At 46.1% G+C, this 144,179-nt stretch overlaps 3 protein-coding genes across 5 annotated transcripts; all 3 read left to right on the forward strand.

Annotated features, from left to right (window-relative positions):
- The first annotated feature begins 32,361 nt into the window (after nucleotides 1-32,361).
- Nucleotides 32,362-60,365, forward strand: LOC123102913 (outer envelope pore protein 37, chloroplastic). Of its 3 annotated transcripts, none has more exons than XR_006449471.1 (7): nucleotides 32,362-32,850; nucleotides 36,603-36,749; nucleotides 58,894-58,983; nucleotides 59,215-59,385; nucleotides 59,469-59,563; nucleotides 59,742-59,924; nucleotides 60,051-60,093. XR_006449471.1 is itself a non-coding variant. In XM_044524374.1 (7 exons), exons 1-7 carry the CDS (start codon nucleotides 32,458-32,460, stop codon nucleotides 60,180-60,182), a joined length of 1,149 nt encoding a protein of 382 aa, XP_044380309.1. In that variant the 5' UTR covers nucleotides 32,372-32,457; the 3' UTR covers nucleotides 60,183-60,365. The 3 variants fall into 3 exon arrangements, 2 of the variants coding, with proteins under 2 accessions (XP_044380309.1, XP_044380310.1); XM_044524374.1 differs by having other exon boundaries at nucleotides 32,372-32,850; nucleotides 59,804-59,924; nucleotides 60,051-60,365; XM_044524375.1 differs by lacking the exon at nucleotides 36,603-36,749 and having other exon boundaries at nucleotides 32,376-32,850; nucleotides 59,804-59,924; nucleotides 60,051-60,365.
- A 19,842-nt stretch (nucleotides 60,366-80,207) lies between these two features.
- On the forward strand, nucleotides 80,208-96,142 carry LOC123102915 (uncharacterized). The gene is made up of 2 exons (XM_044524377.1): nucleotides 80,208-81,218; nucleotides 96,068-96,142. Exons 1-2 carry the CDS (start codon nucleotides 80,695-80,697, stop codon nucleotides 96,069-96,071), a joined length of 528 nt encoding a protein of 175 aa, XP_044380312.1. The 5' UTR covers nucleotides 80,208-80,694; the 3' UTR covers nucleotides 96,072-96,142.
- On the forward strand, nucleotides 83,931-87,129 carry LOC123102914 (myosin-7B). The gene is made up of 6 exons (XM_044524376.1): nucleotides 83,931-84,191; nucleotides 84,285-84,824; nucleotides 84,900-85,267; nucleotides 85,713-85,827; nucleotides 85,914-86,201; nucleotides 86,281-87,129. Exons 2-6 carry the CDS (start codon nucleotides 84,797-84,799, stop codon nucleotides 86,763-86,765), a joined length of 1,284 nt encoding a protein of 427 aa, XP_044380311.1. The 5' UTR covers nucleotides 83,931-84,191; nucleotides 84,285-84,796; the 3' UTR covers nucleotides 86,766-87,129.
- Nucleotides 96,143-144,179: the final 48,037 nt, after the last annotated feature.

A 144,179-nucleotide genomic window follows, 5' to 3' on the forward strand; every position in this document is an offset into this window, starting at 1 on the left:
ATCAGTGTACACATAACATTTGTTTCCAATCAGAAAATGTCTCCAGGTCTTTAGCGCATGCACTACAGCTGCTAACTCCAAATCATGTGTGGCATAATTCAACTCATGAGGTCGAAGCTGCCGTGAGGCATATGAAACAACTCTTCCGTCTTGCATAAGTACACCTCCAAGTCCCAAGCGAGAAGCGTCGCAATAAACTTGGAAATCCTTACATACATCCAGAAGAATCAGCACTGTGGCTGTAACCAAACGTTTCTTCAACTCCTGAAAACCGGCCTCACAATCTTCGGTCCATTTGAACTTGGTGTCTTTCTTCAACAACTCTGACATGGGTTTCGCAATCTTGGAGAAATTCTCAATGAACCTCCTGTAATATCCTGCGAGTCCTAGAAAACTGTGGATCTCTCCAACTAAGGTGGGTGCCAACCACTCAGTGATAGACTGAACCTTGGTAGGGTCTACGGCTATACCTTCTCCTGATATAAAATGTCCAAGGAATCCAACTTCCTTCAACCAAAACTCACACTTGCTGAACTTGGCAAATAGCTGATGTTCCCTGAGCTTCTCGAGAACTAAGCACAAGTGTTCCTTGTGTTCCTCTTCATTCTTCGAGTATACCAAAATATCATCAATGAACACCACAACAAACTTATCCAAGAATTCCATGAATACCTTGTTCATCATACTCATAAAATAGGCAGGGGCATTAGTAAATCCAGATGACATGACCGTGTACTCATATAGCCCATACCTTGTGGTAAAAGTTGTCTTAGGTATATCATGTTCTCGGATCTTCAACTAGGGGTATCCCGATCGAAGATCGATCTTGGAGAATACTTTAGCTCCTTGCAACTAGTCAAATAGATCATTGATCATCGGTAGTGGGTACTTGTTTTTGATCGTCACTTCATTCAACGCCCGATAATCAACAACCATTCTCAAAGATCCATCCTTCTTCTCAACTAAGAGCACTAGGGCTCCCCACGATGATGAACTTGGTCGGATATAACCTTTCTCCAATAACTCCTTAATCTGCTTCTTAATTTCCTCCAGATCATTTGCGGGCATCCAATACGGTCTCTTCGATATTGGTCCGGTGCCTGGCAACAGCTCTATCAAAAACTCAATGTCTCGACCTGGCGGCATGCCTGGTAATTCCTCTTGAAATACATCCGGGTAATCCTTCAGAACATGCACTTCTTCCTGAACAACTCCTGAGAGAGAATTCACTTGGGTCCTCCTTGGCGCATGCCTAGACACGTACTTGATCCTTTTTCCCTCCGGGGTGGTAAGGAAAATTGACTTACTAGCACAATCGATGTTTCCTCCATACTTCGATAACCAATCCATGCCTAATATTATATCCAATCCTTGGGAGTCCAAAATTATTAGGTCTGAGGGGAAAACGTGGCTACCAATGGCTAGGGGTAACCGATCACACCATCGGCTGGCCATATACTCTGCTCCTGGCGAGCTTACTAATATGGGTGACCTAAGGGCTAAGGTTGGCAACTTAAACTTGTCCACAAATTGCCTTGATATGTATGAATGTGATGCACCAGTGTCAAAAAGAACGAAGTGGTAAATGACTTAATCAAAAACTTACCGATCACTGCATCAGGTTGTTCTTCAACCTCCTCCACGTTGATGTGGTTCATCTGACCTCTGGTGAAAGGGTTTGGCTTCTTCCTTGAGCTTCCATTGCCATTTCCATTCTTTGCTTCAGGACATTCAGTGGCGTAGTGTCCAGTCTTCCCGCACTTGAAACAAGTAATGTGACTTAGATCCTTCCTGATGGGTGTTGCTGGGTTGGAACGGTTCTGTCCGTTGCTTCCTCCATTCCCATTCCCATTCTTAGGGCCACTGTGGTTATGCAAACTCCCTCCATTATGGGTATGGCCTCCATGGTTATGAGTGTGTCCTCCCAAGTTCGAGGTAAAATGAGGCTTCTGCTGAGCTCCAGAATTGTACTTCCCTTGTCCATACTTCCTTTTGCTGCTCTCTATCTGTTGCTGCTTGCCTTCAATCATAAGGACCCTGTCTACCAAATCCTGGTAGTTATTGAATGTTGCCACCATCAACTGCATGCTCAGCTCATCATTCAGCCCTTTCATAAACTTCTCCTACTTCGTGGCATCTATGGCCACATCATCCAGGGCATAGCGAGCTAACTTACTAAACTCATCCACGTACTACCCCACAGTACGATTCCCCTGGCGTAAGTTGCAAAACTCACGCTTCTTCATACTCATTGCTCCAGTTGAGACATGGGTTGTGCGGAAAGCTTGCTGAAACTGATCCCATGTGACATTGGCTATGGGAAAAGTGGTTGTGTAATTCTCCCACCATGAGGTTGCTGGTCCATCCAATTGATGTGCGGCAAAGCGCACCTTCTCAGCATCTACGCAACCTGCGGTGGTCAGCTCCCTTCCAATCCTGCGGAGCTAGTCATCAGCAACAATCGGCTCGGTGCTACTGGAAAACACCGGCTAATTCAACCTCGGAAAACGGGCTAAGTTGTCCACTAGAGGTGGTGGCGGTGGGTTGTTATTGTTGTTGTTGTTGCCTTGGTTCTGGACTAATAGTTGCATCAAAGCATTCTGATGTTGGATCAACAGAGTGAGCTCCGGCGGGAAGACAAATCCAGGGTCACGTCTCGGAGGCATCTGATAGGTTTAGAGGGGTGAGAATAGAATAGAGTGGGGTATAAAGAGAAAGCACTACCCATATGCACATGATACAAACACATTCATACCACACCACTCAATTCAAACAAGGGCATACAATCGATCTAGCTACCGTTACAAAATACTCGGACTACTACTATATACATGGGGGAATACTACTGATAATATGGTGGTCGACTAGAAATTTCCATCGGAAGAAGACTCCATGATATCTGCTCCAGCTTCGTCTTCATAATCATCATCATTGTCGGGGTCGGAGTCGGTGTCGTCGATGATGATGTAGTCTTCGGGATGGTCGTCACCTCCTGGCATAGGGTCTCCCATGAATACTCCTAGCTTCTTCTTCAGGTCTTCATTCTTCTCTAGTAGTACTGCAATTTCCTCTTCATATTCATCGCGTGTAGACTTGAGTTCCTCTTCTAGCTCCATGTTCCTGGTCATCACCTTCTTTAGGTATATCATGCTGGCGCACATCTGGTTCTCCTGACGACGAATGTGTTGGTTCAACTCTTGGATGTAGGCTGCAATGGACTTGTCCCTCCTGGTGCAAATCATCTACCATTTCTCATATTGGCGTCCACATATCTGGTAGATGGTGTCATTAAGATCCTTGTGGTAAACTTCGTCCATGTGTCCCATGGCGATGTGAGCTGCCATGCTCTTTCCTAGACTCCGGGTTGGTGCATCAAAGGAAAACTCTATGGGCTCCGTAACTGGTGTGAATGTCCTTCCTGAAACATGTACTCGTATTGTCCAGCGCTCTTCTTCCGGTGGAGTGGTGGTGTAGGTCTCGGTGAAGCTTGCTATTCCGATGTTCAGGTATCTAGTGGCCTCCTTCAAGTGTCGTCCAAAAGGGGTGCCTTCATCCGGTTGAGAAAACTTGTTCCTTGGGTCCGCCATCTATGGAGTAGAAAGTGGAGAAGAGTCAGAAATGAGTAGAGAAGAGTGTCCTATGGCTTATCTTAGTGGTCGCGTCCTACAGTCAGCGTGTGCTCTGATACCATCTTCTAGCGATCTGACCTCAAACGGTCAAATCTCTGTGTATATGTGTCATCCCTGGATCGGTAATGCTGACACACACGGTACTCTAGGATTTATAATAGAGTTCAATCACACACTTATTACATCGAATGTCTCAAAAGAGAGTACTTATTACAATAATATGGCTGAAGGCCATCTAACTAAGATAACAACGGAAGCTTCAAAGGTAAAATGAGTCCATCAACTCCAACAGCATAGTTGAGTGCACGACAATGACCTAGCGCACCTTACTCTTCGTCTGAAAATTCTGCAACATAATACGTTGCAGCCTGTCTAGGTCAGCACATGGAATATGCTGGCAAAATAACATTGTAGAGCAATGAACATGTAACAGCTATAACTATATGCATATTTGGGTGGTGGAGGCTCTATGATTGTTTTTGCAGAAAGCTAGTTTTTTCCTACAACAAAGGAATAGATTTTATTTAACTACAAAGTTTGTTGAAAACATTGAGAAGGTTCCTCCAACTCAATCCCAAATTAAGTAATCATCAACCCAACAAATTAATTAAATAGAGTGATGAGATCAAATCAATAATTCAAATACCAGATACTCAAGATGTCCATAACGAGGGACACGGCTAACCATGATTAGTTTATACACTCTGCAGAGGTTCGTGCACTTTTCCCCACAAGACTCGATCTCCTCCATTGGATTTCTCGCACTACATGGTGTTTGAGAAACGGATGACCGAGACACAGTCTTCCAGAAGTATTAACTCTTTACTCTGGGTAGACAGTACCACCTACATCCCCTACATCTGCTAGCCTACCACTGAAAGAGGTCACACAACTTACTTAACTATGCAAGAGCCCATAATGGCTTGTGGCTGCACATGGAAGTTTCCAGCATGAATAATCTTATTATCCCTTTGGCATGGGTGGCAAACTGTAGGATGATCACACGGGTACTCCGGGATATCCCAGGACAACACTGGATTGCTCCAGGTGCCCAGACAACCACTGGGTGCTCTAGGGTGCCTCAACAAATCCACCCAGATGTGTATTAGATTATCCACCTTAAGTTTAACCATTAATTAAACTCTCACATCTGTCATGTATCACTCAATCCAAACCACATCTACTAGCATAGCAGTATAAGCATAACGTAGAAGTAACTCCCAGGGTTTGAAATAAAGGCAATAGGTACTACCTCATCACTACTTCCCAGTGCCCACAAGTATTCAAGTCCTAACCATGTAGTGTTTGAGGATTGAACTGATGAATAAAAACTGGGTAATAAGGGGTATGATCAAAGTGTTACTTGCCTTGCTGACGATCTAAAAACCCTAGTGACTTATAGTAGCACGCTTCGCACTCAGGAAACTCTATCGAACAAACAATAACATACATAAGCAATCAAGCATAGGATGCAAGAGTAAAACTCAAATGAAAAGATTCAAACTGAAAGTTCCACTGTAGAGCTTCGATTCGCAAAAGGAATCAACCAAATCGGAGCTACAAAACTCAAACTACGATCAAAAGAAGTTCAAAATCAAATCTGCTTGAAACCAAATTTTAAATTGTCAAAACCATGTTCAAGTTGATTATCTGGAAAGAAGGGAACAAGAATAAGATTTTGGCGTTGGTTTCACTAGATTTGGACGAACAAGCAAAAAGTTGCAAGTGTTCGAGATTTGGGACTAATCTTTGAGAAAAGAAATCACGGATAGGTCCCTGGCCAAAAATAAAATAAAAAGAAAAACCTATCAAACGAACGTTCGCTAGCAGAACCAAACAAACGAACGTGTTCGTTTAAATGAGCTAAACAGTAAATGTTCGCTAACAAGCGAACCCTAAAAAATGATCTAAACCATCGAACCGAAAAGAAAAACCGACAAAACCCTAAAAAACCGGTCTAGGTTTTATACCTAAAACCGGCAGGCGGCGGCGATTTTCCGGCGAACGGCGAGGGGCGCGGCTCCGGTGGACGGCGGCGGCGCGGCTCCGGCGAACGGCGGCTTGGGCGGTGTGGCGTCGGGCGGTGGGTGGCGACACTAGGCGGCGGCTGCAGCAGCAGCGGGACGAGGTGAGGGAGGAGGCGGCGGGGTGGGGCGGTATTTAAAGGGCGAGGGGGGGTTGCGGCTTGCGGGAGGGGCACCGGGATGGAGTCCGTCTCGGACTCGAGCTCCAATGGCGGCGCGGACTCCTCGCGCGGGAGGAAGGCGGCGGGCGATGCGGGCCAGCGTGCTCGGCTGGGCCTTCGGCCAAGTCGGGCGGGAAGAAGATTTAAAAAAAATCCGCCCGAAGAAAAATCCTAATAAAATATTAAAAAAATCTAAAAATAGCAGAAACAATTTTCACCGTCTAAACCTATTATTTAGAACAAAGTGAACATTTTTCTGGCCTAAAAATGCAATTTTCAAAAATGCATATTTTTCTAAATTCAAATAAAATAGCAAATAAAATCCAAATAAAATATAAATTTGATTTTAAATTTTATACTCCAATATTACTTTTTTTTGAAGAAGTCATATTATCTTCTCTCTTTTATTTTAAATATTGGAAGTAATTGGAGAGAAAAAAATTAAAATCAAATTGATCCTCTTTTCAAGTTTGAGAAAGTTAAAATATGAAAATTTGTGAAATCCCCAACTCTCTCCTTGGGTCCTTGAGTTGCTTAAGATTTCTAGGATCACAACCAAATATGCAAAATAGAATATGATATGAATATGATGACCTATGTATAACATCCAAATTGAAAATTGGGATGTTACACCACGGTATAATATACAATCATTCGTACAAGCGTGTATCTTCTGTACTTCAAGTTCCAATGGGCAAACAATTTTCTTCGCTTCATTCGTGCTTCTGGGGAGCACCTTATCTTTCAGAAGAATTTCTTTGAAAAGACCTAACACCTCTGTGAAGCCCTTGTTTGATAGATTGTTTGCTGCTTTAAATCTGAGAAGCGTCAGGGTGGCACTCAACCTGGAATATTTCATTTTGCAACCTGGATACAATTCTTTCTTGGAGTCTGCATCAATGGTTGGCAGATCCTTGTACCCAATCATATCCTTTTTTGGGCCCTCAAAATCTGCAATCATAGTAGCAAAATCTAGCATATCAAGATCGTCGTCATCTGCGTCGACGTCTTGGTTTTCCAGTGGGTGTTTCGGCTTTCTAGTGTTCCATTAGTAGCTTGACGCCTCTGCCCCGATGTTAGATTCAACATCCATGTGACACTAATCGGGGTTTGGCATCTCGCTGCCCTGGGTATCTTCATCCATGACCTCATCTTCACCGTGTCTGGTCCAACGTGTATATCCATCCATGAATCCCCTAGAGTCTAAGTGCATCTGGACATCTGCAACTTCATGTGACTCTGTATTGGCACAATCAGTACATGGACATAGGATGTAATACACATCACCAATTCTTCTCTTTGTACTTTCAGCCAAATTCATGAACTCTATCATGCCACTGATAAAATCTGCGGTTTTCGGTTTTCCGATTCTTCACCCATCGAGATCGTCTCATCTGCAGCACACGAATGGTAATTAAAAACAAAACAACAGCATTAATACACGGATTAACTGCTGCCCAAAGATGCATGCATAAATCACAAGGTTTTATTTTAAAATTAGTGAGGGCGCTCCATGTTGTTATGCAAACGTGCAATGACAAAAATTAATGACCAGTCAATTTACACGCAGAGTACTAGTACAACACTACCCTTAGGAATTGAATACCTTAATTAAGCCACTCACGAAAAGAATACCCTAATTAATTAGCCGTGCGGCGACCTCCACCCAGCAGACAGACAAGCGTGATGCGACAGCACACCGAGACAGCAAGGTCGAGGAGCAAAGCTTAGTGCGGCTGCCGCCTGAAGTTCGACCGCGATGGATGTGCTCGAATCACGCCTTCGCCGAACTCGATGGTTGAGCTCCTCCTATCTCCCGCCGCAGACCGAGGATTGACCTCCTATGACGCCGCCACCGCCCACTGACCAAGGATTGACCTCTTCTCCGGTAGCTGCTGCCTGGGCCACCGCCGCCATCTCTATACGCAGAGCGGCTGTTTTTTTATGGATATATCCGCGGAGAGGCTGTTTACACGGTATCTCACCGTAACTCAATTATATGGATAGGGTAGTACATCACATATGGTTATGTAACGGAAACCGTGTCTAACCTATGTTGTATTCTCACACGATTTAGTGCGAAAATCGTGTGTGACGTTGTAATACCTAATACACAAACGACATGTATAAACAGTGTGCCATATAAAACATATAGTGCCATAAGTAGTTCCCGACCGTTAGCTTATCTCCACAGTTTCCCCATTTCCCCCAAATACCTACGTAGCCTCCAAATTCCCTCGCGTGGCGCTGACATTGGGGGAATGCGGACGAGTGGTGCTGATGGTTTCGGTGCGGCTGCTCCTGCTCGTATCACCGCCACGATGGCGGTCGCCGCCAAGCACTTGCCTAAGGTCATTAGAAGGCAGGTGTACTACAGATCCAAATCGTCCTGCCAGGTTCCAATCTATCACGATCTATTTTAGCATGTCCAAAGTATAGCTCCTTGCTGAATCCGTCCTGCATGACCCCCCCCCCCCTAGGAAAGCGATCTGCCGCCGGATCTGGAGCATGACTCCAGACTCCCGCAACACGAGTTCAACTCCGTGTTTTGCGCCACCGAGAAGTACCAAAAGCTGAGTTGTGTGCATGGGCACACTCCCGCTCGACGTGTATGCATGGAGGGATTTGACATTGGCAGGCGGTTTCTTAGTTGCCCCTTAGAGGTTAGTGCTAATTAAGTTGTCTCATTTTACTTCAGTTAATGCCACCGCTCATCCAGAATACTATTTAACATTGGCAAGGATATGAGGCTTGTGCCTTTGTTAACTGGCTGGATGAAGAATGGCATGGCAGGGCTCGGAGTGTTATTACCATGCTCGCAGAAGATAACATAAAGCTGAAGAAGAAACTGGCTGATCTGGAATGTTCAATCAATACGATGAAGCAAGAAAGAATCAATCACAGGCAACAGATGAAAGAAAGAGACAAGAAGGAACTAGCATGTGTAGTTGTGGTTGTCGCATTAGCCATGTTCTATGCTCTGTTTGACAATATTGCTAAAGCACATCTAGATGTGCTCTAAGTAATGCACATCTAGGTCATATGCCATTGATGTTACGCGAAGATTCGTGCGGATATTTTTCTTTGTATTTTTTCTTTTCCTTTCTAGTTTGATTATTAGTGGCTTTATCAATAAGAAGAGCTCAAAGTATTGCTTGCCAACTGTCCTACTCCATTTGTACTGGTACTTGTGCATAATCCCAAAACGTGTTCCTTATTTTTGTCCTGAAAAAGGAAACCAGCCAAATAGTCAATAGGAGTCCTGCGCAACCTCGGGAATTTGGAGCAACTGGGTACAAATAATTGCGGTTGATTATATCAGCGGTTAGATAATATGTCAACCCCCGCTTCAATCCCCCCTGCACGCGCAAGAAAAAAAACCCGCTTCAATTGGTAGTTCCTCTTCTCTGCATACCCCGCGCTTAAGTGTCCACCATCTTCATCGTCCCCGGCAGGCCGCGCTACACACTCGCACACACTGTGCAGCCATGTCGAGCGACAGCGAGGACGATAGTTCGGCCAGCAGTCTGGCGCCCAATGATAGGTCAACATTGGAATCATCCCACCCGTCTTCCATGAGTCCAGCGTCGAGCCCAGACCTCGATTATATCCCGTTCATGGAAGGGACGCCGCCTCCTTAGTCGTCAAATGACAACCAGACGGACGAGGAGCCGTCGGAGGATGAAGAAGAGGACGATGAAGAAGTGGACGACGATGATGATGAGGAGGAATCGTCGAACGAGGAAGAGGATGACGACAACAACAATGACGATGACGGCGGCGGTGGCGATGAAAAGCCAATGGTCAATGGCAAGAAGCGTCCTCGCCAAGACGATGTCGCGGGGCCATCCAACAACAAAAACAAGAAGAAGGACTAAATTAAGCAGAATGTATATATCTCTGTTTATCCTGTCAATCTCATCGCAGACGGTTAGTAATATGTATTCGATAGAGATCATCTACATTATCGCCCACAGGTTGGTTTGTTGAACTGTGTGCCCTAACGAGCACACAATTCACAAAAAAAGGCCATATGGGATGTCTATAATGATCGCACACAATTCTGATTACCAACCTGTTTACCAGGTATCACACACATCTTGTTACGCCAAATCGTTTGTGTTCACCTCAATCATCACAAACGGTTCATCAGAGTGAACTGTATGCCGTATATCGCACACACCTTGATCTGGCTGCCCATTTCTGTTGTTCTGTCTCATCGCAAATAGTTCGTACAGATCAACTATATGCCCCTCATCGCGCATGCAACTAAAATCTGAACTGTGTTTGATGTATCATCCATCGCAAATGTTTTGCAACTTTTTTGACGGTTTTTTACATCACCGTTTGCGACTAATGCATTGCACACAGTTTTGTCAAAGGCTCTCTGATCGTAGTGTCGCGTTAGTAGCATCCTACAGTAGTGTATGGACCCGTAGGTCTCTGGTAAACTACTCACGCTTCATCAGTAGGGCAGTTGATGTAGATGCCCTCCGTGATCGAATCCCCCTCCGGCAGGATGCCAGAAAAGGCCCCAAGATGGGATCGCGTAGAAACAAAGGCTTGCGGTGGCAGGAAAGTATTTTGGTGAACGCTTGTGTTGCTTTGCGAATATTTGGGAATTTATAGGCCAAAGATTAGGATTGGTCGAATCCCATGGGGCCCACAAGCCAGCAGGGTGCCCCCCTAGGGCACGCCCTGAGGGCTTATGGAGCCTCAGGACTCTTCTGGCCACCTCTCCAAGCTCCATGGATGTCTTCTGGTCCAAGAAAAATCATCGTAAATTTTTATTCCATTTGGACTCCGTTTGATATTACTTTTCTATAAAACTGAAAAACAAGGAAAAAACAGAAACTGGCACTAGGCTCTAGGTAAATAAGTTAGGCCCAAAAAATAATATAAAATAAAATAATAATGCATATAAAACATCCAAAAAAGATAATATAATAGCATGGAACAACCAAAAATTATAGATACATTAGAGACGTATCAAGCATCCCCAAGCTTAATTCCTACTCGTCCTCGAGTAGGTAAATGATAAAAACAGAATTTTTGATGTGGAACGCTACCTAACATATTTATCCATGTAATTTTATTTATTTTGGCATGAATATTCAGATCCCTAAGATTCAAAACAAAAGTTTAATATTGACATAAAAACAATAATACTTCAAGCATACTAATAAAGCAATCATGTCTTCTCAAAATAACATGGTCAAAGAAAGTTATCCCAACAAAATCATATAGTCTGGCTATGCTCCATCTTCATCACACAAAGTATTTAATCATGCACAACCTCGATGACAAGACAAACAATTGTTTCATACTTTTGGCGTTCTCAAACTTTTTCAACTTTCACGCAATACATGAGTGCGAGCCATGGATATAGCACTATAGGTGGAATAGAATATGGTGGTTGTGGAGAAGACAAAAAGAAGGAGATAGTCTCACATCAACTAGGCATATCAACGGGCTATGGAGATATCCATCAATAGATATCAATGTGAGTGAGTAGAGATTGCCATGCAATGGATGCACTAGAACTATAAGTGTATGAAAGCTCAAAAAGAAACTAAGTGGGTGTGCATCCAACTCGCTTACTCACGTAGACCTAGGGAAATTTGAGGAAGCCCATCATTGGAATATACAAGCCAAGTTCTATAATGAAAAACTCCCACTAGTATATGAAAGTGACAACATAGGAGACTCTCTATCATGAAGACCATGGTGCTACTTTGAAGCACAAGTGTGGAAAAAGGATAATAACATTGTCCCTTCTCTCTTTTTCTCTCTTTTTTTGTTTGGGCTTCTTTGGCCTCTTTTTTTGTGGGCTTCTTTGGCCTCTTTTATTTTTTATAAAGTCTGCAGACTCATCCCAACTTGTGGGGGAATCATAGCTTCCATCATCCTTTCCTCACATGGGACAATGCTCTAATAATGATGATCATCACACTTTTATTTACTTACAACTCAAGAATTACAACTCGATACTTGTAACATCCCAAATTTTCAATTTGGAATGTTATACACTAGATCATCATTGCATATCATATTTTCTTTTGCTTTTGGTTTTGATCCTAGAAATTCTACGCAACTCAAGGACCTACGGAGAGAGTTGGGGATTTCGTCATTTTCATATTTGAGTTTTCTCAAATTTCGAGAATAGGATCATTTGATTTTAATTATTTTATCATCAATTATTTCCATTACAAAAATATGAGAGAGGGAATAAAATGACTTTCCCAAAATAAATAAATATTGAGGATTTAATAATAAAATAAAATAAGATTTTATTTCGGAGTTTTTCGGTAGTTTATTTGAATTTAGGAAAAATGTGCGTTTTTCAAAATTGCATTTAGGCCCCAAATAAATGTTCACCTTGTGCGGCTTGATTTTAGAAGCTCTGGAAAATTTATTTCGGGATTTTTGGAGTCCGTTTAGTATTTATTTTACTTGTTTTTCTGGGCGGAATATTTAAAAAAACGCAACCGACCTACGGGCCGTGTCCGACCTGGACACCAGGCCCGATCGGGCTTTATAAGCCGGGGAGCCCAGCCCGGAGCCTCCCCAAAAAAACCCTAGCCGCCGCGCCGCCGCCGACTGCCGCCGCCACCGCCGCCGCCGCCGGAGTTCTCGCCGGAGTTGCCGGTAGTTTTTTTATAGACACCGGTTTTTTTCCGAAAAACCGTTCGGTTTTTCCGACGGTTTTGTCAGTTTTTTTTAGTTTCGTTTTTTTAAAATAGATCGGGTTTTCCGATTTATTTAAATAGCGAGCGTTCGTCCGTTCTAGCGAACGTTCATCGTTTTTCTTTTTCTCGGATTAAATCCGCGATTTTTCTGATCGCGATTCCTGATCCAGTTTTCGTTTTAGTATAACTTTTCGCTGGTTTATCGGAATCAGGCGATTCAAGCGCCTGGAGTTTCGTCTCGAAACCCTCTATCCGTTTAACCAACTTAAACAAGTTTTTGCCACTGTAAAAATTGCCCTAGATCCAGAATAGTAAACGAAGCCTGTTTCTTTTGTCGTTCGACTTTCGTTGCTTCGTTTGATTTGATTTTTTTGCAAACCAGAGTTCTTAAGTTGAACCTTCTGGTTAGATCTCTTATTTGAGTTTTACCTGTGCATTAGATGAATACTTATTGTATGCTTGTTTGTTTGTCTGCGATAGAATACCCGGAGTGCGCCGCCTGTTACTTCGAATCTCTAGGTTTCGCGGATCATCAGCAAGGCAAGTAACACTTTGATCATACCTCCCACTACCCAGTTTTATTGCATTAGATCAATCCTCAAACATTGCATGATTAGAATCTAATTAAATTGTGGGATGGGAAGTAGTTGAGGTAGTACCTATTACCTGTTTATTTTCAAATCTTTGGGAGTTACTTCTACGTTTGCCTATTATGCCATGCTATGCTAGTAGACGTGGATTGGGTGAGTGATATCCATGACAGATGTGAGTTTGTTAATTAATGGTTTATCTAAGGTGGCAACTTAAACACACATCTGGGTGGATTGAGGTACCTGGGTATTCCAGGATTGCCTGTTTTTCTTTATGGACCGCCACCCAGGCCCAAAGGGATCATGAGATTTTTCATATTAGAAACTTCCATGTGCAGCCACAAGCTATCATGGGCTCTAGCATAGTTGATTAAGTCGTGCGAACTCTTACAGGGTAGACTAGCAGATGTAGGGGAAAGTAGGTGTAACGGTCTATCCATCGTAAGGTGCTAGCGCTTCTGAAAGACTATGTCTCGGTCATCCGTCTTCTCAAACACCATGAAGTGCGAGAAACCAAACGGAGGCGATTGAGTCTTGTGGGGAAAAGTGCGCAAATCTCTGCAGAGTGTATAAACTAATCATGGTTGGTCGTGTCCCCGGTTATGGACATCTTGAGTATCTAGTACTTGGATTATCATGTGAATCTCAACATGTTACTCTAAATTAATTTTGTTGGGTTTTGTCAATGATGATGCTTAATTGGGATTGAGGATGCTGTCAACCATTCTCAATGTTTAACAACTACCATGATAGTTAAATAAAATTTATTCCTTTGCAGTAGGGAAAATTTGGCTTTACGCAAAACTGTAACCATAGAGCTTTCACCAGCCAAATATGCATATAGTATAGCTGTTTTATTCCATTACTCTCGATGTGTTACCTTGCCAGCATATTCCATGTGCTGACCCGTTTCGGGCTGCAACGTTAATGTTGCGGACTTTTTAGACGACGATTAAGGAGTTTTTAGGTCGTGGTTCTATACTCAGTGATGCCGTTGGAGTTGATGGACTCACTTATCTTCCAAGCCTTCCGTTGTTATCGTTATTAGATGGCCTTAAGCCATATTTATTGTAATAAGTTCTCTATTGAGACACTCGATGTAATAAGTGTGTGATTGCTACTCTATTATAAATCCTTCAAATACTGTGTGGTGTCAGCATTACTGATCTAGGGATGACACCTGAGCACAGAGATCAGATCGTTTGAGGTCTGGTCGCTACAAAGATGGTATCAGAGCACACGCTGACTGTAGGACACGACCACTAAGCTAAATACCTACATCACTATTCACTCTCTTCTCTTCTGAACTCTCATCTTTTCTACTCTTTAGGATGGCGGATGCAAGGAACAAGTTCACGCAACCGGATGAAGATACACCCTTTGGACGCCACTTGAAGGAAGTCACTAGATACCTGAACATAGGAGTACCAAGCTTCACCGGAACCTATAACGCCACCTTACCTGAAGAAGAGCGCTGGATGATTCAAGTTCAAGTTCCAGGAAGGACGTTCATGCCAGTCACTGAGCCCATAGAGTTTTCTTTTGATGCACCAACTTGGAGTCTAGGGAAGAGCATGGCAGCTCACATCGCCATGGGACACATTGGAGAAGTCTACTGCAATGATCTCAAGGATACTATCTACCAGATTTGTGGGCGCCGAGATGAGCACTGGGAGATGATCAGCACCAGAAAGGATAGATCAGTTGCAGCTTTTATCCAGGAATTAAACTAGCACATTCGACGACAGGAGAACCAGATGTGCGCCGACATGATAGACCTGAAGAAGGCAAGGACAAGAATCAAGGAACTGGAGGAAGAACTCAAGGCTACACGTGAAGATTATGAAGAAGAAATTGAAGTATTGGTGGAGAAGAATGACGATCTGATCAAGAAGATCGGAATATTTATGGGAGGCCCTGCCCCAGTAGATGAAGACGAAGAACCCAAGGAGATTCGCCTGGAAGACTACATCATCATCGACGACACCGACTCGGACCCAGATGATAGCGATGATGACTATGTTGATGAAGCCGGGGCAGATATCATGGAGTCTGCAACCGAAGAATATTTCTAGTAGACCACCTCATTAGTAGTAGTAGTCCCCCATGTAAATACAGTAGTCCGAGCACTTTTGCGATAGTTAGATCGATTGTATGCCCTTGTTTGATTGATTGAATGAAGTGAATTGTTTGCTTTTGCCTCATGTGCATATGGGTAGTGTTTTCTCTTTAGACCCCCTCTATTCTTAAATCTCATCTTTTCTAAACCCTCAGATGCCTCCGAGACGTGACCCCGGATTTACCTTTCCACCGGAGCTCACCCAGTTGATCCAGCAGCAGAACACATTGATGCAGTTGCTAGTCCAGAATCAGAATCAGGGGAACAACAACAACAACCCACCACCACCACCACCACCACCACCACCTATTGATCACTTAGCCCATTTTCTTAGGCTGAATCCGCCGGTGTTTTCTGGTAGCACCGAGCCGATAGTAGCAGATGATTGGCTCCGCAAGACAGCCAGAGAGTTGACCACAGCAGGATGCACAGATGCGGAGAAGGTGAAGTTTGTCGCACATCAGCTTGAAGGACCCGCGGCATCATGGTGGGAGAATTTCACAACCACTTTCCCTATCGACACTGTCACATGGGACCAGTTTCAGCAGGCTTTTCGTACTGCCCATGTTTCAGCAGGATGCTATGGCCATGAAGAAGCGTGAGTTTCTCAACTTGCGCCAAGAAGGACGAACAGTTGGCCACTATGTGGAGGACTTTAGTAAATTAGCATGATATGCCCTAGATGACGTTGCTACGGATGCAGCTAAGTAGGAGAAGTTTCTGGAAGGACTGAATGATGAGTTGAGCATGCAGTTGATGATAGCAACCTTCAACAACTACCAGGAGTTGGTAGATCGTGCTCTTATGATTGAAGGCAAGAAGCAGCAAATTGAGAACCGCAAGAGGAAGTATGGACAAGGGAAGTAAAATTCTGGAGCTCAGCAGAAGCCACGTTTTACCCCTAGATCGGGAGGACATTTTCAGCATACACATGGAGGAGGTAGCTCACACAATCACAACGGCACCAAGAATGGTAATGGCAATGGAGGAAGCAGCGGCCAGAACCGTACCAACCCATCAACCCCAGCCAAGAAAGACCTGAGCCAAGTCACTTGCTTTAAGTGTCAGAAGACCGGACATTATGCCAATGAATGTCCTGAAGGCCAAAATGGCAATGGAAGCTCTGGGAAGAAGCCGAACCCTTTCAACAGGGGACAGGTGAACCACATTAACGTGGAGGAGGTTGAAGAGCAGCCGTATGCCGTAATCGGCAAGTTTTTGGTTAAGTCATTTACTGCACTCGTTCTTTTTGATACCGGTGCATCGCATTCATACATATCAAGGGGATTTGTGGATAAGTATAACCTGCCCACTAAGGTTCTTAGAACACCTATGCTAGTAAGCTTACCAGGAGCGGAGTATATGGCCAGTCAAGGATGTTTTCAAGTGCCATTGAGTATAGGTAGGCATGTGTTGCCCTCGGATTTAATCATTTTGGAATCACAAGGATTGGATGTAATTCTGGGTATGGATTGGCTGTCGATGTATGGAGGAAACATCGAGTGCGCCAGTAAGACAATTTTGCTTACCACCCCGGAAGGAAGAAGGATCAAGTATGTATCCCGACATATGCCAAAAGGGACTCAAGTAAATTGTTTAACAGGAGTTGTGCAGGAGGAAGTACCAGTGGTAAGGGATTTCCATGAAGTATTTCCAGAGGAGTTGCCAGGCATGCCACCGGATAGAGATATTGAGTTTTTGATTGAGCTTTTGCCAGGCACCGGGCCAATATCAAAGAGACCATATAGGATGCCTGCAAAGGATTTGGTAGAGATTAAGAAGCAGATTAAGGAGTTACTAGATAAAGGTTACATTCGCCCAAGTTCGTCGCCTTGGGGATCACCAGTACTTCTAGTGGAGAAAAAGGATGGATCGTTAAGGATGGTTGTTGATTATCGTGGGTTGAATGAAGTAACGATCAAGAACAAGTACCCACTACCAATGATCAATGATCTATTTGATCGATTGCAAGGAGCTAAGGTATTTTCCAAGATCGATCTGCGATCAGGATACCACCAGTTGAAGATTCGAGAATGGGATATACCTAAGACGGCTTTTACCACCAGGTATGGGCTGTACAAGTATACCGTTATGTCATTTGGTCTGACTAACGCACCTGCCTATTTTATGAACATGATGAACAAAGTGTTTATGGAGTTCTTGGATAAGTTCATTGTGGTGTTCATTGATGATATCCTGGTTTACTCGAAGAATGAAGAGGAGCATAAGAAACATTTGCGTTTGGTACTTGAGAAGCTCAGAGAACATCAGTTGTATGCCAAGTTCAGCAAATGTGAGTTTTGGTTGAAGGAAGTAGGATTCCTCGGACACGTTATATCCGGAGAAGGAATAGCAGTTGACCCCACTAAAGTTGATACCGTGACCAAGTGGGAAGCACCAACCATAGTTGGAGAGATCCGGAGTTTTCTTGGGCTCGCAGGATACTACCGGAGATTTATTGAGAATTTCTCCAAGATTGCAAAGCCTATGACGGAGTTGTTAAAGAAGGATACCAAGTTCATATGGACTGAGGAGTGTGAGGCTAGTTTCCAGGAGTTGAAGAAATGCTTGGTTACTTCACCAGTGTTGATTTTGCCAGATCAGACCAAGGATTATGAGGTGTATTGCGACGCTTCACGACGAGGACTTGGAGCAGTGCTTATGCAGGAAGGGAGAGCTGTTTCATATGCCTCACGACAATTGAAACCCCATGAATTGAATTATGCTACGCATGATTTGGAGTTAGCAGCCGTAGTGCATGCATTGAAAACATGGAGACATTTCCTCATTGGAAATCATTGTGAGGTGTACACGGACCACAAGAGTTTGAAATACATTTTCACGCAGAAAGAGTTAAACCTCAGATAAAGGAGATGGTTGGAGCTCATCAAGGATTATGATATGAGATTGCATTACCATCCCGGAAAGGCTAATGTAGTAGCTGACGCATTGAGCCGTAAAAGCCATGTTAATACACTAATGACGGGAGAAATACCAAAGGAGTTAGCCGAGGATCTTCGTGAACTATGTTTGAAAATAGAACCGAGAGGCTATGTAGCAGCATTGGAGATTCAATCAACTTTGATGGATAGAATTAGAGAAGCTCAGAAGACTGACAAGGATATTGCCTCTATAAAGGAGAAAATGAGCGAAGGAAAGGCTAAAGGATTTCGTGAGGATGAGCGCGACACCCTATGGTTTGAAGACCGTGTTTATGTGCCCAATGACCCAAGGATCGGGAAGTTGATTCTGCAAGAGGCACACGATTCACCATATTCGATTCACCCAGGAAATACCAAGATGTATTTGGATTTGAAGGATATTTTCTGATGGACCGGAATGAAGAAGGATATTGCGGAGTACGTAGCAGTATGTGATGTATGTCAGAGAGTAAAGGCAGAGCATCAGAAGCCAGCAGGATTTCTACAACCATTGCCGATACCCGAATGGAAGTGGGATAAGTTAGGCGTGGACTTTATCACGGGATTACCCAGGACTCGTTCCGGCTATGACTCGATTTGGGTTGTAGTTGATCGGTTGACGAAAGTAGCTCATTTCATCCCGGTAAAGACCACTTACACCAGTGCTAAGTTGGCAAAGATATACATGACCAGGATTGTATGCTTACATGGAGTTCCGAGGAGTATAGTATCAGATAGAGGAACCCAGTTTACCTCAAAGTTCTGGAATCAGTTGCACGAAACTTTGGGTACCAGGCTAGAGTTCAGCACAACTTTTCATCCACAGACAGATTGACGGACCGAGAGAGTCAATCAGATTTTGGAGGACATGCTGAGAGCTTGTGCGCTATATTATGGATCTAGTTGGGATGAGAATTTGCCGTATGCAGAGTTCTCTTACAACAAAAGCTATCAATCCAGTTTAAAGATGGCCCCTTTTGAAGCCTTGTACGGAAGGAGGTGTAGGACACTGTTGTCATGGGATGAAGTTGGAGACCGCCAGTTGTTTGGACCTGATTTGATTAAGGAGTCTGAACAAAAGGTGAAATTGATTCGTGATAGGCTTAAGGTAGCCCAGTCCAAACAGAAGAGCTACGCAAATTCTAAATGCAAGGAGACAGTTTACGAAGTCGGAGAAAGAGTTTATCTTCGAGTATCCCCACTTCGGGGAATAAAGCATTTTGGTGTTAAGGGAAAGTTAGTGCCACAGTTTGTAGGACCATACCGAGTATTGGAACGTATGGGAGAAGTGGCCTACAAGTTGGAATTGCCCGAAGGATTGTCAGGAGTTCATGATGTGTTCCACGTTTCTTAGTTGAAGAAGTGCCACGCGGAGATGGCTGACATACTCTTGAGAGACACTGTGCCATTGGAAGCAATTCAGTTGGATAATGATTTGACTTATGAGGAGAAACCAGTTAAGATTCTAGAGTATGCTAGTCGAGTCACCCGCAGCAAGGTTATCAGGTTTTGCAAGGTTCAGTGGAGCCACCACACGGAGGATGAAGCCACCTGGGAGCGAGAGGAAGATTTGCTCAAGGACTACCCTCACCTATTTTCTAGCCAACCCGAATCTCGAGGGCGAGATTCATCTTAAGGGGGGTAGGTTTGTAACATCCCAAATTTTCAATTTGGAATGTTATACACTAGATCATCATCGCATATCATATTTAATTTTGCTTTTGGTTTTGATCCTAGAAATTCTACGCAACTCAAGGACCCACGGAGAGAGTTGGGGATTTCATTATTTTCGTATTTGAGTTTTCTCAAATTTCGAGAATAGGATCATTTGATTTTAATTATTTTATCATTAATTATTTCTATTACAAAAATATGAGAGAGGGAATAAAATGACTTTACCAAAATAAATAAATATTGAGGATTTAATAATAAAATCAAATAATATTTTATTTTGGAGTTTTTGGTATTTTATTTGAATTTAGGAAAAATGTGCGTTTTTCAAAATTGCATTTAGGCCCCAAATAAATGTTCACCTTGTGCGGCTTGATTTTAGAAGCCCGGAAAAATTTATTTCGGGATTTTTGGAGTCCATTTAGTATTTCTTTTATTTGTTTTTCTGCGCGGAATATTTAAAAAAAACGCAACCGACCTACGGGCCGTGTCCGACCTGGACACCAGGCCCGATCGGGCTTTATAAGCCGGGGAGCCCAGCCCGGAGCCTCCCCAAAAAAACCCTAGCCGCCGCCCCGCCGCTGCGTCGCCGCCGCCGACCGCCGCCCCGCCGCCGCCGCCGGAGTTGCCGGTAGTTTTTTTTATAGACACCGTTTTTTTTCCAAAAAAACCGTTCGGTTTTTCCGACGGTTTTGTTCGTTTTTTTAGTTTCGGTTTTTTAAATATATTGGTTTTTTCGATTTATTTAAAGAGCGAGCGTTCGTCCGTTCGTCCGTTCTAGCGAACGTTCGTCGTTTTTGTTTTTCTCGGATTAAATCCGCGATTTTTCTGATCGCGATTCCTGATCCGATTTTCGTTTTAGTATAACTTTTCGCTCGTTTATCAGAATCAGGCGATTCAAGCGCCTGGAGTTTCGTCTCGAAACCCTCTATCCGTTTAACCAACTTAAACAAGTTTTTGCCACTGTAAAAATTGCCCTAGATCCAGAGTAGTAAACGAAGCCTGTTTCTTTTGCCGTTTGACTTTCGTTGCCTCGTTTGATTTGATTATTTTTGCAAACCGGAGTTCTTAAGTTGAACCTTCTGGTTAGATCTCTTATTTGAGTTTTACCTGTGCATTAGATGAATACTTATTGTATGCTTGTTAGTTTGTCTGTGATAGAATACCAGGAGTGCGCCGCCTGTTACTTCGAATCTCTAGGTTTCGCGGATCATCAGCAAGGCAAGTAACACTTTGATCATACCTCCTACTACCCAGTTTTATTGCATTAGATCAATCCTCAAACGTTGCATGATTAGGATCTAATTAAATTGTGGGATGGGAAGTATTTGAGGTAGTACCTATTACCTATTTATTTTCAAACCTTTGGGAGTTACTTCTACGTTTGCCTATTATGCCATGCTATGCTAGTAGATGTGGATTGGGTGAGTGATATCCATGACAGATGTGAGTTTGTTAATTAATGGTTTATCTAAGGTGGCAACTTAAACACACATCTGGGTGGATTGAGGTACCTGGGTATTCCAGGATTGCCTGTTTTTCTTTATGGACCGCCACCCAGGCCCAAAGGGATCATGAGATTTTTCATACTAGAAACTTCCGTGTGCAGCCACAAGCTATTATGGGCTCTAGCATAGTTGATTAAGTCGTGCGAACTCTTACAGGGTAGACTAGTAGATGTAGGGGAAAGTAGGTGTAACGTTCTATCCATCGTAAGGTGCTAGCGCTTCTGAAAGACTATGTCTCGGTCATCCGTCTTCTCAAACACCATGAAGTGTGAGAAACCAAACGGAGGCGATCGAGTCTATAAACTAATCATGGTTAGCCGTGTCCCCAGTTATGGACATCTTGAGTATCTAGTACTTGGATTATCATGTGAATCTCAACATGTTACTCTAAATTAATTTTGGTGGGTTTTGTTAATGATGATGCTTAATTGGGATTGAGGATGCTGTCAACCATTCTCAATGTTTAACAACTACCATGATAGTTAAATAAAATTTATTCCTTTGCAGTAGGGAAAATTTGGCTTTACGCAAAACTGTAACCATAGAGCTTTCCACCAGCCAAATATGCATATAGTATAGCTATTTTATTCCATTACTCTCGATGTGTTACCTTGCCAGCATATTCCATGTGCTGACCCGTTTCGGGCTGCAACGTTAATGTTGCAGACTTTTCAGACGACGATTAAGGAGTTTTTAGGTCGTGGTTCTATACTCAGTGATGCCGTTGGAGTTGATGGACTCACTTATCTTTCAAGCCTTCCGCTGTTATCGTTATTAGATGGCCTTAAGCCATATTTATTGTAATAAGTTCTCTATTGAGACACTCGATGTAATAAGTGTGTGATTGCTACTCCGTTATAAATCCTTCAAGTATTGTGTGGTGTCAGCATTACTGATCCAGGGATGACACCTAAGCATAGAGATTAGATCGTTTGAGGTCTGGTCGCTACAAAACTAGAACAAAATATGACTCTATATGAATGCCTCCGGCGGTGTACCGGGATGTGCAATGATCTAGCATAGCAATAACATCAAAAAATGGACAAGCCATGAAAACATCATGCTAGCTATCTTACGATCATGCAAAGCAATATGAGAATGATGGAGCATGTCATAATAAAATGGAACGGTGGAAGTTGCATGGCAATATATCTCGGAATGGCTATGGAAATGCCATAATAGGTAGGTATGGTGGTTGTTTTGAGGAAAGTATATGGCAGATTTAATTCACCGGTGAAGGTTGTGCGGTACTAGAGAGGCTAGCAAAGGTGGAAGGGTGAGAGTGCGTATAATCCATGGACTCAATATTAGTCATAAAGAACTCACATACTTATTGCCAAAATTTATTAGCTATCGAAACAAAGTGCTACACGCATGCTCCTAGGGGGATAGATTGGTAGGAAAAGACCATCGCTCGTCCCCGACCGCCACTCATAAGGAAGACAATCAAAAAATAAATCATGCTCCGACTTCATCACATAACAGTTCACCATACATGCATGCTACGGGAATCACAAACTTTAACACAAGTATTTCTACCAATCCACAATTACTCACTAGCATGACTCTGATATCACCATCTTTATATCTCAAAACAATCATAAGGAATGAAACTTCTCATAGTATTCAACGCTCTTTATATGAAACTTTTTATTATATCCCTCTTGGATGGCTACATATTAGGACTAAATTCATAAGCTAAGAAAATTACCACGTTATTTGGAGACTCTCAAAATAATATAAGTGAAGCATGAGAGTTCAACAATTTCTATAAAATAAAGCCACCACCGTGTTCTAAAAAGATATATGTGAAGCACTAGAGCAAACTGCCTAGCTCAAAAAATGTAAGTGAAGCACATAGAGTATTCTAATAAATCTGCAATTCATGTGTGCCCCTCTCAAAAGGTGTGTACAGAAAGGATGATTGTGGCAAACTAAAAATCAAAGACTCATATTATACAAGACGCTCCAAACAAAACACATAGCATGTGGTGAATAAAAATATAGCCTCAAGTAAATTTACTGATAGATGAAGGTGAAAGAGGGGATTCTATCCGGGGCAAACCCAAGCTTAGATGCTTGGTTGTACTTGAATATTACCTTGGGGTGCCTTGGGCATCCCCAAGCTTAGGCTTTTGCCACTCCTTATTCCGTCATCCATCAAATCTTTACCCAAAACTTGAAAACTTCCCAACAAAAAACTCGTGAGATCCTTAGTATAAGAAAATAAATCACCACTTTTGGTATTGTTGTGAACTAATTGTTTATTTATATTGGTGTAATATCTACTGTATTCCAACTTCTCCATGGTTCATACCCCCCGATACTACCCATAGATTCATCAAAATAAGCAAACAACACATAGAAAACAGAATCTGTCAAAAACAGAACAGTCTATAGCAATCTGAAAACTTTGTATACTTCTGTAACTCCACAAATTCTGAAAAATTAGGACAACCTGGGCAATTTGTATATAAATCTTGTGTAAAATATTCAGATCAAAAACACTCTTCTGTGATTTTTCAAAATTGTTTTCCTGGGCGCAAAAGTTTCTGTTTTTCAGCAAGATCAAGTCATCTATCACTGTAGACCATCCCAAAGGTCTTGCTTGGCTCAAACGCTAATTAAAACACCAAAACACAATTATTACATAGGTAATAATTTGTATTTATTGAAAAATAGAACCAAGATCAAAAAACATTAAAAATAAAATTGGGTTGCCTCCCAACAAGTGCTATTGTTTAACGCTCCTAGCTAGGCATAAAACATAGATCTAGGTATTGTCATGCAATTCCTTCTTAATCAAATCTTCCAAAATGTTTCTTAACAAACCTCTCTTTTCTTTTCTTTCCTTTCTAGTATGTAAAACTTAATTGATGAAAAGGACTCTAATTAGTGATTTTGACATTCATAAACCCATAGTCTGGATCGTCACCATATATATCATCATACAAAATACGTATCTCATTTTTAATGGGTTCCCTTGTCATTTCTTCCAACCAATCATCGTTAAATCCTACATAAATTCCCCTTGTCAACCAATCAAATTTATCATAAATCTCAAGGTACATGGTTTGAGTAATTTCTGAGTAGGGTAATCTCCTCCTAAGATTATTACTATAAGATTGATAATCTCTAGATTCCAAACTATGCAAAGTTTCTTTGTCATGGAGAATTTCTTCAATTGGAGGGTGTTCAATATCTTTATTATAAAAAGCAAAAATTTCCCTGGGCTCTTGTATTATAAAATCAAATTCCCGCATAAACATAATACTGGCAATCTTTTTAGCTTTAGGATGATTAATATTAGGGAGTTCATAAAACACTTTTTGCAAAGCGGGATGGATGTGCACAAGTTTTCTTTCTAATTTATCAATAAGCATGACAATGGCATCCGCATAACAATTTGTATCAAGAAGAATATATATCTTATTAATAGGCATAGTTCCCGTACAATCAAAGATTTCTTAAATAACACTTTTCCCAATAATATTACCATTTCCCACATGAAAAGTTTTTGCTTTATAATTAGGAGGAGTTGTAGCTTCGTGGTCCAAAGAACAAGACCCAAGTTTTTCCTCAACATTTATACTAGCAAGATCCTCAAAATTTCCAATGATAATCTCCCTAGATTCAGACATGGTGGTGAGAAACCAATCTAACAAACGAGCAAACAAAACACAAACGAAAAGACGAACTGGGGAAGGGTGAATAGAAAGGCAAATGTTTTTTATGTTTTTCTAAAAAGTTTTAGAAGTGGAGGAGAGGAAAACAAGAGGCAATTGGCAAATAATGTAATGCAAGAGATGAGAGTTTATGGTTGGTACTTGGTAGGCTTTATGTAGATCTCCCCGGCAACGGCGCCAGAAATTCTTCCTGCTACTTCTTGAGCTTGCGTTGGGTTTTCCCTTGAAGAGGAAAGGGTGATGCAGCAAATTAGAGATAAGTATTTCCCTCAGCTTTGAGAAGCAAGGTATCAATCTAGTAGGAGATACACGCAAGTCTCCAATCTATGCACCTGCACAAACAATCAAACACCTGCACCCAACATGATAAAGGGGTTCCCTTCACGGTTACTTGCAAGGATGAGATCTAATAGAGATAGACATAAAAGATTACTAAAACGTAAAACAAAGTAAAAGTAAATAAATTGCAGCAAGGTATTTTTGGGTTTTTTGGTTTATAGATCTGAAAATATATGATGGAAAATAGACCCGGGGCCATAGGTTTCACTAGAGGCTTCTCTCTTGAAGGAAAATAAAATGGTGGGTGAACAAATTACCGTCGAGCAATTGATACAAAAGCGCAAAGTTATGATGATATCCAAGGCAATGATTATGAATATAGGCATCATGTCCGTGTCAAGTAGACCGACTCCTGCCTGCATCTACTACTATTACTCCAAACATCGACCGCAATCCAGCATGCATCTAAAGTATTAAGTTCATAAGAACGGAGTAACGCCTTAAGTAAGATAAAATGATGTAGAGGGATAAACTCAAGCAATATGATGAAAACCCCATCTTTTTACCCTTGATGGCAAAAATACAATACGTGCCTTGCTACCCCTACTTTGTCACTGGGTGAGGATATAGCAAGATTGAACCCAAAACTAAGCACCTCTCCCATTGCAATAAAAACCAATCTAGTTGGCCAAACCAAACCAATAATTCAAAGAGAAATACAAAGATATCAAATCATGCATATAAGAATTTAGTAAAGACTCAAATAATATTCATAGATAATCTGATCATAAATCCACAATTCCCAGGATCTCAATGAACACACCGCAAAAGAATATTACATCGGATAGAACTCCAAGAATATCGAGGAGAACATTTGTATTAAAGATCAAAGAAAGAGAAGAAGCCATCTAGCTACTAGCTATGGACCCGTGGGTCTGTGGTAAACTACTCACGCTTCATCGGTAGGGCAATAGAGTTGATGTAGATGCCCTCCGCGATCGAATCCCCCTCCGACAGGATGTCAAAAAAGTCCCCAAGATGGGATCTCGCGGAAACAAAGGCTTGCGGTGGCGGAAAAGTATTTTGGTGGACACTTCTATTGGTTTGGGAATATTTGGGAATTTACATGCCAAAGGTTAGGGTTGGCAGAGTCCCATGGGCCCCATGGCTAGGGCGCGCCCTGAGGGCTTGTGGAGCCCTCGGGACTCTTCTGCCCCCTCTCCAAGCTCCGTGGATGTCTTCTGGTCCAAGAAAAATCATCGTAAAGTTTTATTCCGTTTGGACTCTGTTTGATATTCTTTTTCTGTAGAACTCAAAAATAAGGAAAAAACAGAAAGTGGCACTGGGCTCTAGGTTAATAAGTTAGTCCCAAAAATCATATAAAATAGCATAAAAATGCATATAAAATATCCAAAACAGATAATATAATAGCATGGAAAAATCAAAAATTATAGATACGTTGATGACATATCGATGCTTGCATCGGCATGGCCAGTGTGGTTTACGCCTCGTCTAGACTAGACACTGAGGTTACGGCAGTCTGCAAAGACAAAGACTCCGCCTCATGAGGCTGGGAAAGGTAACATCTTAGAGCGACGTAGTGGACGCCTCGTCTTGGCTAGATGCTGTATTCGATGGTCTTCCAGAACAACGATCACGCCATGGGGCCGAAGAAAGGTGACATGGAGGGGCGTAGTTGATGCTCTGTCTCTACTAGATGTCGTATTCGATGGTCTGCTAAGACAAGGATCATGCCGCCTCTATGACAACGAGACATGTATGCAATGAAGGGTGCACCTCGTCTTGACTGGATGCCGCATTTGGTGGTCCGCCAAGATAAGGGCATTACATTGTGGTGCCAAAGAAAGGTGGCGTCATGTAGTGGCGTGGTTGATGCCTCGTCTCAGCTAGACATCGTATTCAGTGGTCTGCTAAGATAAGGAGCACGCCGCCTCTACGCCCAGACCTATCGCTATGAAGAGTGCACCTCGTCTCGGCTGGACACTGTATTCGGTGGTTCGCCAAGACAAGGGAAACACATTGTGATGCCAAAGAAAGGTGACGTCATGGAGGAGCGTGGTCGATGCTTTGTCTCAGCTAGACGTCGTATTCGGTGGTATGCTAGGACAAGGAGCACGCCGCCTGTACACCTAGACCTGTACACCATGAAGAGTGCACCTCATCTCAGCTGGACACCGTATTTGGTGTTCCGCCAAGACAAGGAAAACACATAGTGGGGCCGAAGAAAGGTGACATCGCGAAGGGGCGTGGTTGATACCTCATCTTAGCTAGATGTGTATTCGGTGGTCTGTTGAGACAAGGATCATGCCACCTGCACGCCAAGACCTGTACGCCATGAAGAGTGTACCTCGTCTCAGCTAGACACCATATTCGGTGGTCCGCCAAGACAAGGAAACAATATCACAGTGCCGAAGAGGTGACATCATGGAGGGGCATGGTTAATGCCTCATTGTTTAGCTCCGTCCAGACCCGATCACGTCGTACGAAGATGAAGGGCTTGGTGTAGACAAGCTCTGGCGGTGTCGATGTAGTCTCCTAGTCGGGTGGTGTCGCTTCCATTGCACCTGGTACGAAAAGGGCGCCCTATCGTCCTCGGTCATCTTCATTGGGTACGTCGACTGCCATCTTCATTGCACTTAGTACGAGAAGAGCACTGTGTCGTCCTCGGCCATCTGTGCTGGATGTGTTGTCCGCCATCTCCATTGCATCTGTACATGAAAAATAATATGTAAGTACCGTAGGGAAAGAAGAGGACGTCCATGTGATGCCCACATATATGGACATCTTGAAGGTCTTCATGGTTGTTAACAGACTCAACGGTGTGGGCGGTGTCGCGGCCTCCATGGCCTTCGACTGTGTTGTCGTTGCCAGTCGGCGCAGCTTCGAGCCCAACCGAGCTGCCGTTGCCCGTCGGCACATCCTCTGGTCGGTCTTCTCATGTGTGTATGTGCATCTTCTTGACTCATGAGCAAGGCCGTCGTACGCGTGGCTCTCCTTCCTTTGCATGCCTAAGTTCTCCCGTACAAGAGATGTGCCCTGCTACGTGTTGGTTATGGTCTGGTGAGTTGTCTGCCTCCTCTATATATAGGTAGAAGGGGTTGGGTGTTCGACAAGGCACGGCGCCACTGGATCTTCTTATTCCTTTTAATCATCTTCTTGTAGCGCTGCGCAATGCAAAGGAAACACCATACGTATGTATGGAAGATCGGATGTACGAGCGTCTTGAAAGAAATCACGGTAGATATACTTCCTTATAAATGGACTTGTCTCTGGTGCTTCTAGACGTGTGAGGTTGTCGGCAGGTGCAAGTATACGGATACGTCCCAGCTGCTGTATATAGCCGAGGTTGTGCGATACTTTAGTACTCCACCTAGTCGACTCATTGCATGAACATGAAGATCTTTCACGTATCTTGTACATGTATGACACTTATTTTCATTCTCTTTCTCTTCAAGGGTAATGCACGTATTTGGGCACGTACACGTGTGACCTTGTCGGCCAGCCGAGATACCCGAATACGTGTACATGATGTATACATGTACTGTCTAGGCCAAGCTTGCCACGTGCATGCAAAACTTCTCCTTTTTTTAACAAGCATGCATAAGATGTACATGTGACAATAAGCCAGGTCTCACATATATTACCTGCATCAAAACTCATAAAAAATTGTTTTTATGCAAAAATGCACAAAAACTTCTCAAATAGCAAGGTTGATGTAGAGGCCCTCCATGATCGATTCCTCCTCCGGCAGAGTGCCGGAAAATGCCTCCAGATGGGATCTCGCAAGAACAGAAGCTTGCAGCAGCGGAAAATGTATTTTTTGGGTGGCTCTCTGTTGGTTTCCTGATTTTAGAGAATTTCTAGAGATGGAATTAGGTCAAAAGGAGGAACGAGGGGCCCACAGGCCACATGGGCGTGCCTACCGCCCTGGGCGCGCCCATGTGCCTTGTTGCCTACTCCTTCGCCTTCTGACCTCTTCCCAAAGCATCCAGGGTCTCTTATGTTCAGAAAAAAATTGTCAAAAAGTTTCATGGCATTTGGAATTTGTTTGGTACTAATTTCCTAAAGAACCAAAAGCAGGCAAAAAACAGCAACTGGCACTTGGCACTAAGTTAATAGGTTAGTCCCAAAAAATGATATAATATTGCATATAATTGCATATAAAACATCCAAGATTGATACTATAATAGCATGGAATAATCAGAAATTATAGATACGTTGGAGACGTATCGAGCACCCCCAAGCTTAATTCTTCCTCGTCCTCCAGTAGGTAAATGATAAAAACAGAATTTTTGATGTGGAATGCTACCTAACATGTTCATCATGTAATCTTTCTTTTATGGCATGAATATTTAGATCCGAATGATTCAAAACAATAGTCTATAATTTGACATAAAGACATGAATACTCAAGCATACCAATGAACAATCATGCCTTTCGAAATACCAGTGCTAAAGAACGTCATCCCTACAAAATCATATAGCTTTGTCATGCTCCATCTTCTTAACACAGAGTATAAAACATGCACCCCGGTGTTAGCCAAGAAATTGGTTCATACTTTTTAACGCACTTCAACTTTTTCACCCCTCATGCAATACATGAGTGCAAGCCATGGATATAGCACTATGAGTGGAATAGAATACGGTGATAGAGATTAATACGGAGAAGACAAAAAAGAAGAAAGTCTCACATCGACGAGGCTAATCAATGGGCTATGGAGATGCCCATCAATTGATGTCAATGTAAGGAGTAGGGATTGCCATGCAACAGATGCACTAAGATCTATAAGTGTATGAAAGCTCAAAAAGAAAACTAAATAGGTGTGCATCCAATTTGCTTGCTCATGAAGACCTCGACATTTGAAGAAGCCCATTATTGGAAGATACAAGCCAAATTTATAATGAAAAATTCCGACTAGCTATATTAAAGTGAAAGCATAGGAGACTCTCTATATGAAAAACATGGTGCTACTATGAAGCACAAGTGTGGAAAAAGGATAGTAGCATTGCCCATTCTCTCTTTTTCTCTCATTTTTTGTTGGGATCTTTTTTACCTCTCTATTTATTTTTATTTTTTATTTCCTCACATGGGACAATGTTCTAATAATGAATAACGATGAGCATCACACATGTATTTACTTACAACTCAAAATTACAACTCGATACTAGAACAAAATATGACACTATATGAATGCCTCTAGTGGTGTACCAGGATGTGCAATGATCTAGCATAACATGTATTAAAATGATGAATAGCGGCTGAGCCAGAAATACTATGTCAGCTATATGATCATGCAAAGCAATATGACAACGATGATGCGTGTCATAAAAAAAGGAACGATGGAAGTTGCATGACAATATATCTCGAAATGACTATGGAAATGCCATAATAGGTAGGTATGGTGACTGTTTTGAGGAAGATATAAGGAGATTTATGTATGATAAAGCATATCATATCATGGGGTTTGAATGCACCGGTGAAGTTTGCACCACATCTCGAGATGAGAAAGGACAATGCACGGTACCCGAGAGGCTAGCAAATGGTAGAAATGTGAGATTGCATATAATTCATGGACTCACATTAGTCATAGAGAACTCACATACTTATGGCAAAAGTTTATTATCCCTCTAATCAAGGTACTACTACGCGTGCTCCTAGGGGGAGGTTGATAGGAGTTAACCATCGCGCGCCCCGACCTTCACACAAAGAAACACACTCAATAATAAATCATGCTCCAACTTCTTAGCATAATGAGAGACTATACGTGTATGCTTTGGAAATCACAAACCTTAACACAAATATTCTTACTAAACCACAATCATTAACTAGTACCTCCCACATATTACCATCTTTATATCACAAAACTATTGCAGGGAATCAAACTTATCATATTCAGTGATCTACATGAAAGTTTTTTATTATACCCTCTTGAATACCTATCATATCAGGACTAATTTCATAACTTGTACATATTGCCATTACTATTATCAACTCTCAAAATGATATATATGAAGCATGAGAGTGCAACTATTTTCTTAAAATATAACCACCGCCGTACTCTAAAAGATATAAGTGAAGTACTAAAGCAATTGCCTAACTCAAAAGATATAAGTGAAGCATAAAGAGTATTCTAACAAATCATGAATAATGTGTGTCTCTCTCCAAAAGGTGTGTCCAGCAAAGATGATTGTGGCAAACTAAAGATTAAACAAAGCAAAGACTCATATAATACACGACACTCCAAGCAAAACTCATATCATGTGATGAATAAAAATATAACTCCAAGTAATTTATCGATGGTTGGTAGAAAAAGAGGGGATGCCATCCGGGGCATCCCAAGCTTAGATGCTTGGGTCTCCTTGAATATTACCTTGGGGTACCTCAGGCATCCTCAAGCTTAGGCGCTTGTCACTCCTTATTCCTTCATCCATCACGATCTCACTCAAAACTTGAAAACTTCACCACACAAAACTCAAGAGAAAACTCGTGATATCCGTTAGTATAACAAGCAAATCACCACTTTAGGTACTGTTGTAAACACATTCATATTTTATTATTGCATAACACCTACTGTATTCTAACTTCACCATGATTTATACCCCCCGATACAAACCATTGATCCGTTAAAACAAGTAAACAATGTAACAAAAACAGAATTTGTTAAAAACAGAACAGTCTGTAATGATTCAAACAATGACCATACTTCTGTAACTCCATAACTCTACAAATTTTGAAAAATTAGGACAACATGAGCAATTTGTATATCAATCATGTATAAATTTTTTAGAAATTAATCACATTCCAGTGAACCTAAATAATTTTCTGTTCACGTGATCCCGTTTCAGCCCGCGCGCTGAACTATATATGCCACGCGCGTTGTTTTTACGCGTCCACTAAAGCCATAATACCAGTTGCGCGCCCTAAAACGAACAATTTTTTGGCGCGGCACTAGTTTGACGCGGTTGTCGGAGATGCTCTAAAGGATCGAGCAGGGCCGAGCATGCGGGCCGCGCGTGCCCGCATCAACGATTGGCAAGGTCGACCATATCCATCGACCACCATTGGATTGCTGTGCATAAGGATAGCCACGTGTCCTCTTCATTCCGTCCCTCTTTTTCCTCCTGTTGCCACCTCTCCCCTCCGCGTCGCATCCCGTCCAATGGCGGCGCCCGCGCTCCTCTCCGCACCGCCCCCTCCCCCACCAATGGAAGAGGATGGTCTCACCTCCCACGTCGCACCAAGCCCAACCACACCCCCACCCCCGTCAAAGCGCGGTTTCTTGCGTGGGCGGCCGCCCATCAGGGTGACATCGGAGTTCGACAGCGAGCGCCAGCTCTTTTCCCACCGCATCTCCTGCCGCGTCCTCAACGGCCTTGCCAAGCTCCGTTTCCGAGTTCACCACGGGGCCGCGGGAGGGGCCCCGACTCCCGAGGTGGCGCTCATGGGGCGGAACTTCTCCGCCGTCGTCGACACCGCCTCCCGCAGCGCCGTGCTGCGAGGAACGGCCGACCTTGCTGGATCGCTCCACCTTAGTGCGGCGCACAACACGAAGGTGCGATCTTTTCTTACCCACCGCTTTTCTATTGATTCTTCGCCTCTTCGGTGTGATGACGTTGTGAAGTGTGGTTGCTCAACTGAACTATCTCGGATGCATTTGAGCATACGGAAAGGCTGTTAAATATGTACGTTTGTGTAGTTCTGAGACTTGATATTGGATATGTAAGGGCATCTCCAACGCTGATCCTGACACTGCATCCGTCCGCAGACAGGAAACATCCAAACCTAGCGGCATACATCCACCCCAATTTTTTTTTAAAGTCCGCATACATCCGCACGCTCAAAGTAGCCGCATATCTGGTTTCAGTTTAGTTAAAACATGTTCAAATGTTGAAATGCAGGCAGCAGTTCAAATTTAAATATTACACTCCAACAATGTTGTCCCCTTTAACCGCCCTGCACCCACAGATGCTCAATTAGATCTTCCTTCATTTGCTCAATCAAATCTTCCACGAATCAGTGGCCGTGCCATATGCTAGCATCCGCAGTTGCGGACGTACACTTCTGGTAAACAGAGAACCCAATCCTTCTCGTGATATCCTCTTCCACTAATCAGTGGCCGTGCCATATGCTAGCATCCGCAGTTCGGCCGTGCACTTCTGGTAACCAGAGAACCCAATCCTTCTCACGATATCCTTCTTCAAGACGAAGAAGTCATCAAAGGCCCGGAAGCCATGGTAGAGAGGATCGAAGATATTTTTTCGCATCCGAAAGCGGCGGCGAAAATTGTCAGCGATTAGGACAATCGGGGCAAAGTAGTCATCCATCAGCTTCAAATGGCCCCCCACCATGTTGTGGTTGAGCACTCGATGACCTTTATCAATCCCTTGAAATTGAGAACATGCTCTTCCGCATGCTCCGCGTTTGCAAGGACCGCCTGCATCATCGCCGTCTCATCTGTGTAGTCCTCGTCGGACAAGCCGTCAAACGACTCAACATAGTGCTCGTATATGTAGTCCATATCCGAATCCATTGCTTCATAGAAGAAGGGACAAAAGAATTTAGCACGGGCATTTCACTGAACACTTGCTGGGCATGGTGAGTACCGTAGGGGCGGATGGTACCTATGCGACGGAGAGAGGAGAGGCGTGGAATGGCGGGGGAGGACAAGCAACGTGGAGCCCTGGCGTAGCGATGGAGGCGACGGAGTCGTCGAGTTCCGTCAAGGGTGTGTCGGGGCGGATGGGGTGGTGGAGCGGTGGCAAAGGCAAGAGAGAAAACGGATGCACAGAAAGATGGGAGGATGGAGGTGCGGGGTTCACGAGGGGTTTTGGGTGGACCGGGGGTGTCGGAGTCCTACGTGGCTGTTGTCCGGACTCACACAAAGCCCCCCAAGTTTCTTTTGGGTTTGCAGGAAAAAGCGCGCCCGGACTGGTCGGCGGACCGATACAGGCTCGTGTTGGATGGCTAAACATGTCCGGACCGCGCAGTTTGGACGGTTGTGGGTGGTTTGAGAATCCGCTTTGGAGATGCCTTAAATTTTAGAGGCATAAAATTGGACATGATGTAATGGAAGTGTTTTTTTACTTTGGGTAGTTAAAACAAAATCCATAATAACACCAAAACTACAATTCATGGAAGAGTGGACCAGGCAGACATACCAAAACCCTAGCCGCCGCCCCATCTACCCCCTCTCGCGTCACCGCCCGAGCACGTCGTCGGGCAAAGCCTGTCTGTTGCCATTGGCGGCGGGGAGGTCCTGCCTGCTTGTGGAGGAGTTGGAGGGCTGTTGCGGGATGGCGAAGTATATGTGTGCTCGAGTGGCGGTCTTCGTCAGGCGGTGCTCAACGATGGCGCTGGCAATCTAGCGTGGCGATCTTCGACAGTGACCGCTAGGTTACCGGAGAAGAGGGAGTCGATGCACGATCCTGGACATCGGCGAGCTCGACATTTGTCGCGCAACGGCATGGGTGATTTTTTTCCAGGTTTTCTTTAGGGAGTCATAGAGTTTGGTTTGGGGCAGCAAGAAGGCGGCACTGTTCCAGTGTAGGAATAATGTTCTGCCTGCTCATCCCCATTTTGTTGGTCTGCTTATCGCGGGGGGTGGGGGGGGGGGGATGTAACTCTGGCGGGTCTTTCGGGATCCGATCGGTTTAGGTTTGCGGTGGATCCATCTGGATTCGGCCGTCTTTCGTTGTCTTCGGAGTTTCTACAGGCCCTTATCGGCATTTTCTTCTCCGAGTGGCGATTTGCTTCGCAGATCGCGGCCGTCGGCGTCTCCTGGTTTGCATTGACGACTTCTCGGCCTTTGCTTCTACAAGCTCTTGGTTTTAAAAATAGTTTGCTCCGCCGAGGCGGAGGCCCATAGGTGGCATCGAGCTATGCTCATGGTGCGGCTCTGGGGGATGCAGGAGGAAGAAGACTTTGGCACCCCCAAGGATTTGATTATAATTTTGTTTTTTTGTTTGTATGTGTTTGTAAGGACATGTGATGCTTAAAATATGACCTTAGGCCCTTTCACAAAATAAGTTAGACGGAATCGAAGTTGAAGATGTCGGTTAAAAGTTCTGCTTCAGGGGTGATAGCCCATGTTTGACTTTGTGGTTAGACCAGCTAACATTGGCGCGCGAGCACCGCTTCCTTCTTGAAGGGGTTGTGTGGGAGTTTTGGCCCTTTGTTAAGTCACATGTCGCTTGAGCGGTGGATTATGGTTCAGGGTCATAAGGTTTGTGGCAGGATTATGGAGATCCTGCCGCGAGGCAGACCAATGTGGATAGCGGTTTTCTCTTTATTTTTTGTAAACTGATTTGTTTGATTTTAATGTTTCACTTTGCTTGGCATTGTTTTTAATAATATATAATATATGGATGTAGAGGCCTGGGGTTATCCTCCTCAATGAAAAAAGGGTAGATGAAATCAAGCGGGTTGTGTCAATGCGGTGAAAATTAGTGCTGAGGAGCTCTTGCCTTGGGTTAGCAAAATGATTGAATACTGGCTAGAAATTTTTCTAAGGTGTTGCATTAGTGGACTATTCATGTTCGGCTTAAAACTTATGTATTCATGCAGAATATACAGCTCAAGGGGAGAACAAAATCACATAGGAATAATGGTTTGAAAACGCTAGTATAGTTGTATGCTATCTTATATGCTGGAGGAGTTTCAATTAAGCGGTTGCTGAATTCTGTCCAAGCCGGCGCATATACTCTACATCGCCCCATGCTAAAAAGTATTGTGTTCACTGCATAGGATTTATAGGATGCGGAGTAGTTTAGCAACGAGAAGAGCTAATATGTAAATCCATGTCAATGGAACACATTTTATTGGCACTTTAAGGCCTCTTTTGGTTCATAGGATAGGATTATCATAGGAATAGGAATCTTGTAGGAAATGAGATGACATGTATCTCAAATCCTATGAGTAGGAATAGGAAACAAGATGTCATTTGGTTGACACCAAAGGAATTTTTCCATTGAGTCTAGGCTCTTTTTTATTTTCCTATGAAATGTGGAGGATAGGAACCAATCCTATGTAGGAATAGGAATCCATTCTTATGAACCAAAGGACTCTAAAGGAAAAAATCCTATAAGAATCCTGTCCTCTAGAATTCCTATGAAATTCCTCTAAACCAAAGGAGGCCTAATCTTTTTGAATTAGGTGGCATCCCATGATCTGTTGCTATCAAAATACCTACTTGTTATATAGTTTCTGCTGGCAATAGTTTTTTGTTAGGGCATCAATAATATGCATCATACCGATTCTGATATATGGCAGTAATGTGCGTCTACCTGAGACTGCCTTATGTTCCAGAATTACCAGAATGGAGAGCAATCTTACATTCATATTGGCTGTTCGACACACTGTTTGTCCATCTCTTGTGACCATGAATATGATGATTCCACTGTTTCCTGCATTCACATGGATAGATACTTCCAGTTGAAGTACAACAGTAGAAAGGTGCGTGCTCTGTACCTAGATGTGAGTTGTTGCAGTCGTCTCCCGTGTGTTTTCCTGTAATATTGTCTCTGAGAAGCTTTTGTAGGAAGCTGCAATGTAGTTTCTGAGTCTGATTTTCCTTCTCAACTTAAAAACTGTGAAGTTGTAAACCTTCCACTGTCCAAGGGTCGTAACCAGTGCAGATCATGTGCCGTAAGTGCTTTTCCATGGTGGCTGCCACACCATTACTTTACAATTTCAGTAGACACGTGGCATACGAGTTGAAACAGCTGTCTGCTAAAAGCACCGGCGAAAGAGAAAGAGGAGGAAGACGAAGAGATAACAAAAGCTGATGGGTGGGCTGCTCCAGCATGCATTTCTTGTTATGGAAGCAACATAAGCCATTGATATTATTAGAGCATCTCCAACGGTTCCTCACTAAATCATCCCTATAGTGTGTTATTGGAGCTACCCCAATAATACTTATCTAATTATTGTGTGTGTGTGTGTGTGTGGGGGGGGGGGGGGGGTCCCCATAAGAAGGCTTAAACAAAAGCAAAGGGCACTACCTTTTATTCCCTCTCGCATCTCCTACGAGGAAGAACCTTCCACAAGGCACTCACACAGTTGGCAAGTTTTAAGATTATAAGGTTTAAGTTGTTCTATGATCAAGTCAACAAGATCCAAGTCGCCCATAACCGCGGACACGGCTATTTGTGTAGATTTATCCCTGCAGGGTGCACTATTGTACCCAACACGTTCGACCGTCCGTTATAGGTCAGTCAAACACATCATACATCATATGCCCAAACAGGCGGGTTTAGATCGACTATGACACTCCCCTAGCTACATCCAAGCTGGTCAACCCCCTCAAATACATCACTCAAATCTGTTTTCTCACCATAAAAGGGGTTAGATTCCCAGAAGGTAACATCAAGACTTACAAATGTGCGCCGTTCGCAGGGACTCCAGCATTTATATCCTCGCTGTCCAGTAGGATAGCCAATGAAGATGCATTTAACAGCTCTTGGGTCAAGTTTTCTTACCAAGGGCCTGTGGTTTCGAACAAAACAAGTACAGCCAAACACCTTGGGAGGAATCACCAACTTGTTCTCACCTAGCAATAATTCACTCCCCTAAAAAAAGCAATAATTCACAAGGAGATTTCATATTTAATATTCTTGAAGACATGCGATTTATAAGAAACGTAGCAGTCATCACTGGCTCACTCCAGAGAAATTTTGGAACATTCATGGTATACATCAATGATAGAGCCACTTCTAAGCTGTGGCGATTTTTCCTCTCTGCTACACAATTTTGAGGTAGAGTGTCTGGACATGATGTCTGATGTAGAATACTCTTACCAGACAGGAACCCCCAAAACTTGTTGATGTATTCTGTTCCATTATCAGATTTGAGCATTTGGACCTGCACCTTGAACTGAGTTTTAACATATGCAGAGAAATTCTGAAAAGAAGATAGCACTTCATCCTTATGCCTCATAAGGTACACCCAAGTCATTCGTGAGTAACAGTCAATGAATGTCACAAAATACTTCATCCCACCGATATACTCCCTCCGTTCCGAATTACTTGTCGCAGAAATGGATGTATCTAGAACTAAAATACATCTAGATACATCCATACCTTCGACAAGTAATTCGGAACGGAGGGAGTAGGAAATAGGACATGTCCACACACAGTGGCGGAGGACGGACAAAAGCTGAGGTAGGGCAGGCTTTGGTCACTTGCCATTGGCAACGCCGCTGCGCCGATGCGCGCACCCTTCTTGCACCGGATAAATCAAGGTAGGGCGGCCGCTAACCCTTGCCCTACCGGGTCCGCCGCCACTGTCCACACATCAGAGTGCACAAGCATAAATGGGGATATACTTTTGAGCCCCTTACTTACATAGATGGTTCTAGTGTGTTTTGCATACTCACATGCTTTACACTTAAGATTGTTCTTATCAATTCCACTCATTACATCTGGAAAAACTTACTCATTTTTATCAAACGCTACATGTCTCATTCTACAATTATGCATCATGACAATTTTGTGTTGCAGCTAGTGCTGAACCTCCTTGCTAGCCGGATTCATGGTCCATGTACCACAGGCCTCTACATCTGGTTCCGTTCCCAATCTTCCTTCCACTTAGCCTCTCCTGAATCAGGAATACATATTTGTCAACGATTACATGACAATCTATTTGATCAACCAATGCGTTTAGAGAGAGTAAATTCACAGGAAATACCGGTAAATCTTCCTTCCACTCAGCCTCTCCTGAATCAGGAATACATATCTGTCAACGATTACATGACAATCTATTTGATCAACCAATGCGTTTAGACAGAGTAAATTCACAGGAAATACCGGTACGTGTAGCACTGATGATAGCTTAATATTTGTCGTACATTGAACTACTCCAGTTCCTTTGATTGGCTGAGTTGTACCATCGGCAGTTTGAATTGTTTCTTGCTATGTTTTTAAGGCGTCTCTAAGGCGACGCCTAGGCGTCGAGGCGCCCCCCCCCCAGCGCTTTGCAAATATGTCCGCTTTAGGCGTCGAGGCCCCCCCCCCCCCACCCCCCAGCGCCTTAAAGCAAAGCGTCGCCTTAAAAACATAGGTTTCTTGATGCATAGATGGACTATACAATTCAACTTCCCCAAGGTTACCAGCAACATGTTTAATGCTCCAGAATCTAGTATCCATTCTGATTTTAATCTATGCATTGCTAGAGGCATTTTCAGTCTTACCTTCATCGGTGTAGACAAAGTGGGCAAAATGCCAAAAGCTTGCATCAGTCTGCTGCTTTGCCTTCTTCACTTCATTCTGGCCTGAACTAGACTGTCCTTGCCCTTGATCCATGGCTGACATGTTTGCTCTAGCACTCCTTTGATAACTGAAGTTGTTGGAATTCCCTGCATTCCTGCCTCTCTAACTCCCCTGTAATTTCCTCTGCCTCCTTCCACGGCCACATCTTGGAATCAAAACAGTTCTGACTTAGATGTCCATTTATTCCACAGTTGTAACAATCCCGTGTCTCCTGCCTATTTGACACATAGTAAGCTGTTTAGGTACCACCTCCACTTTCTCAATCTGTTTCAACCTTGTTTCTTCGTGTGCCATGGCTGCAATGGCCTCTTCTAGTGTAGGCAACTGGGGCAGATGCATTGGTGCAGCTCTCCTGTGATGCCCCCGATTCAATCGTACACTAATCATACACGCAAACGTGTACGATCAAGATCAGGGACTCACGGAAAGATATCACAACACAACTCTACAAATAAAATAAGTCATACAAGCATCACATTACAAGCTAGGGGCCTCGAGGGCTCGAATACAAGAGCTCGATCATAGACGAGTCAGCGGAAGCAACAATATCTGAGTATAGACATAAGTTAAACAAGTTGCCATAAGATGGCTAGCACAAACTGGGATACATATCGAAAGAGGCACATGCCTCCTGCCTGGGATCCTCCTAAACTACTCCTGGTCGTCGTCAGCGGCCTGCACATAGTAGTAGGCACCTCCAGTGTAGTAGGAGTCGTCGTCGACGGTGGCGTCTGGCTCCTGGACTCCAACGTCTGGTCGCAACAACCGGGTATAAAAAGGGGAAAAAGGGGATCAAAGCAATCGTGAGTACTCATTCAAAGTACTCGCAAGCAAGGAGCTACACTACATATGCATTGGTATCAATGAAAGGGGTAGTATATGTGGACTGAACTGCAGAATGCCGGAATAAGAGGGAGATAACTAGTCCTATCGAAGACTACGCTTCTGGCAACCTCCATCTTGAAGTAGTAGAAGAGAGTAGATGGTAAGTTAACCAAGTATCATCGCTTAGCATAATCCTACCCGGCGATCCTCTCCTCATCGCCCTGTGAGAGAGCAATCACCGGGTTGTATCTGGCACTTGGAAGGGTGTATTTTATTAAGTATCTGGTTCTAGTTGTCATAAGGTCAAGGTACAACTCCGGGTCGTCCTTTTACCGAGGGACACGACTATTCGAATAGATAAACTTCCCTGCATCACATTTCCCAACACACTCTATCCCCTTTGGCCGGACATACTTTCCTGAGTCATGCCCGGCCTCGGAAGATCAACACGTTGCAACCCTACCTAGGCACAACAGAGAGGTCAGCACGCCGGTCAATCTTATGGCGCAGGGGTTTGGGCCCATCGCCCATTGTACACCTGCACGTTGCGTGGGCGGCCGGAAGCAGACCTAGCCTCCCTAATACAAGAGCAGGCATTCCAGTCCAATCCGGCGCGCGTCGCTCAGTCGACGTCAAGAAGGCTTCGGCTGATACCACGACGTCGAGTGCCCATAACTGTTCCCGCGTAGTTGGTTAGTGCGTATAGGCCAGTGACCAGACTCAGATCAAATACCAAGATCTCGTTAAGCGTGTTATTTGGAAGTAACCGCGGACGCCGACCAGGGCCAGACCCACCTCTCTCCTAGGTGGTCTCAACCTGCCATGTCGCTCCGCCACAAAGTAACAGTCGGGGGCCATCGGGAACCTAGGCCCACCACTACCTGGGTGGAACCACCTGCCCCTTCAGTCCCCAACATCGGAATCACTTGCAGGTACTCTACGAGTCGACCCGACTTTAGTCACCACCTGTATAGTACGTATGTATATATGTATATACCCATGATCACCTCCCGAATGATCACGGCCCGATAGTATAGCATGGCAGACGGACAAGAATATAGGGCCACTGATGGAATACTAGCATCCTATACTAAGCATTTAGGATTGCAGGTAAAGGTAACAACAGTAGTAGCAAGGACAGGCTATGCATCAGAATAGGATTAACGGAAAGCAGTAACATGCTACACTACTCTAATGCAAGCAGTAGAGAGAAGAATAGACGATATCTGGTGATCAAGGGGGGGGGGGCTTGTCTGGTTGCTCTGGCAAGAAGGAGGGGTCGTCAACACCGTAGTCGTACTGGGTAGCAGCGGCGTCGGTCTCGGTGTCTAGCGAGAGAAGAGGGGGAAGAAATAATAAATATAATGCAAACATATGCATGACGATGCATGACAAGACGACGAGCGATGTTAGGTGTGCCCTAACGCAGTAGTAGGTGATACCGGCGAAGGGGGGAAACATCCGGGAAAGTATTCCCGGTGTTTCGTGTTTTCGGACAGATGAACCGGAGGGGGAAGTTGCGTGTTCGCTATGCTAGGGATGTGTGACGGACAAACGGGCTACGTATCCGGATTCGTCTCGTCATTCTGAGCAACTTTCATGTACAAAGTATTTTCATCCGAGTTACGGTTTAATTTATATGAATTTTCAAATTTTTAAACAGTTTCTAGAATTATTATTAATTCGAAAATAATGGTCAAAACGCTAAGTGCACCCCATAGAATGTACACAGCAGTGTACCAAGGGGCTGACAAGGTAGGGTCCAGTTGACTGCCCAGTCAGCAGTCAACTGGGACCGTTGAGTGGTCAGAGGGTCCACAGGGACCCACGTGTCATACTCTACTGGTTTAACAGTGTTTAAACTAAACTAATTAAGATTAATTAGGAGGGGTGGGCCCATGTTCTCAGTGTCTCCAAAAATTACCTAGTTAATTTAACCTAACTAAGTGCTACAGTGGCGGGCCCACATGTGAGTGGGCCATTAGCTCCTAATTAGCTACCTGACGGGCAGGGGGGCACTTGGCAGTGCCCCAACCACGTTCAACTGCGGTGGCGCGCCGGCGGCAGCGCCAAACAAGGCGAAGGGCCACGGGACCTCGTCGGAAACGGGCGGTGGTGATCCAAACCGGGCACGGTCGGGCTTGTTCGAACGCGGGCTTGATGCGGCATCAAATGGTGGTCCTGGGTGACGCTGGGAAGGCCGGAGGTAACCGCAATGACGATGGCCGGCGGCAACAGGAAGTGCGGTGGCTGTGTTCGACGGCGCAGCTCGCGTTCGAGCCACCTAACTAGCAGGGGAACATCAGGGGGGGGGGGCGCCCTGAGCTCATCTGAGCACTCATCTAGCCCGGGGATAGACCAAAACGACAGGGGTTACATGGCAGTGGAAGCAGAGTTCCGGCAATGGGGACAACAAGCAGCGGGAGCGGATCAAGCGGCAGAGGGAGGGAGGAGGCACACGGAGCTCACCAAGGAGCTCGTGGAGGGGTCGACGGGGCCGAGGAGGTTCGAGGGCCAGTGGATTGACGACGACCGTGGCGTGCGGCGCAGGCGAAGAAGAGGACGAGGATGACGGCGTTGAGGCTTCCCCGCCTCAATCCAGAATGGAGGTCGACGGAGAACAGTTGGGCGGGGCTCGACGCGTCGGATTGGCGAGCTGCGACCGGTGGCCACGCTAACGGGACGGCGCGGCCATGGGCGTGCTTGGGCGAGCTTGCCTAACAGGGAAAGGGGGCGCGTGAGAGAGAAGGGGAGCTGCGAGGAGGAGGCCGGGGGGCGGCCCTCGGCGCCGGCGGGCAGCGACCGTCCTCGGGCGCGGGCGCACCGAGAGGAGGGGAGCGAACAGGGGCGCTCTCCTCCGTGCGTATGTGTGTGTGTGTGCGTCGTGGGTGACAACGCGGGGAAGGAACGAGGGAGAGTGGGGGATCGTGCGGGAGAGAGTGGGTGAGGCCTAGGGTTAGGCAGCTGGTGGTGGTGGTGGTGGTGGTGGGGGGGGGGGGGGGGCGGTTGGGCTGTCGCGGCCCATTGTGGCCTAAAGACCAGGGAGGGAGGCAGTGGGGTTTTCTTGCTTTCTCTTTTTTATACTTTTGCTTTTTTCTTTTCTGTTTTCTTTTATTTTAGTTTTTTTAATAAAATACTAAAGTTGTACCTAAAATAGTTTTAACAAATATGCCACTACCACAATTAACTTGACACCTAAAGTAAAATAGTGTGTAATGGTTTATTATTATAAAAGCTTTTTAATAATTGTTTTTGCTACTATTTTGTTAATTTTTTAGTATTTAAACATTTATAAAAGTGTGATTACTACACCATAATTACCTGTGCATTATTAGACTCACCCCGAACATTTTAGTTTTAATATTTCAAAAGTTTTATTGTTTGCTTGATTTTGAATTTGAATTTGAATCGGTTTCAAACTAATGCGAGATTAGCAACAGTAAACGAAAGAACGTGACATCATTAGCAGAGGGTTGCTGTAGCTTAATTATAAGGGCGTCACATCTCCTGCCCTCAAATGCAGCCCCTTCAAAAATTTCAGTACCCTTCTGTCCTCGATCCACTTTTTTGCTGCTCCTACACATTTAGAGTGAAGCAACAAGGGGGGAAGGTGGTCCAGATCTACCCATGCATTCCTCAGCTCTCCCACATTTTTTTTTCAAGAAAATGCAAAGGACCTTTGTGTCTCATTGCATTTAAAAGATAGAGTTTGGTTGCAATCCTCCTAGGAGGGCAAGCTCAAACGAAAAACAGGAGAACTAGTGCACATCCCAGGTGGACGGCAGGATGACGCGTATGCCAGGGGCACCAGCGCGTGCCCACTGCTTGGCTTCGTCCTTGATCTTGGAGACCAGGACATGAACCAGGGGCTGGGCGCCATCGAAGATGCAATTGTTGCGCTACTTCCAAATCATCCATGGCCTCAAGAGGGCAATGGAGGCGAGGTGATGTAGGGTAGGAACCCTAATCGGCCGATCTTTCACGAAAGGAGCGAATCCCGGGATGAACACGAAGAACACGAGGAGGGAAACGAGGGGAAAAACACAAGGGGAACACAAGAGAACACTCAAACCAACAAGTATGATCACACATGCGCTAGATCCATGAACATAAAGGGAGATACAAGATCCAAAGTCAACAAAGGACGATACACGAGGTAACCGGTCTTCTTTGTGAGGAGGTCTTGAATCCACGAGGGGATTTCTCCGCAAGGAGGTCTTGAATCCAAAGGGATCTTCTCCGAAGAGGGGCCGCGGTCTCTCTCGTGGAGTAGATCCGATGTGGATGAGCAATGTTTTATCTCTAAATATGAGCTAAACCAATGCTAACCCTAGAAAGTTGGACGAGGTGGAGTATATGTAGTCTAGGGGGTAGAAGGGGTATACGGGCCTCGGCCCTTCACTGTGCGCAGACAGGGAGGCCGGACGTCCGGGCTTTCACGCGGGGCCGGATGACCGGGCTGGCGAGGCCGGATGTCCGGGCGTTCGCGGAGGGCCGGATGTCCGGGCTGGTGAAGCTGGCCATGTTGCTCTCGGGAAGGTGGTGTCCGGATTTCCGGGCCGGGCCGGATGTCCGGTCTGGGGCCGGATGTCCGGGGCCTGTAGATGCGCAGCGGCTGATAGGCTGTTGTGGTCGAAGTCTCCAGCGGCCGGATGTCCGGGCTTGGGGCCGGATGTCCGGGTCCTGGAGCTGCCTTCTTCTTCTCTCGGCGTTCCTCTTCATCCGTGAACTTGGGGGCTTGTACATCTTCACGTGCATCTTCGGGAGGGTCCTCTTGGTACCTAATCATGCACAACAACTCGGACTTAGGTAGTAGCCATGTCTCATGCATAGAAAGTGGAAGTTCGGAGAGGAGAGAGTTCACCTTATCTTCGATAGCCTTCGTTCGGGCTCTTGTCATTGGTCCAAGTGGTGTCGTAGGGGACGTAGGTAGGTCCATGGGATGACCTTGGGATGCTCCGCATCATCTCCCCTCCCTTGGGGAAGATCCGTCCTCGGATCAAATTCTTCATCACCATGGAAGGGCGAGAGGTCCTTGATATTGAAGATATCACTCACGTTGTACTTGTTGCGGGGGAGGTCGATCTTGTAAGTGTTGTCGTTGTAGCGTGCAAGCACCTTGAAGGGTCCGTCCGCTCGTGGTCGAAGTTTTGACTTGTGTTCTTGTGGAAAGCGGTTCTTGCGAAGGTGTAGCCACATGAGATCACCAATGTTGAAGACCATGGGGTGCTTGTTGATGTTGAGCTTGGTCGCAAGTCGTTGTACTTGGCGCTTGATAGTATGTCTTGTATCTTTATGCACCTTCTTGAGATGAGTCACACGTGCACTTGCGTCTAAATTGATGCGCTCTTGGAGTGGAAGGGGAAGAATGTCCAATGGTGACAATGGGTTGAATCCGTAGACGACCTCGAAGAGGGACTTGCCGGTTGTTGAGTGTCTTGCTCGGTTGTAGGCGAACTCAGTGATAGGCAGGCACTCCTCCCACTCCTTGATGTTCTTCTTAATGAGTATTCGAAGTAGAGCGGAGAGTGTACGGTTGGTCACCTCCGTTTGGCCGTCGATTTGTGGATGATACGCCGTGGAGAAGAGTAGCTTGATTCCGAGCTTGGCGCATAGGGTCTTCCAAAAGTAGCTAAGGAACTTGACGTCGCGGTCCGAGACGACTGTCTTTGGCACTTCATGTAGACGCAATATTTCCCTACAAAAGAGATTAGCAACATGTGAAGCATCGTCTATCTTGTTGCAAGGAATAAAATGTGCCATTTTAGAGAAACGGTCCACAACGACAAATACCGAATCCTTTCCATTTCTAGTCCTAGGCAATCCAAGTATGAAATCCATGCTAATGTCTTCCCATGGTTGATATGGAATTGGGAGAGGCATGTAAAGGCCATGGGATTGAACTTTAGACTTAGCTTTGCGACATGTAGAGCATCGGTTGGTGAAGCGGTTGACGTCGCGAAACATCTTGAGCCAATAGTAGTTCTTGGAGAGCGTGGCGAGAGTCTTGTCGCGTCCAAAATGTCCCATTAAGCCTCCTCCATAAGATTCCCGCAAAAGCAACAAACGAAGAGAAGACTCGGGGATGCAAAAGTAGCAAAAGTAGGATCATGCTCATACAAGTCTTTTATGTGCTCAAAGCCAATGACATTCAACTCAAGTTGAGTAACAAGCATGCATATGCGGGAAAGGGCATCCGCCACAATGTTGCCTAATGTACTTGATGACATAAAGAAAAGACTCAATAAATTCACTCCATTTAGCATGGCGCTTGTTCAACTTGGTTTGACCCTTAAGGTACTTGAGTGTTTCATGATCAGTATGAATGAATTCATGAGGGCGAAGATAGTGTTCCCATTCATGCAAAACACGGACTAAAGCATATAGCTCTTTGTCATAGATGGGGTAATTGAGTTGCGCTTCGAAAAGTTTCTCACTAAAGTAAGCTATGGGACGCTTCTCTTGCGTTAACACACCTCCTATGCCATTACGACTAGCATCGCAATGAATCTCAAAAGATTTGTCAAAGTTGGGTAAGGCAAACACATGAGCATGAGTAAGCAAATTCTTAAGCTCATTGAAAGCGGTATCTTGGGATGATCCCTAAACAAAAGGCGCATTCTTCTTGCTCAAAGCATGCAAAGGCGAAGCAATGGTGCTAAAATCTTTCACAAAGCGACGATAGAAACCCGCAAGGCCAAGAAAGCTACGCACTTGTTGCAAGTTCGTTGGTTGTGACCAAGTCTTAATAGCATTGATCTTGGACTCATCTACGTGAACACCCTTAGAAGATACAACAAAACCCAAGAAAACAAGCTTATCAACGCCAAAAAGGCATTTCTCCATATTAGCATAGAGATGCTCTTTTCGAAGAGTTTGTAAAACGGTTCAGATATGGGTGACATGCTCTTTGAGAGACTTGCTAAAAACAAGGATATCATCGAAGTAGACCACAACAAACACACCAATGTAAGGGCAAAAGACATGATTCATAAGACGCATAAAATTACCCGGTGCTTCCGATAGACCCATAGGCATGACTAACCACTCATACAACCCAAACTTGGTTTTGAAAGCGGTTTTCCATTTATCACCCTCTTGTATGTGGATTTGATAGTAACCATTCTTAAGATCAATTTTTGAAAAGATAGTGGCACCACTAAGTTCATCAAGCATATCATCAAGGTGTGGAATGGGATACCTATAGTGAACGGTGATAGCGTTGATAGGTCTACAACCGGAGCACATGCGAAAGCTACCGTCTCGTTTTGGCACAAGAATGACCGGGGCGGCACAAGGGCTCAAACTTTCACGCACATGTCTATGGTCTATGAGATGCTTTACTTGCCTTTGTATTTCTTTGGTTTCTTCAGGGTTGACACGGTAGGGAGTTTTGTTCGGTAGAGGTGCTCCGGGGATGAGGTCGATGCGGTGCTCGATGCCTCGTAGTGGAGGTAGTCCCGGAGGTAGCTCGTCGGGGAAACATCTTGAAATTCCTGCAAAAGAGAAGACAACACTAAAGGTAGAGCGTGAGAGGTGTTAGCTTGTGTTGCATTGTCCTTGCACAAAAGGACGTAGTGTAGGACACTAGATGGGTTCTCACACACTCCTCTTATCTCACTTTTGGTGGCAAAGAGAACTAAGTTCTTGTCGCTCATCGTGGAGATGCTCGATTTGGGCTTGTGGCGTTCACTCTCTTTTTGGTGGCTCGCTCTCTCACTATTCTCTCCACGATGGGTGGCTTGCTTGTCGGCGATCACTTGACTTGGAGGCATGGGACGAAGTACGTACTCCTTTTCCTTCATCTTGAAGATGTAGTGGTTCGTTCGGCCGTTGTGAATGACACCTCTATCAAATTGCCATGGGCGTCCAAGAAGAAGGTCATTGGAACGATGTCACACTCCAAAGTGTCTTCATAGGCGCCAATTTTGAAGGAGACTTGTACTCGATGCTCGACTTGGAGAGTGCCGGAGTCGCTAAGCCATTGAACTTTGTATGGATGTGGGTGCTTCGTCTTGGGCAATTGGAGCTTGGAGCAAAGTTCTTCACTTGCGAGATTATGACAACTCCCTCCATCGATGATGACCTTGACGAATCTTCCATTGATGCCGGCCTTTGTATGAAAGATATGGCATCTTTGGTCTTCTTCTTGGTGATGTTGTAGAGTCAAGACCTTGGAGACAACAAGAGCGGGACTTGAATCTTTATCGCAAAAGACTTGTTCCTCTTCATCGTTCACTTGCCGGTGCATGGCGACTTGCTCAAGGGCGTCCATTTCTCCTTCACTCATGGAGTCATAAGTGCCGTCGTCGTTGAGGATCATGGTTCGCTTGTTGGTGCACTCATAGGACTTATGGCCTCGGCCTCCGCATGTGAAGCATTTGAAGGAACTCGTCTTGACGGTCTCATCGGTTGGAGTGGATGATGATGAAGCTCTCGGCTTGAAGTTGCTTGTAGTAGGAGGATGACTTGGAGTTGACGAAGTTTTCTTGGAACTCGACTTGTCGACGTTGCTTGTAGAAGGCTTGGTAGACGGTGTTGGAGTCGTTGAAGCTTGGGTGTTGGAGAAGCCGTATGACTTGGATGAGCACTTGGCATACTTGTAATCGTCTTGCACTTGACGTTCCGCTTTTGTAGCTTGATGCACTAGCTCGATGAGGTTCGAGTATGGTTGGAAGTCGGCGATCTTCTTGATAGGATGGTTGAGTCCATTCAAGAAACGTGCCATTGTTTGCTCATCATCTTCCGTGACGTTGGCTCTTATCATGGCAATCTCCATCTTCTTGTAGTACTTTTCAACGCTCTTGGTTCCTTGCTTGAGTAGTTGGAGTTTCTTGAAGAGGTCGCGGTTGTAGTAGGTAGGCACGAAGCGTGCTCTCATGACATCCTTCATTTGCGCCCAAGTAGTGATGGGTGGTTCACCTCCTATCTCTCGGCGCTCGATAATTTGTTCCCACCAAATGAGGACATAGTCTTGGAACTCAAAGGTTGCCATCGCGATCTTCTTCTCTTCTTCATAGTTGTGCAAACGGAAGATTTTTTCGACCTTCAATGCCCATGAAAGATACTCTTCGGGATCGTTGCTTCCATTGAACTTGGGTATGGTGAACTTGAGCTTGCCATAGCATTGCTCTTAATTGTGTTGGGGTCGGGGATGATGACGTCCATGTTGTTGATGATTGTCAAGCTCATGTTGCTCTTGGAGAAAAGGGTTGTCGACCTCTTGTTGCCCTTGTCGTGGAGGATTCCCATTGTCTTCATGCTCTTGATGAACTTGATGTTCTTGGCGAGCTTGTGGAGGAGCTTGTCGAGCTCGAGGAGGAACTTGAGGAACTTGACGATGCACGCGAGCTTGAAATCTTCGTTCTTGAATTTCTTCGCGAAGTGCTTCTTCATGTTCACGAGCTTGTCGGCCTCGGTTGGCTATGGCGCGACCTGCATCTTGGAGGGCTTGTTGCGCCTCAAGTGCTTGAGCATCTCGCAATTGTTGCTCTTGACGTTGTGCCTCGGCATCTTGTGCTTCTTGGTGTAGACGCGCTCGCTCTTCTGCTTCATGTTGGCGTTGCGTTCTCGTGCTAGCGTAAAAGCCTCTTGGGTTTGACGTTGTCGGTGCTCTTGAGAGTTGGTGTCGTGTAGAGGATTGAGGCTTGCTTGACGATCGTTGCGCGCGGCACGTCGAAGAGTGTTCGATGTCGGTATACTTGAGTCGGAGAGGGTGAAGTCGGAGTGTCGACTTGAGCGAGTCCTTGATGAAGATGAAGTGGAAGAAGAGCGGTTGAGCAAGAAAGCGCGAATCTCGTCCATTCTTGCGTCGTTCTCTTGCTTGTGATCGTCGAGCTTGTGGTCGAAGTAGTCCTTGTACGTTGCTCGGAGAGTCGCAAGTCGGCGGCGAGGTTGTCGATGCGTTCACTCATTGCTTGTTGCTCTTGATGCAAAGCACGTTGTGCACCAAAGAGGTGGCTCTTGGTGACGTAGGAGTTCATGTCGTCGTTGTGCTCAATGAAGAGTGGGTTGGTAGAAGTACTTGGCCTATCCATCATTCCAAGATAAAAAATGTGAGTGGCAGAAGAGAAGAATGAATACCAAATGTATCTTGACCAAAGTTGAAAGTGAATCAATGATCACTCCAATGTGGACAAGGAAATAGCACAATTGGTACCAATTCTTGTCGGTTTCTCACACCTACACAAGTAAAAGCTTATGGTGGAGCTTGGTTAGGATGGTGGCACAAAATTTAATGCAATTGTAAGTGAGCTTCAATAATGTTGGAAAAGATTCGCAAGATTGCAATGCAACAAGTAGACCAAGCAATGTAATGTACACGGAAACACACACGCAAAGAGATAAGTGGGGTTGGGCAACCAAGGATGAGCCAAAATGTGGAATCCACAAAAATGCTCTTGTTGCACAACACTAGAGAGACGCTAGCACGATTGCACAATAGGCGGATACAAGACTTGTGCACAACCTACTTAGCAAAAATGCAACGACTTCTATCCCAAGTATGTTCTATGCAAGGTGTTTCGATGATATGATCCAAGATGATCTAATATGACAATCTTAATGTTGTATGATGCTATGGTTTTTGCTTAAAAGCTCTTTGCTTATCTTTTTCGTTTGCTTAAAAGCTTGTTTGGCTCTTTGATGTTTGAGCTCTTTTCTCATGCAATGCTTGACGAACCAAGATAGCAATTGTGTATGCGATGACTACCTTGTGACACAAGAGATGATACCAAGATATGCAACAATGATATATGTATGCTATGGGAAGTATGATCACTAATGTGCACAAGTCTCGTTGCCGGCAATACTCAAAGGCTAGTCTCGATGGGTAAGCAACGCAAAGGAGTAAGGCTATGATGGCTATCAATGTAATGGCAAGAGTGATATGTCCAATACCAAGGTGAGGTTACCGTTTCTTCGGTTCCTCGTCCGTAAGCAAGAATGGATGACGGTGATCCAACCACGAATACCAAGATGTAGTCGATGTGGTCGTTGTTGATGACGCGTCCGTGGCGAAGGTGAGCGGCGGTGATGTTGATGTCGAACCGTACCTAAAAAGCCGAAACACAAGTAGGACACGGTACCACAACTCAAATTCTCAAAGCAAAATTGGACCAAAAATGTCGGAGTTGGTGTTGGTAAGCGATGGTTGTGTATGTGGTATAAGGTGGTGCTATGCGAAAGTGGTGGAGGTATGCGGAATTATATGTGGGCACCGGAACAGAATTTGGCGAATATGGACGAAAAACGGGCGGTGGAGAGGAAGTGGTGCTGCCAGGGGCCGGATGTCCGGGCTTGTCGGGCCGGATGTCCGGGCTCTGGATCCGAGGATGAACGCGAGGATCTTCGCGAGGAGAGGTCAAATCCAGGCAAAATTCGGGGGAATTTGTGGATGGAAATTGGAGAAAAATGGATGGAAAGCTAGATCTACCTGCAACACACGAAATCCGCGGATCAAATCCAACAAAACTTCATCACACGAACAAATCACAAAAAAAAATTTGGGGCTATTTTTGTGGGGAATTTTCAAATTAGGGACGAAATCAACAAAACTAGGCTAGCAACACAACGGGGAGGCTCCAAAATCGTGATCAACGTGGCTCTTGATACCAAGATGATGTAGGGTAGGAACCCTAATCGGCCGATCTTTCACGGAAGGAGCGGATCCCGGGATGAACACGAAGAACACGAGGGAAACGAGGGGAAAAACACAAGGGGAACACAAGAGAACACTCAAACCAACAAGTATGATCACACATGCGCTAGATCCATGAACACAAAGGGAGATACAAGATCCAAAGTCAACAACGGATGATACACGAGGTAACTGGTCTTCTCCGTGAGGATGTCTTGAATCCACGAGGGGATCTTCTCCGCAAGGAGGTCTTGAATCCAAAGGGATCTTCTCTGAAGAGGGGCCGCGGTCTTTCTCGTGGAGTAGATCCGATGTGGATGAGCAATGCTCTATCTCTAAATATGAGCTAAACCAATGCTAACCCTAGAAAGTTGGACGAGATGGAGTATATATAGTCTAGGGGGTAGAAGGGGTACACGGGCCTCGGCCCTTCACTGTGCGCAGACAGGGAGGCCGGACGTCCGGGCATCGGGCCGGATGTCCGGGCTTTCACGCGGGGCCGGATGTCCGGGCTGACGAGGCCGGATGTCCGGGCGTTCCCGGAGGGCCGGATGTCCGGGCTGTGGAGGCCGGATGTCCAGGCTGGTGAAGCTGGCCATGTTGCTCTCGGGAAGGTGGTGTTCGGATATCCGGGCTTGAGGCCGGATTTCCGGGCCGGGCCGGATGTCCGGGCTGGGGCCGGATGTCCGGGGCATGTAGTTGCGTGGCGGCTGGTAGGCTGTTGTGGTCGAAGTCTCCAGCGGCCGGATGTCCGGGCTTGGGGCCGGATGTCCGGGTCCTGGAGCTGCCTTCTTCTCTCGGCGTTCCTCTTCATCCGTGAACTTGGGGACTTGTACATCTTCATGTGCATCTTCGGGAGGGTCCTCTTGGTACCAAATCATGCACAACAACTCGGACTTAGGTAGTAGCCATGTCTCATGCATAGAAAGTGGAAGTTCAGAGAGGAGAGAGTTCACCTTATCTTCGATAGCCTTCGCTCGGGCTCTTGTCATTGGTCCAAGTGGTGTCGTAGGGGACGTAGGTAGGTCCATGGGGATGACCTTGGGATGCTCCACATCACAAGGCCTTTGCGCATCAGTGTCGGCGTGTTTTGCCTGGCGTGCAGCCACCAGTCCATGAGGGATTCTCCGTGATTTGGGCCTGCGGTGGTCATCCGTAGCCAGGAGAGGATTTCATGCCAAGTCTGCTTGGCAAAGGGGCACCCTAGAAGGAGGTGACGCATTGTCTCGGGGGCTTGGTCGCAGAGTGGGCATCGTGGCTGGTGCTGGAGACCATGCCTAGCAAGGCGATCAACTGTCCAACACCTGTCTTGGTTGGCCAATCAGTGAGAAAACTTCACATGCGGCGTCGCCCAATTCTTCCAGATGAGCTTCTACGAGAAGCAAGTCGTGGATCCCTGGGAGGTGGCGAGGTAGCATGAGCTAGCAGAATAGGTACCGGAGGCCGGCCATCTCCAAACAAGTTGGTCGGGGGTGTCCGAGAGCATGACGTGCTCGATCGCCAGCCAAACTTGCAGGTATGGCCAATCTCGTGTATGCCCAGGGTCCTGTGGATGTCTCTAGCAGCTATGTCCTTGCAAACCTTGAGCGACGGTTCGGATCTTGCGGCGGCACTTGGGGATGCAGTTGTAAAGGGCTAGGGCGATCTCCCTTAGGGACTGCTCATTGATCCAGCGGTCCTCCCAGAAATATGCCGTTGATCCGTTCCTGAGAGTCATCATGGTTGACGCGAAGAAGAGCGCTCGCTCGTCGGCAGTGAATTGCAGGTCCAGGCCACTCCAGGCGCGCTCATGGTCAGTGCGCGAGAACCAGAGCCAACATAGTCTTAGAGCAAGGGCCCCAGGTCTTGAACACCCAGGCCTCCATGCGATATGGGACGGCAGACGCGGCGCCAATTGATGTGGCAGTGCCAACATTGGCGGCAGCGCGGCCAACCCACAAGAAGCTACGCTGAATCTTCTTGATTTGACGAAGCATCTTCTTCGGCGGCATGAAGGTGAGGAGCTGGTGCACGGGGATGGCACCTAGGACTGACTTCACTAGCGCGAGACACCCACTTTTGTTCGTCGGGTTGGCCTTCCATGCGGGGAGCCGCCTGGCAATCCCATCGACGAGGGGTTGCAATTGGGCGGCAGTCGGTCGGCCTATTGTGAGGGGGATCCCAAGGTAGGTGATCGGCAGGTCGACGGTAGGGCAGCGAAGGTGTGCCAGCGCAGATGTCGCCTCGTTCGTGTTGCAGTGCAACAGCAAGGCGGAGCTCTTGACGTAATTAACCATCAGGCCGGAGGCGCGACCGAAGAGCATCAGGACTTCGCACACGACGATGATGTCGCTGGACGAACAGTGACAGAGAAGCACCACGTCGTCGGTGTATAGGGACATCGTGGGGATCGAACGCGTCGGGTGCAGCTGAGCCATGACTTCCAAGTCAACTTCCAAGTCAATTGCGTGCTTGATGAGCCTGCCTAAGATGTTGACAACGAGCACAAACAGCTGCGGTGACAGGGGTCACCCTGGCGGTGCCAAATAGGTGGGCCTGGCTCGCCGTTCGTAAGTACTCGTGTGCTTGTTGATGAGAGGACGATAGTGATCCACTCCAGAAACCTGTTCCCGAAGCCATATTGGCGCAGGACCTCCAAGAGTCGAAGGCATGCGTGAGGTCCAATTTGAGCAAGATTCGCGGGGCACCCAACTGGTGGAGAAGCCGGGCCGATTGCTTGACTAGAATGAGGTTGTCATGTAGGCTTCGACCGGCGATGAACGCATTTTGGCTCCGTCTGACAAGACCATCCAGCTTGGGGGCAAGTCGAAGGGAGAGTACTTTGGCGAAGATCTTCGCCACCAGGTGGATAAGGCTTATTGGTTGGTAGTCGTTCAATGTGCTTGCGTCCGCGTGTTTTTGCGGGCCTGTTGGAGCACGGTGCTCTCCCACACATGTCTTCACTGTTTTTTCATCTCGAGTCAGGTTGTGTATTGTGTCTTCAGTCTGAGAGACCAGCATAACATTTCCCTTGCCTGAATACATCTTTGACAGGGCATCCCATACCTGACGTGGAAAGCGCTTCCACTGGTGCTGCAACAGCAGGTGTCAAGGAATTCAGCAATCAAGTGAGTACCAGTGAATCCGTAGCATTTCATTTCTTCCACTCATCTCCCAGCTTCTCTTCAGGCTTCACTGATCTTTCCTAACACATACCCTTCAATTGATTTCATCCTAAAAATTAGCATTCCCCTCCTGGACCAACTCAGGTAGTTTCCAACCCCATCCAGCTTGATCTCATTTGGCATGAGCTCAAGCTTGTACTGCACCTCTCTCTTTGGGGCTTGCTTCCTACCTTCCCCAGAAATATCAGAAGAGGGCGACCCATCTGCTGCCTTTGCAGCCAGCAGATTGGCCAACCTGTCGAGTTACCTTGGCCAGATCCTGTGCCATCTCCACTCACAGCAACACAAACTCCATCACAAGCACCACTGCCTTCAATCTCCTTTATATCTGCTGCGATCTACACCCTGCTTTCAACCTCCTTTGGATCTGCTGCCACCTACACCACTGCCTTTAACATCCTTTGGATCTGCTGTCACCTACAGCAGATTGGCCAGCCTCTCTGATACCATGCTCTGTAAACTAATATAAGACGTTTTAGGTCACTACTTTAGTGATCTAAATCATCTTATATTAGTTTACAGAGGGAGTAGAAAGGAAGGAAGGAGTGGCTAACCTAAGAGAGCAGCCAGCTGCTGTAACGTCCTAGGGTTACAAGAGAGAGCCCCCCTCCCCCAAGTTATATACTCTGTCCACCAATAGACAGATGGGCCACATGGGCTAGGAGATGTAGCACAGGCCGAAGCCTAGTTAGTATCCAACACTCAGTAACAAGTTGATCAAGATGCGACTAACTTGCTTTTCAACTTTCATGATTTTTCATGGCATTCATGAAGCTCCTTTTCAATTTTCCAAGTTTCAACATTTGCACTTGCAATATTTATTGTCCACTCGGAAAACACTTCATTCTTATCTCTAAATACCTGGTTTGTCTTTAGTTCAACAACAACAACAATGCCTTTAGTCCCAAACAAGTTGGGGTAGGCTAAGGTGAAACCCATAAGATCTCACGACCAACTCATGGCTCTGGCACATGGATAGCAGGCTTCCACTCACCCCTCTCCATGGCTAGTTCTTTGGTGATACTCCAGTCCCTCACATCTCTCTTTACGGACTCCTCTCATGTCAAGTTCGGTCTACCCCGACCTCTCTTGACATTATCAGCATGTTTTAGCCGTCCGCTATGCACTGGAACTTCTGGAGGCCTGCGCTGAATATGCCCAAACCATCTCAGACGATGCCGGACAAGCTTCTCCTCAATCGGTGCTATCCCAACTCTATCTCATGTATTATCATTTCAGACTCGGTCCTTTCTTGTGTGGCCACACATCCATCTCAACATTCACATCTCCGCCACCCCTAACTATTGAACATGTCGCCTTTTAGTCGGCCAACACTTTAGCGCCGTACAACATTGTGGCTCGAATCGCCGTCCTATAGAACTTGCCTTTTAGCTTTTGTGGCACTCTCTTGTCACAGAGAATGCCAAAAGCTTGGCGCCGCTTCATCCATCCGGCTTTGATTTGATGGTTCACATCTTCATCGATATCCCCATCCTTCTGCAGCATTGACCCAAATATCAACAAGTGTCCTTCCGAGGCACCACCTGCCCATCAAGGCTAACCTTCTCCTCATGCCTAGTAGTACTGAAACCGCACTTCATGTACTCAGTTTTAGTTCTACTAAGTCCAAGGCTAACCTTTCGATTCCAAGGTCTGTCTCTAGTTCACCTGGATGAATTAATTATGGCAAATGCAACTTGATGAGCAACTCTATCTATTTCATCGTATTTATAGGTCAACCCCCAAAGGTTTTTCTAAAGTCACATACTTGTCACATATCGGACCTGCGTTTGATCATGAAATGATTCCTTTTTCCTCAAATACGCACGACTGTGCCATACTATATATCATTGTTTAGGAAATCGTTAATTGGTAGCTGCTCGGTCGGCTGGCAAGTAGGGGATTAATAAACTAATCGGCAATTTAATCAGCCAGTTAATCAATTAATCGGACAATTTATCATTTTATCGGCTACTCGGTGACCCTACGAGTAGGGATTAATCGGCAACTTAACAGGTTAATTGGACGAATTCTTGAGCAGGGCTATATATTAAAGAAGAGCCCCTCCACGTTGGTGATTACATATTACATGAACACCAACTCCACCCTCCTACTCGAATCTAATTTCTTACGCTAGCCCACCTCACCAAAGCCCCAAACAAGGCTTCCACATCTCCCTTTAAGATTCCCGCTTCTATTATATGAACTACATGTGACAGTGATGGTGAAGTTCCATCGAACACAATGGCATTGTGGTGCTTCCATAACTTCCACATTACTAGAAGGAAGATCACCCGTACGTCTTTCTTGCTTAGGTCAGCCCCAAACTTGTTAGTGCACCACTCCACCAATCTTGATCCCCACGGGGGGACCCAATCCGGTTTGTTGAGAGCTAGGCAAACACTGAGCATGTGTGCATATAAAAATCTTTCGTTTTTATTGACATAATGACCTGATTATTTCAGTTTATTTGGCATAGAAATGTGCACTAATGAAATCGAGCCTTAATTATGTACCTGAATTTTGCTAGGGAATCCCCATTAGCTATGTTTGCATACTATGTACTCCCTCCGTCCCAAAATAAGTGTCTCAACTTTGTACTAACTTTAGTACAAACTTGTATTAAGCTTGAGACACTTATTTTGGGACGGAGGGAGTAGTAATTAACACTTGTTTGTACTCCCTCGGTCCCGTAATATAAGAAAGTTTTAGACACTACACTAATGTAAAAAAACGTTCTTATATTATGGGACTGAGGGAGTACATTCTACTGTAAAATGAGATATTCTTTCTATTGTAGAAAAGAAACAACTCAGTATATGCTACCTATTTTTCTCCTTTTAGTTGTTGAGGCTTGTTCACGGCTTGTGACTATTTCTGCTCCTCCTGGAACTTATGTCCATTAGGATCTTTCCCTATTGTTCTAAAACAAAAGGTATCATATCCAGTGATATTTTGGTTGTTTGAAAAGCACAATCATTGTGTAGTCTTGTCGTGTCCTATGAAAACCAAAGCACAATCATTTTTTGCTGCTGCCACCTAAGACCTAATGGTCGTTTTTGGGGTTATTCGGGTCGTTGGTTTTTGTTGCAGGTGCATGTTTTTCCCGTTGTAGTTTTGGGTTGAATGGCATGTGTCGGGTCTTCCCAGTAAATATATATTTTATCCTTAATGCAATGATACACAGTTCTCATGCATCTTTGAGAAAAAAATACCATGTTTCCTTTGTGAACAATAGGTAATTTGTTGGAAGTTGGATTTATGGGCTTGACCAGTGGTACAGATATCCCTGAACAATGAGAATAACATGCAGCTTGTTCCTGATTTGGTTCTCTGCCGTAGCATCTGATGATTAATATACATACCATCCAATCTGCCGGCTAAAATAACTATTGTTTTCGTCTGACATTTCTCAGATAGTAGCAGTACCCATCCAAAATTGGGATGTGGTTTCTACCATTATATAACATCACCCAGTATTCTAAAGTTGGCATTCAGCTTATAGTTTTATACTTGATTGCCACTTCTATTTGCTCTAAATGAAATATGAGTAATGATTAGCACATGGTCAGTATATTCCTTTGTTCTTCTAAATCTAATGGAAGGCTTACCCAACGTTAGAAAATGTTATGCTAATCTTATATTTTGTTGTTCTACAGTGTACATATATCATATAAGATAGGTGACATCATTTTATTTCTTAGGAGGGACAAGGAGAAGTGGCAGTAACTACTAGTTTGGGAGATTCACCATGCAAAATTGAGTTATCATCGCTGGTTCCTCCTGATGGATTGGTCAGTATTTTGTATTCCAGAGGAATATTTTTTTAGCTGAAGACAGCTAGTGTTATGCAATCACAAAGATCTTCCTATATGTATGCTGTCATTCCTTTCTTGTGTTGACAATTTTTTCAGAAGCTGTCAAATCCTTGGTACTAATGACCATGTGAACGTTGCAACCCTTTTTAGTGTGCTAATTGAGTTTATTACTTAGATACCATGATAATAGATATCTTTTGTGTGTAGCCAAGAGCAACCTTCTTGTTTCCTAACGGGGAAGTTTCAGTTAAGGAGAAGAAGTTGGATGAGGGTGAGAAAATTTTGTCAGTAAATGGTATAGTGAAGTCTCATGTTCTGAATGGAGTTTGCACTGCATTGTACAATGATAATATGATGAATATCAAGTATCGCTATAAGGTAAACATCCCTAAGCTGGCCTGGTTTAATGAATATTTGCTCCGTCATGTTGCTTGTAATGGATCATTTGTTCAATTTTGTAGGATGATGAGCTATCATTTATTCCCAGCCTCACTTTACCATCAAATTCACTATCATTTGCATTTAAACGCCAGTTAACTCCTTCAGACAAGTTCAGGTAAATAAAAATGGTGTGAATGATTTCCATCTTTTTGTTGGAATCCAGTATCTCTACAGGTTGATGTAGAGTAGCTGATCTAGGCTTAGAAAAGAAACATCATATGATTTGCCTCCTGGATCTGTGAGACTGTTTTGAGCGATGCACTTGTAACCTTGCTCTGCGTTCCAATGCACAGGGAGCTTGAAGCACCCTGTTTATATGTTACGTCCATTGCTTAACGATACTTATCATCTTCAGTTACCGGTACCATTTTGACACGAACTACTGGAGTGCTGTCTATAAACAAAAGGCCAGTAAGCATGTCAAATGGAAAGCAGGTTATGGGTCGGACGAAAGGCTTGGCTGGGCATCTGTTTGGGTAAGGATTTACTCACAACTGACAACAATAACTAGGCAGCTTAATTTAGCTCATCATAGGAGTTAAGTTATTTTTTTTGCTATATATTTTTGTTGGATTCATATAGATTTGCACCATGTAATGCAGGTTGGCGACGCAGGCGGCAAGACAAAGGAGGCCCCCCTGAAGACAAAAGTCCAACTCGTGATAAAAGTCCCTCAGAACAATATACATAATTCAACTGTGGTGTTCCGGGTGAAGAAAAGATGGGATTTTTAGTTTGGATATTTATTGCGCAGAGAAGGTGAGCAACAATAAGAAATTTGAATGCATGTGCATCCGCTGTGTGGAAATTGAAAGGACAATAGTATGTTACTCCCTGTCGCCAGTTGAAGTTAAACTGAAGCGTTTGATAGGAGGTTTGCATATGCAAGTGTAATATTACGGAAAGTGAACAGTGCACCAGCGGTGTCCTTCCCTTGGCCTGCCCGGCCCGTCTATGGCACATAGACCATTCATCCCCCAACTAGCACCCCATCCTCTTTGCCATCGCCATCGCTGCCGTCATCCCACTTTTGGCCTCTACGCCATCACCCCACCCCTGCTGCCGCCTCATCCATCGACGCCCTTTTTGCCATCGTTCTGGCCGCTTCTTCCATGGCCTGCCTATCCTAGGGTCGATGACAGCCCCACCACTGCCTTTAAGGTCATCGCCGGAGGAGACAGGGTTCGACAACCTTGTTGCCTCCGTCTCCGTGGACTCCATTCATCGATCGCGACTCGCCACCCACCCTCCTGCAAGGAGTTCGGCTGTTTGCCCGACTCGGCCGATACTTGTCCATGCCCGCCAACATGCATTGATGGTACTTGTCCATGCCCGCCTCCATCCATTGATGTACTGTTTCATCACTGGACAACTCAGATGAGTTTTTTCTTCTTCTAAATAACTAAATATGTTCATCTTTGTTTGAAGAATCGTCCGATGATTAAAGTGATGTTGTGATAGCTACTTTGGTTGTCAATGAGCACATTGCTAGGCAGCGGCCAATGTTTAGGGGGTCGATCCCGGGCCATGCTCCGGCGTTGAATCGTAATAAAGAAAACAACTATTGCCTACTCTACAACTATTATTTTTAACTCAATGACTCGCTATTCCGTCCCAAGCTTTTTCAACGACTTTTTCGGATGAGGAGGCATGTGTTCAATCGTATTTCGAGATGGAGTGGTGGAGTATGATGCCCACTTCAAATGCAAGTATGATGCCCATGGAAAGGTTGGCTTCCTCTCATAAAAAATGTAAGGGGTTATAGCAGCGAGTATGTGGTGGTTTTATGGAACGGCGACAGATGTATGGTGGTTTTATGGGACGACGGATATGTGGTGGAGGTATATGGCAGCGGAGGTAACATTTGTGCGGCGGCAACATGACGACCAGCAACTCGACACGACGAGGCAATTGCAAATTCAACAAAACAAAACACTGAAAAGAAAATTTGCAAAAAGGCCCAGATGGGTTCAGATAGGATGATCTAACACTAATTTTTGGCTTGTTCATGGACCATAGGTATGAAGAACATATCTAATCTAGACTACGAAAATTGGAAAAATCTCACCAAGCAATATGGAGTGGCGAGGGTCTCGATCTTTTGATGAGATGACTACTATAGTTTTTGACGGAGTAGACCTTGACGATCCGACTATGAATGTACGAAGACGTCGCGCGTTAGCAATCGCTAAACCAACTCTGAGAGATCATTGACCATGCTGGAGCACGATCAACCTAACCATAAGGGTCTGTTTTTTGTAGGCAAACTAAGAACAAGTAAGAAACTAAGATTGTAATTTGGATATTGTGAATTGAAGAGAAAATCTTTATTAAAAGTGGGGTTTTGAAACGTCTTACCTGGCCGTTGGACACAAATGAAGTATGCGTGTTGCACTATGCTGAACTTTAATTTAAACAAAACCCAAGCCTAAACGACGCCCTAAAGACTGTATTTATAGGGAGACAGAGGAGAATTTTGTCTATCCTTGTAACGAGATGGGACTAAATTATGTCCTAAGTCGTTTTCCCTATTAATACAGACTAAAAACAACCTATTAAGTGTATTTTGAAATTACATGGGCCTGACCCAAAAATAAGTTGGCGCAACATCTATAATAAGCTATGGTTGAAATTTATGAAAGAACATCTTATATATTTCGGCCATGTCCTTGTCTGTCATCATGGTGGCTTCAAAGTGCTGAAAACTCCACTGGAAACTCTGTTCTTGTTTCGTTCGCATGTGCCTTCATCTCCATGCTCGATCCTACTCCAACGTTCATCCTTCCTGTCCATGATAGGCTCGATCCTACTCCAACGTTCATCCTTCTTGTCCATAATAGGCCCTTAATTTATAAGAAAAACAAATGTATCCAATTTAGGTAGCATCATATTTTCATGAACATTAGAATCATTACCAAGAAAATAAAGTACCTGGTAATTCAATTGGGATGCACGAGCTCTAGTAATTGGTCCAGTATATGTAGCAGCAGGGGTTATGGGTGTAACTGTGGTAGTGATGTCCTCATCAACGCTGGCGGACGGCGAGCTATTTAGGAATGTGTCAATGAGGAGCTCCTCGCAAGTAGGCCAGCCTCTCTGTGCCACCCCCTCTCTATGTAAACACTGTCTTTTCCTCTTCTATTTCCCCTTAATCTATGACTCGTTTGTTTCTCCCTTTCTAATGCAAAATATATAGGTTTGGTTGGATTTGTTACTTCCGTTTGGGAGAGGTGGAGAAATCCAAATCTATAGATTTCTCCACCTGTCCCAAACATAGCTAGAGGAGATGACGAGGCCTATAGGTTTGTCCACTTATCCCAAACAAAGTGGACTCTCTCATCTTTGAGGTGGCATGCAGACGATAGGAGCATCCGCCTAAGTTGACACCGAAGCACAGGTACGACCATGTTCCCACTTCGCCTTTTCCTCTTCTATTTGTCCTTAAATCTCCGACCCCTTTGTTTATCCCTTTCTTTAGCGACAAAAATGACTGCAATGACGTATTTGGAGAACCAAAAAATGGGCCATTCAACAAAAGGAGGAGAGAAGCAGCATAGAAAAATGATGTTGACAAAGACGACAACAGACTGTGGTTTGTGACCATCACATGCCCGGAGAATGACGGGCATGTTGCCACGACCTCATAGTAGCATAGATTTAGGTGATTTCTCCACTTCCGCTTGGAGAGATGGAGAAATTTATGTATAGAGCACATCCCCTCTAGTCCAGAGTCCAAACATAAATACATTGCATTGGGGCACCGTATAGAGGAATTACTATGATAGTTTTGTTTCAACAAATACCGAGTTAGTGTAAGTCTAATATATGTATGTGTTGTAGTACGAAGTGAATTGATGATCCATAAAAAGTGAATTAATGATGCTTGTACAACTAACATTAGAGCCATATTGTGCATATAAAATCTTTGGTGGGACTGTCCTACATGGGCCCTACATGCACACACTACCTAATAGCAGAATTCAAAAACCCATCACGCTAACTGTCTAGTGGCTTTAGAGCATCCACAATGCTTAGAGGCTGTCTTGCCTCTAAGCTGGACCCCACAGTCTGCCTATAAGTTTAGCTTAAAATCACACAGTGTATAGCAATGTTCTTCTTCCTTTATTGATGGGCCCACCATCTATTAAAGGAAGTATGGGAACCTCAACCTAGGAGGCTTCTCATACATGAGTTGCATGGCTTATGGCAACAAGAAGTCTGACAAGTGGGGACACACATTTATTCTATTTGAAAGAGGCAGCCTCTTTGCTAAGAGGCGACATTAGTAAAATTTTGTTAGAGGCGACAAGCTGCAATGTATGGAGGCCTCCTCTAGTAAGAGAGAAAGAGAGTGTTTAGAGGCAGCCAAAAATGAACATTGTAGGTGCTCTTAGTAGTACTGACTCCATGTGAGGGAAGGCAGGTGGCGAATCCAGGCATTTTTAGCCGTTCGATCTAGTGAGTATTGGTTCGATGAGCGGTTCATGGCAACTCCAGCTTCCTGACCAATAGTTTGAATCACTCTAAAGTAATGAATCCAAGTTCAGAAATTCGTGTATTGTAGAGTGTTATAGATATAGATAAACAAAATCTTCGCCCTTGGTGATTTTCTTGAACAAGAGGAGGGAGAAGCGAATTCAGTGAAGAGTAAAAATGATGCTTGCTTCTTCTGCCCACCTTACCGCTGGAAAGGTGGGGGTTTGTGATTTGATGTCTCATTGCTCATATACTGGTATTATGACACTATGACCGAATGCCTCCCCCCGCTGCTCTGAACTATAATTTGGTGCATGACACGTGGACACCGATGTTCGATGTCCCACATGTCAGCGAAAGGCGTGCTATAAGTGTGATGCCATTTCATGTGAGAACTAATTGTGTGGAGCTGCGATGCGAATGCGGCAGGTGTGATGTAAGCGTCCTGCCATTTCGTTTTGAACTGTAAAGCATAACAATTGGTTTTGCTCCTTGGTACGATCTATAAAATCTCAAATAATAATCTAAAGAAAATCAAGATTAGTAAAAAGGCAAAACCAATTGTTATGCTTTTTACTAAAGGAGCAAAACCAATTGTTATGCATAATTCAAAACCTCGATTAAAACGGCGAGTGTTGGTACCATGAATAGTTGGCTCATGGGACCAACTACGCACGGGCAATGAGGGACCCCCTGGTCAGAAGTAGTAAAGCATCTAAGGACAAGACCCAAGAATGGAGCACCCCGACAATGACTACGCTGACTTACCCCTAAGTATCCATGCCAAGCAACCCAATGTGTGGCGCGTCAGTTTTGCCTCATCAGAACCAACATGACATGTTGCGAATGGGCAGCCTGGGCGGTGAAGATACATCATTAACCAGGGGTGAGTCACAAGCTCGCCTGTCGCGGGGATGACACCTACACCAGTGCGTGGCACCACTAGACCAGGTCGCCACTGATACGACCATTTTGCATCATGTTTTCCTATTGTTATTTTTAATGTTTTTATGCATTATAAAACTTTGTGGAGTAATTCTAATGCCTTTTCTCTCATAATATGTAAGGTTTACACAAAGAGAGAGAATACCGGCTGATACGTCACCAACGTATCTATAATTTTTGATTGCTCCATGCTATATTATCTACTGTTTTGAATGTTTATGGGCTTTATTATACACTTTTATATCATTTTTGGGACTAACCTATTAACCCAGAGCCCAGTGCCAGTTTCTGTTTTTTACCCTGTTTTAGGGTTTCGAAGAAAAGGAAAATCAAACGGAGTCCAATTGACCTGAAACTTCACGGAAGTCATTTTTGGAAGGAAAGAAGCCCAGAAGACTTGGAGTGCACATCGGGGGATCTGCGAGGAGGTCACGAGGCAGGGGGCGTGCCTACCCCCTTGGGCGTGCCCTCCACCCTCGTGAGCCACTCGTGGCCCCCCTGACGTACTTCTTCCGCCTATATATCTCCATATACCCTAAAAAACATCCGTGAGCACAATAGATCGGGAGTTCCGCCGCCAGAAGCCTCCGTAGCCACCAAAAACAAATCTAGACCCGTTTCGGCACCCCGCCGGAGGGGGCATTCCTTCTTCGGTGGCCATCTTCATCATCCCGGTGCTCTCCATGACGAGGAGGGAGTAGTTCTCCCTCGGGGCTGAGGGTATGTATCAGTAGCTATGTGTTTGATCTCTCTCTCGTGTTCTTGATTTGGCACGATCTTGATGTATCGCGAGCTTTGCTATTATAGTTGGATCTTATGTTTCTCCTCCCCCTCTTCTTTCTTGTAATGAATTGAGTTTCCCCTTTGAAGTTATCTTATCGGATTGAGTCTTTAAAGATTTGAGAACACTTGATGTATGTCTTGCCGTGCGTATCTATGGTGACAATGGGATACCACGTGATTCACTTGATGTATGTTTTGGTGATCAACCTGCGGGTTCCGCCCATGAACCTATGCATAGGGGTTGACAAACGTTTTCGTCGTGATTCTCCGGTAGAAACTTTGGGGCACTCTTTGAGGTCCTATGTGTTGGTTGAATAGATGAATCTGAGATTGTGTGATGCATATCGTATAATCATACCCACGGATACTTGAGGTGACATTGGAGTATCTAGGTGACATTAGGGTTTTGGTTGATTTGTGTCTTAAGGTGTTATTCTAGTACGAACTCTAGGGCTGTTTGTGACACCTATAGGAATAGCCCAACGGATTGATTGGAAAGAATAACTTTGGGGTGGTTTCGTACCCTACCATAATCTCTTCGTTCGTTCTTCGCTATTAGTGACTTTGGAGTGACTCTTTGTTGCATGTTGAGGGATAGTTATGTGATCCAATTATGTTATCATTGTTGAGGGAACTTACACTAGCGAAAGTATGAACCCTAGGCCTTATTTCCTATCATTGCAATACCGTTTACGCTCACTTTTATCATTAGTTACCTTGCTGTTTTTATATTTTCAGATTACAAAAACCTTTATCTACTATCCATATTGCACTTGTATCACCATCTCTTCGCCGAACTAGTGCACCTATACAATTTACCATTGTATTGGGTGTGTTGGGGACACAAGAGACTCTTTGTTATTTGGTTGCAGGGTTGCTTGAGAGAGACCATCTTCATCATACGCCTCCTATGGATTGATAAACCTTAGGTCATCCACTTGAGGGAAATTTGCTACTGTCCTACAAACCTCTGCACTTGGAGGCCCAACAACGTCTACAAGAAGAAGGTTGTGTAGTAGACATCAAGCTCTTTTCTGGCGCCGTTACCGGGGAGGTGAGTGCTTGAAGGTATATCTTTAGATCTTGCAATCGAGTCTTTTAGTTTCTTGTTTTGTCACTAGTTTAGTCTATAAAAGAAAACTATAAAAAATGGAATTGAGTTTGTCTCATATGCTTCACCTTTTTAATATCTTTCGTGAGTATGATAGAAAGGATAATTGTGCTCAAGTGCTAGAAGAAGAAATCTATAAAATGTTTGGCACTAAATCTTTGAATGGTGAGCATGATTGCAATGTTGTTAGTATGAATTCTTTGAATACACATGATGCTAAGGATGATTGCACTAGTTATGATGAAAATGCCTCCTATAAACATGTCAATTTTTGTGGAGTGCATGTTTGCAAGTACACAACAAATAGGGAAGATAGATATTGCAAGGGGCATAAGTACTTAGAAACCAAATTGTTGCAAGAAGAGCTAGATGAATGTGCTGAAAATTTAAGATATCTTACCCATACTTGCGAACTTTGCAATGAACATGGTCATTTAAATATCAAATGCAAATTGTTTCATGACCGTATCGTGTCCAAAAATTGTGATGACTTGATTTCCCTTGCACATCATAATGAACTTAGTTTGCTTTTGAGTTATGAAGAAATAAAACGTATAACTGAGGGTATTCCAAAATTTAATCTCGATAAACTTCTTGGTTTTGATCTAGAGAAGATTTATATGTATTGTGCGGTGAATTGTATTGAAAATCCTTATATTGCCAATTACATAAAGAAAAGAAAATAAATAGGAGATGAAGAAAATACTAATGAAAGGGAAGAGACTTTCCAATATCCTCCTATTATTTCTTATGGTGAATCAGGTAACGAGGAGGAGCCTTCTATTCAACCAACCTCATTAATAAGGAGCTCCAAAAAGAGGATTGAACCCACACATGAGGTGAAGAAGACGAAAAGAAAAAGGAAGAGAGGTAAAAAGGTATCGCTCCCAAATAAAGTTGCTCCTATTATTGCTGTGCCTCATGAAAATGAAGATGATACACTTGATGATGATCTCGTCATGCCTATTGCTTGTTGTGATGATTATGATTGGGAAGATAATGATACTTCTTATGATCTTGAAAATCTTTTTGGCACTTGCTTGGAAGGATATAATAATTGCTATACTATTGGTGCTATCCATACTATTAATGATGAGAGTGATTATGCTTATGATATGAAAAGGCCCAAGCTTGGGGAAGCTGTGTTTGATGAGGATGTAATATTTGAGAATATATTTGCTACAATTAATGTTTGTCCCAAGCTTGGGGATGCTATGTTTAATGAAGATGATATTTTTAGCCTCTCAAATTTTGATATGCAAAGTTGTTATGATGATAGCATGCCTTTTACCTATTATGATTATATTGATGAAAGTGGGTTTGGAAGAGTGTCAACTTTAGGGAGTAGTGATCCCACAATATTGGAGGATGTTGAATCTTATAATATTTATGAAAGTGGATTTGGAGAGGTCATGACTTTATTTAGTGATGTTTCCACTATTTCGGAAGAGGTTTCAATCGATTATGATGAGAACAAAGTTGCTACTTATGATGATTATTGTGATAAAACTTATGCTATAAAGAGTAGTGATGATTATATTTATAAAACTTGTCATGATTATGAGTACCCTTTCTCTGAACATTACTCTTTTAATGTGAAAACAATTTATAGTATTCAAGTCTCTTATGAAACTCCCACTATTCCGAATGAGAAGAATTTTGCTTATGTGGAGAGTAGTAAATTTTCTATGCTAGTAGGTCATGAAAAGAATGATTTAGGTGCTTGTTATATTGTTGAATTCATTCATGATGCTACTGAAAATTATTATGAGGGAGGAATATATGCTTGTAGGAATTGCAATAATGTCAAGTTTCCTCTCCATGAGCTTAAAGTTTTGAAGTTATGCTTGGTTTGCCTTCCTATGCTAGTTGATTATTGTTCCCATAAATTGTTTGATCACAAAATCCCTATGCATAGGAAGTGGGTTAGACTTAAATGTGCTAGTCATATTCTTCATGATGCTCTCTTTATGTTACAATTCTTATCTTTTATGTGAGCATCATTGAAATCATCATGCCTAGCTAGGGGCGTTAAACGATAGCGCTTGTTGGGAGGCAACCCAATTTTATTCTTGTTCTTTACTTTTTGTTCCAGTTTAGTAATAAATAATTCATATAGCCTCTGTTTAGATGTGGTTTTATGCTTTTAATTAGTGTTTGTGCCAAGTATAACCTTTGGGAAGACTTGGGGAAAGTCTTGTTGATCATGCTGTCAAAAACAGAAACTTTAGCGCTCACGAGAATTGCTGTCATTTTTATTTGGAGAGTGCTATTTAGTTAATTATTTTTGCAGATGATTAATAGATAAAATCCTCAGGTCCAGAAATTTATTTTAGAATTTTTGGGTTTCCAGAAGTATACGTTTGGTCCAGATTACTACAGACTGTTCTGTTTTTGACAGATTCTGTTTTCTATGTGTTGTTTGCTGATTTTGATGAATCTATGAGTAGTATCGGAGGGTATGAACCATAGATAAGTTGGAATATAGTAGGTTTAACACCAATATAAATTAAGAATGAGTTCATTACAATACCTTGAAGTGGTGATTTATTTTCTTATACTAACGGAGCTCATGAGTTTTCTACTTTAAGTTTTGTGTTGTGAAGTTTTCAAGTTTTGGGTAAAGATTCGATGGACTATGGAATAAGGAGTGGAAAGAGCCTAAGCTTGGGGATGACCAAGGCACCCCAAGTTAATATTCAAGGACAACCAAGAGCCTAAGCTTGGGGATGCCCCGGAAGTAGGGATGGCAATTGGTAGGGTATGGGCGGGTACAACCTCCTTCTACCCAAACCCATACCCACAGAAAATTTCTATAACCACCCATTTAAATACCCATGGGCATAAATTGGCACCCATGCCCATACCCAATGGGTATCCAGTGGATATAATATATAGAATTTAAAATTTTAAAATGTAGAGAAATGGGTTTAAACTTCAAGTGAGCATGGACGAGTAGTATATCACTAACACATGCTACTGTGGTGGGTGGTCTCTTGGAGGCATCAAGGGAGTATGAGCGGCGGTTAGTATAAACCCAGTACGGTGGGAGGTCGTGTTGGGAATGGGGAATCGCTGGATCGAGCGTTGGATAGGAGTCTGGTAGCGAAGAGTCAAGATTTCATCTTTTCAATGAATCACATAGGACGCATGAGGAGTGGCAAGCAGGTGATTACGGGCCTATGGGCTATGGCCAATTTAAGGAATCGAGACTTAGGGTGGGCCATAGGAGTTGGATGATGACCCCACATGTCATAGGAGTTATTTTCATTTATTAATTGTTTCTGGGTATCCATTGGGTTACCCATGGGCGCAATGTCATACCCATATCCTACCCATATGTTTTGCGGGTATGGATACCCATTACCCATGGGTAAATAATCCCTTCAGATCTTGCCCATACCCGTTGTTTTCGAGTCGGGTACCGGCGGGTACCCATACCCACGGGCAAAACTGCCATCCCTACCCGGAAGGCACCCCCTCTTTCGTCTTCGTTCATCGGTAACTTTACTTGGAGCTATATTTTTATTTACCACATGATATGTGTTTTGCTTGGAGCGTCATTTTATTTTATTTAGTTTTGCTTGATGTTTGAATAATGTATCAAGGTCTGAAATTATTAAATGGGAGCACATAGTTGCACAATTATTCGACTACTCATTGATCTTCACTTATATCTTTCGGAGTAGTTTGTCATTTGCTCTAGTGCTTCACTTATATCTTTTAGAGCATGGTGGTAGTTTTATTTTGAAGAAATAGATGAACTCTCATGCTTCACTTAGATTATTTTGAGAGTCTTAAATAGCATGGTAATTTCCTTAAAATCCCAATATGCTAGGTATTCAAGAATAATAAAATTCTCTTATGAGTGTGTTGAATACTAAGAGAAGTTTGATACTTGATGATTGTTTTGAGATATGAGGATGGTAATATTAGAGTCATGCTAGTTGAGTAGTTGTGAATTTGAGAAATACTTGTGTTGAAGTTTGTGATTCCCGTAGCATGCACGTATGGTGAACTATTATGTGATGAAGTTGGAGCATGATTTATTTATTGATTGTCTTCCTTATGAGTGGCGGTCGGGGACGAGCTATGGTCTTTTCCTACCAATCTATCCCCCTAGGAGCATGCGCGTAGTACTTTGTTTCGATAACTAATAGATTTTTGCAAGAAGTATATGGGTTCTTTATGACTAATGTTGAGTCCATGGATTATGCGCACTCTCATCCTTCCACCTTTACTAGCCTCTCTAGTACTGCGCAACTTTCGCCGGTATCATACACCCACCATATACCTTCCTCAAAACAGCCACCATACCTACCTATCATGGCATTTCCATAGCCATTCCGAGATATATTGCCATGCAACTTTCCACCGTTCCGTTCATTATGACACGCTCCATCATTGTCATATTGCTAGCATGATCATGTAGTTGACATCATATTTGTGGCGAAGCCACCGTCCATAATTCTTTCATACATGTCACTCTTGATTCATTGCACATCCGGGTACACCGCCGGAGGCATTCATATAGAGTCATATTTTGTTCTAAGAATCGAGTTGTAATTCATGAGTTGTAAGTAAATAAAAGTGTGATGATCATCATTATTAGAGCATTGTCCCAGTGAGGAAAGGATGATGGAGACTATGATTCCCCCATAAGTCAGGATGAGACTCCGGACGAAAATAAATAAATAAAAGAGGCCAAAGAAGCCCAAATAAAAAAAAGAGGCCATAAAAAAGAGAAGGCCCAATAAAAAAATAAAAAAAATAAAAAAAGAGAGAAAAAGAGAGAAGGGACAATGCTACTATCCTTTTACCACACTTGTGCTTCAAAGTAGCACCATGATCTTCATGATAGAGAGTCTCCTATGTTGTCACTTCCATATACTAGTGGGAATCTTTCATTATAGAACTTGGCTTGTATATTCCAATGATGGGCTTCCTCAAAATGCCCTAGGTCTTCGTGAGTAAGCGAGTTGAATGCACACCCACTAGTTTCTTTTGTTGAGCTTTCATATACTTATAACTCTAGTGCATCCGTTGCATGGCAATCCCTACTCACTCATATTGATATCTATTGATGGGCATCTCCATAGACCATTGATACGCCTAGTTGATGTGAGACTATCTTCTCCCTTTTTGTCTTCTCCACAACCACCACTCTATTCCACATATAGTGCTATGTCCATGGCTCACACTCATGTATTGCGTGAAGATTGAAAAAGTTTGAGAACATCAAAAGTATGAAACAATTGCTTGGCTTGTCATAGGGGTTGTGCATGATTTAAATATTTTGTGTGGTGAAGATGGAGCATAGCCAGACTATATGATTTTGTAGGGATACCTTTCTTTGTCCATGTTATTTTGAGAAGACATAATTGCTTAGTTAGTATGCTTGAAGTATTATTGTTTTTATGTCAATATTAAACTTTTGTCTTGAATCTTATGGATCTGAATATTCATACCACAATTAAGAAGAATCACATTGAAATTATGCCAAGTAGCACTCCGCATCAAAAATTCTGTTTTTCTCATTCACCTACTCGAGGACGAGCAGGAATTAAGCTTGGGGATGCTGATACGTCTCCAACGTATCTATATTTTTTGATTGCTCCATGCTATATTATCTACTGTTTTGAATGTTTATGGGCTTTATTATACACTTTTATATCATTTTTGGGACTAACCTATTAACCCAGAGCCTAGTGTCAGTTTCTGTTTTTTACCCTGTTTTAGGGTTTCGAAGAAAAGGAAAATCAAACGGAGTCCAATTGACCTAAAACTTCACGGAACTCATTTTTGGAAGGAAAGAAGCCCAGAAGACTTGGAGTACACGTCGGGGGATCTGCGAGGAGGTCACGAGGCAGGGGGGCGCGCCCACCCCCCCTGAGCACGCCCTCCACCCTCGTGAGCCCCTCGTGCCCCCCCTGACGTACTTCTTCCGCCTATATATCCCCATATACCCTAAAAAACCTCCGTGAGCACAATAGATCGGGAGTTCCGCTGCCAGAAGCCTTCGTAGCCACCAAAAACCAATCTAGATCCGTTCCGGCACCCCACCGGAGGGGGCAATCCTTCTCCGGTGGCCATCTTCATCATCCCGGTGCTCTCCATGACGAGGAGGGAGTAGTTCTCCCTCGGGGCTGAGGGTATGTATCAGTAGCTATGTGTTTGATCTCTCTCTCTCGTGTTCTTGATTTGGCACGATCTTGATGTATCACGAGCTTTGCTATTATAGTTGGATCTTATGTTTCTACTCCCCCTCTTCTCTCTTGTAATGAATTGAGTTTTCCCTTTGAAGTTATCTTATCGGATTGAGTCTTTAAAGATTTGAGAACACTTGATGTATGTCTTGCCGTGCGTATCTGTGGTGACAATGGGATACCACGTGATTCACTTGATGTATGTTTTGGTGATCAACTTGAGGGTTCCACCCATGAACCTATGCATAGGGGTTGGCACACGTTTTCGTCGTGATTCTCCAGTAGAAACTTTGGGGCACTCTTTGAGGTCCTATGTGTTGGTTGAATAGACGAATCTGAGATTGTGTGATGCATATCATATAATCATACCCACGGATACTTGAGGTGACATTGGAGTATCTAGGTGATATTAGGGTTTTGGTTGATTTGTGTCTTAAGGTGTTATTCTAGTACGAACTCTAGGGCTGTTTGTGACACCCATAGGAAGAGCCCAACGGATTGATTGGAAAGAATAACTTTGAGGTGGTTTCGTACCCTACCATAATCTCTTCGTTCGCTCTCCGCTATTAGTGACTTTGGAGTGACTCTTTGTTGTATGTTGAGGGATAGTTATGTGATCCAATTATGTTATCATTGTTGAGGGAACTTACACTAGCGAAAGTATCAACCCTAGGCCTTATTTCCTATCATTGCAATACCGTTTACGCTCACTTTTATCATTAGTTACCTTGCTGTTTTTATATTTTCAGATTACAAAAACCTTTATCTACTATCCATATTGCACTTGTATCACCATCTCTTCGCCGAACTAGTGCACCTATACAATTTACCATTGTATTGGGTGTGTTGGGGACACAAGAGACTCTTTGTTATTTGGTTGCAGGGTTGCTTGAGAGAGACCATCTTCATCCTACGCCTCCTACGGATTGATAAACCTTAGGTCATCCACTTGAGGGAAATTTGCTACTGTCCTACAAACCTCTGCACTTGGAGGCCCAACAACGTCTACAAGAAGAAGGTTGTGTAGTAGACATCACCGGCAGCTGGAATTCTGGACCTAAAAAAGCTATGTCAGAGATACATATTCTGCACATCTCCAAATGAGATGGAATTTTATGGAGAATTATTTTGGAATATATAATAAATATTGGAGAAAAGAACTACTAGAGGGGCCACCTAGGTGACCACAAGGCACCAGGGCGCGTCCTGGTGGGTAGTGGGCCACCTGACCCACCTCCGGTGCCCATCTTCTGGCACATAAGGTCTTTTGACCTAGAAAAATAATAAGGAGAGGACTTGCGGGGCCGTCTCGAGGCGGAACTTGGGCAGGAGCACTTTTCCCCTCTGGCAGAGCGATTCCACCGGGGGAACTTCCCTCTCGGAGGGGGAAATCAAAGCCATCATTATCAGGACAAGCGAGGTCTAAGCTTGGGGGAGTTGATACATCCATTTGCATCATGTTTTCCTACTGTTATTTATAGTGTTTTTATGCATTATAACACTTTCCGGAGTAATTATAATGTCTTTTCTCTCATAATATGCAAGGTTTACACAAAGAGGAAGAATACTGATAGGAATTGTGGACCTGAAAAAGCTATGTCAGAGATACCTATTCCGCACATCTCCAAATGAGCTGAAATTTTATGGAGAATTATTTCGGAATATATAATAAATATTGGAGAAAAGAACTACAAGAGGAGGCCACCCAGGTGACCACAAGGCACCAGGGCGTGCCAGCCCCCTGGCGTGCCCTTCGTTGGTAGTGGGCCACCTGGCTCACCTCCGGTGCCCATCTTCTGGTACGTAAGGTCTTTTGACCTAGAAAAAAAAGGAGATGACTTTCAGGATGGAGCGTCGCTGTCTCGAGGCGGAACTTGGGCAGCGGCACTTTTGCCCTTCGGCGGAGCGATTCCGCTGGGGGAACTTCCCTCCCGGAGGGGGAAATCGAAGCCATCGTCATCACAACAACCCTCTCATCTTTGGAAGGCCAATCTTACATCAACATCTTCAATATCACCATCTTATCGCAAAACCTTAGTTCACCTCTTGTGTTCAATCTTTGTACCGGAACCTCAGATTGGTACCTATGGGTGACTAGTAGTGTTGATTACATCTTGTAGTTGATGCTAAATGGTTTATTTGGTGGAAGATTATATGTTCAGACCCATTATGCTATTTAATATGCCATTGATCTTAAGCATGAATATTATTTTTGAGTACTTGCCCTTGTTCTTGAGGCCACAGGAGAAGTCATGTTGTAAGTAATCATGTGAATTTGATATTCGTTCAATATTTTGATGATATGTATGTTGTGATTCCCTTAGTGGTGTTATGTGAACATCGACTACATGAAACTTCACCATCTTTGGGCCTAAGGGAATGCATTGTGGAGTAGTTATTAGTGTTGCAGAACGTAGTAATTCAAAAAATTTCCTACGAACATGCAAGATCTATCTAGGAGATGCATAACAACGAGAGGGGAGAGTGTGTCCATGTACCCTCATAGACCGAAAGCGGAAGCGTTATGTAACACGGTTGATGTAGTCGAACGTCTTCATGATCCAACCTATCCAAATACCGAACGTACGGCACCTTCATGTTCAGCACACGTTTAGCACGATGACGTCCCTCGAGCTCTTGATCCAGTAGAGGGTCGAGGGAGAGTTCCGTCAGCACAGCGATGTGGCTACAGTGTTGGTGATGTGATCCGCGCAGGGCTTCGCCTGAGCACTACGACAATATGACCGAGGTGGTAAACTGTGGAGGGGGGCACCGCACACGGCTAAAGAACAATTGATGTGTCTTTGGGGGGCCCCCTGGCCACGTATATAAAGGAGGGGGAGGAGAAGGCCGGCGGCCAAGGAGGGCGCACCAAGGGGGGAGTCCAGCTAGGATTCCCAATCCTAGTTGGATTTCCTTTCCTATTCCAAGAGGGGGAAGGAGGGAAGGAAAGGGAGAGGGAAAGGAAAGAGGGTGCCGCACCCCCTCCCCATAGTCCAATTCGGATTGCCCTGGGGGGGGGGGCGCCACCATGTGGGCTTCCCTCTCCTACTCCCTTATGGCCCATTAGGGCCCATAACTTCCCCGGGGGGGTCTGGTAACCCCTCGGTTCCCCGATAAATATCTGAAACGTCCCGAAATCTTTTCGGTGTCCAAATACCTTCATCCAATATATCAATCTTTACCTCTCGACCATTTCGAGACTCCTCGTCATGTCCGTGATCTCATCCGGCACTCCGAACAAACTTCGGTCACCAAAACACATAACTCATAATACAAATCGTCATCGAACGTTAAGCATGCGGACCCTACGGGTTCGAGAACTATGTAGACATGACCGAGACACATCTCCGGTCAATAACCAATAGCGGAACCTGGATGCTCATATTGGCTCCTACATATTGTATGAAGATCTTTATCGATCAAACCGCATAACAACATACGTTATTCCCTTTGTCATCGGTATGTTACTTGCCCGAGATTCGATCGTCGGTATCATCATACCTAGTTCAATCTCGTTACCGGCAAGTCCCTTTACTCGTTCTGTGCATCATCCTGTAACTAACTCATTAGTCAAATTGCTTGCAAGGCTTATAGTGATGTGCATTACCGAGAGGGCCAAGAGATACCTCTCTGATACACGGAGTGACAAATCCTAATCTCGATCTATGCCAACTCAACAAACACCTTTGGAGACACCTCTAGTGCATCTTTATAATCACCCAGTTACGTTGTGACGTTTGATAGCACACAAGGTGTTCCTCCGGTATTCGGGAGTTGCATAATCTCATAGTTAGAGGAATATGTATAAGTCATGAAGAAAGCAATAGCAATAAAACTAGACGATCACAATGCTAAGCTAACGGATGGGTCTTGTCCATCACATCATTCTCTAATGACGTGATCCCGTTCATCAAATGACAACACATATCTATGGTCAGGAAACTTAACCATCTTTTATTAACGAGCTAGTCAAGTAGAGGCATACCAGGGACACTGTGTTTGTCTATGTATTCACACATGTACTAAGTTTCCGGTTAATAAAATTCTAGCATGAATAATGAACATTTATCATGATATAAGGAAATATAAATAACAACTTTATTATTGCCTCTAGGGCATATTTCTTTCAATTAGATGATGGGTTGCTAGAGTGACAGAAGCTTAAACCCTAGTTTATGCGCTATTTCGTAAGGGGTTGATTTGGATCCCTATGTTTAATGCTATGGTTAGATTGTTATCTTAATTCTTCTTTCGTAGTTTCAAATGCTTGCGAGGGGGTTAATCATAAGTGGGAGGGTTGTTCAAGTAAGAACAACACCCAAGCACCGGTCCACCCACGTATCAAATTATCAAAGTAGCAAACGCGAATCAAACCAACATGATGAAAGTGACTACATGAAATTCCCGTATGTCCTCATGAACGCTTTACTTATTATAAGAGACCATTCCAGCTTGTCCTTGGCTACAAAAGGGATCGGGATATCTTGCTGCACTTTATTTACCGTTACCGTTACTTGCTTGTTACAAATTATTTTACTATGAAACTACTTGTTACGCACAGTTTCAGTGCTTGTAGAAATTACCTTGCTGGAAATCGCTTGTCATTTCCTTCCGCTCCTTGTTGGGTTCGACACTCTTATCGAAAGGGCTAAGATTAATCTCCTAGACTTGTGGGTCATCAGCCAGCATGGGCGGCAGTGCCAAGATAGGCGTTCGTTCTCGAAAGACAGAAGACGATGACACAACATCACACATTTAATGCACATACCTACCTATATGCATTGGGTAGGTTCCTTAGCAGCTAAGCCATTGTGGTACCCCTTGAGCTATAAAAGGAGGACCAGACTATAAGAAGCAAGGTTGGACATTTGGTAGCACTGTAGGGGAACGCGACAGAAAACAAAAAAATTTCGTACTACGAGCACACCCAGAATCACTATGGAGACTACATACAAGGTTTAATCCGATCATTACCGACTCGTAGCGCATCGGAAGTAGAGTCGATGTGGATCGTCGGTGTAGATCCCCACAGCTAGGATTTACAACCTCCCAACCGTGAGGATGTACTCCCTCGTCGGACAGCCCTTTGGGAGGCAGTCGGACGGTCCCTCGGACAATGTCACAAATAGCCCTTCAGGAGGACCCTCAAAACTCGAACGGTAACTCGGATAGCCCTTCGAGAGGACCCTCGAACAACCCCTTGGGCAAAAGATCGAACCTATGACCTATCAAGGGGGTTGCACACATGCGGTGTCAGCTATCCGGCAGGGCTTCACCGTCCAGAACTAGTTCCCACCGGAACCCAGACAACCTTTCGGCTCTATGAAACTATGTCACGGGGAGGGAGAGAGATGGCCAGATCATTGCATGGCATTTGTATATGAGAAAAGGTGTGAGTTTTGGCAGCCCCCTCCACACCTATTTATAGGCCAAGCCCATGGGGCAGAGGACACTTGGAAATACCAAAATGCCCTCAAAGGTGGCTTCCCAAAGAAGCTAACCATAAAGTGCTTTTTCACTATCCGTGAAAACATTTTTCCGCGATCGTTAAATCCGAAAATATTTTTGTAGGTCCAGAATATTTCCAGTACCCACTAAAACAATTCCGGCCGTGTTCTGACATATTTCCGGATCAATGATTTTCATCAGCAAAAAGCAAACAAGAATGTGTTTTCACTATTCATGAAGATAATTTTTCACGTCCGTTAAATCCGAGAATATTTCTGTAGGTCTTAGAATAATTCTAGTACCCACTAAAATAACTCTAGATGCATTCCAAAACATTTCTAGATCAATGATTTTCATCGCTAAAAAGCAACCAAAGCGGTTCCGGCAGCTTCGGAACATTTCTGGCATTTTCCCGGAAAAATCCCAGAAGTTCCATGAACAATTCTCGCACCCTCCAAGAATTTTCAAGTGTGTGCCGAAACCAATTTGACTTAATGGTATACTATGAATCAACTTTTCAGTTTTACCAAAACACTTCCCATGTTCTCTCTCCGGAACTCTTCAGTTGTCTCCAAAACTTTTCTGGTGACTTTCTCTCAGACTCCCTATCTAGTATTCAGCAAATAGATGACCCTTAAGCGTGTGACCCTATAGGTTTGGTGAAGTATAGACATGACTGGAACGCTTTCCAATCAATGATCAACATTGGAGCCGTGGACACCCATATTGACCCCTATACCCACACGAATAATTATTCGAGTGAACCTCTAGTTGCCGGGTGCTATCCTGTTGCTTCATGTTATATTACAAACACCCGTGGTGTGATGTATTGGCATCCCTGTGGATCAACAACTTGTCCACTATACCAGTTACCTCGTTACCGGTTTTGTTCTCTTTTCTCTTTTCTCATTTCCGTGTTCCAGCATCCCTATAGTCAAATCACATTGTGTCCGGCCATATGATGATGGATACCATAACGCCAAGAGGGCCTGAGAATATCTCTCCATCGTCGGAGGAGCAAATCCCAATCGCGAGCTATCTCATTGTAACGCCTCGAGACCGATGTGCCAGGTGTCTTCCTGTTATTCGCTGTTGTTGCCATGTCATTTTCTTGCGTGTTGCATCTTATCATGCCGTCATGTGCATTGCATCATCATGTTTTAAAACTTGCATTCGTCCGGGTTCTCCGAGTTCTTTCCGTTGTCCGTTCTGAGCTCAGACACATTTGCACGCGCCCGTGGCATGTCCGAAATAGTATTTTATAAGTGGCCGGAAAATGTTCTCGGAATGGTTTGAAAGTTGGCATGTGGTGTTTTTATGTTGTAGGTAGGCTGCCTGCCAAGTTTCATCGCATTCGGAGTTCGTTTGATAGCCCAACGGATAACTATAGCGACATTATAGTCGGTCTAACGTCGGACGTTTTCGGTCTCCGGAAACAGATGCCGGGCCCTCCCTCTCTCTTCTCCCCCTCGCAGTCTCACCACGACCCACCTAGTCCATCCTCCTTCCCCTCTTCGCTTCCGGAGTTGTCCGATGCGACCGCACGGTCCGAAACCCTCTCTGCACAGTGCATCGAACCCCTCACGTGCGCGTCCGAAATTGTCCCGGACCCGACCCGAACAGTCGTCACCGTTGTGTCCGGATCATCCCTAAACGTCTACAAAACATCACCATTTTCTCTTTTGGACTTTTTAGTCTATTTTTCTCGACCGTTAGATTTTATTTGGAGGGACGGATTAGCCCCTAAACTCTCCCTCTTTCCTTATTTATAATCCCTAGTCTAAATCTGGACAAAACCCTAAAACCTAGGGCACTTGTCCCATCCATCCCCTCACCCGCCGCCGCCACTTTTCTCACCATCCACATCGGGATCTTGCCCGACCCACCAACCAGTGCACAGCCATTCATCTCCCTCCTCACCTTCGGCCAACGACCAACCAAGGCCGCGCCCGATCCCCCCAGCGCCGCGGCGACGACCGAGCCATCCCCGGCGAAGCCCCTTCTTCTCCTCCATCTCTCTGCGCCTCCTCGCGCGCGCCGTGACCACCCCTCAAGACCAGCATCGCCGCCTCTGCCTCGTCGAGCAGCACCATCCACCAGGCCGCCGCATCGCCAGGAGGTTGCTGCATCGGCACGGACACGGAGCACCACCTCGCAACTCCGCCGCCGTGCTCTCCCACCTCCTCCCTGACCAGTACAACCACGACATGAGCTCCATCCCCCAACGCATTCGCGCCTCCGTCCTGAACTCCTCCTGCGCCTGCACATGTTGCCATGGCTGCTCGGGACCTTCTTCTGCCAAGATTCAGCTCCGTCCTCCACGCCCGACAAAGCCTGCACCGCCGCGCGCCTGCATCCGCGACGAAGACGACGTCGATGGCTCCTGCTTCCCCTGCCGTGTGGCCCGCCGGATCCGCCGTCTGCCCGCTCCTCGTCGGAGTGCCTTGCAAGCGCCTCGACCTCTCCCGGGACGCCGATCCGCGCCTCCCTCTGTCCCCTGCATCGCCTCGTCGCCGGAGTAGAAGCTCCGTTCGCCAAGCGCCGCACCCCTGCTTCGTTTCGCTGCGGGAGGAGCTGCGTCGCCCCTCTGCTGCTGCTTCCTTGGACGAGCGCCCTCGCCTGGGCATGTTGGTCCCTGCCGCTGACCTCTTCTTCCTCTGCAACGAGCAGAGCGCAGCCGCTCGCCCCGTTGACCATGCCTGCTCATCCGCGCCCCTGGGCCGCCTCCACCGACAATCGCCAAGGCCCAGGCGCTTCCTCCCCAGCCAGCCTCCTTCACCAACGGGCCGAAGCCCATGGTGAGCAGTCGCCCAGATCCTATGCACTGTTGGGCCGGCTTTTGTTGCGACCCATACTTGTTTTTTTTCAGTTATGCGAATTTTTCTATTTTTTCAGTAAACCTGTTTTATAGTTTAGTCCCTCTAGATCATGCATTTAATAACTCATCAACGGTGCATCATATTAAAATGATTTATATATGAAATTTGCTTAGAATTTCATCTAGTTTAATAATATGCAACTTTCATCCATGTTAAAAATGCTTAAATTGTTGTTTGCATTAATTTACTCCTATGTCATGCTAAAATGATTTAATTCATAACTAAATAACCGTAGCTCCAAATTTAATAAACTTTATATGTAAATGAGGTAGAATTTTGCCTAGTTTAACATGGTGGCCTTACTTTGCATGTTTAACAACTCTAAAATAATGTTTAGGGCAGAACAATACCAAATCTATATTATGCACATGAGGAGTTTCCGGACTTGTGGTTTGTTGTTCCGGCCTCATTTAAACTTGCCTAGTTAGGTAGTTTAATTATGCTTCACCCTCTTGCCATGCTAAGAACATTTAATATTGTTGGGTACATAAACGAGAGAGAACTAAATAAGTCACGTGGTGTTTCGTCAATATGCAACGGAGTTGCATGTTGAGCTCCACTTAATTTGTAGGATTGTTTGTGCATTTTGCCATGCCATGCTTCATTACACCGGACATGCATCATAATTGTTTGTGCATCATGCCATGTCTATGTGTTGGTTGTTTACTATGTTGTTTTCTTCTTTCCGGGTTGCCTTTCTCGTGAGCTTCGGTTCCGTTCCGGAGTTGTGAGGATCCGTTCGACTACGTCCGTTTGTCTTCTTCTTGGACTCCTTCTTATTTGCGGGATCTCAGGCAAGATGACTGTCGTGGTTCTAACTCTGACAGTGAGGTAGGGGGTATGTATGGAGAGGCTAGATCTCAGCTATGGAGAAGTTGTAAATACACCAGGATGTACGAGTTCAGGCCCTTCGCGGAGGAAGTAACATCCCTACGTCTCGGTGCCCGGAGGCGGTCGACTGGATTATGTGTGTATGAATTACAGGGGTGCCAACCCCTGCTACTGGGGATGGGGGTGGCTTATATAGAGTTCGCCAGACCCCTCCGGTCCTCAGTAATGCAGGGTTAAAATACATTAAGACTGGGCGTTACTGGTAACGTCCCTATTAAAGTGCTATGATGACCATAAAGACTACTTAATGGCCGACCGTTTGCTTGCGGAGTGACTTTAGATCTCCTGTCAGTCGAGTGGTTGGCTTCGTAGTCGAGTGGTAGCTTCCTGGTCGAGTGTCTTGAATCCGTCGAGTGGAATACCTTCAAGTCGATTGAAAGGTGACTTCTTCCAGGGATGTCCTTGGGTAGGGCTCTTAGGACAGGTCCATGCCCCTACCCTAGGTACATAGCTTCATCATTAGCCCCCGAATGGATCGAGGTTCGAGTGGGGAAGGAGTTGGGGGTCCTTCCGACTGGTTCTTAGCGTTATACGAATGTCTTGTACTGGATCAATCGTCACGGATGACGTTGTCAACTTCTTTCGGTCACCTTGATCCATTCTTGGTCTCTCGTCGAGTGAATTTCCTTACTTGTGGAATACCGAGTGCCGGCACGAGCGGGCTCTTCAGTTTGATGAGTTGTTCTGCAGCCCGTGGATTTTGCGGGATTTGAATTTCGGGAAGCGAGCGGGACTGGGGCGGCCGAAGTAATCGGATGGGATAGGATGGAAGCTCCTCGATCTCCGTGCCACCTTTTTCGCCACGTACCGCGCGCGCGCCTGTTGCGGGATTTGACGGGATCGCCTGGGCCTACCGGTCAGCCACTCGGAAGCGGCTCCTTATAAGTTGCCGGCTCGGGGCTCCCCAACAGTGTGCTCTCGCCTTTCCTTCTCCCCCCGCAAGGTCCTCTGCCACCTCCGCTCTCACCCTAGCGCCGTAGGTCCGTTCGAGCCTCGCCGGCGACGATGGTGAAGGACAAGACGTCGGCTTTGGAGCGCGCGAAGAAGGCGGCGGTGCAGGGGAAGGGGAAGAAGTCCGCTCGGGGCGGATCTTCCTCGAGGACTGCTCTGCCCAGGGATTGGATCCAGGGCGACTGGATGCCCTCGGTGATTCGGCAGGAAGATCTTGACGACATGGTCGAGGGGGGAGTCATTCCCCATGAAGCTGCGCGTCTCCCGGGGGGAGAAGTCGAACCCCAACCTCGTGACGGTGAGTGCATCCTCCTCGCCACCCATATCGATCGCGGATTTTCTCTACCTCCTCATCCTTTTTTCCGGAGCTTTTTGAACTTCTTCGGAGCGCAGCTCCATCATTTCACTCCCAATTCCATCGTGTATCTTGCGGCTTTCGTTTCCTTGTGCGAAAGTTTCTTGGGTTGCCGCCCTCATTGGGGACTCTTTAAACACATCTTCACTTGCCGTTCCCAATCGGTAAAGAAAGCCAAGTCGAGTGACGAACGGACGCAAGTGATCCAGCTATGCGGGGGCCTGGCGATCCAGATGAGGGGTAAAAGTTCTTTTCCGTCTATCACTTTTCCCGAGTCGGTCCGTGGTTGGCAGTCGACCTGGTTTTATTGCCAAGACCAGGTGACCCCAGGGCAGTCGACTGGTCTTCCCCCTTTCTCTCTGGACCGAGCTCAAAAGCCTGCCTCTCTGAAAGTGCTGCCGGAGGAAAAGGCGCAAGTCAAGGTGCTGGTTGGTCGAGTGGTTCAGCTTGTCCGAGACGGCGTGACCGGCATGGACTTGCTGGAGGTCTTCCTTCGGAGGCGCATCCAACCGCTTCAGGCTCGTGACCACCCTATGTGGCTGTACTCGGGTCTCGACGACACCACTCGGGTTCACCCAGAGGAGGTCACCGACGAGATGCTGGAAGGGTGGCTGTCGAGCATCACAGGGAACAAAGACAACCCCCGAGGAGCCAGGAGGGTTGTCCCGCTTGACAGTACATACGACGTGGACCAGGTCTGACCTTGTGTTCCCGACTGAGATCTTGCTTTCTTCATTTGCTCTCTTTGAATCGGTCGACTGACTTTCGACTTGTCTGCTATTCTCCAGGCAACTACAGAGATGTACTCGACACCCAACGGAGCACAGGGGCAGGCCGAGGAAGGGGAGGCGAGCGGAGGCGAAAGCGGAGACGAACAGGGGGAGTGGGAGTCTGACGGCGAAGGAGAGGGAGACGACGGCGTCGACTCCAGCGAAGAGGAGGAGGAGGAGGAAGCTGGACCTCCCCGCTCGGAAAGGCGATCCAAGCTTACACACGACCCTGCGCGGGAACGTGGTAAGGCGACTGCTCCCGTTGGGCAGTCGTCGAAGCGCCCTCGGACCTCTTCTCCAGCGCCGACTGAAAAAGCTCCCAAGCACCCCCGCGCGGCGCCGTCCAAGCCACCCAAGGCTCTGCCCAAGATGAGGATGACTGTCCCCACCATTTCTGGGTAATGATAGAACTTGTTCTCCTTTGTCGACCGTGGACGGATCCTTGGTCGATCCACTGAGCCGACTGACGGTCTTTCAAAATTTGCAGTGCTGCTACTTCTGAGATCTCCGCCAAGGACGATGATCAAGAGATGGAAGATGCTGTTACTTCCAACCCTGGTATGATTACTGATGTTCTGCCTTGAATCGACTGACGATTTCTTATAACTCTGGTCGATTGAATTTTTCTCGTAGCTCCTCCTCATGTTATTAGCCTTCCTGACGACGAAGACGAAGCGCCGCTGAGAGTGAGGCGGAACAGGAAAGCGTCGGCTGGCGAGACTCCACAATCCACTCCGGCGCCTGAGGCCGTAGCTCGAGACGGTGGCGATACCACCCGGGCTTCTGTGACTTTCGCCAATCCTCTGGCGAGTGCGCGGCCCTCGACGTCGACCGTAAATCCGCCTTCGCTCTTCGCCACACACCACGTCCCTGAGGACCAAGTGGGTGCAGCTAAGGAAGCTATACGCCAGGCAGGCATCATGATGGAGCAGGTCAAGGTGGTTCGAGAAGCCAGCCAAGCGGCTTATGACGCGAGTTCAGCTCTTCAGAGTAACGTCCAGGTCAGTCGATTCACTGCTTGTTCTGTTAGGGTATGCTGTCTGAAGAATCTCTTTTCCGAAGATCTTTTAAATCTGTACACCCACTGGGTGTTTCTGTTAAGTTTTTTGGTCGAGTGGGGGCACGCTGAGTGCACCCACTGGGTGTAGTCCCCGAGACTACGGTGGACTGCTGGCAGTCGACTGTAGTCTTTATATTGCGTTGCTGTAGTTTTACTCCTTCACTCGGTCTGGCCAGGCCATGTCGAATGAAACTGTATCCGGTCGACTGCGGGCAGTCGATTTTTTTTCAAAACCAGTGGGGGCACGCTGAGTGCACCCACTGGGTGTAGTCCCCGAGACTACTGTTGAATGTTTTTGATTCAGCTGTAGTCTTAGAAACGTCATCATTGTCTCTTGGTTACTCGGAAGCAACTTATCTTGGACCTCTGTCGACTGACTTTTGCAGAAATCCTGTGAACTTGTGGCTCTCTACACTGAGTTGGAGAACAAACAGATCCAGCTCGACCTTGACTTGAAGCTCGCTCAACAGAACCTGCAGAAGGCGCGAGACGAAGCAAAAGGTATGGCTGGCGAGGTTTCTCATTCTTGACGAGTGACTTCCCTTTCTTGCCCATTCTTGATGTTGAGTTCACTCGACGTTCTGTAGATGAACTGGAGGAAGCTCTGAAGAAGAAGGATCAAGATCTTGCCGAAGCACAGAAGGAGGCCTCGAGCAAAACGAAGCTTGCAGAAGAGAAACTGGCTTCGGTCGGAACTCTTGAACAGGAGAACTCCAGACTGAAAACTGCTCTCGAGACAGCTAATCGAGAGGTCAGCCGACTGAAGAAAGACAAGATGGTTCTGCACGACCAGGCGGGTGAGCTGGCGGGGAAGGTAAACGATCTGGAGGCTTATCTCGGTGGACTCGCCAAGAAGCTGTTCGTCATGCTCGAAGGTAATTATTCCGACCCGGCTGTCTTGCAGTTACCAAGCCCGCGTAAGGCCACTGTCTTATTCTTGAATCGTGTTTGCAGAATTCTGCCAGAGCTTCGAAGAGGAAACCAGTCGAGTGGAGCCAGGCTTGGATCCCGCCAATTCTCTCGTGAAGGACGAGGCTGCTATGAACGTGCTCCGACTGGAGTCTCGTGTTACCAGCGTTGTTGACTATCTTGCTCGGCTGAAGGTTGCGATGTCGCGGATCGACACATCACTCTGGCCTGGAACGACGCTTCAGAACGACCTCGAGTCCCTGATGGTTCGACTGGATGAAGTCCCGGGTCGAGTGGCGGAATGGAAGAAATCTTCTGCTAGATGTGGTGCTGATGTCGCTCTGTCTCTGGTCCGCGTCCATTGCAAGGAGGCGCGAGAAGAAAAGCTGGCCGCCATCCAAGTTGCCAATACCAGGAAGCACAGCTTTCAAGACTTCATGGAGACTTTCATTGCTGCTGCTACTCGTATTGTAGACGGGATCGACTTGGACGAGTTCGTCGCCCCTTCCAGTCCTCCGCTTGAGGAATGAAAAACTTTTATGCTTCACTTTAAATTTGCCTCGGAATGCCGAGTGGATTCTGTAACCGTTAAATTCTATCGAGCCGAGGGCTCGAGTACTTTGATCTGAGGTCTTGGACCTTTGGGTTTTATCCGAACTTGATTTATCGTTGAATATCTCCGGGAATTATCTGCCGAGTGGAACTTGGCCTTCACTCGAAATAACTTCGTATTTGTGGTGCAGCTCCGAAGGAAAAGGTAACAGTCGATTCGCATCTTGCCGTCCTTGTGGATTGGGACGTGTTCCGAACTTAGGCGAGCACGGGGCTGCAGCTAAGCCCCCGAGTGGGAGGTTTGCTTTCCACTCGGTGGGAATTTTGAACACTTAGGCGAGCACTGGGCTGCAGCTAAGCCTCCGAATGGGAGGTTTGCTCTCCACTCGGTAGGATTTTTATATACTTAGGCGAGCACTGGGCTGCAGCTAAGCCTCCGAGTGGGAGGTTTGCTCCCCACTCGGTAGGATTTTCAAACACTTAGGCGAGCACTGGGCTGCAGCTAAGCCTCCGAGTGGGAGGTTTGCTCTCCACTCGGTGGGATTTTTATATACTTAGGCGAGCACTGGGCTGCAGCTAAGCCTCCGAGTGGGAGGTTTGCTCTCCACTCGGTAGGATTTTCAAACACTTAGGCGAGCACTGGGCTGCAGCTAAGCCTCCGAGTGGGAGGTTTGCTCTCCACTCGGTAGGATTTTCAAACACTTAGGCGAGCACTGGGCTGCAGCTAAGCCTCCGAGTGGGAGGTTTGCTCTCCACTCGGTAGGATTTTCAAACACTTAGGCGAGCACTGGGCTGCAGCTAAGCCTCCGAGTGGGAGTCTGGCTCACCACTCGGTAGGATTTTGAAATACTTAGGCGAGCACTAGGCTGCAGCTAAGCCTCCGAGTGGGAGGTTTGCTCTCCACTCGGTGGGATTTTCGTATACTTAGGCGAGCACTGGGCTGCAGCTAAGCCTCCGAGTGGGAGGTTTGCTCTCCACTCGGTAGGATTTTCAAACACTTAGGCGAGCACTGGGCTGCAGCTAAGCCTCCGAGTGGGAGTCTGGCTCACCACTCGGTAGGATTTTCAAATACTTAGGCGAGTACTTGGACTGCAGCTAAGCCCCCGAGTGGGAGGTTTGCTCTCCACTCGGTAGGATTTTCAAACACTTAGGCGAGCACTGGGCTGCAGCTAAGCCTCCGAGTGGGAGGTTTGCTCTCCACTCGGTAGGATTTTCAAACACTTAGGCGAGCACTGGGCTGCAGCTAAGCCTCCGAGTGGGAGTCTGGCTCACCACTCGGTAGGATTTTCAAATACTTAGGGGAGCACTAGGCTGCAGCTAAGCCTCTGAGTGGGAGGTTTGCTCTCCACTCGGTAGGATTTTTATATACTTAGGCGAGCACTGGGCTGCAGCTAAGCCTCCGAGTGGGAGGTTTGCTCTCCACTCGGTAGGATTTTCAAACACTTAGGCGAGCACTGGGCTGCAGCTAAGCCTCCGAGTGGGAGTCTGGCTCACCACTCGGTAGGATTTTTATATACTTAGGCGAGCACTGGGCTGCAGCTAAGCCCCCGAGTGGGAGTCTGGCTCACCACTCGGTAGGATTTTTTTTGCAAACTTAGGCGAAATGGATTCGCAGCTAAGCTACCCACTGGGGGATTTCATACGTAAACAAAAGTGACAGCAATTACAGGAAGAACTGGGACACTCTTGTCTTTGATAAAAAATAAACTACAAAAGTTTTTCTTATTACACCTCATCCGAGTGAGAATTCAAGTGTAAAATGGGCGGAGTAGTTCCGCATTCCAAGCTCGTGGCTCGTCGATCCGGCGATCAACGTTGTAGAGATGATATGCTCCATTGTGGAGGACTCTGGTGACGATGAAGGGGCCTTCCCAAGTAGGAGCAAGTTTGTGTGGTTTCTGTTGATCCACTCAGAGGACCAAATCTCCTTCTTGGAAGGCTCGGCTCTTCACATTTCTGGCATGGAATCGACGCAAGTCTTGCTGATAGATGGTCGATCTGATCATAGCCATTTCCCTCTCCTCCTCTAGGAGGTCGACTGCGTCTTGCCGGGCTTGCTCTGCTTCGTCTTCGTTATAAAGCTCGACTCTGGGGGCGTTGTGAAGTAGATCACTCGGCAGGACGGCTTCGGCTCCGTAAACCAGAAAGAATGGCGTTCTTCCAGTCGACCGGTTCGGGGTGGTCCTCAGTCCCCACAAAACTGACGGAAGCTCGTCGACCCAAGCGCCTGCTGCGTGCTTGAGATCACGCATCAGTCGAGGCTTCAGTCCTTTGAGAATCAGACCATTTGCTCTTTCAGCTTGTCCATTCGACTGGGGATGCGCGACCGACGCGTAGTCGACTCGTGTGCCTTGAGAGGCGCAAAAAGCTCTGAACTTGTCTGAATCGAAGTTTGACCCATTGTCAGTGATGATGCTATGCGGGACCCCATATCTGAATATCAACTCTCTGATGAAACTGATAGCAGTGCTAGCATCAAGATTTTTGATAGGCTTGGCTTCAATCCATTTGGTGAACTTGTCGACTGCCACAAGCACATGTGTGAATCCGCTCCTGCCTGTTCTCAGTGGACCAACCATGTCCAGTCCCCAAACAGCGAAGGGCCAGACGAGTGGAATGGTCCTCAGAGCAGATGCTGGCTTGTGCGACATGTTGGAGTAGAACTGGCAGCCTTCACACTTGTCGACTATCTCTTTCTCCATTTCGTTTGCCCTGGGCCAGTAAAAACCCGCTCGGTATGCTTTGGCCGCGATGGTCCGAGAGGACGCATGGTGACCACAGGTCCCCGAGTGGATATCATCAAGGATTATCTGACCTTCTTCTGGCGTTATGCACTTCTGACCGATTCCAGTTGCGCTTTCTCTATACAACTGTCCTTTTATGACTGTGAAAGCTTTAGATCGACGGACAATCTGTCGAGCCTCTTCTTCGTCCTCTAGAAGTTCTTTCCTCAAGATATACACGATGTATGGTATCGTCCAGTCGGGAGTGATTGCCAAGACCTCCATGACTAGGTCAACCACAGCAGGAATTTCGACTTCAGTCGGATCTGTGGCACTTTTCGGTTGCGGGGCTTCTTCTGTAAAAGGATCCTCCTGGACTGACGGCGAGCGGATGTGCTCCAAAAACACATTGCTAGGAATGGCTTCTCTCTTGGAGCCTATCTTTGCCAGATCATCAGCTGCTTGATTTTTCAGTCGGGGGATGTGATGAAGCTCTAGCCCCTCGAATTTCTTTTCTAGCTTTCTTACTGCGTTGCAGTAGCCAGTCATAGCTGGGCTTCTGACGTCCCACTCCTTCATCACCTGATTAACCACCAAATCTGAGTCGCCATAGACCATGAGGCGCCGGACGCCGAGTGAAATGGCCATGCGCAACCCATACAAGAGTGCTTCATATTCTGCTTCATTATTGGAGGAATCGAAATGAATCTGGAGAACATATCTGAGCTTATCTCCTCGGGGGGAGACCAACACTACCCCAGCACCAGAACCATTCAGCATCTTAGATCCATCGAAGAACATGGTCCAGTGCTCCGAGTGAACTTGAGTCGGAAGCTGCTGTTCAATCCACTCGGCGACGAAATCTGCAATTGCTTGGGACTTGATAGCCTTCTTTGCTTCAAACTTGATATCTAGGGGAAGGAGTTCAATCGCCCACTTCGCCACTCGACCAGTTGCATCTCTGTTGTGCAAAATCTCTGACAGTGGAGCGTCGCTGACGACTGTAATGGAATGGTCAGAGAAGTAGTGTGCAACCTTCTTCGTGGTCATGTAAATCCCATATACAAGCTTCTGGTAATGGGGATATCTTTGCTTCGAAGGAGTCAAAACTTCAGACACATAATATACTGGGCGCTGAACTCTGAAGGCCTTTCCTTCTTCTTCCCGCTCGACCGTAAGTACTGTACTGACAACTTGTCCCGTGGCCGCAATGTAAAGCAGCAGAGGCTCTTTACTGATTGGGGCAGCAAGCACCGGCTGGGTGGAGAGCAGAGCTTTGAGCTCTGCAAACGCTGCATCAGCTTCTGGAGTCCACTCGAACTTGTCAGACTTCTTCATCAGTCGGTAAAGAGGCAACGCCTTTTCACCGAGACGAGAAATGAATCGACTTAGAGCGGCCAAGCAACCTGTAAGCTTCTGGACATCGTGTACACGCACAGGGCGCTTCATCCGGAATATGGTGCCAACTTTCTCGGGATTGGCGTCGATTCCTCGTTCGGAAACGAGAAAACCGAGTAACTTTCCACCTGGAACTCCGAATGTGCACTTTGATGGATTGAGCTTGATATCATATCTCCTGAGGTTAGCAAAGGTTTCGGCAAGGTCAGTCAGTAGGTCGGAACCTTTCCGTGACTTAACCACAATATCATCCATGTATGCTTCTACGTTCCGACTGATCTGAGTGAGCAAACACTTCTGAATCATCCTCATGAACGTGGCTCCAGCATTCTTGAGGCCGAAGGGCATGGTGACATAACAGAAGCACCCGAATGGGGTGATGAAAGCCGTTTTGATCTCGTCGGGTCCATACAGACGGATCTAATGGTACCCTGAATAAGCATCTAGAAAAGACAAACGCTCACACCCCGCGGTCGAGTCGACTACCTGGTCGATGCGGGGGAGAGGGAAATGATCTTTCGGGCAGGCCCGATTGATATGTTTAAAGTCAATGCACATGCGAAGTGACTTGTCCTTCTTGGGGACCATGACAACATTGGCGAGCCACTCGGAGTGGTAAATCTCTCGGATGAACTCCGCTGCTAAGAGCCGAGCCACCTCCTCGCCAATAGCTTTCCTCTTCTAGACGGCGAACCGTCGAAGATGTTCTTTCACAGGCTTGAACTTTGGGTCGACTCGTAGACGGTGCTCAGCCAGCCCCCTGGGAACTCCAGGCATGTCAGAAGGCTTCCATGCGAAGATGTCCCAGTTCTCACGGAGGAATTGGATGAGTGCTTCTTCCTATTTGGAGTCGAGCGTCGTTGAGATGTGAGTCGGAGCAGCATTGGGGTCGGTCGGGTGAATGTGAACTGGCTTAGTTTCACCGGACGACTGAAAAGCTGATTCTAAAGCTGGCTTCTTGGCTCGCAGCAATTCACTCGGATCAGCAGTCTTCTGGTACTCTTGCAGCTCGACTATTGACATCTGAGCATCAGCGTTCTTTGATCCTTTCTGAAAACACTCCTCTGCTTTCTTCCGATTGCCTGTAATGGTGATCACACCTCTGGCGCCGGGCATCTTCAACTTGAGATACACATAGCACGGTCGAGCCATGAAGCGTGCATAAGCTGGCCGGCCCAGAATAGCATGATAAGCACTTTGGAAGTCCACAACCTCAAATGTCAACTTTTCCTTGCGGTAATTCTTTGAATCACCGAAAACCACATCGAGAGCAATCTGGCCGAGTGACTCAGCTTTGTTTCCAGGAATGACTCCATGGAAACTCATGTTGCAGGCACTGAGCCTGGACATCAGAATGCCCATCCCTTTCAATGTTTCTGCATACAGTATGTTCAGGCCGCTGCCACCATCCATCAGGACTTTGGTCAGTCGAGTGCCTTCAACAATTGGATCGACCACCAGAGCTTGCCTCCCAGGGGTGGCAATGTGCGCAAGGTGATCGGACTGGTCGAACGTGATGGCAGTCTGAGACCACTTCAGGTAGCTGGGTGTTGCCGGGGCAACCATATTCACTTCACGGTTAATGACTTTCAGTCGACTTTTGCTTTCGACATCAGCAAAAATCATCAAGGTGGAATTGACTTGGGGGTATCCATCGTCACTATCTTCTTTGTCCTCAACTCTGTCTGACTCTTTTTCCTTGTCTTTGGACTGCTTGCCCTGAAACTGCTGGATCAGGAGCCGGCACTGTCGAGTGGTATGCTTTGGGTAAATAAGATTACCCTCTTCATCTTTCTTGGTGTGGATGTGACATGGCAGATCCAAAACATCATTTCCATCTTGATCCTTGACTTTCTTGGGGTTCCAGGGCCCCTTGGATTTTCCCTTGAATTTTCCCTGGGTTACGGCCAGGGCCTCCCCGGGAGCGGCTGGCTCGGCCTTCCGCTTCTGTTTCCCACTGGAATTGCCTCCGGTTTCCTGGGCGACTGCTTTCTGCTTGCCACTCCAGAGTCAATCTTCATCTTCTCCGTTAGCGTATTTGGTGGCAATTTCCATCATCCGATTCAGACACATTTCTCCAGTCCGACCGAACTTCAGGTTCAACTCTCTGTTCTTGATGCCTTCTTTAAAGGCACAAACTTCTTGGTGATCTGGTACATTCTCAACTGTGTGATGCAAAGTGATCCACCTCTGGATGTAATCCCTTAGAGTTTCACTCGGTTTCTGCATGCAAGACCGCAATTCTGTAAGGCCTCCCGGTCGCTTGCATGTTCCTTCAAAGGTCATGACAAACACTCGAGAGAGATCCTCCCAAGTGTAGATGCTGCTGGGTGCTAACTGATTCAGCCACGCTCTGGCTGAGCCCTCTAACAGGAGAGGCAAATGCTTCATAGCCACCTCATCATTGCCGCCACCAATCTGGACAGCCACTCGGTAGTCTTCGAGCCAAGTGTCAGGCTTAGACTCGCCGGTGAACTTGCTGACTCCAGTCGCCAACCGGAAGTTGGGAGGAATCACTGCGGCCCTGATGGCTCGACTGAAACACTCTGGCCCCGAAACACGTACTCTACTGCTGGCAGGCGCATCTCTGTCGTAGCCTTCTCGGTGAGCTCTGTTCCTGTCAACCAGAGCCTGAACGAGGATGGATCTCGCATCAAAGCCTGGGGTCCCTGGGGTCGACTGGAACTCTCCGCCCAATACTATGAGGGTGTCTGTCATCCTGCTGTCGAGGCGCATATGACCCTCTCCTCGGGGGAGGGGTTGGCACTCGACGTCGATCGAACCGGTAATCATACTGCTCATTTCTTTTGTACTGATCATGCCGGTCTCCGCGTCCCTCACGCCTCGGGGGCGATCTTGGGCTGTGAGCCGACTGGACTGTATCCGTTGCAACGGATCGACTGTGGATCCTATTTCGCGACTGAGAAACAGCGGAATTCTGGTTTCCCGCTGCCCGGAGCAACGCTCTGATTTGCAACAAGCCCCTGCCAGCCTCCGACTGGGAGGCTGAATCGATTCTGCTATACGGGCCGCGGCTGCCAAATTCTGAACTGGGGTTCGATATACCTGCGTAGGCGGGAAGAGCTGATGCCGAATGGACTCGGGAGCTCGCTGACGCGCTTGCTCGTCGAGTATTCGCTGGAGATTCTCCAGTCGAGTGCACTCGGCCAAGTTAGCCAAGCGCGCGTGAAAGTGCAACTATCCCTAGGTGGTTTTGGTAATTCATAACAACATATAGCTCATTGAGCTAATGCTATTCCAAGATGACTATTTCAGGAAAGCTCAATGATTGGCATGGCATGGATGTGAAAGTGGAACCCTCAAAATGCTAAGGACAAAGGATTGGCTCAAGCTCAAAAGATCAAGACTCTTCATTTTATATTTTAGTGATCCAAGATCATATTGAGTCTTTAGGAAAAGCCAATACTATCAAGGAGGGATGAGGTGTTGCTTAATGAGCCTCTTGCTTCATGTGCTTAGTGATATGCTCCAAAACCCTCAACTACTTTCCCATATTCACATATGACCTAAACCCTAAGCCAAACTCGGTCCTACCGATTCTTTCTATCCGGCGCCACCGAGTTTCACTTGTCATAAGCCACTGCCAAACCCTAGCAATTCGGTTCTACCGATAGGGATCTCGGCCTCACCAAGATGGGATTGCAAACTCTCTGTTTCCCTTTCGTAACTTTTCGGTCTCACCGAGAGAGCGAATCGGTCCCACCAAGATTGCAATGTAAACTCTTTGTTTCCCTTTTGTAACTTTTCGGTCTCACCGAAAGAGCAAATCGGTCGCACCGAGTTTGCCTGACCAACTCTCTGGTTAGCTTATTACCAAACTCAGTCTCACCGAGTTTGTGTAATCGGTCTCACCGAGATTACGTTATGCCCAAACCCTAACCATATCGGTCCTACCGAGTTGCATGTCAGTCCCACCGAAAATCTCTAACGGTCACTAGGTTTACCTTTTCGGTCCGACCGAGTTTGTTGATTCGGTCCCACCGAGATTGGAAAACTGTGTGTAACGGTTGGATTTTGTGTGGAGGCTATATATATACCCCTCCACCTCCTCTTCATTCATGGAGAGAGCCATTAGAACACATACACAATTCCAACTCATATGTTCTGAGAGAGAACCACCTACTCATGTGTTGAGACCAAGATATTCCATTCCTACCATATGAATCTTGATCTCTAGCCTTCCCCAAGTTGCTTTCCACTCAAATCTTCTTTCCACAAAATCCAAATCCTATGAGAGAGAGTTGAGTGTTGGGGAGACTATCATTTGAAGCACAAGAGCAAGGAGTTCATCATCAACACACCATTTGTTACTTCTTGGAGAGTGGTGTCTCCTAGATTGGCTAGGTGTCACTTGGGAGCCTCCGACAAGATTGTGGAGTTGAACCAAGGAGTTTGTAAGGGAAAGGAGATCGCCTACTTCGTGAAGATCTACCGCTAGTGAGGCAAGTCCTTCGTGGGCGATGGCCATGGTGGGATAGACAAGGTTGCTTCTTCGTGGGTGGTTGCTTCTTCATGGACCCTTCGTGGGTGGGGCCCTCCGTGGACTCGCGCAACCATTACCCTTAGTGGGGGGAGCCCCCCGTGGACTCGCGCAACCATTACCCTTCGTGGGTTGAAGTCTCCATCAACGTGGATGTAGGATAGCACCACCTATCCGAACCATGGGAAAAACATCCGTGTCTCCAATTGCGTTTGAATTCTCCAAACCCTTCCCTTTACATTCTTGCAAGTTGCATGCTTTACTTTCCGCTGCCAATATACTCTTTGCATGCTTGCTTGAATTGTGTGATGATTGCTTGACTTGTCCTACAATAGCTAAAAACTGCCAAGAACTAAAATTGGGAAAAGGTTAAGTTTTTATTTGGTCAAGTAGTCTAATCACCCCCCCTCTAGACATACTTTCGATCCTACAAGTGGTATCAGAGCCAGGTTTCCATTTGCTTTGATCTCCATAGCTTTTGGTGGTCATAGCCTTGGTTTCACAACCTAGGAGAGTATGGCGTCTAGCGAGGGAAATTATCACCGTAGAGGTCCTTACTTTGATGGTACTAATTTTGCTAGTTGGAAGCATAAAATGAAAATGCATATTCTTGGACATAACCCCGCCGTTTGGGCTATTGTGTGTGTTGGTTTGCAAGGTGACTTCTTTGATGGGAAAGAACCAAACCGTGAAGCTACTGCGGGTGAGTTGAAGATGTTGCAATACAATGCTCAAGCTTGTGATGTTCTCTTCAACGGATTGTGCCCCGAAGAATTCAACAAAATCAGCCGTCTTGAGAATGCAAAGGAAATTTGGGACACTTTGATTGATATGCATGAAGGTACCGACTCCGTCAAGGAATGCAAGTTGGATGTGCTTCAAAGTCAACTTGACAAGTTCAAAATGAAGGATGGTGAAGGTGTCGCTGAAATGTACTCTAGGCTTGCTCTCATCACAAATGAGATTGCCGGCTTAGGAAGTGAAGAGATGATCGATAGATTCATCATCAAGAAGATTCTAAGAGCCTTGGATGGAAAATATGATACCGTGTGCACATTGATCCAAATGATGCCCAATTACAAAGATCTCAAGCCAACAGAGGTGATTGGAAGAATTGTTGCTCATGAGATGTCACTTAAGGATAAAGAGGAACTTCACAACAAATAAAGTGGTGCCTACAAAGCCTCATGTGAAGCCCCTACATCATCAAGTGAGAAACAAAACTTCAATGAAGAATTGAGCTTAATGGTGAAGAACTTCAACAAGTTCTACAAGAGTAGAAGCAAAGATAGAAGCTTCAAGTCAAGGTCCTACAATGACAAAAGATCTTCTAGTCGAGAGAGAAACTGATACAGTTGTGGAAGACCCGGACACTATTCCAATGAGTGTACGGCTCCCTACAAGAGAAGAGAAGATTCTCCAAAAAGAAGAAGCAAAGAATCACCACCAAGAGAGAGAAGGAGTAGAGATGATCGTTATGAACGAAGATACTCACGGAGAAGCAAGGATTCGGAAAGGAAGGAAAAATCATCAAGGAGCTACACAAAACGAAGACATCAAGCTCATGTTGGTGAATGGGTATCCGGCTCCGACTCCGACAGCCACTCCGAGAGAAGTTATCACTCCGACTCCGAAGATACTCAAGATGAAGGTGTTGCCGGTCTAGCACTTGTGTCAACCAACTCCTACGACATATTTGACTCACCAAATGAAGGAATTGGAAGATGCTTCATGGCCAAAGGTCCTAAGGTAACACACCCCGAGTAGTTGATTTCAATAGTGATGAAGATGACTTGTTAGGTGATGATTTGCTTGTTGACAACTCTAGTGATGAATACTATGATGAAACGTCAATTAATCATGCTAATCAAGATAAAACGAATGACAATGATAAGGAGAAGATTGAGGCTCTAACTAAAGAACTAAACACTCTTAAGTTAGCTCATGAAACTATCTTCGAAGATCATCGAGAACTTTTAAGAGCTCATGAGAAATTACGCTTTGAAAAGCTCAATCTTGAGCAAGAGCATGAGTTCTTAAAAGCAATCAATGATGATCTCCGCAAGAAAAGTTCTTCTTACATTGCCAAGCATTTACTCTTATCCACTTACATGCCTCAAGTCAAGTCTAGTAACAAGAACAAGAAAGATTCTTCCTCTAGCAGTAACAATGATCATGCTAAATCCAATATTGTTGCTTCTAGTAGTTCTCTTGATTCCACTAATGATTCTCTTAGCCAAGTTACACTTGAGCAAGAAAATAGCTTATTGAAGGGAATTATAGAGAAAGGAGTGTACAAAAGCCTTGCCGGGAGTAAGCAATTCGAGGAAATTGTGCGCAAGCAAGGAATGCACCGGAAGAATCAAGGTGTTGGTTTTGAACGAAAGTTCAATGCCAATGGAGTTGAGTGGGAAGAAGATCAATACCCCAAGACAAAGTTTGTTCCTCAACAAGAGAAGTATGATACTTCTTTCAAGGGGACACAAGCTCAAGATGATCCTCCACCACAAGACTACAAGCAAAAAGGCAAGGACAAGCTTCAAGAGGAAATTGATGCATTTGAAGAAGCTCCTAAGACCTTAGTCAAGTGGATTCCCAAGACTACTTCAAGTTCCACTTTATCAAGTACGACTACAACTCCAAGGATTCCCATCAAGATGGTGTGGATCCAAAAGAAGAAGAACTAGAGAGTTCTTGAGGGTGACTTCGCCAACATACTTCACTCTTATCATTTTGGCAAGAACAAGTGCAATCAACTTCCACATCTTGCACTAGTTCAAGGAGTCACAAACCCTCTTGTTGGTAAGACAAGGGACAAGGTAACCTAAAAGTTTTCATGGACATCATCTTGTGTGTGCATCACTCTATGTCTATGGATATCCTTGTTTGTTCCTTGTGGGACTAACCCATTTAGGTATTGAAAGTGCAATTCACTCAAATGGATAGCTCCAAGTGATCTACATCAACATTGAGCATCCACATCTTCAACATCTACATGAAGTCATCATCGACAAAACCCGAGGTTAGTTCATCCCTCTAAGGGGGGATATCACATCTAGGGGAGCTTTACTCTAAGACTTGAGCTAAAGAAACTCTAAAGATGTGAACACAACAATACTTTATGTAAAAGTGGTAACCCCACTTGAGCTTAAACGATGAGTATGACCTATGATCAAGTGTTCTCACTTGACTCCTAAGTCAATATACTCATATATAGATGACCTTGTCATCGCAAATTGCTTGATAGATGCTAGAATTGGTTGTGCATGCCTTGTCACATATTTCATTTGCCATCTTATTGTGTGAGCATGCTGGTTGCATATTTTACTCATTCGAGGACATCCACTTGTTGTTTTGATTGTTTGGTTTTATTTCCTTTTGCCAAGTGGATGGACAAGAATGCCTAAGAACCTCCTCTAGCTATCTATGCTTTTCTCGTCTCAAACTCTATTCATGCTACATCACAAAATTTGATCAAGTCAGATTCGAACCACTCTGTGTGAGGAGCGCTCGGAGTCCCCGATTTGTCATAGACTTAAACTTCCAAAACCTCTTTATGATTCTCGGTCTGACCGATACCCTACTTTTGGTCCTACCGAGATCATTAAGTTGATCTAGGTTTTCGATCTCGGTGCAACCGATTTGAACCATTCAGTCACACCGAGTTGCAACAACTGTATACAGTTTTGCATCTCGGTGCCACCGAGTTGTTCCACTCGGTCACACCGACAGGGTCGGGCTATATATAGTCACGGGCAAAAATTTGGAAATTTCTCCGAACCCCTTTGCCCGCGTGATAGCCTGCTCTGCCAACTTGGTCTCCGGATCGTCTCCTCGTCGCCAGCCGCCTCCAGTCGCTGGTCTCCGTCACCGTCAACGGAAATTCAACCCCGCCGTTGCCGCCATGGCGAGTCTCCGCCGAACTAGGGTATGGACTTGATCTTTGTGCTATTCCCCAATCCGATTCTTAGCACATTGTGATCATCATGATTCTTGCCACGGTTGTTAAACTTCTATCCAGTCAATGAACTCGTAGATTAGGTTTAATTCGAAAATTTTAGGGTTAGGTTTCCGCCGAAACCATCTCGGACCCACCGAGTTGAAAAACTCGGTCCCACCGATTTGGCTTATGCCATTGCACAAGTGAGACTCGGTCTGACCGAGAATTACTTATCGGTGTGACTGATTTTGGAACTTTGTGAAACCCTAGCAGTCTCGGTGCCACCGAACTGTGACTCGGTCTAACCGAGTTCACTAGTTTAGGTGCCAAAACTGCTTCGGTATCACCGAGTTTAGAAATCGGTAGATCCGAGATGCTTTCAGTGGGAAACTAAAACTAAGTTTTTGAATTATTCTTTTGCAAAAATCTCTGCATTTTGTGATGCTTATCCACTCTATCTCATCTATAACCTATTCACAGGGTCAGCAGTCAGAGTTTGCATCATGTCAGACCAAAGTGATAGCCAGAACTTGTCAGAGCAGCAAGTGCAGATGAGTGAGGGCACTAGTCCCTCAAGTTCCTCAGATGATGGCAGCAGGAGCACCCCTAGCAATCTGCCTAAAGCTGCCACAAGACAGAGAAAGAAGAGAACCTCAGACTCGGAAGATGAGGATTATGTGGCAGAAGAGGAAGCAACTTCCAAGAGAGTTGAGCCAGCACAGGGCATAAAACCAGGGATGAAGATCAAAAGGCCAGCAGGCAGGCAGCCTATGTCAAAGGCCAGAGCTTCAACTGAGAAGCCCACTCCCATTGAGCCAGTTGCTGCTGAAGGCAAGAAGAGGAAAGAAAGGGTGAAGAAAACTGTAGCCAGAGTGCTTGGCAAGGCTTCCATCATGGAAGATGAGGAGGAAGAAGAAGAGGTAGCTGCACCAGCACCTAAGGCACCCAAGCTGATGGGTGATGCCATAAGAACAGGGGCAGCTGCTTCCAAGGCCAAGCCATCTCCAAAGCCAAAGCCAAAGAGGAACACAAGAAGCATCCTAGCTACTGAGAAGAACAAGGCCCCAGTGCCTGAAGCTGCAGAAGAAGAAGAAGAGAATGTTCTTAGAAAGCTCAAGCCCAAGATCCCAGACCACAACGATGCTCATCCTGTGGCTGAGGATATGAAACTCAGGAGAGATTCAGGGCTCCGGAAGTGGAGAGAAGCAGACCCGTATGCTTCAAGGAGAAGGACTGCAGTTGACTACAGGTTTCACACCAAGGAGTAGCAAGACTTTTATGAGACAGTGCTGCTAGACAAGAAGCCAATTGTCTGTGATATGAGATGGGTTGATTGGCAATACATCAAGGACAACGAAGAGTACTACCCTGGAGTGCAGGACAGCTTCAAGGCATGTGGAGTAGAGGACTTTGTTGGGCAGAAGCTCACAAAGTGGAACGAGGAACTCATCATGTAGTTCTACTCCACAGCCCATTTCTATCCAGATGGCAGGATTGTATGGATGTCAGAGGGTACGAGGTACCAGTCTACAGTTGCTAAATGGGCTCAGCTGATTAATGCCCCAGAAGAGCATGACAATGACTTGGACATTTATGCCAAGAAGAAGATGGACCACAACTCAATGTCAAACATGTACAAGGAGATTCCAAATGAAGCACTTGATACATTCAAGTTTGGCTCAGTACACTATCTTCTGTCAGGGCTGCCAACCATCAACTGGATTCTTAGGCACACCCTATTGCCCAAGTCTGGAGATCACAAGATGATCAGGGGCCACGCGATCAACTTGCTTCATATCTTTGACGTGCCACAGAAATTCAAAGTGATGAGCCTCATGGTAGAGACCATTAAGAGGACATCAGCTGATTAGAAGAGGAGATGTGGATATGCCCCACAAATTCAGGAGTTAATCAACTCCAAGATGGGCACAGGCATATACTTATTGGATAAGGAACACCTGCCCATCCGTCCAGATTTTGAAGATAATCAAGTTGTCATGAATGAGAATGAACCATCATCTGCACAAGCACAAGCAAAGAAGGAGAAGGCAAGGAAGGAGAAAGCTGCCAAGATGCCAACTCAAGAGGAGGCATCTGAGTATTTCTTGAAAACCAAACAAGAGCAGCTTGGTTACTTGATTGCATCCACACTGAGGATTGAGCAAGGACTGGCCACCCTCACTCAGAATCAGCAGAGCTTAGAGAGGATCATGGAACAAAAGTTCTATGACTTGGATGTCAAAGTGACAGAGATTCAGACTGCAGTGGAGCAGCTCCAGGATGACATGCATGAGAGGAGAGGCAAGACTACAACTGATGCCTTTGCCAGAGTGCCATGAGGTTCGAGGTCGTCTGCAGTGCCAGTTGCTGACCCCAGAGCCACCACGTCTGCACCAGCTACAGCCTCAGTTCCACCAGCTCCAGCGTCCATTTCAGCCTCGACTCCGACAACGTCTACAGAAGGCTTCGTCCTTGGAGTGCTCCGGACTCCACCACCACCTGAAGATCAAGCCTGAGTGTCAACTTAGCACTATGCATTTTCTAGGAACTTTTTGGTAACTTGTTGCCAAAGGGGGAGAAAATGTATAGATCATAGGCTTCGAGAGAGAGTGTTGCTTTTATTCTCTCTTGTTTTATTTGGTGGTTTTCCGAACTTTGTTTGCTTTTGAGTGAGATACTATGTCATTTCTCATGAGACATTGATGATCATGTGTTTGATCATAAGCTACACTTAATGTTTGCTTAATATTATCATCTTATCTATCTTATGTGATCATTCACTATTCTTGGTGATGAGTGCATGTATTTCATTCTTATCATTTTAAGCGCTCCACCAAGATGTATGTGACATGGAAGAGTAACCCATGACTCTAACTCTTTGTGCATTTGCAGTCCAAAGAAAATTTTAAATATGCACAAATTTAGGGGGAGCTCTTACTTGTCACATACTTCTCAAAGCGACGATATATTTCATGCTTATTATCATTTGTCGAAGCTTTGATCTATATGTTGTCATCAATTACCAAAAAGGGGGAGATTGAAAGTGCAACTATCCCTAGGTGGTTTTGGTAATTCATAACAACATATAGCTCATTGAGCTAATGCTATTCCAAGATGACTATTTCAGGAAAGCTCAATGATTGGCATGGCATGGATGTGAAAGTGGAACCCTCAAAATGCTAAGGACAAAGGATTGGCTCAAGCTCAAAAGCTCAAGACTCTTCATTTTATATTTTAGTGATCCAAGATCACATTGAGTCTTTAGGAAAAGCCAATACTATCAAGGAGGGATGAGGTGTTGCTTAATGAGCCTCTTGCTTCATGTGCTTAGTGATATGCTCCAAAACCCTCAACTACTTTCCCATATTCACATATGACCTAAACCCTAAGCCAAACTCGGTCCTACCGATTCTTTCTATCCGGCGCCACCGAGTTTCACTTGTCATAAGCCACTGCCAAACCCTAGCAATTCGGTTCTACCGATAGGGATCTCGGTCTCACCAAGATGGGATTGCAAACTCTCTGTTTCCCTTTCGTAACTTTTCGGTCTCACCGAAAGAGCGAATCGGTCCCACCGAGATTGCAATGTAAACTCTTTGTTTCCCTTTTGTAACTTTTCGGTCTCACCGAAAGAGCAAATCGGTCCCACCGAGTTTGCCTGACCAACTCTCTGGTTAGCTTATTACCAAACTCGGTCTCACCGAGTTTGTGTAATCGGTCTCACCGAGATTACGTTATGCCCAAACCCTAACCATATCGGTCCTACCGAGTTGCATGTCAGTCCCACCGAAAATCTCTAACGGTCACTAGGTTTACCTTTTCGGTCCGACCGAGTTTGTTGATTCGGTCCCACCGAGATTGGAAAACTGTGTGTAACGGTTGGATTTTGTGTGGAGGCTATATATACCCCTCCACCTCCTCTTCATTCATGGAGAGAGCCATTAGAACACATACACAATTCCAACTCATATGTTCTGAGAGAGAACCACCTACTCATGTGTTGAGACCAAGATATTCCATTCCTACCATATGAATCTTGATCTCTAGCCTTCCCCAAGTTGCTTTCCACTCAAATCTTCTTTCCACAAAATCCAAATCCTATGAGAGAGAGTTGAGTGTTGGGGAGACTATCATTTGAAGCACAAGAGCAAGGAGTTCATCATCAACACACCATTTGTTACTTCTTGGAGAGTGGTGTCTCCTAGATTGGCTAGGTGTCACTTGGGAGCCTCCGACAAGATTGTGGAGTTGAACCAAGGAGTTTGTAAGGGCAAGGAGATCGCCTACTTTGTGAAGATCTACCGCTAGTGAGGCAAGTCCTTCGTGGGGGATGGCCATGGTGGGATAGACAAGGTTGCTTCTTCGTGGACCCTTCGTGGGTGGTTGCTTCTTCGTGGACCCTTCATGGGTGGGGCCCTCCGTGGACTCGCGCAACCATTACCCTTAGTGGGGGGAGCCCTCCGTGGACTCGCGCAACCGTTACCCTTCGTGGGTTGAAGTCTCCATCAACGTGGATGTAGGATAGCACCACCTATCCGAACCATGGGAAAAACATCCGTGTCTCCAATTGCGTTTGAATTCTCCAAACCCTTCCCTTTACATTCTTGCAAGTTGCATGCTTTACTTTCCGCTGCCAATATACTCTTTGCATGCTTGCTTGAATTGTGTGATGATTGCTTGACTTGTCCTACAATAGCTAAAAACTGCCAAGAACTAAAATTGGGAAAAGGTTAAGTTTTTATTTGGTCAAGTAGTCTAATCACCCCCCTCTAGACATACTTTTGATCCTACAGCGCGTCCTCCAAGGCCCGGGCCTCGGGGGTTTCTCCGACGATAGGAGTGTGGAGTGCATCCATGTTCCGGCGGCGAAGCTCCTCTCGCTGCAACGACGTGAGAGGTTCGGGGAGATACTCATCGTGGGGATGCAACGGGCCGCCTCCACCCGCGCTTCCATCGGTGCGAGGGAAACCGGGAGGACTGTGTGTTCCATCGACCGCCAGAACCTCAGCCGCCGGGTCGCTGCTGTCGCACTCGGATGCGGTCTCCGCGGAGCCAGTCGACAGGTCGAAAAGGCCGTAGAGGGATTCGTCGGGCTCGATGGCCGCGACTTGTGGGGCTGCCGACTGGCGGGCCACGGCATGCCTCACCCACCTCTGAAGTCTCGACCGGCCGGAGCGCTTGTGCCGGTGGGAGACAGGGCGGGAAGATGACACGGGAGCCGACCGATACTGGGTCGATGGCTGCCGCAGGAGGACGCCACAAACACATGCGCGGAAGTGCGTCGCACCGCGGACGGGGAGGGCATCGATGTCGAGTGGAGCCTCCTGAAGCCAAGCGGAGTCGTCGGTGACGAACATGAGTGTGCCGAGATGGATCTCGCGGCCCTCCACCAAATCTCCACAGGAAAACATGATCAAAGGGATCGGAAAAATCGCAACTTCTCCAACTAGGCGCTAAGACTCCGGCCCCACGGTGGGCGCCAACTGTCGTGGTCCTAACTCTGACAGTGAGGTAGGGGGGTATGTATGGAGAGGCTAGATCTCAGCTATGGAGAAGTTGTAAATACACCAGGATGTACGAGTTCAGGCCCTTCGCGGAGGAAGTAACAGCCCTACGTCTTGGTGCCCGGAGGTGGTCGACTGGATTATGTGTGTATGAATTACAGGGGTGCCAACCCCTGCTACTAAGGAGGGGGGTGGCTTATATAGAGTTCGCCAGACCCCTCCGGTCCTCAGTAATGCAGGGTTAAAATACATTAAGACTGGGCGTTACTGGTAACGTCCCTATTAAAGTGCTATGATGACCATAAAGACTACTTAATGGCCGACCGTTTGCTTGCGGAGTGACTTTAGATCTCCTGTCAGTCAAGTGGTTGGCTTCGTAGTCGAGTGGTAGCTTCCTGGTCGAGTGTCTTGAATCCGTCGAGTGGGATACCTTCAAGTCGATTGAAAGGTGACTTCTTCCAGGGATGTCCTTGGGTAGGGCTCTTAGGACAGGTCCATGCCCCTACCCTAGGTACATAGCTTCATCAATGACCATACCCTCGAAATCACTTCTATCTTTGCTTGCTAGTTGCTCGCTCTTTTGCTATGCCTATGCTATGATACCTACCACTTGCTTGTCATGCCTCCCATATTGTTGAACCAAGCCTCTAACCCACCTTGCCCTAGCAAACTGTTGTTTGGCTATGTTACCACTTTGCTCAGCCCCTCTTATAGCGTTGTTAGTTGCAGGTGAAGATTGAAGTTTGTTCCTTGTTGGAACATGGAGATGTTGTTCCTTGTGGGAACATGTTTACTTGTTGGGATATCAAAATATATCTTATTTAATTAATGCATCTATATACTTGGTAAAGGGTGGAAGGCTCGGCCTTATGCCTGGTGTTTTGTTCCACTCTTGCCGCCCTAGTTTCCGTCATATCGGTGTTATGTTCCCGGATTTTGCGTTCCTTACGCGGTTGGGCTATAATGGGAACCACTTGACAGTTCGCCTTGAATAAAACTCTTCCAGCAATGCCCAACATTGGTTTTACCATTCGCCACCTAGCCTTTTCTTTCCCTTGGGTTCTGCAGACTCAAGGGTCATCATTATTTTAACCCCCCCCCCCCGGGCCAGTGCTCCTCTGAGTGTTGGTCCAACCTGTCAGCCGTCGGTGGCCACCAGGGGCAACTCTGGGCTGGCCTACTGGAAGTTTGGACAATCTGAGTGTGCCCTGAGAACGAGATATGTGCAGCTCCTATCGGGATTTGTTGGCACATTCGGGCGGTGTTGCTGGACTTGTTTTGTCTTTGTCGAAGTGTCTTGTAGAACCGGGATACCGAGTCTGATCGAAATGTCTCGGGAGAAGGTTTATCCTTCGTTGACCGTGAGACCTTGTGATGGGCTAAGTTGGGACACCCCTGCAGGGATTTGAACTTTCGAAAGTCGTGCCCGCGGTTATGGGTAGATGGGAATTTGTTAATGTCCGGTTGTAGAAAACTTGAAGTGGACCTTAATTAAAATACAGCAACCGCGTGTGTAACCGTGATGGTCTCTTTCCGGCGGTGTCCGGGAAGTGAACACGGTGTTGGAGTTATGCTTGATGTAGGTTGTTCTAGGATCACTTCTTGATCATAGTTTCACGATCGTGCTTTGCCTTCTCTTCTCGCTCTCTTTTGCATATGATAGCCACCATATATGCTAGTCGCTTGCTGCAGCTCCACCTCATACCTTTTACCCTTCCTATAAGCTTAAATAGTCTTGATTGCGAGGGTGTGAGATTGCCGAGTCCCCGTGACTCACAGATACTTCCAAAACCAGCTTGCAGGTGCCGTTGAACCGTGCAGATGACACAACCAAGCTCAAGGAGGAGCTCGATGAAGATCTTGTCCTTTTGTGTTGTTTCGTTCTAGTTGATCAGTAGTGGAGCCTAGTTGGGGTCGATCGGGGATCTGTGTAGCATTTGGGGTAGTCTTCTTTTTATTTTGGTTTCGTAGTCGGACCTTTGATTGTATCTGGATGATGTAATGCTTTATTCATGTAATTGTGTGAAGTGGCGATTGTAAGCCAACTATGTATTTCTTTCCCTTATGTATTACATGGGATGTGTGAAGATTACCTCACTTGCGACATTGCTTTCAATGCGGTGATGCCTCTAAGTCATGCTTCGACACGTGGGAGATATAGCCGCATCGAGGGCGTTACACTCATTCCTTGTCATACTTTTCTATGAACCCTAAAGCCGTCGTAATAGCCACCCATTTACGGATGACGTTTAACAAACCCCAAAGTTCACGAAGCAAGTGCGAAGGAACTCGATAGTCTCATGGTCTAAGGAATTATGTAAACATTAACTATCTCCGTGTTATTAACCACTAACTTGTGACGAATGTATCTCATAGCATAACATCAATTCAGGTCAATTCTACACAAGTGTTCTTCTAACATTGTGCCCTCAAAGTTGCTGGCATGACATGCCCATGATCAGGAAAATAGGACCATCGTGCAACACTTGAGCTAGTCTTAGAGGCATGACTAGGAATACATTTTACCGTTTAATATACCACACGTGCAAATGAGTTTTCCTCCGAGCCTTGTGGATATTGCAGACTCGAGAATCATTGCAGTTATAGCATGGAACATGAACATCCATTACAAACTTGGAGATACAAAATAACCGTTATTACTGCCTCTAGGGCATATTTCCTACAAGCACACCAGTAGAAGCACACAATGCTTCCCATTCCCGGGAAGGGCATGTAGCTCGTCATCCTATGGAAATAGCCACACACAAAACATGAATAGGGTATTACGCAACCATGTCATCCAAACCTGGGTAAATCATCATGTCAACTTCGTGCATTTTGGTAGTGTAGGTCCCCACCTTGCGGCCCACTCACGAATCAACAGAAGTACGCCCCCAGTCCATGGTGTCTTGCGTGTGTTCTGGAAACGTGCGTCGACATCTGGTGCACCAGGTAGGGGGGTGCCCGTGTGGATCTACATCGACAAAGCTGCCGGCGTCTCTGACAACGCTAGATTCATCATTGCCTTCATCGACCTCTTCACCATCACACGGTAGGGATGGTGCCTCCAAAAACACGCAACATTGCGAAAGGCCTGGGCTCTTCGGCAAAAGCTCCATCGCAACCTCAAGCCGAAGAAGACCATGTGGCCCGAAATTCCCAGAATCTCAGGCCCCACGGTCAACAGGCGGCTGGGAGTAAGAGCTCGATGACCGCAGATGTTCCTTCCCAAGCTGGCATTGCAGGGAATCACTCTCCCGCTCATGCCAACAGGCAGACCTTGTAGCCTTCGGTGGTTGCGAGGAATGCCCCACAAGGCACATAAGCACAGGTCTCGGCGAGGCAGCAACCCACACTTCCAAGAATCCATCCAGGACAACGAACGAGGAACAATGCTGCCCTCCTCCAGGAGGCAGCCTTGTGTCCCCGCGAGGTGGCAGCACCGCTCCCTCAGGCAACCGCACTAGGGGCTCTAGGCTGTCTCAAGCTTATGACATGGTTAGTTCACCCACCGAGGCCCTGGCCCGAGCCCAATGGCTGCTTGGTTTCCATCCTGAAGCCAATAGGATGGATGCTTGGAGGGCCACCATTCAAAGTGTGGTAGATTATGCTGTCCAGAGCGAGTGGGATGGTGTGTCCACGCGCCACCCACCCACTGCTCCGGCCGATGATGATGGCCGCCGAAGCAAGTGACATGTGGCATCAACGCAATCCCCACGACATCAGGCTCAGGCAAGGCCGCGTGCTGACCGCGAACACCCAGTCTTGATGGTGTCTTCTCCTCCCAAGGTGTCATCAAGACCAGCGTTAGACTATCAGGGATCACCAAGGCCAAGATGCGTGCACCCGCATAGAGAGACACCGACAAACTCATCGGCAATCTGATGCACATGCGGATCTTGAGGATGCGGAGTGCTTTGACGAGGATAGGGCAACTTGCCTTATGGGGAAGGTTGCACCGCATTCACCCCGAAGTTATGCTGCATCAAGTGGCCAAGGCCCCTTGACCTTTCTGTCCAGTATGACGGGAAAACCAACCCTGATGAGTTCCTCAGCATCCACACCATCGCTATTGTTGCTGCTCGCGGCAGGAAGCGAGCACTTGGCAACTAGTTTCCCATGGCGCTCAAGCCCAAAGTTCGCTCATGGCTCATGAATCTTCCAGAGAATTCCATTCATCATGTGATGATTTTTGCAAGCAATTCATGGGCACCTTCCAAGGACGGTTCAAGCGACCAGGGATGCCCAACGATCTGCACCTCCTGGTGCAAAAGCTCGGGGAACCGTTGCGCAAGAACGTACAACACTTTAGCCAAGTGCAACACAATATCCCTAACATTGATCCTACTACGATCATCAGTCTTTCACTCAAACGTTCATCATCCCAAGATCAGGCAGAAGCTCAATACCCACAAGGTGCAGACCATTGCCGAGCTCTTTGAGCTCTGATAGTCTCCACCGTATCTATATTTTTTGATTGTTCCATGCTATTATAGTATCAATCTTGGATGTTTGATATGAAATTATATGCAATACTATATCATTTTTTGGGACTAACCAATTAACTTAGTGCCAAGTGCCAGTTGCTGTTTTTTGCCTGTTTTTGATTTTCCAGGAAATCAGTACCAAACAAAGTCCAAATGCCATGAAACTTTTGACGATTTTTTTCTGGACATGAGACCCTAGTAGCTTCGGGAGGAGGCTAGAAGGCGAAGGAGTAGGCCACAAGGCACATGAGCGTGCCCAGGGGGTAGGCGCGCCCATGTTGCTTGTGGGCCCCTTGTTCCTCCATTTAACCTAATTCTAACTATATAAATTCTCTAAAATCGGGAAACCAACAGTGAGCCACCCCCAAAAAATACCTTTTCCGCCGCCGCAAGCTTATGTTCTTGCGAGATACCGTCTGGAGGCCTTTTTCGGCACTCTACCGGAGGGGGAATCAGTCACAGAGGGCCTCTAAATCAACCTTGCTACCCTTCCGATGATGTTTGAGTAGTTTACCACAGACCTACGGGTCCATAGCTAGTAGCTAGATGACTCTTCTCTCTCTTTGATCATCCATACAATGTTTTCCTCGATGTTCTTGGAGATCTATTTGATGTAATCTTCTTTGGCAGTGTGTTTGTTGGGATCCGATGAATTGTCAGTTTATGATCAAATTATCCATGAATATTATTTGAGTCTTCTCTGTACTCTTTTATGCATGATTTTTATAACTTTTATTTCTCTCTGATCTATCCATTTGGTTTGGCCAACTAGATTGATTTATCTTTCAATAGGATAGGTGCTTTGTGATGGGTTCGATCTTGCGGTGCTCAATCCCATGGAAAGAAAGGGACATGGCACATATCTGTATCGTTGCCATTAAGGGTAAAATGATGGGGTTTATTCATATTGATTGAGTTTACTTTGTCTACATCATGTCATCTTGCTTAAGTCGTTACTCCGTTCTTTATGAACTTAATACTCTAGATGCATGCTGGATAGCGGTCGATGCTCGAGTAATAGTAGTAGATGCAGGCATGAGTCGGTCTACTTGTCTCGGACATAATGCCTATATACATGATCATTGCCTTGGATATCGTCATAACTATGCGATTTCTATCAATTGCCCAACAGTAATTTGTTTACCTACCATATGCTTTTTGTTCAAGAGAGAAGCCCTTACTGAAAACTATGGCCCCGAGTTTATCTTTATCATATATTAAAATCCATACCTTGTTGCAATTTATTTACTTTACTTCTATTTTATTTGTGTTTTTGTTTATCTATCTATCACCACGAGGTTTGCCAATTAACTGCCAAGGGATTGACAACCCCTTGTTTGCGTTGGGTTCAAGTACTTGTTATTTTGTGTGTACATATTGTTCACGAGGTATTGCGTGGTTCTCCTACTGGATTGATAACCTTGGTTCTTAACTGAGGGAAATACTTATCTCTACTGTACTGCATCATCCTCTCCTCTTCGGGGAAATCCGAACGCAACTCACAAGTAGCAGGAAGAATATCTGGTGCCATTGCCGGGGAGACATCACCAACACCTATCAAGTACCATGGCATAAACTTTCATCTCCTTGCATTTACTTTCATTTTCCATTTGCCTCTCATTTTGATCTCCCCTACTTCTAAAACGTTTCCACAAAAACACAAAAATATTTTTTGTTTGCCTTTTTGCTTGTTTGCTTTCCTTGTCGCTATGCCTCGAGAAAATTATAATCATATCTCTTATCATAAAAGGTTTGTCGAAATTCAGAAAAATACTAAGGACTTCATGTTTACGCAATTTGAGCACAATAAATTCTTTACTGAAGAACTTAAGGAACACTCTACCTTATTAGATGCTATTGGAAAACAACTCGATGATGTTAATAAAGAAGTTGACAATCTTCAATCTCAACTTGCTCTTACTGAAAATCTGCCAGGGAAAATTTCTCATACGCAAACTAATCTAGTGAAGAAAATGGTGGCTAAATCGAAATCTTTTGCACTTGGTAACGCTGAAGATATTAAAATGATTGGTGCCTCACCATTGAATCTTTGTTTAGCAATATAAAACTTGTTGAAATGGAAACTAAAGATGAGTCAACTTTAGCTAGAGGACGTCCCCATTGTTCGGAGGGTGAAAATCTTAATGATTTTTTTGATAAAAGTGAGTTTGGAGAGGTATAAACTTTAAATAGTGATGTGCCCACTACTTTGGATTTCAAGGATTTAAATTATGATAGTTTTTTTAATTGAGTGTATTTCCTTGTTGTAATGCATGATAAATTCACCCAATGCTTATGAACAAAATAAAGCTTTACTAAACATATTGCAGAAGCTACGATGAAAGCTTTAGAAGAAAGGCTAGAATGAGAGGTTTCAATACCTAGGAAATTATATGATGAATGTGAACCTACCATTAAAATAAAGATAAAAATTATGAGTGCAATGCTTTATGTGATTTGGGTGCTAGTATTTCCAATATACCAAAATCTTTATGTGATGTGCCATGCCTTCATGATTTGGATGAATGTTCTCTCAATTTGCACTTAGTGGATTCTACTATTAAGAAACCTTTGGGTTGAATAAATGGTGTTCTTATTCTTGTAGATAGGAATTACTTGTCCGTTGATTTCATTGTGCTTGATATTGATTGCAATCCATCTTGTCCCATGATACTTGGTATGCCTTTCCTTCGAACCATAGGTGCTATTATTGATATGAAAGAGGGTAATATAAAGTTTCCATTTCCATTAAAGAAGGGTATGGAACACTTACCTAGAAAGAGAGTTAAGCCGCCATATGAATCTATTATGAGAGCCACCTATGGAATTAATTTGAAGAATGACAACACTTGAAACTATGCATTACGCCAAGTTATGGGCGTAAAACAATAACACTTGTTGGGAGGCAACCTAATAGCTATGTTTATTTTTCTTGTTTATTTCCTATTTTTTGGTGTGGACACAATTATGCTACTGTTATGGTTGTGTTTTGTGTTTAAATTAGTATTTGTGGCAAGTAAAGCCTTTGGGATGATTTGGATGATAGTTGCTTTGATTCTGTGAGAGAACAGAAAATTTTGCGCCCAGTACATGAACAGAAAATTTGGATTCTGCTTTGATTCCAACCACGTCATCGCCGCCGCCCGCGCCACCCGGCGACCGTTCCGGCGCTTCCCCGGCCTATCCCCGCGCTGCGGCGGCTTCTCCGCCCTCCCTCTAGTCCCGCCGCCCCTCGCGCGCGTCTATCGTCCGACGAACAACGCTCGAGCGCTCGCTGCCGCTCGACGCCCGCAAGGTGTTCGACAAAACGCCTGCAAGGTATGTATTGCTCAAACGTCATGAATTTGGTGCATGTTGATTCTAGTTTTATAGCATAGTATTGAACATTGTAGATGAGTTCGTCGTATGATTCTTCCGAAGAAGAATTTGATATGGAAGAGGAGGAGGATCTTGCAATGATCCTAGCTATGCATATCAATAAAAAAACCAAAGCACGGTGGTTCGGTTATGGGTCGGCAGAAAATTTGGAGGGATAGGATCGATGCCCATAACAGATTGATGAGGAACTATTTCATGGAGAATCACACATACCCGGAGTCGTACTTCCGTCGCCGGTTTAGGATGAGCACCGAGTTGTTCAGGCGCATTGCAGAGAAACTAGCGAGCCATGACCGGGTTTTTCACCAAAGGAGGAATGCCGCCGGAGAGCTCGGGCATAGCACCTTTCAAAAGGTGACAACCGCTTTGCGTATGTTGGCATATGGTATCCCGGCTGATCTAATTGACGATCACTTGGCTATGGGTGAGAGTCAAGCCATCATGTGTGTCAAGCGCTTCGCAGTCGGAATTGTGCAAGTGTCTGGCGAGGAGTATTTGAGATCTCCCAATGCTGAAGACGCCGCAAGGCTTTTGGTGATGAACAAAGCTCGCGGCTTTCCTGGCATGCTTGGCTCAATAGATTGCATGCATTGGAGTTGGAAGAATTGTCCAAAGGCATGGCATGGGCAATTCCACGGGCAAAAAAAGGGTTCCACTATAATCCTTGAAGAGGTGGCCGATCAAGAGACTTGGATTTGGAATGCATTCTTTGGAATGCCTGGATCTTTGAATGACATCAATGTTGTCAACCTGTGTGATAGCCTGGCTTATTAGGGATGATAGACTACTCATATTAATAATGAATTCCTTCTTTTCCGGGAGCCCATTAGGATAGAACTCCAAAGTTAAGCGTTCTCAGCTTGGAGTAGTGTCAGGATGGGTGACCGGCCGGGAAGTTGCTACCGGGTGCGCACGAGTGAGGACAAAGTGCACAGAAAAGACTATTATTGATCTGTGGGGCCAGTCTAGACCCCGCCAGAAGTAACGACCACCGGCGGGTGTGTCCGGGGTGTTACAAGTTGGTATCATAGCCGACCCTCGTGGTTACACGGATGTTTGCAGACAGGTGCGCGGTCATGTTGTGCATGACATTTGTGACCCGTCGTGGCACACGACATGGCACATGTGCCGAACTGGATGCACAGACGTATGTGCCAAGAGGGAATGTTCCCGTGGCCCGACGAGGACGTCGGTTCTTCTGAGTGGGGGTGCATGTGATAGCCTGGCTTATTAGGGATGATAGACTACTCATATCAATAAGGAATTCCTTCTTTTCCGGGAGCCCATTAGGATAGAACTCCAAAGTTAAGCGTGCTCAGCTTGGAGTAGTGTCAGGATGGGTGATCGACCGGGAAGTTGCTCCCGGGCGCGCACGAGTGAGGACAAAGTGCGCAGAAAAGACTAGTATTGATCTATGGGGCCAGTCTAGATCCCGCCAGAAGTAACGACCACCGGCGGGTGTGTCTGGGGTGTTACAACCGGTCTCCACTGATGAATAAGATTGCAAATGGTGAGTTGCCACCGGTGCAGTTTGTAGCAAATGGCCGTACATACAACTATGGCTATTATCTAGCGGATGGCATCTATCCAAAGTGGCAAACCTTCGTGAAGCTGTTGAAAAAGCCGGAGGTAAGAAAAATCTTGATTTCCACAATGCTCAGGCGGCGGCTAGAAAAGATGTGGAGAGAGCTTTTGGGATTTTGCAAGCCCAATTTTCTATTGTGAGAGGACCGGCTAGATTTTGGGATCAAAAAATGCTTCGGTACATCATGCACGCTTGTGTGATCATGCAAAACATGATCATCGAGAATGACCGTGGCCAAGATTTGGACTACCCACAGTATGAGCTCTTGGGACATCCCGTGCAAGTGGAGGAGGGCTGAAAGGGTGGCCCGTTTTGTTGCCTCCTATCATGCCATTCGGCGTCCCGCAGCGCACAATGATCTTTAGAAGGATCTCATTGAGGAGTGGTGGGCATGGCATGGACGACAAAGAGCATGATTTGTGCGTTCAACATTGTATTGTTCATGAACTATTTGTTGTGATTATTGTACTATTTGTTGTACTGAATGATAAACTATTTGTTTGGGTTGTAATAACGAAATTGAACTATTTATTGTTGATTTATTTTGTTATAGTTTGATCATTTTTGCTTCTATTTGAAATGCATATGTTGTTTGTGCGAGTCGCGCGCGCTGCATTTTTTGCGCACTGTTGGAGCTGCGAGCGTGCTGCATTTTAGTGCGGCTGCTGGAGCCAGCGCTGCCCGCCGCGCCAAATCAGGAGATGGGCGCGCGACAAAGTAGGTTTTAGCACGCGGCGCGTTCGGCGGCTGTTGGAGATGCTCTTACAAAGCATCACTAGCAAATCCTTAAAACCGCGTCACAACCAATTTCTTTTTTAACATCAGTACAGATGCAAGCGCTTATACATACACACATACACTCATCCCTATGAACGTACACACGCTCATTTAAGTGATATACTATCAAATTATTTACTTTTTTTAGAACTATGGAATTATTTACCATACCACAAAAGATATGGCAGAAGCAACATAATTTAAACATAGAGTTCACAATTTTATAACTCGACATACTAGATAAACCTAATCTAAACTACTCTAGTCCTTGACATGAAGATAATACTCGACACGGAGTAGGAGAGAGTGAAGGCGGGATGGTACTCCTCCTTGGCTGCCTCAAGCCGCACATCGGTGCCTTTTTCTTTGTTTGCGACCGCCTTCTTTGCCTCGATGAGCTCGAGCTCCGCCTCGTGAAAATGCTTGGTGGTCAGCCAAAGGACGTCCCCAATGCGGTCGAACTCCCTCTAGGCCCTCTAGCCACCGCTGCGAGAGAGGGCGCGCTCCCTCGCCCGCAGACATTCTCTCTTTCCTCATTTAATTATGTGTCACATCATCATAAAAGCTTAGTTGATATGCATGATACCACTTATGATACTTCCATTACACGCGGTCTTAGATCATCACCAACGCGGAACCAATTGGTGGGGAACGTTGCAGAAAACAAAAATTTTCCTACTCGTTTCACCAAGATCATCTAGGAGTTCATCTAGCAACGAGTGATTAGATGCATCTACATACCTTTGTAGATCGCGAGCGGAAGCGTTCAAAAGAACGGTGATGATGTAGTCGTACTCAACGTGATCCAAATCACCGATGACCAGCGCCGAACGGACGGCACCTCCGCGTTCAACACACGTACGGAACAGCCACGTCTCCTCCTTCTTGATCCAGCAAGGGAGGGAGGAGAGGTTGAGGGAGATGGCACCAGCAGCAGCACGACGGTGTGGTGTTGATGGAGCTGCAGTACTCCGGCAGAGCTTCGCTAAGCACTATGGAGGTGGAGGAGGTGTTGGAGAGGGAGAAGGAGGCAACCAAAGGCCAGGGCGTTCAGGTATGAAGTCCCTCCTCTCCCCCACTATATATAGGGGTGCCAAGGGGTGGTGGCCGGCCCTAGGAGATCCAATCTCCTAGGGGATGCGGCGGCCAAGGGGGGTTTCCCTCCCCCCCAAGGCACCTAGGGGGTGCCTTCCCCTCCTAGGACTCTTTCCCCCTTAAACCCTAGGCGCATGGGCCTATGTGGGGCTGGTGCCCTTGGCCCATTAGGCCAAGGCGCACCCCCTACAGCCCATGTGGCCCCCCCGGGACAGGTGGACCCACCCGGTGGACCCCCGGGACCCTTCCGGTGGTCCCGGTACAATACCGATAACCCCGAAACTTGTCCCGATGCCCGAAATAGGACTTCCCATATATAAATCTTTACCTCCGGACCATTCCGGAACTCCTCGTGACGTCTGGGATCTCATCCGGGACTCCGAACAACATTCGGGTTACTGCATATACATATCCCTACAACCCTAGCGTAACTGAACCTTAAGTGTGTAGACCCTACGGGTTCGGGAGACAAGCAGACATGACCGAGACGACTCTCCGGTCAATAACCAACAGCGGGATCTGGATACCCATGTTGGCTCCCACATGCTCCACGATGATCTCATCGGATGAACCACGATGTCGAGGATTCTATCAACCCCGTACGCTATTCCCTTTGTCTATCGATATGTTACTTGCCCGAGATTCGATCGTCGGTATCCCAATACCTCGTTCAATCTCGTTACCGGCAAGTCACTTTACTCGTACCGTAATGCATGATCCCGTGACCAGACACTTGGTCACTCTGAGCTCATTATGATGATGCATTACCGAGTGGGCCCAGTGATACCTCTCCGTCATACGGAGTGACAAATCCCAGTCTTGATCCATGTCACCCAACAGACACTTTCGGAGATACCCGTAGTCTACCTTTATAGTCACCCAGTTACGTTGTGACGTTTGGCATACCCAAAGCACTCCTACGGTATCCGGGAGTTACACGATCTCATGGTCTAAGGAAAAGATACTTTGACATTGCAAAACTCTAGCAAACGAACTATACGATCTTGTGCTATGTTTAGGATTGGGTCTCGTCCATCACATCATTCTCCCAATGATGTGATCTCGTTATCAATGACATCCAGTGTCCATAGTCAGGAAACCATGACTATCTGTTGATCAACGAGCTAGTCAACTAGAGGCTCACTAGGGACATGTTGGTGTCTGTTATTCACACATGTATTACGATTTCCGGATAACACAATTATAGCATGAATAAAGACAATTATCATGAACAAGGAAATATAATAATAATGCTTTTATTATTGCCTCTAGGGCATATTTCCAACAGTCTCCCACTTGCACTAGAGTCAATAATCTAGTTACATTGTGATGAATCGAACACCCATGGAATTCTGGTGTTGATCATGTTTTGCTCTAGGGAGAGGTTTAGTCAACGGATCTGCTACATTCAGGTCCGTATGTACTTTACAAATCTCTATGTCTCCATCTTGAACATTTTCACGAATGGAGTTGAAGCGACGCTTGATGTGCCTTGTCTTCTTGTGAAACCTGGGCTCCTTGGCAAGTGCAATAGCTCCAGTGTTGTCACAGAAGAGCTTGATCGGCCCCGACGCATTGGGTATGACTCCTAGGTCGGTGATGAACTCCTTCACCCATATTGCTTCATGTGCTGCCTCCGAGGCTGCCATGTACTCCGCTTCACATGTAGATCCCGCCACGACGCTTTGCTTGCAACTGCACCAGCTTACTGCCCCACCATTCAAAATATACACGTATCCGGTTTGTGACTTAGAGTCATCCAGATCTGTGTCGAAGCTAGCGTCGACGTAACCCTTTACGACGAGCTCTTCGTCACCTCCATAAACGAGAAACATTTCCTTAGTCCTTTTCAGGTACTTCAGGATATTCTTGACCGCTGTCCAGTGTTCCTTGCCGGGATTACTTTGGTACCTTCCTACCAAACTTACGGCAAGGTTTACATCAGGTCTGGTACACAGCATGGCATACATAATAGAACCTATGGCTGAGGCATAGGGGATGACGCTCATCTCTTCTATATCTTCTGCCGTGGTCGGACATTGAGCTGAGCTCAATTTCATACCTTGTAACACAGGCAAGAACCCCTTCTTGGATTGATCCATATTGAACTTCTTCAATATCTTATCAAGGTATGTGCTTTGTGAAAGACCTATGAGGCGTCTTGATCTATCTCTATAGATTTTGATGCCTAATATATAAGCAGCTTCTCCAAGGTCCTTCATTGAAAAACTTTTATTCAAGTAGGCCTTGATGCTGTCCAAGAGTTCTATATCATTTCCCATCAAAAGTATGTCATCTACATATAATATGAGAAATGCTACAGAGCTCCCACTCACTTTCTTGTAAACGCAGGCTTCTCCATAAGTCTGTGTAAACCCAAACGCTTTGATCATCTCATCAAAGCGAATGTTCCAACTCCGAGATGCTTGCACTAGCCCATAAATCGAGCGTTGGAGCTTGCACACTTTGTCAGCATTCTTAGGATCGACAAAACCTTCCGGCTGCATCATATACAATTCTTCCTTAAGGAAACCATTAAGGAATGCCGTTTTGACGTCCATTTGCCATATTTCGTAATCATAGAATGCGGCAATTGCTAACATGATTCGGACGGACTTCAGCTTCGCTACCGGTGAGAAAGTCTCATCGTAGTCAACCCCTTGAACTTGTCGATAACCCTTAGCGACAAGCCGAGCTTTATAGATGGTCACATTACCATCCGCGTCTGTCTTCCTCTTAAAGATCCATTTATTTCTATGGCTCGCCGCTCAACGGGCAAGTCAGTCAAAGTCCATACTTTGTTTTCATACATGGATCCTATCTCGGATTTCATGGCTTCTAGCCATTTGTCGGAATCCGGGCCCGCCATCGCTTCTTCATAGTTCGAAGGTTCACCGTTGTCTAACAACATGATTTCCAAGACAGGGTTGCCGTACCACTCTGGTGCGGAACGTGTCCTTGTGGACCTTCGAATTTCAGTAGGGGCTTGATCAGAAGTATCTTGATCATTTTCATTAACTTCCTCTCTAGTCGGTGCAGGCACCTCAGGAACATTTTCTTGAGTTGCGCCATTTTCCGGTTCAAGAGGTAATACTTCATCAAGCTCTACTTTCCTCCCACTTACTTCTTTCGAGAGAAACTCTTTCTCCAGAAAGGACCCATTCTTGGCAACAAAGATCTTGCCTTCGGATCTGAGGTAGAAGGTGTACCCAATAGTTTCTTTTGGGTATCCTATGAAGACGCATTTTTCCGACTTGGGTTCGAGCTTTTCAGGTTGAAGTTTCTTGACATAAGCATCGCATCCCCAAACTTTTAGAAACGACAGCTTAGGTTTCTTCCCAAACCATAATTCATACGGTGTCGTCTCAACGGATTTCGACGGAGCCCTATTTAAAGTGAATGCGGCAGTCTCTAAAGCATAGCCCCAAAAAGAAAGCGGTAAATTGGTAAGAGACATCATAGATCGCACCATATCTAACAGAGTGCGATTACGACGTTCGGACACACCATTACGCTGAGGTGTTCCAGGCGGCGTGAGTTGTGAAACTATTCCACATTTTCTTAAGTGTGCCCCAAACTCGTGACTCAAGTATTCTCCTCCACGATCTGATCGTAGAAACTTGATTTTCCTGTCACGTTGATTTTCAACCTCACTCTGAAATTCCTTGAACTTTTCAAAGGTTTCAGACTTGTGTTTCATTAAGTAGATATACCCATACCTACTTAAATCATCAGTGAGGGTGAGAACATAACGATAGCCACCGCGAGCCTCAACACTCATCGGACCGCACACATCAGTATGTATGATTTCCAATAAGTCGGTTGCTCGCTCCATTGTTCCTGAGAACGGAGTCTTGGTCATTTTACCCATAAGGCATGGTTCGCACGTGTCAAATGATTCATAATCAAGAGACTCTAAAAGTCCATCAGCATGGAGCTTCTTCATGCGTTTGACACCTATGTGACCAAGGCGGCAGTGCCACAGGTATGTGGGACTATCATTATCAACCTTACTTCTTTTGGTACTCACATTATGAACATGTGTAGCATCACGTTCGAGATTCATAAGGAATAAACCATTCACCATAGGAGCATGACCATAAAACATATCTCTCAAAAAATGGAACAACCATTATTCTCAGATTTAAAAGAGTAGCCATCTCGAATTAAACGAGATCCCGATACAATGTTCATGCTCAAAGCTGGCACTAAATAACAATTATTAAGGTTTAAAACTAATCCCGAAGGGAGATGCAGAGGTAGCGTGCCGACGGCGATCACATTGACCTTGGAACCATTCCCGACGCGCATCGTCACCTCGTCCTTTGCCAGTTTCCGCTTATTCCGCAGCCCCTGCTTTGAGTTACAAATGTGAGCAACTGCACCGGTATCAAATACCCAGGAGCTACTACGGGCACTAGTAAGGTACACATCAATTACATGTATATCACATATACCTTTTGTTTTGCCGGCCTTCTTATCCGCTAAGTACTTAGGGCAGTTCCGCTTCCAGTGACCGCTTCCCTTGCAATAAAAGCACTCAGTCTCGGGCTTGGGTCCATTCTTTGGCTTCTTCCCAGCAGCTTGCTTGCCGGGCGCGGCAACCTCCTTGCCGTCCTTCTTGAAGTTCTTTTTACCCTTGCCTTTCTTGAACTTAGTGGTTTTATTGACCATCAACACTTGATGTTCCTTCTGACTTCTACCTCTGCTGATTTCAGCATAGCAAATACTTCAGGAATGGTCTTTTCCATCCCCTGCATATTGAAGTTCATCACAAAGCTCTTGTAGCTTGGTGGAAGCGACTGGAGGATTCTGTCAATGACCGCATCATCCGGGAGATTAACTCCCAGCTGAGTCAAGCGGTTATGCAACCCAGACATAGTGAGTATGTGCTCACTGACAGAACTGTTTTCCTCCATCTTACAGCTGAAGAATTTGTTGGAGACTTCATATCTCTCAACCCGGGCATGAGCTTGGAAAACCATTTTCAGCTCTTCGAACATCTCATATGCTCCATGTCTCTCAAAACGCTTTTGGAGCCCCGGCTCTAGGCTGTAAAGCATGCCGCACTGAACGAGGGAGTAGTCATCGAAACGTGCCTGCCAAGCGTTCATAACATCTTGTTCTGCAGGGAGAACGGGTGCGTCACCAAGCGGTGCTTGTAGGACATAATCTTTCTTGGCAGCTATGAGGATGATCCTCAGGTTCCGGACCCAGTCCGTATAGTTGCTGCCATCGTCTTTCAGCTTAGTTTTCTCTAGGAACGCGTTGAAGTTGAGGACTACGTTGGCCATTTGATCTACAAGACATATTGCAAAGATTTTAGACTAAGTTCATGATAATTAAGTTCAACTAATCAAATTATTAGTGAACTCCCGCTTAGATTAGACATCCCTCTGGTCATCTAAGTATTACATGATCCGAGTTAAACTAGACCGTGTCCGATCATCACGTGAGACGGACTAGTCAACATCGGTGAACATCTTCATGTTGATCGTATCTTCTATATGACTCATGCTCGACCTTTCGGTCTTCTGTGTTCCGAGGCCATGTCTGTACATGCTAGGCTCGTCAAGTCAACCTAAGTGTTTGCATGTGTAAATCTGTCTTACACCCGTTGTATGTGAACGTCTGAATAAAACACCCGATCATCACGTGGTGTTTTGAAACAGTGAACTGTCGCAACGGTGCACAGTTAGGGGGAACACTTCTTGAAATTATTGTGAGGGATCACCTTATTTACTACCGTCGTTCTAAGTAAACAAGATGCAAAACATGATAAACATCACATGCAATCAAATAATAAATGTGACATGATATGGCCAATATCACATAGCTCCTTTGATCTCCATCTTGGGGCTCCATGATCATCTTGTCACCGGCTTGACACCATGATCTCCATCATCATGATCTCCATCATCGTGTCTCCATGAAGTTGCTCGCCAACTATTACTTCTACTACTATGGCTAACGCGTTTAGCAATAAAGTAAAGTAATTTACATGGCGTTTCTTGATGACACGCAGGTCATATAAAAGAATAAAGACAACTCCTATGGCTCCTGCCGGTTGTCATACTCATCGACATGCAAGTCGTGAATCCTATTACAATAGCATGAACATCTCATACATCACATATAGATCATTCATCATTCATCACAACTTTGGCCATATCATATCACAAACCACTTGCTGCAAAAACAAGTTAGACGTCCTCTAATTGTTGTTGCAAGTTTTACGTGGCTGAATTAGGGTTCTAGCAAGAACGTTTTCTTACCTACGTTAAAGCCACAACGTGATTTGTCAACTTCTATTTACCCTTCATAAGGACCCTGTTCATCGATTCCGCTCCAACTAAAGTAGGAGAGACAGACACCCGCCAGCCACCTTATGCAACTAGTGCATGTTAGTCGGTGGAACCGGTCTCACGTAAGCGTACGTGTAAGGTTGGTCCGGGCCGCTTCATCCCACAATACCGCTGAAGCAAGAAAGGACTAGTAACGGCAAGAAAGTTGACAAATCTACGCCCACAACAAATTGTGTTCTACTCGCGCAAGAAGAACTACGCATAGACCTTGCTCATGATGCCACTGTTGGGGAACGTTGCAGAAAACAAAAAATTTCCTACTCGTTTCACCAAGATCATCTAGGAGTTCATCTAGCAACGAGTGATTAGATGCATCTACATACCTTTGTAGATCGCGAGCGGAAGCGTTCAAAAGAACGGTGATGATGTAGTCGTACTCGACGTGATCCAAATCACCGATGACCAGCGCCGAACGGACGGCACCTCCGCGTTCAACACACGTACGGAACAGCCACGTCTCCTCCTTATTGATCCAGCAAGGGAGGGAGGAGAGGTTGAGGGAGATGGCACCAGCAGCAGCACGACGGCGTGGTGTTGATGGAGCTGCAGTACTCCGGCAGAGCTTCGCTAAGCACTATGGAGGTGGAGGAGGTGTTGGGGAGGGAGAAGGAGGCAACCAAAGGCCGAGGCGTTCAGGTATGAAGTCCCTCCTCTCCCCCACTATATATAGGGGTGCCAAGGGGGGTGGCCGGCCCTAGGAGATCCAATCTCCTAGGGGGTGCGGCGGCCAAGGGGGTTTCCCTCCCCCCCAAGGCACCTAGGAGGTGCCTTCCCCTCCTAGGACTCTTTCCCCCTTAAACCCTAGGCGCATGGGCCTATGTGGGGCTGGTGCCCTTGGCCCATTAGGCCAAGGCGCACCCCCTTACAGCCCATGTGGCCCCCCCGGGACAGGTGGACCCACCCGGTGGACCCCCGGGACCCTTCCGGTGGTCCCGGTACAATACCGATAACCCCGAAACTTGTCCCGATGCCCGAAACAGGACTTCCCATATATAAATCTTTACCTCCGGACCATTCCGGAACTCCTCGTGACGTCCGGGATCTCATCCGGGACTCCGAACAATATTCGGGTTACTGCATATACATATCCCTACAACCCTAGCGTAACTGAACCTTAAGTGTGTAGACCCTACGGGTTCGGGAGACAAGCAGACATGACCGAGACGACTCTCCGGTCAATAACCAACAGCGGGATCTGGATACCCATGTTGGCTCCCACATGCTCCACGATGATCTCATCGGATGAACCACGATGTCGAGGATTCTATCAACCCCGTACGCTATTCCCTTTGTCTATCGATATGTTACTTGCCCGAGATTCGATCGTCGGTATCCCAATACCTCGTTCAATCTCGTTACTGGCAAGTCACTTTACTCGTACCGTAATGCATGATCCCGTGACCAGACACTTGGTCACTCTGAGCTCATTATGATGATGCATTACCGAGTGGGCCCAGTGATACCTCTCCGTCATACGGAGTGACAAATCCCAGTCTTGATCCATGTCACCCAACAGACACTTTCGGAGATACCCGTAGTCTACCTTTATAGTCACCCAGTTACGTTGTGACGTTTGGCATACCCAAAGCACTCCTACGGTATCCGGGAGTTACACGATCTCATGGTCTAAGGAAAAGATACTTTGACATTGCAAAACTCTAGCAAACGAACTATACGATCTTGTGCTATGTTTAGGATTGGGTCTTGTCCATCACATCATTCTCCCAATGATGTGATCTCGTTATCAATGACATCCAGTGTCCATAGTCAGGAAACCATGACTATCTGTTGATCAACGAGCTAGTCAACTAGAGGCTCACTAGGGACATGTTGGTGTCTGTTATTCACACATGTATTACGATTTCCGGATAACACAATTATAGCATGAATAAAGACAATTATCATGAACAAGGAAATATAATAATAATGCTTTTATTATTGCCTCTAGGGCATATTTCCAACACCAATAACCATCTGCAACCGTCCGGACCATGTGGTTCAGACATGTTTTGCCATCCAACGCGAGTCTGTATCGTTCGCAGGCCTGTCCAGACGTGTTTTTCCCGCACTAGAGACAAAGTGGGGGTCCTTGCAGGCGTCCGGACCACTGTCACGCCCACGTGTGATTAAGTTGGCCCACCAAAAACCCCACCCGCCTCTCCCGCGCTTTCCATCAAATGCCCGCGCCGATTGCGGCGCTGCATTCATGCCGGCCCAAAGCATGCAATGCCCGATATTGATGTCGTGTGACGTGACCGGACCTGAGGGCGACGTTGATGGGCGCGACCATTAGGGCATCGCCACTTCAATGCGAAGGTCGCATCCCGAGAAACAAACTTCGGCCCATGCGCCGCATTGAAGCGGGTTGGCCGCCCCTTCGGCTGGCCGTGGCCACAGATATTTAAACTGTGCGCTGGCGATGCACATCCACACTATTGATTATCCTGATTGTTTAGGAAATATATGATAGCTTAGGATTTGTTCTAACTTATCTTGTACTCAAAGATGGCCATGTACTCCTATATATACACCCACGAGGCTCAAGCAATACATCATCAATTTCATCGATGTCCCTCTCTATCCCTCTTACATGGTATCAGCGCCAAGAAGTCTTGAGTTCAAGACTCGTTTTGAAGCAATTTAAAATAAAAGAATTGTAGCCCACTTTAGGTCCATGTTTAGGCCCGAGGGAGCTAGACGTGAGACGGAGATTGATGGAATTGTTGATGTATTGCTTGAGCCTCATGGGTGTATATATAGGAGTCCATGACCATCTTGGAGTACAAGATAAGCTAGAATAAATAAACAATCATGATACTCAATATCCCCCGCAGTCACAACGGTAGTGATGCAGACGGTGAGATTGGAGAAGAATCCGAAGGCTGTAATCTGACACACATTGGATGTTGAGTATAATGATTGTATAGGAAACATATGATATACTAGGATTTGTTCTAGCATGTCTTGTACTTCAAGATGATCATGTACTCCTATATATACGCCCATGAGGCTCAAGCAATGCATCAACAATTTCATCAATCTCCCTGTCTATTCCTCTTGCACACACCTTCTCATCTCCGGGACACTCCTCTTCGCCATGCCCCTTGATGTTGTGATGCCCCCGATTCAATCGTACACTAATCATACACGCAAACGTGTACGATCAACATCAGGAACTCACGGGAAGATATCACAACACAACTCTAGAAATAAAATAATCCATACAAGCATCATATTACAAGCCAGGGGCCTCGAGGGCTCAAATACAAGAGCTCGGTCATAGACGAGTCAGCGGAAGCAACAATATCTGAGTACAGACATAAGTTAAACAAGTTGCCATAAGATGGCTAGCACAAACTGGGATACAGATCGAAAGAGGCGTAGGTCTCCTGCCTGGGATCCTCCTAAACTACTCCTGGTCGTCGGCGGCGGCCTGCACGTAGTAGTAGGCACCTCCAGTGTAGTAGGAGTCTTCGTCGACGGTGTCATCTGGTTCCCGGGCTCCAACATCTGGTCGCAACAACCAGGTATAGAAAGGGGAAAAGGGGGAGCAAAGCAACCGTGAGTACTCATCCAAAGTACTCGCAAACAAGGAACTACACAACATATGCATTGGTATCAAATGAAAGGGGTAGTATATGTGGACTGAACTGCAGAATGCCAGAATAAGAGGGGGATAGCGTCCTATCGAAGACTACGCGTCTGGCAACCTCCATCTTGAAGCAGTAGAAGAGGGTAGATGGTAAGTTAACCAAGTATCATCGCATAGCATAATCCTATCCGGCGATCCTCTCCTCGTCGCCCTGTGAGAGAGCGATCACCGAGTTGTATCTGGCACTTGAAAGGGTGGGTTTTATTAAGTATCCGGTTCTAGTTGTCGTAAGGTCAAGTTACAACTCCGGGTCGTCCTTTTACCGAAGGGCACGGCTATTCGAATAGATAAACTTTCCTGCAGGGGTGCACCACATTTCCCAACACGCTCGATCCCTCTGGCCAGACACACTTTCCTGGGTCATGCCCGACCTCAGAAGATCAACACGTCACATCCCTACCTAGGCACAACAGAGAGGTCAGCACGCCGGTCTAAATCCTAAGCACGTAGGGTTCTGGGCCCATCGCCCGTTGCACACATGCAGGTTGCGTACGCGGCCGGTGAGCAGACCTAGCAACCTCCATTACAAAGGAAGTTGCATTACACGATCCAACCCGGCGTGCGCCGCTCAGTCGCTGATGTCAAGAAGGCTTCGACTGATACCACGACGTCGAGTGCCCATAATTGTTCCCGCCTAGTTGGTCAGTGCGTATAGGCCAGTGGCTAGACTCGGATCAAATACCAAGATCTTGTTAAGTGTGTTAATTGATGTAATCGCGAACGCCGACCAGGGCCAGGCCCACCTCTCTCCTAGGTGGTCTCAAACTGCCCTGTCGCTCCGCCACAAAGTATCAGTCGGGGGCCATCGGGAACTGTCGTGGAATTGTCACGGCAGATGTCCTAGCGAAAGGACTTAGTCGTAGGGCCATCGCAACTACGAAGCTTAAAAGGGTTGATCAGGACAAAGGACACAAGAGGTTTTATACCAGTTCGGCCCCTTACGTTGAAGGTAAAAGCCTATGTCTAGTTGTGTTGGTAATGCTGGGGTTTCGATCACCAAGAGGCTTAAATCGCCGGCTTGGTTATCGATTTCTTGTTTCTTGCCCTAAGCCGCCACCGGGTCGTCCCCTTATATACACGGGTTGACGCCTGGTGGCCTACAGAGTCCCGGCCGGCTCATAATCGTGTCCAGCTCGGTGACTTCCTTTACATGCCTTTCTTTACAAGTCTTTCCTTACATACGACGGTTTGCAATATTGGGCCTTAAGCCGCCTCTAGGCCTTTGGGCCTTCTATAAGATTTTATAAACTATCATCTTAATGTTTACTCGGCTTCTTGTGTAACCCGCCATTGGGACTGACCCGGCCCCTCCTGGGCGGCTCATAACTGATAGCTATATCCCCAACATTAGGCCCCAGGTTGACTTTGAACTTCGTTCTTTGTCAATCTTCAACACTTAGACAAAATCCATCTTCTTATCCTCACAGAAGTTTTCGTAACCCGCCATGGCGTCATCTCTTGAAAACGCAAAAAAACTTTTATGATGTCATCTCCCAACAGATCTTCATCTTTAATGTCTTCCGAGAATCGAGGCGTCTGTGTAGTTGGATAACCATTATTCGGCTCTTCCTCAATTTTCGCGCCCGTCTGTTCACATTTTTCCTTATAAATAGGCACGCCTCGGCCTTCCTCATTCTTCTCTCTCTCTCCGTCTTCTTCCTCTCGCAACCCTCCTGCTGCTCGAGCCTCACCGCCGTCGCGCTTCTCCTCCGTCTCCGTCGACCTTGGCCGCTGAATCAACCGGAATCGGTCCAGAGAACGGCGGCGACCTCCGGAGAAGATCCGTGGTCGTAAGTGTTCTCCTTTTCGCTTCTCAGATCCGCATTAGGGTTTCCAGACTTCTTCGTGTTCTTCATAGTTCATCGCAGTTCTTCGTAGTTCTTCCACTGCAGGCCTCTTCTTGATCCAAAAAGATATATATGCTTGTGCGGTAGTGTTTTTGCGCCTACTCTTGATGCCCATAGATCCCTTTCTTTGGTTCAAAGATCTCATTAGAACTTCACAGATTTATCTGCGCTAAACTTTTTAGGTCTAGAATTTTTCCCATTTTGAATAGCCATTTGATCTGGAATAATACCAAGCAGTTAGGAAACTTGTTTGTCTCAACACTTAGCTGAATTTTGCTTTCTCAAATATCTGTAGTCATGGCGGCTTACTATGCCGGCTTACTTTTCCTTCTATGACATTAGCCCTTAATTAAGCCGCCATTACTTCCCTGTATTATCATCATTTAACTGTTTAATTTCACCATTGAATTGAACCGGCATGTTACCTTTCTTTCAGTTTGTTTTTGAACATCATGCCGTCCAAAGCACCAACCATCTGCAACTGGGTTCCCTCAACCATAACCGAGGAACGTTTGAAGGAGTTCTTTTCCATAGGATTTTTGCCAGGAAAAGCCGTCATGTCTTACCGTGCCCCTAACCCGGACGAAGAACGGCCCAATCCAAGAGACGGCGAAGTAATTGTTTTTACTGACCATATGAACCGTGGCTTTTCACCGCCTGGCTCAAAGTTCTTCAGAGATGTCCTCCACTTTTTCAAACTCCACCCTCAAGATATCGGGCCCAATTCCATATCTAATATCTGCAACTTCCAAGTGCTCTGCAAAGTGTACCTTCAGGAGGAGCCGACCGTGGACCTCTTTAGAGAATATTTTTATCTGAACCGGCAAAACGAGTGCACCAACGGCCTTAGCTTGGAGCTTGGAGGCATCTCAATTCAGCGTCGGCAGGGCGTTGTCTTCCCCCTCATAGTCTTGCCAAGTCATCCCAAAGACTGGAATCAGACTTGGTTTTATTGTCAAGATACCTCACCAGCAAACGAACATCCCCTTCCGGGTTATCGCTCAGAGCGTCTTGACTCCAAATTTGCACTTCCTGACAAACTCACTGCTGCTGAACGCAAGAAGTTGATACCATCCATCAAAAGGATTAATGCTTTGTTGGGGAATGGGTTAACCGGAGTTGATCTGACCCGCTGCTGGATCTCATGGCGGGTTATCCCTCTAAGCCGTCGATAAAAATTGATGTACAAGTATGGTGGAGGCCCAGATGACTCTCTTCGTCATAGCTCCATTCAGTTAACGGAAGAAGATATTGTCTCAATGTCAACCCTTCTGGTGAATGGAAAATACGAAGACTGCAGTATCATCGGGTTAAACCCCTTCTGCAAGCTTAACCCGTCGCCAGAAGTAAGGACACTCTGATCTCTCTCCTTTGTATTTTTCCAAGCCGTATTATTTAATACTTGTCTGACCTTTCATCTTGTTTTTACCTATCTGCATGCTAGATCTGATTTCTGGAAAGTTAAATATGACCATGAAGCTGCCAAGAAAGCAAGAGCCGCCGCTATAAATGCCAAGAAAACGACCCGGAGGTCCAAAAAGAAGAAGAAGAGCACTGCTGAAGATATGATGAAACTCGATGATACTTCTGAGTCGGAGGTAGCCCTTGACTCCCTTCGCCAACTTTTTAATAATCTTATTAACACTGATCATTACCAGGACGACACTGGGGGCAGTCAGGCCGTGGAAGAAGAGGTAACTATTTCCTCTGACTCAGCCCATTTGCCAAGACAGAAACTTCGAGTCGTAACCCGGAAAGTAAGGTTTTCACACCCTTTGGCTTATCTAGACCCTCACTTTCTTTTGAAAAAGCAGCAACATGGGAGCCGCCGTCAAGCCCGGACCGAAGATGAACCAGCTGTTGTTCTTCAACAAATTCCCCAAAAAGGCCAGAATGAGGTTTATTTCTTTGTCTTCGACTTTCTGTTAATGGATCTCCTTTCTCTGTATTACTTACTTTGTCTTATCTTTGCAGGAGGTATCTCGCTCTTCTGGCGACTCATCTCAAACCCAGTTTCCAGCCTTCAAGACTGCCCCTGGGTAAGAAAAAAAAATCCTTTGTCTTCCGTGTTTTTCAAATTGTCTCTTTATACTAACAGTCCTATAATCTTTCACTTAGTGGCCAAGATAAGTCTAAGAAGGTCAAGGTGACCAAACCGGCGGAAGACCTGCCAGTCCTTGCTCCTGAACCGACAAGGCCACCTTCTCCTCCATCATTTGAAACTCCAGAAGACCCGCATGTCAATGCAGAAGCAAATCCTCCTGAGCCGTCGTTTGATGACACCACCGTGAATCCTCCCGCAACTCGACCATCAAGTTCAGCCAACCCGCCATTACCGTCTGCGCAAGACGCTTTGATCACCGGGAGCCGCTTTATTGAGCCGGGGAATCCAACCGCGTTGGCTCGCCACACGGCGAAATAAGAGGCATTGGAGAGACAGAAAGTGCGCTTTGATGTCGCACATTATGATCATCTGAATGCCAATGATATTTTATCCCGCTATCTCAGCCATGTGCACTCCAGTCGCGACTCAGAGATCGAAATGGTCAAACAGTTGCAGCTGAAATACGAGGTATGTTCTTTCGGCTTATCTATATTCCGCCAGCCCCCAAGTCTTCAGATTATAAGAGAACCGGAACGATCTGTAGACTTTATAATATAGGCCAAGACATTTACCTTTGAAACTTTTCTTCAGTTCAATAAATAGAACAAAGCTTCACCTGTAGTCCCCAAGGGCCGGTTCATTTTGATCATAAATGAGCCGGTACTTTAAATTGACTTGTACCGTATTCAGAGAACTTCATAATCCGGCTTGACCTTGAGAAACTTGCTAAATAGCATGCATTAGCCCCCAAGTGCCAAGTGTTGTTACTTTGTAAAGTACCTGGGACTTAAGGTATGTCTTTAGAGTCATAAGAAATTGTTTTGGCATACATTAGCCCCCAAGTGTCAAGTGGTTTTTTGTAAAGTACTTGAGACTTGAATCTTGATTTTTGAACCTTAAGCGAAATCTTGACTCATCTGAGTACGTTTTTTTTTGCAGAATGCCTTATCTGAACTAAACTCGCAATTGACTAATGCGAAGACCAGGCTAGCAGGTCAGGAGGCAGAAATCAAGTCTGCTAACTCCAAATTGCAAATAAGTCTCTCTGAGATGGAAAATTTAAAGACCAGCTTCACTGCCAAGAAGAAAACCTGGGTAGAGGAAAAAAATGCTTCTGACACAACGCGCCGAGAAGGCCGAAGCAGCCCTTGAAGAGGTTTCAACAGAGCTAAACGGTTTAAAGGGCCGGGTGTCTCAAATGGTGGCCGCCATCTTTGGTAAGCCGCCTGTCTTAGATCTTGTGTACTTTTTACTGATCCGGAATATAAGCCGCCAACTGACTTTGTTTATAAAATATGTGCAGGCCCATGAAGCAAGAATCTGAGCCAAGATCATGTGATGAAACTAAAGGCAGTGTATACCTTAGTGGAGCGACTGTATATTGGCGCACAACGGGCACTTGCCGCCATCTCTCCTGCCAATCAAGGACACAACCGGCTCAGCGACGTCTTAAAGAAACTGTCAATCCTACCCGCCAGGTTTCAAGAAGTGAAGCGCTCCTGTGCGAGAGCCGGAGCTTTGACTGCCCTAAGCCGCTCCAAGGCTTGGGTGCCAGATCTAGACCCGGCGGACGTGGCCAAAGGATATCCTACCGTGAAAGAAGACGGATCTCCCTTTAAGCAAGATGACTTCATGGCTTGCGTGCGCGGAGTCCGGCCTCAAGCGACTATTCTTGGAGATGAAACCAACATCGACAAGTATCAGCCGGGTTTTGATGTTGAAAATAAGAAGATGGCAACTCCCTCGTACAAGGTGACAAATTTAATCCCGCCTGTTCATGAAAATACATTTGCCCCAGAAGTTGACCCGGCCGACCTGATTGACGAAGAAGCAGAATTTGTTGCCGTGAATGATTTTGACTGGTGAAAACCCAGCTTCCAGTCAATAGAGGGCGGTGAACTGGCGAGGGAGGAGCAATAACCATCTTCATGGGTTTATAAAAGCCTTGTAATAGTTTAGCTGTGAAAACACTGGATGCTTTGCTTATGCCATCGCGCATAAAACACTTGTATGTGATTCTGTGTTTCCTGATGTCAATATATGCATCATATTTATGGTTGTCCCTATAACACTTCAGCTCTGTTCCTGTAAATACAAGAGAAAAACCTGGCTTGGCGTCTTAGTACCGAACGGGTTAAAACACCCGGCTTATAGCCAATATGTGTACCATAATAGAAAACAGAAACCGATATAAAAAGAAAACAAGGCTGAAACTAACCCTTTGGTTAATGCAGCAGGCAATTGCGTATAAACAATAGCCATACTTGTACCTTTGGTCCTTAGATCACCGGTTTAAATAACCCGGGTAATGAAGTTGATAACTCAATCTTTTTGAGAAGTCAATGCTTCTGAATACTTAATGATCATCATACCTTGGTGGCTTTGTTGTCAAATAGTCCAGCCATCTCAGAAGATCATGCTAATTATTTGTGAAATTGAGACAACAACAAAAAACTAAAAGGCAAATAACATGTAATAAGCACAATTTAACCTTGTATTTAAAGGTTGGGAGTTTCTGATTCGAATACGATCAGTAAATCGGACCAAAGGGGTTAAGCTAAGGTTCAAATACGACCATATAGCCCCCAGTAGCTTTGGCGTTGCGCCGATCAAGAGGGTACCGACAACTATGTTCTCTTTGGTTCGAATACGACCTATGTTTGAACAGGAAGCCCCCAAATGACATTGAGAGGTTTTTAACGACCCTGATTCGAATACGATCCAAGTTAGACGCAAAAGGGGTTAAGCTATGATTCAGATACGATCGAGAAGCCCCCTAGTGAGTTTGGCCTTGAGCCGATCAAGAGGGTTACGACAACTATGTTCTCTTTGGTTCGAATACGACCTATGTTTGAACAGGAAGCCCCCAAATGACATTGAGAGGTTTTTAACGACCCTGATTCGAATACGATCCAAGTCGGACCCAAAAGGGGTTAAGCTTGATTCAAATATGATCAGATCCTTAATAGTCATTTGAAAATAAGAAATAACAAAGATGTGTAATCTTTGAAAAGAAAAGAGACCGATGGTCCTGCTTTATTACTTATCATGGTATATACAATGTTAAAGTATGTACATGATGAGGGCCGGTGGCTCAGGTGTAGTATGGCCGAAGTTGAGAAATGTTCCATGGCCGGCGGGTCTCCTCCTCTGACTTACGTGAGTCTTTGTGCTCTCGAACGTCAATGAGGTAATATGACCCGTTGTTTAAGTTCTTGCTGACCACAAAGGGTCCTTCCCAAGGTGGGGATAACTTGTGTGCATCTGACAGATCCTGGATGAGCCGGAGCACCAGGTTGCCTTCCTGAAAAGTCCTGGACTTAACCCGACGGCTGTGATAACGATGCAGGTCTTGTTGATAAATTGCTGATCGAGCCGCTACTAAATCTCTTTCTTCATCTAATAAGTCGAGTGCATCCTGTTTGGCTTGTTCATTATTAGCTTCAACATAAGCCGCCACACGGGGCGAGTCATGACGGATGTCACTAGGCAACACTGCTTCTGCTCCATACACCATGAAGAAAGGTGTGTAACATGTAGACTTGTTAGGTGTGGTGTTGATACTCCACAACACCGAGGGTAATTCCTCTACCCAAAAACCCGACGTTCGCTGTAAGGGAACCATAAGCCGGGGCTTGAGACCTTTTAAAATTTCCTAATTTGCTCTCTTAGCTTGACCATTAGATTGAGGATGAGCTACGGAAGAAACATCAAGCCGAATATGCTCACGTTGACAAAACTCCATAGCCCCTTGGGATAGATTAGTGCCATTCTCTGTGATAATGCTGCATGGAAAACTAAAATGGAAGATCACCTTTTTCATGAACTGAACCGTCGTGGCCGCATCACACTTACTCACCGGCTCTGCCTCAACCCACTTTGTGAATTTATCAACTGCTACTAAAATATGTGTCTTTTTATCCTTAGACCTTTTGAAAGGTCCCACCATGTCAAGCCCCCAGACCGCAAACGACCAAGTGATTGGAATCATCCGGAGCTCTTGAGCCGGCACATGTGCTCGTCGTGCAAACTTTTTACATCCATCACATCGGCTGACCAGATCCTCTGCATCAGCGTGAGCCATCAACCAGTAAAAACCGTGACGAAAAGCCTTGGCCACCAGAGATTTTGACCCGACATGATGACCACAATCGCCTTCATGGATCTCACGAAGTATTTCTTGGCCTTCTTCAAGGGAAACACACTGCTGAAACGCTCCAAAGATGCTTGATGGCATAGTTCTCCATCAGAAATTGTCATTGACTTAGACCGCCGGGTTATCTGTCGAGCCAGGGTCTCATCTGCTGGCAAATGTCCCCAGGTCATGTAAGCCAAGAACGGCACTGTCCAATCTGGGATGACATGAAGAGCCGCCACCAACTGCGCCTCTGGGTCAGGAATGGCTAGATCTTCTTCCATGGGTAACTTGACAGACGAGTTATGCAAAACATCCAAAAAGGTGTTAGGTGGCACCGACTTACGCTGAGACCCCAACCGGCTTAAAGCATCAGCCGCTTCGTTCTTCCTACGGTCAATGTGCTCCACCTGATAACCTTTAAAATGCCCTGCAACAGCATCAACTTCCCGGCGATAAGCCACCATGAGAGGATCTTTGGAATCCCACTTACCTGAGACTTGTTGAGCCACTAAATCTGAGTCGCCAAGACACCGGACCCGGCTCAGGCTCATCTCTTTGGCCACTCTAAGACCATGGAGCAAAGCTTCATATTCCGCCGCGTTGTTAGTACACGGAAACATCAGCCGCAACACATAACAAAAATTTTCACCTCGAGGGGAGGTTAAAACAACTCCAGCCCCCGAGCCTTCCAGTTGTCTGGACCCATCAAAGTGAATAGTCCAATATGTGTTGTCTGGTTTCTCTTCCGGCATCTGCATCTCTGTCCAGTCATTAATAAAATCAACAAGTGCTTGAGACTTGATCGCAGTACGTGGTACATACTTCAACCCATGAGACCCAAGCTCAATGGCCCACTTGGCGACTCGTCCAGTGGCTTCTCTGTTTTGAATGATGTCTCCCAAAGGAGCAGAGCTAACCACAATGATCGGGTGACCCTAAAAATAATGTTTAGCTTCTGGCTCGCCATGAACACCCCATATACGAGCTTCTGCCAATGTGGATATCGTTGTTTGGATTCAATTAACACCTCACTGACATAGTAAACTAGCCGTTGAACCGGATGCTCCTTGCCAACCTCCTTGCTCTCCACCACAATCGCCACACTAACAGCTCGTGAGTTGGCAGCTATGCATAACAACAACGGCTCTTTCTCAACTGGAGCAGCAAGGACCGGCGGCTCAACAAGCTGTGTCTTCAGATCTTCAAAAGCAGAGTTTGCAGCATCGCTCCAAACAAAATCATCTGTTTTCTTCATCATCTGATACAAAGACATTGCCTTCTCCCCTAACCGGCTTATGAACCGACTCAAAGCAGCAACACGACCCGCCAGCCGTTGAACGTCATTGATGCATGTTGGTTTGGCCAGGGATGTAATTGCCTTGATTTTCTCCGGGCTAGCTTCAATACCTCGGTTGGACACCAAAAAACCCAAGAGCTTGCCGTCCAGGACTCCAAAAACACACTTAGCTGGGTTAAGCATCATTTTGTAGACCTGGAGATTATCGAAGGTCTCTTTCAGATCTGTGACCAAGGTTTCCTCTTTCCTAGATTTTACCACTATATCATCCACATAAGCATGAACATTACGCCCAATCTGATCATGAAGACAATTCTACACACACCGTTGGTAAGTCGCCTGGGCACTCTTAAGCCCAAAAGGCATAGACACATAGCAGAAAGCTCCAAAAGGAGTGATAAAAGCCGTCTTCTCCTGATCTTTGACTACCTTCTTGATCTGATGATAACCTGAATAAGCATCCAAGAAACTCAAACATGCGCAACCCGCCGTAGCATCGATGATCTGATCAATACGGGGGAGGGCAAAAGGGTCAGCCGGACAAGCCTTGTTTAAATCGGTGTAATCCACACACATACGCCAGGTGCCTTTCTTTTTGAGTACAAGCACCGGGTTGGCTAACCACTCTGGGTGAAAGACTTCTACAATGAACCCGGCTGCCCAGAGCCGGGCCACCTCTTCTCCAATGGCCTTGCACCTTTCTTCATTGAACCGTTGGAGAAACTGTCTAACAGGTTTAAACTTTGGATCAATATTGAGAGTGTGCTCAGCGAGTTCCCTCGGGACACCCGGCATGTCGAAAGGTTTCCATGCAAAGATGTCCCGGTTCTCATGGATGAACTCGATGAGCACGCTTTCCTATTTTGGATCCAAGTTTGCACTGATGATGAACTGCTTGGATGAGTCGCCAAGCACAAAGTCAGCCATCTTGGTGTCATCAGCTGATTTGAACTTCAACACCGGCTCATCCTCTATTGTTGGTTTCTTTAATGACGTCATGTCTGCCGGGTCAATGTGATCCTTGTAAAACTTTAACTCCTCTGTTGCACAAACAGACTCAGCATAGGCAGCATCACCTTCTTCACACTCCAAGGCTATTTTCCGGCTCCCATGTACTGTAATGGTGCCCTTATAACCCGACATCTTGAGCTGCAAATATACATAACACAGCCGAGCCATGAACTTGGCATAAGCCGGCCGTCCAAACAGAGCATGATATGGGCTTTTGATCTTAACCACCTCAAAGGTTAATTTTTCTGCTTTGGAGTCATACTCATCTCCAAAGGCTACTTCTAGTTCAATCTTACCAACTGGGTATGCCGACTTGCCAGGTACCACACCATGAAAAACAGTGTTGATTTGTTTAAGACTTTTATCAGTCAACCCCATCCGGTGGAACGTCTCATAGTAGAGGATGTTGATGCTGCTGCCTCCATCCATGAGAACCTTAGTGAATTTATATCCACCAACCAGAGGTGCCACTACCAAGGCCAAGTGACCCGGATTATCAACCCGGGGTGGGTGATCCTCTCTGCTCCACACAATGGGCTGCTCTGACCAACGTAAGTAACGTGGAATCGCCGGCTCAACGGCATTGACGTCCCTCTTGTGAAGCTTCTGGTCCCTCTTACATAAACTAGTGGTGAACACATGGTATTGCCCACTATTCAGCTGTTTTGGGTTGCTCTGATATCCGGACTGTTGCTGCTGATTACCTTGGCCGGGTTGTGGATTATATCCTCCTTGGTTACCAGGATGGCCCTGACCTTGAAATCCTCCTCCACTTGAACCGACTCCTGGGCTATGGAAACCGCCTCCACCTGAACCGCCACCTGGGCCATGGCCTCCATCAAATGCGTTTGAAATTTTAAATGCCTTCATGATTGTACAATCTTTCCACAGGTGGGTGGCTGGCTTCTCCCGGGTGTCGTGCCTTGGACAAGGCTCATTCAATAGTTGCTCAAGGGTGGGACCTGACCCACCCGACCGAGGGGGTTGCCTGCCCTTGTGCTGTTGATTTCCGCCGTGCGCATTGGTGTTAGCAACAAACTCATCGGCCTTACGTTTGATACCTCCTTGATTTGCCGGGTTATGCTGGTGACCCTTGCCGTTGCCGTTCTTCTTTCCCTTTGCTGTCTTTTCTTCGTCGGACACCGGGTCTTTGGTACTATCAGAATCAGCATACTTGACGAGAGCCGCCATCAGCTGGCCCATGTCATTGCAGTCACGCTTGAGCCGCCCCAACTTCTGCTTTAGAGGTTCAAAACGGCAATTTTTCTCCAACATCAAGACCGCTGAGCCGGCATCCATCTTATCAGACGAATGTATTATCTCCTTGACTCGGCGCACCCAATGGGTTGTAGACTCACCGTCCTCTTGCTTACAATTAGTCAGGTCCACAATCGACATAGGTTGCTTACACGTGTCTTTGAAGTTCTGGATGAACCGAGACTTCAACTCCGCCCATGAGCCGATAGAATTGGGAGGCAACCCCTTCAAGCAAGTACGAGCTATTCCATCCAACATCATAGTGAAATACTTGGCCATTGCCGCATCGCTGACCTCCAACAACTCCATAGCCATCTCATAACTCTCAATCCAAGCCTAGGCTATAAGTCGGCCGTGTAATTAGGCACCTTACGGGGCCCCTTGAAGTCTTTTGGCAAACGCTCATTACGTATGGCCGGCACCAGGCAAGGGACACCTCGGTTCTTGTGGCCACCCCTGCCTCAACTGAGGTTGCTGGATAAGCCGGAAAGGTCTGATGAGCCGCCTGTTCTGCTACCAATTGAACCGCTCGCTCCGCCTCTTGTCAGATCCTCTCCTGATCCGCCAAGTTAATGGCTCTAGCCTGCACTGACTCATACCCGTGCGGCCGGTTGCAGCGTTGAGCATTGCTTGACATGTCAGCTGAATCCATGTGCCTACTGTAGCTTGGGCTCCGACTCGGGCGAGGAGTTGAATGGATCCTGTCCCGACTGTAGGAGTATGCATCCTGCTATGCCAGAGCTGTTTGAAGAAGTTCTCTCACCCTTCGCGTTATGACTGCCACCGGTGAGTCACCTTCCATCGGGAGAGCCGCCAAACGAGCCAACACTGCAATGAGGTTTTCCAAGGGGTTGGAGAAATGACCCGGCAGCGTTGGTACGTAATGAGGTGGAGCGGTAATTACATGAGGTGGTTCCATGGCACGCGGTTGGACCAGCGCGCCGGGTGTCGTGATCCGGTTTGCCTCTGACGGGTTGCTTCCCACAGCTCCGGGTGTATGAAAAAGGTTCCTAGGATCGAGCGTCAGAGGTAGATGTGACTGAGTTTTCTGATGCCTTCTCCTCATGACCTCGTTTGACTCGTTCAGATCCACCGAGAGCCGGAAGGTCTCCGCTTGAAGCTGTTGAGCACGAACATCCAAAGCCGCCCGCTCCGCTGCCATCCTGACCTCCTCTGCGGCCAGATTTTCTTTAGCTTGCACCATCTCTTCACGTATGTGTGCCACCTCCGCGTCATGCTAGGCTTTGTTTGCCGGCTCTGCCACGGCAGTCAACAGACTCGTCAGTTTATCCATGAGGTCCATTAGAATCTGAGCCGGGGGGCGCGCGGGGTCTCCTGACCCGGCTGCAGCCGACCCGGTAGCTGTTGCCGCTGCTTTTGTGGAGTTCTGCCCGGGCTGTGTCCCTGCCATGAAGACTCCGGCCCAATTCACCCCAACTTCGGAATACTGCTGCCATCGGAACATCCCCCAACCATGCCATCCTGAAGCTGGTACAAAGAGTCCGTCTCGCCCGTTGATGATGCAGTGTCAGAACAGACGGCCGTCTCACCGCCCTCCACCGATCCTTCAGAGTATTCACCGGCGTGGACGCAGCCTATGAAGGCATGCTTCACGACAGATTGAACACGGGTGGTCCTCGCGCGCAGAGCCGTTTCGACGGGGTTGGTGTGGATGTCCGGCTCAGGGCCTGACTCGTCGATCTGGCCGATGAAGACGTGAATTCCACCGAAGGGGACCCGGTACCCGTTGAGGGAGTCCTGGATTAGGGGATGTCCGGATGGCCAGACTATACCTTCAGCCGGACTCCTGGACTATGAAGATACAAGATTGAAGATTCCATCCCGTGTCCGGAAGGGACTTTCCTTGGTGTGGAAGGCAAGCTTGGCGATACGGATATGTAGATCTCCTACCATTGTAACCGACTCTATGTAACCCTAACCCTACCCGGTGTCTATATAAACCGGGGGTTTTAGTCCGTAGGACAACGTACACATCAATAATCATACCATAGGCTAGCTTCTAGGGTTTAGCCTCCTTGATCTCGTGGTAGATCTACTCTTGTACTACCCATATCATCAATATTAATCAAGCATGACGTAGGGTTTTACCTCCATCGAGAGGGCCCGAACCTGGGTAAAACTTCGTGTCCCTTATCTCCTGTTACCATCCGGCCTAGACGCACAGTTCGGGACCCCCTACCCGAGATCTGCCGGTTTTGACACCGACATTGGTGCTTTCATTGAGAGTTCCTCTGTGTCATCGCCGTCAGGCTCGATGGCTCCTACGATCATCGATAGCGATGCAGTCCAGGCTGAGACCTTCCTCCCCGGACAGATCTTCGTCTTCAGCGACTTCGCACTGCGGGCCAATTCGCTTGGCCGTCTGGAGCAGATCGAAAGCTACGGCCCTGGCCGTCAGGTCAGATTTGGAAATTTAAACTACACGGCTGACATCCGCGGGGACTTGATCTTCGATGGATTCGAGCCACTGCCGAGCGTGCCGCACTGTCACGACGAGCATGATCTAGCTCTGCCGCCGAACAGTGCCCTGGAGGCTGCACCCGCATCGGCTCCGACCCTTAATTCGGAGCCAACTGCGCTGATCGAGGATGGGCGGTTGGACGCCACCTTGGGGGCTGCGACCCCAACGGCGATTGAGCCAAGCACCAGCCCCATACTTTGCGAGACTCGTGACTCCAAGGAGCCGGACTCCTCTCCGGACTTCGAACCCTCCGCGCCCCTACCGATCGAATCCGATTGGGCGCCGATCATGGAGTTCACTGCCGCGGACATCTTTCAGCACTCGCCTTTCGGCGATATCCTGAAGTCACTGAAGTCTCTCTCTTTATCAGGAGAGCCCTGGCTGGACTATGGTCAGCAAGGTTGGGGTACGGACGATGAAGAAATTCAAAGCCCACCCACCACCCACTTTGTAGCCACTGTCGACGACTTAACCGACATGCTCGACTTCGACTCTGAAGATATCGACGGTATGAATGCCGATGAAGGAGATGATGAAGAACCAGCGCCTACTAGGCCCTGGAAAGCCACCTCGTCATATGACATATACATGGTGGACACCCCAAAAGAGGGAGATGGCGATGGAACAACGGAGGATGACCCCTCCAAGAAACAGCCTAAGCGCTGGCGTCAGCAGCGCCGCTCAAAATCCCGCCAAAACAAACAAGGTGATTCCAGCACGGGAGATAATAATACTCCGGAAAGTGCCAAAGAAAACCCCCTCCAGCAAGATTTAGCACAGGAGGATGGAGAAACCAGCCCTCATGAGAGAGCGGCAGACAGAGAGGTCGAGGACGATAATTATATGCCTCCCTCCGAAGACGAGGTAAGCCTCGACGACGACGAATTCGTCGTGCCAGAGGATCCCGTCGAGCAAAAGCGTTTTCAACGCAGGCTTATGGCCACGGCAAGAAGCCTCAAGAAAAAACAGAAACAGCTTAGAGCTGATCAAGATTTGCTAGTCGACAGATGGACTGAATTCCTCGCGGCCGAAGAGCATAAACTCGAACGCCCCTCCAAGAGCTACCCAAAGCGCAGGTTGCTACCCCGATTAGAGGAGGAAGCACTTGATGCGGCCGACCGGCCACCTCGTGGTCGCGACAGAGAGGCCTCTCGGCCCTCCACTCAAGCCGCACCCCTTACCAAGGCACGGGAATATGTGCCGGACTTACGAGATATGTTGGAGGACAAGGCAAGGCAAACAAGATCGATCTACGGATCGCGTGGGCGCCCCACGGCTCGAGATGGTAACCGTCACGCCAGCCACAAATTCGGTGGGGCCGAACACAGTAGACAAGGCTCATTGGAGCTACGTCATGATATAGCCTAGTACAGAGGCGCCGCACACCCACTCTGCTTTATAGACGAAATAATGGATCATCAAATCCCCGAGGGTTTCAAACCCGTAAACATCGAATCATATGATGGCACAACAGATCCTGTGGTATGGATCGAGGATTATCTCCTTCATATCCACATGGCCCGCGGCGATGATTTCCACGCCATCAAATACCTCCCACTCAAGCTTAAAGGACCAGCTCGGCATTGGCTTAATAGCTTGCCAACAGGATCAACCAGTTGTTGGGAGGACCTGGAAGCCGCATTCCTCAACAATTTCCAGGGCACTTATGTGCGACCCCCAGACGCCGATGACCTAAGTCACGTAATTTAGCAGCCAGAGGAATCGACCAGGCAATTCTGGACACGGTTCCTAACAAAGAAAAAATCAAATAGTCGACTGTCCGGACGCTGAGGCCCTAGCAGCCTTCAAACACAATATCCGTGACGAGTGGCTGGCCCGACACCTTGGACAGGAAAAGCCGAAATCTATGGCAGCACTCACGACACTCATGACCCGCTTTTGCGCGGGAGAAGACAGCTGGCTTGCTCGTAGCAACAATATGACCAAGAACCCTGGTAATTCGGACACCAGGGACAGTAGTGGCAGGTCGCGTCGCAACAAGCAAAAGCGCCGCATTAACGGCGACAATGCTGAGGATACGACAGTTAATGCCGGATTCAGAGGCTCTAAATCCGGTCAGCGGAAAAATCCATTCAAAAGGAATCCTAGGGGCCCGTTCAGTTTGGACCGAATACTCAACCGCTCGTGCCAGATACATGGCACCCCCGAAAAGCTAGCCAATCACACCAACAGGGATTGTTGGGTGTTCAAGAAGGCAGGCAAGTTAAACGCCGAAAATGAAGACAAGGGGCTGCATAGAGATGACGACGAGGAGCCCCGGCCGCCGAACAACAGTGGACAGAAGGGTTTCCCCCACAAGTGCGGACAGTGAACATGATATATGCAACCCATGTCCCCAAAAGGGAGCGGAAGCGTGCGTTAAGGGACGTATACGCGGTAGAGCCAGTCGCCCCAAAGTTCAACCCATGGTCCTCCTGCCTGATCACCTTTGATCGAAGGGACCCGGTTGAGCTGGGTCGAGCACCTCAGTGGAGAAAGCTAAAACTGATTGTCATGATGAAGCGAGAGCTGGTCGCTGTTCGAGAGGTTTTTTCGAGTCCCTAAAGACTTATGCCGCTTAGGGCGAGGAGCCGGCTCTGTTCGGCCAAGGCGTGGATAGCGCCCCGAACTCGGTCTTCCGAATACCAGGGGCTTCGTCAAAATTTAAAATTATAGAATTCTATGGCTAAGTGAGAGTGTTCACGCATTATATTCCAATTGCCTTGTTCGTTGGGCTGAGCGCCTCCCTCAAAGGACCCAAACATGGGAAAAAGAGCGCTCAGGTTTATCCCCGAACCCCCAGCACTAGCGGCACGGGGGCAGAAGCCGACAACTCGCCATCTCTCAGAATTGATAAACAATCGCATAGAAGGTAATATTTTAAATTCCAACAGCATTGCTTAGCGCATATAAACAAGTTTTCAGCGCACAGGACAAAATGAGCAAGTTTCACTCAAAAATTACATCCCTAGAACATTCATCCGCCACAAGGCGGGCACCCTTCAGAACATCCTTATAGTAATTCTCGGGCTTGCGATGCTCTTTCCCCGGCGGTGGCCCGTCCTTCACAAGCTTCTCAGCATCCAGCTTGCCCCAGTGCACCTTAGCACGGGCAAGGGCCCTACGGGCACCCTCAATGCAGACGGAGCGCTTGATGACTTCGAGCCTTGGACAGGCCTCCACCAGCCGCCGCACTAGCCCGAAATAGCTCCCAGGCAGAGCCCCTCCAGGCCACAGCCGAACAATAAGGCCCTTCATGGCCTGTTCGGCCGCCTTGTGGAGCTCGACCAGTTGCTTCAGCTGGTCGCTCAGGGGCACAGGGTGTCCGGCCTCAGCGTACTGAGACCAAAACACCTTCTCCGTCGAGCTGCCTTCCTCGGCTCGATAGAATGCGGCGGCATCGGACACACTCCAGGGAAGATCTGCGAATGCTCCTGGAGAATTCCGGATTCGGGTAAGTAACAAGTAACTCACGTTTATGTGTTTGCTTTGCATAAAGAATGCCTTACCCGCCGCTATCTTCTTCACCTCATCCAACTCCTGGAGGGTCTTCTGGGATTCGGCCTTGGCAGATTTGGCATTCTCAATAGCCACCGCGAGCTCGGACGCTTGCGTCTTCGAGTCAAGCTCCAAACTCTCATGTTTTTCCATGAGAGCCTGGAGCTCTTGCCGCACCTTGCCAACCTCGGCCTCATATTTCTCCCGCTCGGTGCGCTCCGAGGCCGCACTCTTCTCGGCCTCGACCAGCGCTTGCTTAAGGGTCGCCACTTCAGACATGGCCCCTACAATAGTCACGATAATCCTGTCATTCTTTGCAATTGCACCTTTTTATATATATTTAACAAGGTATT

This window comes from Triticum aestivum, chromosome 5A, assembly GCF_018294505.1.
Source record: "Triticum aestivum cultivar Chinese Spring chromosome 5A, IWGSC CS RefSeq v2.1, whole genome shotgun sequence".
Lineage (NCBI taxonomy): Eukaryota > Viridiplantae > Streptophyta > Magnoliopsida > Poales > Poaceae > Triticum > Triticum aestivum.

Bases quoted from the DNA above. Each gene is read 5' to 3' on its own strand.
- LOC123102913 (XM_044524374.1), top strand. From the start codon at position 32,458: ATGGCGGCGCCCGCGCTCCTCTCCGCACCGCCCCCTCCCCCACCAATG. The intron at 59,564-59,803 runs GTAAATAAAAAT...TATCATCTTCAG, and splicing joins ACTCCTTCAGACAAGTTCAG to TTACCGGTACCATTTTGACA. The intron at 59,925-60,050 runs GTAAGGATTTAC...CATGTAATGCAG, and splicing joins TTGGCTGGGCATCTGTTTGG to GTTGGCGACGCAGGCGGCAA.
- LOC123102915 (XM_044524377.1), top strand. From the start codon at position 80,695: ATGGCTGCTCGGGACCTTCTTCTGCCAAGATTCAGCTCCGTCCTCCAC.
- LOC123102914 (XM_044524376.1), top strand. From the start codon at position 84,797: ATGGAAGATGCTGTTACTTCCAACCCTG. The intron at 85,828-85,913 runs GTATGGCTGGCG...GACGTTCTGTAG, and splicing joins GGCGCGAGACGAAGCAAAAG to ATGAACTGGAGGAAGCTCTG. The intron at 86,202-86,280 runs GTAATTATTCCG...TCGTGTTTGCAG, and splicing joins GCTGTTCGTCATGCTCGAAG to AATTCTGCCAGAGCTTCGAA.